Source organism: Pseudorca crassidens, chromosome 2, assembly GCF_039906515.1.
Source record: "Pseudorca crassidens isolate mPseCra1 chromosome 2, mPseCra1.hap1, whole genome shotgun sequence".
Classification (NCBI taxonomy): domain Eukaryota; kingdom Metazoa; phylum Chordata; class Mammalia; order Artiodactyla; family Delphinidae; genus Pseudorca; species Pseudorca crassidens.
In genome coordinates this window covers 114,548,335-114,692,513 of record NC_090297.1, presented here as the reverse complement: position 1 = coordinate 114,692,513, position 144,179 = coordinate 114,548,335, and the positions used below count along the sequence as shown (strand labels likewise).

The 144,179-nt window shown below is 42.9% G+C and overlaps 2 protein-coding genes, 1 long non-coding RNA gene and 1 other non-coding gene across 8 annotated transcripts; 2 read left to right on the top strand and 2 right to left on the bottom strand.

Annotated features, from left to right (window-relative positions):
• Nucleotides 1-61,760: 61,760 nt before the first annotated feature.
• On the bottom strand, nt 61,761-66,871 carry ACKR1 (atypical chemokine receptor 1 (Duffy blood group)). 4 transcript variants are annotated; one of them, XM_067728286.1, is made up of 4 exons: nt 64,806-66,871; nt 64,649-64,700; nt 63,398-63,530; nt 61,761-62,794 (listed from the first exon to the last, which is right to left on the bottom strand). In XM_067728286.1, exons 1-4 carry the CDS (start codon nt 65,458-65,460, stop codon nt 61,811-61,813), a joined length of 1,824 nt encoding a protein of 607 aa, XP_067584387.1. In that variant the 5' UTR covers nt 65,461-66,871; the 3' UTR covers nt 61,761-61,810. The 4 variants fall into 4 exon arrangements, with proteins under 4 accessions (XP_067584387.1, XP_067584385.1, XP_067584386.1 ...); XM_067728284.1 differs by having other exon boundaries at nt 64,649-66,871; XM_067728285.1 differs by having other exon boundaries at nt 61,761-62,782; nt 64,649-66,871.
• A 145-nt stretch (nt 66,872-67,016) lies between these two features.
• On the bottom strand, nt 67,017-96,731 carry CADM3 (cell adhesion molecule 3). Of its 2 annotated transcripts, XM_067728288.1 has the most exons (10): nt 96,477-96,731; nt 78,579-78,680; nt 76,388-76,528; nt 75,721-75,873; nt 74,899-75,036; nt 74,360-74,530; nt 71,771-71,861; nt 71,165-71,334; nt 68,394-68,519; nt 67,017-67,506 (listed from the first exon to the last, which is right to left on the bottom strand). In XM_067728288.1, exons 1-10 carry the CDS (start codon nt 96,556-96,558, stop codon nt 67,388-67,390), a joined length of 1,293 nt encoding a protein of 430 aa, XP_067584389.1. In that variant the 5' UTR covers nt 96,559-96,731; the 3' UTR covers nt 67,017-67,387. The 2 variants fall into 2 exon arrangements, with proteins under 2 accessions (XP_067584389.1, XP_067584390.1); XM_067728289.1 differs by lacking the exon at nt 78,579-78,680 and having other exon boundaries at nt 96,477-96,730.
• On the top strand, nt 79,664-120,574 carry LOC137219542 (uncharacterized). Its single transcript, XR_010941165.1, has 3 exons — nt 79,664-80,433; nt 119,797-120,033; nt 120,418-120,574. It is a non-coding gene; the product is annotated as an uncharacterized lncRNA (long non-coding RNA).
• Nucleotides 120,080-120,153, top strand: TRNAR-UCU (transfer RNA arginine (anticodon UCU)). The gene has a single exon. It is a non-coding gene; the product is annotated as a tRNA-Arg (tRNA).
• Nucleotides 120,575-144,179: the final 23,605 nt, after the last annotated feature.

Here is a 144,179-nt window from a genome sequence, read left to right as displayed (position 1 = left end):
CAATACTATAATATGGAGCACTTCTACGATAGAAGGCAAGACACCTATTTAAGAAGAATAATGTAGAAAAATTTTTATTGATATGGGAAAGGCTCACAATATGTTGCTAAGAGAAAAAACAGACTGGATATAAAGAAGTTTGTTTAACATACCCTCATGTTGCTAAAAAGGAGAAAGGGCTACAAAAATAAAAACCATCCCATTTTGCCATAAACATAAGTGTATGTGTGTAAACAGATACAAACATATGAATGTATAGAAAAATGATCAGAAAACCAGTCATCAAAATGTATATAGCATTGATATTTCTAAGTTGGAGATCAGAAGTGATTTGTGTCTAATTTTTCCTTTCCTGTTTTTTCTATAATGAACATGTGTTACTTTTTTTAATCAGAGGGAAAATAGAATAATTTTAGAAAGAAAATTATTAGTCAAAGTTCAATATCCTTATGGCCATTCCCTTTTACATGGTAGAGCTAAAATGGTTTCTCAAACATCTCCTAAGGGTACAGAGACCATCTTGATGGAGAGGTCTTGCTGAGCCAGAAACTCAGCTTACTGGAGTGGAAAGCTACTGCTGTTTCATACTCTCTCCAGAATAAGCTGAGAATGAACCAAAGGGAGCACAAGGGATGGGTCTGAAAGTATCTTCTGTCCTTTCCAAACACAGGAGATGGATCTCTCTAAATGGGACAATTAGGCTGAGACGTATTTCAGTGAAACATAAGGAAATAGGCTGTAGGCTGAAACTGGACAAGAGAAGCCCTGGCTCCTATAAACACTCTGTTTGCTCTGATCTTATTTGACTAACTTTCAGGAAGTTGGCTCCTCTCTAATCCTGAAAAAACAAAATTTAGGGTCTTCTCTTTGTAAACTTATCCAGTATATCTATGGTTTACTTGGCTAAAACTCAATGCAGTATTAGTTTGTGAAACCTCCAAAATCCCCCAAAGTGAGTAAGCAAATGAAAGCATCTCTTTCATCTACTACCCAAGTTCCTAACAAAGTCCTTGAGACAAGCTCTAGGGTTCTCTCATCCTTACCTTCTAAGCACCCTGGAGGGATTTTGAAACACATGGTCCCAGGAGACTTGGGGTACAGGGATTTGCTCCTCTTGGGGAAAATAAATATCCAAAGCTCCTGAAATTTGGAGTTTAACAGGCTGCATTGTTTTTCCTGGGCCAGTTCCCAAGCCAAAGGAACAAATGCCCCCAGCCTAAGGAATATAGCGAAAATTTGAGGTTCTCTCTGATACTAGAAGAGCTGAGTTTTTCTTGCTTTGTGGGTTTTAGCTTTCCTTTTAAATGCCTCTTGAATACATGGTGTTTTCACCTGCTTCCTCTGGATAGAGTCAGCCTTCAATGTCTTTTAAAGATCACGATCTGGAAAGTGGCTCCTCTTTCTTATTGCTAAGGTCAGGCACAGCGAGTGGCTGTTGGCAGAACAAAATGAAAATGGAATGCTATGGTATTTTCCAAAACATTACTGTTTTCCCTCTATGGTTTGCAGTATTTTTTGGTTGTATTGATTCTCATGTTTGTTAATATATTTTTTCATGCTCATCTTGCTGTGATAATGGATTCAAGGACATGAAATTTAGCTGAGACATTATAATGATCTCGAAATATTTTGAATATTATCAGGCTGAAAAGGATATAGAAGGTAGGATAATGTGGGGATATGGCAAGTTGCAGGGAGAGAGATATTGAGTCAATAGGAAGTAACATTTTCTAAAAACTAGGGCCACTCAAAAATAGAATTGATGATCGTATATGGATCTGTGTAATGAGATAGTATGCACTATTAAAAATGAAAAGAGTGAGATAGACTTACAGTACCATTATGGAAAGTATTCAAGCCTAGTTTTTTTTTTTTTTTTTTTTAAGTAAACTTAGTTTCTTTAAAAAAAAAAAAAGGGATACTAACTTGTAAGATAATGAATTTCCAATCATTGGAAGCACTGAAGCAGAGTTTGGGGGCTATTTTTGAAGAGGGCTGTGCTTTTAAAATTACCTCCTAACTCTAAGGTCCTATGATTCAGTTATATTTAAAGGACGTAAAGCTAACACAAACATGAATTTTTCCACCTTGCTTCCAATTGGAAGCAAAAGCTTGGATAATGAAATGAATAAGATTAACCCCTTGCCTAGGAGTGGTTTTCAGGTCTAAGCAGAAAATGATGCGTGTAGGAGGAAACACTTTTACTTTTTTTAGCATGGAGAGATATTTTTGGCTAAAGATCCAGAATCCAAGGAAACAGAAAGTGGTGTAAAGTGTTGCTTTTTTTCATTGATGTGAATTCCACAGAAGGAGGCTGCCATTTTGTTTCAGTTATCATGCTCTTACCATCCTAGTGTTATCACTCATCAGTTCTTTGTCATCTTACGGAGTCCCCGTTTTCCTGAGGGAGTGATGGGGGAGGAGATGGAATTGCAGGAATGTACAAGCTCCATTCAATCTTTTCTATTCTATAGCCTAGACTTTTTCTTTTTTTTCATTCCCCTTCATATAGGTAGGATTGATTTTTCCAGTTACATAAGCTTTGAATTTTGTCTTGTTCAGTAATACATCATGAATCTCAGTTAAACAGAAGTGGTTAAAGACTAGCCCATCACCACATCTCAGAGGAAAAGGAACACATACTTTGCTCTACATTTTCTCTATATTTTGAAAATATTTTATATTTTTCTGCTTTGCAACATCTGCCCTCATTCAACTACTTGCATCCCACTATAGTACTAGTCAGAAATGGTTCTGTCTTTATTTAAAATTTTAATATTTTGTTCATCTTGGATTGTTGCATTGATTTTTTAAAATACTGCATTAAATCTAATTCATCTTGATCACTGAGGTTTTTTTTTTTTTTTTTTGATTCTCCCTTAAATTCTGCACCCAAGGTGAGGCCTCACTAGCCACATTCATTTTTGCGGTACGCGGGCCTCTCACTGTTGTGGCCTCTCCCGTTGCGGAGCACAGGCTCCGGACGCGCAGGCTCAGCGGCCATGGCGCACGGATCTAGCCGCTCCGCTGCATGTGGGATCTTCCCAGACCGGGACACAAACCCGTGTCCCCCGCATCGACAGGCGGACTCTCAACCACTGCGCCACCAGGGAAGCCCTAGCCACATTCTATTTCCAGCCACTCTTCAGAAAGTTTTTCTTTTCACCAACTACCATCTTTCTTTAAAAACTGAAGATAATTTCCTCTGAATCTGACCCTTGGGTACTCACATTTCTATTAAATGCCTGTTCAGAGACTTTAAGTTAGTTGTACATTATATTGTCAACTTTTTCTTCTCCAAGATAAATTAACCCACTACTTTCACCTTTTCTCCTCAATCCTCTGCAACCTCGTTAGAAAGTTCCATTTTGGAAAAGAATTTAACAGTTTTGTTTTTGTGTTTAGAAGAGAATAATTAAGAAGAAAATCTTGAATATATAGAAAGCATAAAAAGAAAATTAATTTAAGATAATTCATTACCCAGAAAAAAATATTTTTAGCATTTTGGTATATTTACTTCCAGGCTTTTTCAAAGGCATGTGTGCCATTGAATGTGTTTCCTTTATTTGTTAATTCCTTTTTTCCTTTTCTTTATTTTTACCAAATTATGATCTATTTATCTATCTATTGCATTATGATAAATTATGATAAATTATGATAAATATGATATGATAATATCATATCATATGATAGATATGATAAATTATGATAAATATGATCTATTTATCTATCTATCTAATGTATTTTTCCATATCAGCCCTTTTAGACATATAATGGCTGCATAGTTGCCAACAGATGGATATGTTATAATTTATTTAATCATTCCTGTATCCATTTACATTATTTTTGGTATTCATTATTATAAATAATATCATAAAAATTTCTTATATATATACCCTGATACATATCTCTGATTATTTCCTTAATAAATACTTGGAAGTGGAAATATCAAGCCAAGGAAAATGAATATGCATTGTCACTAATATGCTAATATTTCATATACTTATTTAGACAGGTCCAAATTTTTCCAGTTTTCACAATGTTTTTCAGTTTTTCCAAATTTTTCCTAATATAATCTCATTCCCAGAATGAGGAAAATGCATTAATTATTTTTAATAAAAGCAAAGCAAAACAAACAAAGTTTATTCTTCCTCATCAGCTTTGTAGTCATGATGCTTCTCAGGGAGTTGTGGTGCAGAACAAATTACACTGGCTTTAAAATTTAAAAAATGGATCAAGAACTTAATAATTTTGGACAAATCACCTAATCCTAGGTGTCTTTAAGTTCCCCATCTGCAAAATGGAGATAATTCTTACCTAACATATGGGACAGTTATGCTGTTAAATAATATAGATAAAAACTCTTTATAAACTAAAAAGTGCCATGAGGAACTATTATTGTTGTTGTTATTATTAAACTATTTTTATTAATGAGAACATTCTGATCCTCAGTAACTCCCCAGTAGGGAATAGAGAGAGATGTGCAAACTGGTTCCCCCAAAGATACCTGTTTATAATTCTGAAGGAATCAGAGAAGAGTGTTCAGAGTCAAACTACCTGTGAAAATCCAAATCTAAGCACAAGGTAGAAAACACACAGAAATACACACCATCCATGAGACCAGTTACAGGGCAGCACTAAGCAATTGAACTACACTATAGAGAGCTTGGATTGATCAGTTGTATTTACTCCTGAGACTTTCTGGGCAAGAAGAGACTTGAGGTAAGTACTGAAAAAAAAATAGAGGAATGTGGGTTGTTAAAACATAATGTGTATGTGTGTGGGAGACAGGGGCAGTCAGATTGGAAGCTATTCAATGATTTGTGAAAAGCGTTCATGAACGGTGCAAACAAGTGGAACAGAGAGAAAGCAAAAACTTATGTCTTGTTGGAGGAGAGAGCATTGTCTTCTTTGGCAATTTAGCAGGGAAGATGTTTGAGAAGGTGATAAAACTGTGCCTTAAACAAAATTAGAAGAGTTGTGGGCATAGTTGGAAAATTTGTTTTAGGTAAAAAAACCTGAAACTGTAATCCATGAGAAAATTATTTCCAAATTTAACTATGGATTTCCTATTTCTTTAGCCTCAGTTTTCCCCTAACACCAATGTTCTAAAACACCAGGAAACTTTTTCCACGCTTGACATAGCCTTCCTTCCTTCTAAATTATCCCATCCCTATTCATTCTATTGCATAAATCCCCATACATGAAATTGTTTCCTGATTGTGTTTTTATTTTTTTTGTTTTGAATTTTATTTTTTTATACAGCAGGTTTTTATTAGTTATCCATTATATATATATATTAGTGTATATATGTCAATCCCAATCTCCCAATTCATCACACCACCACCACCCCACACAACCACTTTCCACCATTTGGTGTCCATACATTTGTTCTCTACATCTGTGTCTCAATTTCTGCTCTGCAAACCAGTTCATCTGTACCATTTTTCTAGGTTCCACATATATGCATTAATATACGATACTTATTTTTCTCTTTCTGACTTACTTCACTCTGTATGACAGTCTCTAAATCCAGCCACGCCCCTACAAATGACCCAATTTCATTCCTTTCTATGGGTGAGTAATATTCCATTGTATATATGTACCACATCTTTATCCATTCGTCTGTCAATAGGCATTTAGGTTGCTTCCATGACCTGGCTATTGTAAATAGTGCTGCAATGAACATTGGGGTGCATGTGTCTTTTTGAATTATACTTTTCTCTGGGTATATGCCCAGTAGCGGGATTGCTGGATTATATGGTAGTTCTACTTTTAGTTTTTAAAGGAACCTCCATACTATTCTCCATAATAGCTGTGTCAATTTACATTCTCACCAATAGTGCAAGAGGATTCGCTTTTCTCCACACCTTCTCCAGCATTTGTTGTTTGTAGATTTTCTGATGATGCCCATTCAAAGTGGTGTGAGTTGATACCTCATTGTAGTTTTGATTTGCATTTCTCTAATAATTAGTGATGTTGAGCAACTTTTCATGTGCTTCTTGGCCATCTGTGTGTCTTCTTTGGAGAAATGTCTATTTAGCTCTTCTGGCCATTTTTGGATTGGGTTGTTTGTTTTTTTAATATTGAGCTGCATGAGCTGTTTATATATTTTGGAGATTAATCCTTTGTCTGTTGATTCATTTGCAAATATTTTCTCCCGTTCTGTGGGCTGTCTTTTTGTCTTGTTTGTAGTTTCCTTTGCTTGGCAAAACCTTTTAAGTTTCATTAGGTCCCATTTGTTTATTTTTGTTTTTATTTCCATTACTCTAGGAGGTGGATCAAAGAAGATCTTGCTGTGATTTATATCAAAGAGTGTTCTTCCTATGTTTTCCTCTAAGAGTTTTATAGTGTCCAGTCTTACATTTAGGTCTCTAATCCATTTTGAGTTTATTTTTGTTTATGGTGTTAGGGAGTGTTCTAATTTCATTATTTTACATGTAGTTGTCCAGTTTTCCCAGCACCACTTATTGAAAAGACAGTTTTTTCTCCATTGTATATCCTTGCCTCCTTTGTCATAGATTAGTTGACCGTAGGTGTGTGGGTTTATCTCTGGGCTTTCTATCCTGTTCCATTGATGTATATTTCTGTTTTTTGTGCCAGTACCAGCTTTGTGCCAGTACTAGCTTTGTAGTATTGTCAGAAGTCAGGGAGTATGATTCCTCCAGCTCCATTTTTTTTCACTCAAGACTGCTTTGGCTATTTGGGGTCTTTTGTGTCTCCATACATATTTCAAGATGTTTTGTTCTAGTTAATGCCTTTTTTAGGCCACTTTGTGTAACAATGTTGAGCTCCCATTTTCTCTTCCTTCCTGGACACCCCAGGTCATTGTTTGGAGAAGGACAAGTAATCAGAGATTTTAAGCTGCTGTACATAGAAAAAACCTGATTTTTGGTGGCCTCTATAACCAGAGAATAGAGGAAAAGGTGTAGAGAGAGGTTCAGAAACGTGGCATACATGATGACTGTAGAGAAATATGGCACAATGAGAGACTGTAATGAGTGAAGACTGTCAAAGAATTTTAAGAAGACTTATCAGATATTAACACTGAAATAGTTTGCAGTGTGATGCTACAATGGAAACTTTCTCCATCCACTCCTGCTATTAGTTCTGCTACACAAACAAGTATCTATCTGGCTGACCGCTACTTTGTGACAAGTTAGAGAAATGGGCTGGATTCCTCTCCTGTGTTGGTATGGGATCAAGATAAGACAATAGCCACAGGAGGTAAGGGCAAGAGAGAGCAAATGGAATCAAGAAATCAGAATTTGAAGCAAGCCTAAAAATAAAAATACTGGTGAATTTGCAGAAATTATAAGAGCATTTTGGATTTCCCATCAGAATGAATGGTAGGTGTGAATCCATTTCAAGCAAGTATTTGTGTATGTCAAAGGACAGGGTGACCCTGACTGACATCTGGGATGACTATGTGAACCAGCAACATTTGACAAGCGGGATATGTTTAGTGAATATTGAGATTACCTTCCCTGGGGTGATGAGGGGAACCAATGACCATTAGGGGGAGGGGAACCTTGTGATCCTTAATCCATGTGTGCCTCCGATTGGTTTTCCCATTGAGAAAGACAGAATTAGGCCTACAGTATGCAGAAATAGCACAAGCCATGGAAAGAATACCATACAAAGAGCTGAGGTGACTTTGGGCCAAGTGCCAGCTCTTCATCTAATTCTGTAAGACTCTGAGCAAGCAGTTCACTTTTTAATTTCTTTACACACCAACTATTCAAATCACTCTCTCTCTCAAATGCTAGGCAGCCTCTTAGGACTGCCCTCTGCCATTTTTCCTTCTTATAGGACACGTTTTTTTTTCTTTTTTTTTTTTTTGGCTTTGGGAAGGTGGCCTATTATCTCAGGCATCAACAGGTAGTTTAGATCATAGCTATGGTTAACTGACTATATTTAATGCCCTAGTTTTTATTGTAATTCCCAAAGTATTGGTTTTTTTCTTCCCCCTAAACAACTCTCCTTGATTAAACTCAATATGTGTGTCTCCTCTGTCCAGACAGAATACTCATTCTTTAGGGTCTTCCTGATTCTTCATCCTAATTAGGTCCTAATCAATAATGCCTATTGCCACCAATTCCCATTGGCAGAGAAGCATGTAAAACTATAGAGATAACTGCTTCTCTCAAATATTCAGAAATTCCTACCCATTATTTTTGTTTCAAATGAGTTCTTTGGCTTTGGCAGACAGGAGTGGGTTTGGAGCTGGTAAGGATCAGGAACTATTCAAAATCAAATTGGTGTAGGCTGGCAAACATACTGTTGTTGGCTTCCCATCTGTTAGAACAAAATTTATAGGAATTGCTGATTAAACAAATATTTTTGCATTCAGGTTTGCAATTGAAAGATGAAGCGGCTCTAGTTGTGTCAGGCGGCTGGTTTTATTTTAGTGGGAGTTTCCTTCTGTTTGTTTATATTGATAACAAGACTTAGATGTTAAGTGTTGGTGGTATAAAAAATATAGCATGTTTAATGGAAGAGCTATCAGAAGGGTATAATACAAATAGCATGCTTATAAGAATGATATAATAGAGGGAGCCTGAACAAAGATGGCAGAGTAGAAGGACATCCTCTTACTCCCTCTTGTGAGAACACCAGAATCACAACTAGCTGCTAGACAGTCATCGACAGGAAGACACTGGACCTCACCAAAAAAGATACCCCACATCCAAAGACAAAGGAAACCAAATTGAGATGGTAGGAGGGGCGCAATCACAGCAAAATCAAATCCCATAACTGCTGGGTGGGTGACCCACAGACTGGAGAACACTTATACCACAAAAGTCCACCCACTGGAGTGAAGGTTCTGAGCCCCACGTCAGTCTTCCCAAACTGGGGGTCCAGCAAGGGAGGAGAAATTCCTAGAGAATCAGACTTTGAAGGTAGTGGGATTTGATTTCAGGACTTTGACGGGACTGGGAGAAACAGAGACTCCACTCTTGGAGGGCACACACAAAGTAATGTGCACATCGGGACCCAAGGGAAGAAGCAGTGAAGCTAGGGGAGACTGAACCAGACCAACCTGCTAACGTTGGAGGGTCTCCTGCAGAAGTGTGGGGGGTGGCTGTGACTCACCCTGGAGACAAGGACACTGGCAGCAGAAGTTCTGGGAAGTACTCCTTGGCCTGAGCCCTCCCAGAGTATGCCATTAGCCCCACCAAAGAGCCCAGGTAGGCTCCAGTGTTGGGTTGCCTCAGGCCAAAAAACCAACAGGGAGGGAACCCAGCCCTACCCATGAGCAGTCAAGCAGATTAAAGTTTTACTGATCTCTGCCCACTCTAGCAACACCCAGCTCTACCCACCACCAGTCCCTCCCATCAGGAAACCTGCACATGCCTCTTAGATAGGCTCATCCACCAGAGGGCAGACAGCAGAAGCAAGAAGAACTACAATCGTGCAGTCTGTGGAACGAAAACCACATTCACAGAAAGGTAGACAAGATGAAAAGGCAGAGGGCTATGTACCAGATGAAAGAACAAGACAAAACCCCAGAAAAACAACTAAATGAAGTGGAGATAGGCAATCTTCCAGAAAAAGAATTCAGAATAATGATAGTGAAGATGATCCAGAACCTCGGAAAAAGAATGGAGGCAAAGATCAGGAAGATGCAAGAAATGTTTAACAAAGACATAGAAGAATTAAAGAACAAACAAACAGAGATGAACTATACAATAACTGAAATGAAAACTACACTAGAAGGAATCAATAGCAGAATAACCAAGGCAGAAGAATGGATAAGTGACCTGGAAGACTGAATGGTGGAATTCACTGCTGCGGAAGAGAATAAAGAAAAAAGAATGAAAAGAAATGAAGACAGCCTAAGAGACCTCTGGGACAACAATAAATGCAACAACATTCACATTATAGGGGTCTCAGGAGGAGAAGACAGAGAGAAAGGACCCAAGAAAATATTTGAAGAGATTATAGTCAAAAACTTCCCTAACATGGGAAAGTAAATAGCCACCCAAGTCCAGGAAGTGCAGAGAGTCCCATACAGGGTAAACCCAAGGAGAAACACACTGAGACACATAGTAATCAAATTGGCAAAAATTTAAGACAAAGAAAAATTATTGAAAGCAGCAAGGGAAAAACAACAAATAACATACAAGGGAACTCCCATAAGGTTAACAGCTGATTTCTCAGCAGAAACTCTACAATCCAGAAGGGAGTGGCATGATATACTTAAAGTGATGAAAGGGAAGAACCTACAGCCAAGATTACTCTACCTGGCAAGGATCTCATTCAGATTCCATGGAGAAATCGAAAGCTTTACAGACAAGCAAAAGCTAAGAGAATTCAGCACCACCAAACCAGCTCTACAACAAATGCTAAAGGAAATTCTCTAAGTGGGAAACACAAGAGAAGAAAAGGACTTACAAAAACAAACCCAAAACAAATAAAAAAATGGTCATAGGAACATACATATCGATAATTACCTTAAACTTGAATGGATTAAATGCTCCAACCAAAAGACACAGGCTTGCTAAATGGATACAAAAATGAGACCAATATATATGCTGTCTACAAGAGACCCACTTCAGACCTAGGGACACGTACAGATTGAAAGTGAGGAGATGGAAAAAGATATTCCATGCACATGGAAATCAAAATAAAGCTGGAGTAGCAATACTCATATCACATAAAATAGACTTTAAAATAAAGAATGTTTACAAGAGACAAAGAACACTACCAAATAATCAAGGGATCAATCCAAGAAGATATAACAATGATAAATATATATGCACCCAACATAGGAGCACGTCAATACATAAGGCAACTGCTAACAACTATAAAAGAGGAAATCGACAGTAACACAATAATAGTGGGGGACTTTAACATCTCACTTACACTGATGGACAGATCATCCAAAATGAAAATAAATAAGGAAAGAGAAGCTTTAAATGACACAGTAGACAAGATAGATTTAATTGATATTGATAGGATATTCCATCCAAAAAGAGCAGATTACACTTCTCAAATGCGCATGGAACATTCTCCAGGATAGATCACATCTTGGGTCACAAATCAAGCCTCAATAAATTTAAGAAAATTGAAATCATATCAAACATCTTTTCTGACCACAACACTATGAGATTAGAAATGAATTACAGGGGACAAAATGTAAAAAACACAAACACATGGAGGCTAAACAATACGTTACTAAATAACCAAGAGTTCACTGAAGAAATCAAAGAGGAAATCAAAAACTATCTAGAGACAAATGACAATGAAAACACAACAATCCAAAACCTATGGGATGCAGCAAAAGCAGTTCTAAGAGGGAAGATTATAGCTATACAAGCCTACCTCAAGAAATAAGAAAAATCTCAAATAAATTATCTAAACTTACACCTAAAGGAACTAGAGAAAGAAGAACAAACAAAACAGTAGTTAACAGAGGGAAAGAAATCGTAAAGATCAGAGCAGAAATAAAGGGAATAGAAACAAAGAAAACAGTAGCAAAGATCAGTAACACTAAAAGCTGGTTCTTTGAGAAGATAAACAAAATTGATAAACCAATAGCCAGACTCATCAAGAAAAAGAGGGAGAGGAGTCAAATCAATAAAATTAGAAATGAAAAAGGAGAAGTTACAACAGACAACACAGAAATAAAAGCAACGTAAGAGACTACTACAAGCAACTCTATGCCAATAAAATGACAGACTGGAAGAAATGGACAAATTCTTAGAAAGGTATAACCTTCCAAGACTGAACCAGGAAGAAATAGAAAACATGAACAGAACAATCACAAGTAATGAAATTGAAACTGTGATTAAAAATCTTCCAACAAACAAAAGTCCAGGACCAGGTGAATTTTATCAAACATTTAGAGAAGAGCTAACACCCATCCTTCTCAAACTCTTCCAAAAAATTTCAGAGGAAGGAACACTCCCAAACTCATTCAACGAGGCCAACATCACCCTGATACCAAAAACAGGCAAAGATACTACAAAAAAAGAAAATTACACAACAATATCACTCATGAATATAGATGCAAAATCCTCAACAAAATACTAACAGACAGAATGCAACAACAGATTAAAAGGCTCATATACCATGATCAAGTGGAATTTGTCCCAGGGATGCAAGGATTCTTCAATATACTCAAATCAATCAATGTGATACACCATATTAACAAATTGAAGAATAAAAACCATATGATCATCTCAATAGATGCAGAAAAAGCTTTTGACAAAAGTCAACACACATTTATGATAAAAACTCTCCAGAAAGCGAGCGTAGAGGGAACCTACCTCAACATAATAAAGGCCATATATGACAAACCCACAGCAAACATCATTCTCAATGGTGAAAAGCTGAAAGCATTTCCTCTAAGATCAGGAACAAGACAAGGATGTCCACTCTCACCACTATTATGCAACATAGTTTTGGAAGTCCTAGCCTTGGCAATCAGAGAAGAAGAAGAAATAAAAGGAATACAAATTGGGAAAGAAGGAGTAAAACTGTCACTGTTTGCAGATGACATGATACTATATATAGAGAATCCTAAAGACGCCACTAGAAAACTACTAGAGCTAATGAATGAATTTGGTAAAGTTGCAGGATACAAAATTAATGCACAGAAATCTCTTGCTTTCCTATACACTAATGATGAAAAATCTGAAAGAGAAATTAAGGAAACACTCCCATTTACCTGTGCAACAAAAAGAATAAAATATCTAGGAATAAACCTACCTAAGGAGACAAAAGACCTGTATGCAGAAAACTATAAGACACTGATGAAAGAAATTAAAAATGATACCAACAGATGGAGAAATATACCATGTTCTTGGATTGGAAGAATCAATATTGTGAAAATGACTATACTACCCAAAGCAATCTACAGATTCAATGCAATCCCTATCAAATTACCAATGGCATTTTTTATGGAACTAGAACAAAAAATCTTAAAATTTGTATGGAGACACAAAAGACCGCGAATAGCCAAATAAGTCTTGAGGGAAAAAAATGGAGCTGGAGGAATCAGACTCCCTGACTTCAGACTATACTACAAAGCTACAGTAATCAAGACAATATGGTACTGGCACAAAAACAGAAACATAGATCAATGGAACAAGATGGAAAAATAAAGCCCAGTGATAAACCCACGCACCTATGGTCAACTAATCTATTACAAATGAGGCAAGGATATACAATGGAGAAAAGACAGTCACTTCAATAAGTGGTGCTGGGAAAACTGGAGAGTTACATATAAAAGAATGAAATTAGAACACTCCCTAACACCATAAACAAAAATAAACTCAAAATGATTTCAAGACCTAAATGTAAGACTGGACACTATAAAACTCTTAGAGGAAAACATAGGAAGAACACACTTTGACATAAATCACAGCAAGATCTTCTTTGATCCACCTCCTAGAGTAATGGAAATAAAAACAAAAATAAACAAATGGGACCTAATGAAACTTCAAAGCTTTTGCACAGCAAAGGAAACCATAAGCAAGATGAAAAGACTACCCTCAGAATGGGAGAAAATATTTGCAAACGAATCAACGGGCAAAGGATTAATCTCCAAAATATATAAACACTTCATGCAGCTCGACATTAAAAAAACAACCAACCCAATCAAAAGATGGGCAGAAGACCTAAATAGACATTTCTCCAAAGAAGACATATAGATGACCAGGAGGCTCATGAAAAGCTGCTCAACATCACTGATTTTTAGAGAAATGCAAATCAAAACTACAATGAGGTATCACCTCATACCAGTTAGAATGGGCATCATCAGAAAATCTACAAACAACAAATGCTGGAGAGGGTGTGGAGAAAAGGGAATCCTCTTGCACTGTTGGTGGGAATGTAAATTGATACAGCCTATGGAGAACAGTATGGAGGTTCCTTAAAAAACTAAAAATAAAATTACCATATAATCCAGCAATCCCACTACTGGGCATATACCCACACTGAGCATAAAACCACAATTCCAAAAGATACATGCACCCCAACGTTCATTGCAGCACTATTTACAATAGCCAGGTCATGGAAGCAACCTAAATGCCCATCAGCAGATGAATGGATAAAGAAGATGTAGTATACAATGGAATATTACTCAGCCATAAAAAGGAACGAAATTGGGTCATTTGTTTAGACGTGAATGGATCTAGAGACTGTCATACAGAGTGGAGTAAGTCAGAAAGAGGAAAACAAATATCGTATATTATCACATATATGTGGAACCTAGAAAAATGGTACAGATGAACCGGTTTGCAGGGCAGAAATAGATACACAGATGTAGAGAACAAACGTATGGACACTAAGGGGGGAAAGCAGCGGGGGGTTGAGGTGTGTGATGAATTGGGCGATTGAAATTTACATGTATAATGTATGCACTGATGTGTATAAAATTCATGACTAATAACCTGCTCTATAAAAAAACCAATGATATATTAATTAATTCTTATCAGAAGAGAATAATATAGATAGCACACTTATAAAAAGAGTTAGGCATTAAGTACTGGTAGTATAATATAGATAACATGCTCATAGGATTAGGATCTTAAATGTATTACCTTTAGAAAGGGCCCTTCTTATTTTTTCCTCCTGGAATTGCATATTTTTAAAGGTTTTCATGTTTTTGCCAAATGAACTTGCTTCTTAAGTAAGTCACATTCTCATATTTAAAAAAAAAAAATCAAAAGTTTCCCAACAATTGTTACCAAACTTAATTGAAGTAATTCTAAGCAAAATCAATGAAAGTTGACATGTGGTTTAACAATACTACCTTAGAGAAGGTAAAAATACAATTTTTTTCAGGATATTTGATATAAGAAATATTATATAGGTCTTCACCAGGCAAAATCTTTGGACACTAGGTCAGAGCAGAACTTAACAGTAATTACGTAGTGAGTTGAATGGTGCTCACCCAAAAGATATGTCCACCAAGAACCTCAGAGCCTGCCTTATTTGGAATAAGGTTTCTGCAGGTATAATTAAGGTAAGGATCTTGATGTGAGATTTATCCTTCGTTGAGGTTAGTTCTAAATCTCATTGCAAATGTCCTTGCAAGAGACAGGAAAGAAGACATAGTTACACACAGGAGAAGGCAATTTGAAGCAAAAAGTAGAGGCTAGAGTTATGCTGACACAAATCAGGGAACACTGGGAGCCACCAGAGGCAGAAGTAAAGGAAGGAGTCTCCTCCAGAGCCTTCTGTGGGAGCATGGCATCGCAGGTACTTTGATTTCAGACTTCTAGTCCCCATAACTGTAAGAGAATACAATTCTGTTTTTTTAAGACACCAAGAGTGTGATGATTTTTTACAACAGATTTTTAAAACTAATATAATTGTCTTGCTGGAATATTCTAACAAGAGTTTTATAGGGTAGGAAGTAGAAAAAAATATGACTAAAGGATCCAGAATTTCATTGATGAGTTGAGATTATCTGGGGGTGGTTCCAAACCTAAAGAGTCAGAGAGAGTTTCTTCTTGGATATGGAATGTACATGGGGTTGGGCAAGGTTGGCTGACACAATTATTTTCTGTTCATGACCCTTCCCATACATTTCACACCACAATTTAGAGAGAGCAGCCAAATTTAAGGGGTTCCATGCAGAGATTTCTGAGAAAATCAAGGCCATGGTATTAAAAATTATGAGATTTTTGGTAAGTTAGATATTTCCAGAGAAACTTGCCCAGGATGAACCTCAGATAAGTTGATCTTATCCCTGGATTCAGCTGCTTAGACTCTTGTTCTCACTTCCCAACAAGAATGCCAGACCCTGTGTCCTGGTAATGATAGAAATTTCCCAGTGATAGGCACACTGTAAAGTTAATCTTATTAAGACAAATATCATATAATATCACTTATATGTGGAATCTAAAAAAAATGATACAAATGAGCCTATTTACAAAACAGAAACAGACATAGAAAACAAACTTATGGTTAACAAAAGGGAAAGAGTTGGAGGAGGGATAAATTAGTAGTTTGGGATTAACAGATACATACTGCTATATAAAATAGATGAACAACAAGGTCCTACTTCATACCACAGGGAACTATATTCAATATCCTGTAATAACTTATAATGGAAAATAATCTGAAAAAGAATATATGTATATAAACTGAATCACTTTGCTATATTCCCAAAAATAACAAAACACTGTAAATCAACTATACTTCAATTTTTAAAAATCCATTCTCCTATGGAATTAATATTACAGTGAATTTCACTGAACTTTGGTGTCCCAATATCAAAGCCACTCTGGGTCTCTTTGTTTCCAGTAATTTAATAATTTTAGAACAGCTTTACATTTATAGAAAAATTGGAAAGATACTACAAACAGTGTCCCTATACCCTGCGCTTTTTCTTATTATTAACATCTTACACTGGTATGGTACATTTGTCACAACTAACAAACCAATATTGATACATTATTATTAACAAAGGCCACACTTCATTAAGATTTCCTTGGTTTTTACCTACTCTCCTTTTTCTTTTCCAAGATCCTATATAAGACACCTCATCATATTTACTCATCATGTCTCCTTAGGCTCCTATTGGTTATAACATTTTCTCAGACTCTTGTTTTTGATGACCTTGACAGTTGTAAGTATTGGTCTGGTATTTTGCAAACTGTCTCTCAGTTTGGATTTGTCTGATGTTTTTCTCATGTTTAGACTGGGGTTATGAGTTTAGGAGAGGAAGACTATAGAGGAAAAGTGACATTCTCATCACTTTATATGATTATGATATAGGGTACACACTATTACTGCTGATGTTGACCTGACTGCATGGTTGAGGTAGTGTTTGTTAGGTGTCTCCACTGTAAAGTTCCCTATTGTTACATACTCTAGTCTTAGGAGGTGAAACTGAGCAGGACTCTGTGGGGCTCCCAGGCATGGAAGCCTTTCTATTCTCCATTTCTTGTTTGTAAGGAATAGACTCCAGCCTCCATGACCTTCCCTGTGTTCCAAAGGGCAGATTTGAACAGTTGCTAATCAGGGAAGGGAGGGGATGCAGAGACAAGGGAGGAGCAGCCAAGAAACAGTAAGTGCAGTCTTGGGGCAGGGTCCTGGTTCTGCCTCAAGGAATATACCTAACAATATCTTCGAGCTCCATACAGAACTAAAACCCAACAAATGGAAGATGTCAGTATTCCTTATTCCAGAGAAGACCACCTGAGGCCAGATTAAAGGAACAAGAGAAACTCATCAAGAGATTACCTGAGACCAGATGAAAGGAGTGCAGGCCCCACACCCACCCCAATCTTATCAGTAACTCCATCCTAGGACCATTGCTATAAAACTCCTCACCAAATCCTCCCATGTGGGGACACACAATTTTTGAGGGCAGGAGCCCACTCTGTCCCCATTTGCCTGGCAAAGAAATAAAGCTATTATTTTCTACTTCACCCAAAACTGTGTCTCTGAGATTAGATTCAGCACCAGTGCACAGACGCTGAGTTTTCAGCATCAGAAGGAAGTCACCATACATAGGCCATACTTAACTAGTGGGGAGTTATGTTCCACCTCCTTTGGTGAAGGATACGTTCAGATATTTTTTTTTTCCATTTTATGATTGGGTTGTTCATTTTCTTATTGTTGAGTTTTAAGGATCCTTTCTGTATTTTGCATACAATTCTCTTATCAGATATGTGCTTCACAAATATTTTCTTCCAGTGTGTGACTTTCTTTTCAACATTCTCTTAATAGTGACTTTCAAATAGCAGTTTTTAATTTAAATAAAGTTTAATTTATCAGTTTTCTTTTAATAATCATGTTTTTGGTGTTGTACATGTAAATTCATCACCAGTCCCAAGGTCCTATCAATTTTCTTCCATGCTTCCTTCTAGAAGTTTTATAGGTTTGCATTTTACATTTAGGCCATGATCCACTTTGAAAGAAGTAAGGTCTTGGTCTAGGTTCATTTTGTCATAATGGACATCTAATATTTCCAGCACCATTTGTTGAAAACACTATCCTTTCTTTATTGAATTGCCTTTGCTCGTTTGTCAAAGATCAGTTTGCCACAAAATAACTTGCTAGAATTTTTGTTGAGATTGAGAGGAATCTGTAGAGCAACGTGAGAAGAATTTATATCTTACCAATATTGAAAGGCAATCTCTGTCTTTTCATTGATGTATTTAGACCATTCACAATTGAAATAACTATTGATAAATTTGGGTGTCTATCTACCATGTTTGTATTTGTTTTCTACTTGTTGCATTTGTTTTATTTCTATTTTTTCCCTAACTTTCTAGATTTCCTGGTCTTAACTGAGCATTTCCTGATTCTATCTTATCTCTTTTAGCATATCAATTATGTTTATTTAAAAAATATTTTAGTGGTTGCCAATAGAGTTTTCAATATGCATTTTTACCTCATCTAAGTCCAACAGCAATAACACTGTTCTGTTTCATGTATGGTACAGTACTTTATAACTAAGTATTATCAATTCCTCTTTTCCATCTCTTATGACTTTGAATCATTTATTTCAGTTTTCCATATACCATAATCACCCAATACATTGTTATTATTATTACTTTAAACAGTTATCTTTTAGATAATTTCAAAATAAGAAAAATAAAAGATTTTATTTTACCTGTATTTATTTCTTCTCTGACTTTCTTCCTTTCTTTATATAGATCCCAATTCCTGATCCATACCATTTTCTTTATGCCTGAAAAGTTTCTTTTAAAATTATTTGTAAGGCCAATCTCTTGGCAATGAATTCCTTCAGTTTTTATTTGTTTGAAAAAATCTTTATTTCTCTTTCCTCTTTGAAGTACATTTTTGCTGGATGTACAATTCTAGGCATGTGGCTTTTTTTTCTTTCAAAGCATTAAACGTTTCACTTCACTCTGTTCTTGCTTGCATGGTTTCTGATGAGAAGTCCACCTTAATTCTTGTCTGTGTCCCTCTATAGATGAGTTGGAGAGGGGTGTTTCTAGCTTTTTTTTTTTTTTTTTTAAGATTTTGTTTTCCTCTTTCATTTTCTGGAGTTTGACTGATATGTCTGATTGTAGATTTTTGGGTAGTTATTGTGTTTTGTGTTCATGGAGCTTAATAAATCTGTGGTTTGTTGTCTGTCATAAATTTTGGAAAATTCTCTCCATTCTTATTTCAAATATCTCTTCTGCTCTCTTTCTTCTCCTTCTGGTATTCTAATTACACATGTATTACACTTTTTGATTTTGTCCCACATCTCTTGTCTTAGATGTTCTGTTCTTTGTTTTTTCATTCTTTTTTCTCTTTGCACTTTAGTTGAGAAGTTACTGTTGACCTATCTGCAAGCTCACTGATTCTTTCCATACTCATGTCAAGTCTGATGAGACTATCAAAGGCATTTTCTAATCTCAGTTACAGTGTTTTTGATTTCTAGGATTTCCTGTTGATTGTTTCAAAGAGTTCCCAGGTCTGCTTACATGACTCATCTGTCTTGTAAGTTGTCTACTTTTTCCATTAGAACTCTTAATGTATTAATCATAACTATTTTAAATCTTCTGTCTGATAATTCCAAAAACTGTGTCATATGTGAATCTCCTCCTGATTCTCTCTTTGCCATTTCAGAATGTGCTTTTATTCTTGCCTTTTAGCATACTTTGTAATTTTTTGTTGAAAGCTGGACATGATGTATTAGCATGGAAACTGAGGGAAATAGGCATTTAAAGTGAGGTTTTATGTTTATCTGGCTAGGAGTTGGGCTGTGTTTTAATATTTACTGTATCTGTAGTACTAGAGACTTCAAATTCCTCTAGCATCCTTGTTTTGGGCTCCTCTATTGATTTTGGGATGAAACCAAGCAGAACCTTTTGGGACCCTCCTGGGTACAAAAGCATTTTCATGTTTCCCATTTCCTGTTTGTGGGAAAAAGGTTTCAGCCTCCTAGACCTTCCGAGTTCCAAAGGGCAGATTCAGTTACTAATTAGAGGAGTGAGGAAATACAGAAACAAAGGAAAGGCCATCAAGAAACAATAGTGCAGCAATTGGGCAGGGTCCTGGTTCCTCCTCAAGGGATATACATAACAATATACCTCTGAGTTCTTCTACAGGAACTAAGGCCTCCACCCAGGTGGAGGATGGTAACTTCAGGCTGAGCACAAGCAAGTGGACCCCAGACTGGCTGGAACCAGAAGGCTGATGATTGAGATTCCTGGAACATGACCCTGTTACCTCTCTACCAACCAATCAGAGGAGGGTCACACACCCTGAGCCCTCCCCCCATACTTTGCCTATAAAAACTCTTCCCCCAAAACCATTCGGGAGTTTGGGCTTTTTAAGCATGAGCCACCCCATTCTCCTTACTTGACCCTTGCAATAAACCTTTCTCTGCTCCAGACTCTAACGTTTCTGTTTGTTTGGCTTCACTGTGCATCGGGCATATGAACTTGGGTTTGACAATATCAGGTCTATGTAAGTAATTCAATTACTTCAGAGTTTCTTTCAATATCACCTCTTCCTTGGAGCATTCTTTGAAACCTCATCTCACACTGAGCTCATCTGCATCTGAGTCTAAATCCTTTTTTTGTCTTTTTCTCTTAATTTGCACTTAATTGAATACTACTTAGTAATACTTGATTTTCGATGAACTGCCTCTTCAACTAGGAGCTCTTTTATGAGAGGGACAGTCTTTTATGCAACCATTATATCCCAGGTTGTGCTATCATTAAGTGTATATGAGACATGTAGGAAATATTGAATTAAATGTTTGGGGTAGTCCAGGGGTTACTTTTCTTTGACTTTGGTATTAGTGAGGCTTCATCAGACTTTCAGAATAGAAATATGTCCAGGTCACCACAGTTAATAGAGGTTTATTGTAAGGATAGATGGATTGGTAAGAAGGAGAGGGTAAATCAGCTAAACCACCAGACCCCACATGTGGCTGGCACATCATTCATTACTTGTTCAAATGTATTCATTTCAAAGTAGGTGTAATGAACCAACAGCAATTCTGCAAGTATTCCATGTGGATGACAACTCCTGCATCTCTCCTTCTCCCCTCTCTACCTACTTTCTGCTTGACTACCCTTCCTCTTACTCTCACCATGTTTCATTGATTGAATGTTTGGTTTAATAAAGATTCGCTGAGCACTCTCTGTGTGCTAGGCACTCTGCAAGGCTTTGGAGAGGTAAAGGAGAAGAAAGATACAGAATTTACAGCCCAGAAAGAAAGGCAAGTAAATTGGCAATTATAGCATCATGTGATGAGTGCTATGATGGGGGAACTTGAGAGTATAATGGGAGCACATAGAAGGAGGATTTGATCCAGTCTAGGGGGTCAAGAAAATCTTCCTGTAGAAAGTAACATCCAAAATGAGAAGTAAATGAAGAGGAGGAATATATCAGCAGGGTGATTGTGATAAGTCTTTGTTACAGGCAAAGGGGAGAGTAAGCATGAAGACCTAAAGAGATCACATAGTGTTTGAGAAAGAGAAAGTAGTTTTAGTATGGCTAGAGTATGGAGTATAGGATGGTAAGCAGAGGAAGGAGGTGCTAGAAAGATAAAGAGATAATGCCTTAAAAATAAGCAGGGTCCAGATTATTAAGACATTTTAATCATGTCAAAAAGTATAAACTTTTTCTTGAATGAGGTGGAACTGTGTGGGGTAACTGGAAAGATCTCCAAGATGTGTTAAGAATGATAGACAAGAATACAGTGAAATAAACAAGAATACATAAGTTTATGCTCTGTATGTCTAAGTTTTCTGAATATTTGCACTAGACACTTTAATAGTGGTTTCCTGTGAGAAGGAGGAGAAGCAACTTGGACTTAAATATGTTTATGTTCTTTAGAAATTATTCTATCATGTACATTCATTACTTTTACTTAAAACTGTTTAAAAGTGTCTTGCTTTAAAAAGTGATTTGTGTTATTGTGTTTTCCTCTCTGGAACCAGAACAGGCCAAAAGGAAAAAAATGTGAGCAGGGGAAATAGACAGTGAGTACCTGAGAAGTAAATGAAGATATTTTACTGATAATAATTAAAAAAAAAAAAGTGTAAACTTTATCCTAAATGCCCCTGAAGAGAAAACACTGGAGACTTTCAAGGATGAAAATGACATGATCCAATTGATATTTTGGAACTGCCTTCCTGTTAACTGTTGGGAGAATCAGAGCAAGTCTTGACACAAGAGACTAGTTATTGAGTTTTTTCCAACAATCCAAGTAAGAGATGATGGGTGTGATGAGAAAGAAATGAACAAAATGGAGGGAGAAATATTTAGGAAGTAGAATGGCTAGGCTTAGGACTTATTGTCTATGAAGTTTGAGAGGTGACTGGCCAGCCTCTTGATGTTACATTTGCTTCGGCACACCCCTCCTCCCTGGGCTAGTCAGGGAGAGCTCGGGGCAGTAGAGTCATGCAGCTCAAAACATAGTGCCATTCTGAGCTCTTGCATGGACTACTGAATAGTCTGACTTCTGATTCCTGAGGGTGGGAAGGAAAAAGGAGATTCTAGGGAAAAAATATCTGCAGAAGCTTCTCTGCACCAAGAACTAGGGAGGACTTTATAAGGGCAAGTAAGAGACTCCTTGAGGATAGAAGGGGCAGCAGGAAGCCAAAGTATCTCACTTCCGCTTTTTCCAAAAGTGGTGTGGATGAGTGGGGAGGACATAATGTTCCCCAAGATGCTCTTGTCCACCATAGGCAGGTGTTTCTTTATGGAGAGTCACGTGGTAAATCGAGACAATTAGCTTCCCCCTCAACCAAGTATTAATGTTTAGCAGTTCCCTAGGAGGAAATGAGAGTCACACTGCTCTCTCCAGACCAGGGCATCCTAGCACTTGGGTAAGCAGTCCTTCTCCTGGTGGCTAGTCCCCATTTGGACTTGCCCATGAAAGCTGTTTTTCAGATCCACAGTAATACCTCCATTTAAAATTTATTCATTCTTCTGTGCAAGGAGGTTTCACTCAAAATAAAGCTATGCTATCAGTCTAACTATTGTGTAATTCTGAATGAAGATGACATCCACCACCAGCAGCCAAACTGTAATACTTATGTCTTGATGGGTTACAGGCCTATATTCTTTTGCTCTTATAAAACTATTTTTGGTGAAACTGAAGAAGGAGAAGGAGAGGGAGAGGGAGGGGAAGACAAGGAGGAGGGAGAAGGGGAGGAGGAGAAGAGGAAGAAAGAATATTGCTATTTAAAACAACAGCTGCCTTCTGAGGGAAAGGCGGTTGGATCTTGTTAAAAATAATCTGAGGAACCCTGCTAGACTTTCGTGCCACCAGTGTAATAGTCAGCTTCTGTGCCAAGCACTGTAATGGGTTTTGGTACAGCCAGTGTGGATGGGGAACTGAGTTTTAGAGGAAAGACTAGAGAGGGTTTGTTCTACATCATAGTATGAAAAGAAGTCAGAGTTCTTTTCAGGGCAGGGGTTGCGGGGGTGGTGTGGATATGGGAGAGAAATAGGTGAGGAAAAGATGGGAAGAAAGATGGGAGGGAAAAAGAACCAAAAAGATGGTGAGAAGTCTGTTAATTCACATAGGTGCCACGAACTTCAGCACTCTTCATAGTACTGTGGCAAATATAATTTTTAGGACAGGGGTGACCAACATTCATTTGTAGGTGTGCATTTCTGCAGTCTTCTATACTCTACTGCTCTCCCCATTATCTTGAACTTTTAGTAAAGTCATACCATATATGAGAAGTTTTAAGCAGAATAAAAGGGGGAATTCCCTGGCAGTCCAGTGGTTAGGAGTCTGTGCTTTCACTGCCGAGGGCCCAGGTTCAATCCCTGGTCAGGGAACTAAGATCCTGAAAGCCTCACTGCACGGCCCAAAGCGAAACAAAACAACAACAACAAACAAGCAAGCAAGCAAACAAAAACAGCATAAAAGGGAATTCTCTTTTCCAGGGGAATCCATGAGTGGGGTAGTATGTTTTAGACATGAAGCCATCTATAAACTGAACTATTGTAATGGGAACCAGAGGTAAATATGAGAATATAAACCTCTGAGAATTCAAAGCAATCATGGAGAAGACATTGGACTTTTCATAAATTACAAAATGGGGGTTGAGAAAACTTCCTTATTTTATTTTATTTTATTATTTTATTTTTCTGCGGTACGCAGGCCTCTCACCGTCGTGGCCTCTCCTGTCACGGAGCACAGGCTCTGGACGCGCAGGCCAAGCGGCCATGGCTCACGGGCCCAGCCGCTCCGTGGCATGTGGGATCCTCCCAGACTGGGGCACGAACCCGTGTCCCCTGCATCAGCAGGCGGGCTCTCAACCACTGCGCCACCAGGGAAGCCCTCTTATTTTAGTTTATTTATTATTTATTTTTATTATTTTTTTTCGGTACGCTGGCCTCTCACTCTTGTGGCCTCTTCTGTTGCGGAGCACAGGCTCCGGACGCGCAGGCTCAGCGGCCATGGCTCACAGGCCTTGCCACTCCGTGGCATGTGGGATCTTCCCGGACTGGGACACGAACCCGTGTCCCCTGCATTGGCAGCTGAACTCTCAATCACTGCGCCACCAGGGAAGCCCATCTTATTTTTAAAAAAATATTTATTTAATTTTACTTATTTGGCTGCATCAGGTCATAGTTGTGGCATGCGGGATCTTCACTGCTGTGCACAGGCTTCTCTCTAGATGTGGCCTGCGGGCTCTCTAGATGTGGTGCACGGGGGTTAGTTATCCCTTGCATGTGAGCTCTTAGTTCCCTGACCAGGGATCAAACCCATGTACCTCTGAATTGGAAAACAGATTCTTAACCACTGGACAACCAGGGAAATACCAGAGAAAACTCTTTTAAAACAAGGGTTACCCCAGCTAAAAACTTAGTTATAGTAGCCATAACTGCCTCTAATATGTGTGAGTTGTGGAAAAGTACAAAAGGATGCCCAAATATATTTAAATATATAAAAATCATTAATCAAGTGGAAAAATTGGTAACTAAAATGTTCTAAAATCTTTTCTAGACAAATATATCTTCATACTATCAAAACTAAAAAAAAAAGATGTATAAAGTTACGGTTTTGATGTGACTGGAAGCTGGCAAAACATCAACTATGACTGAAATTATCTATTGTTGCATATGTCTGGGTGTTCAGTTTAGGGACTAGTTATGTTTGGATAAGAAATGAGATAAATACAGAATTCATAAAGTATATGTTTATTTCAAGAAATTAATTTTTCTTTCCTTCCTTTCAGAAAAAAAACACTAATTATGTTCTTTTATCAATATTTTCATATAATATTGTCTTATTGAAAGCAGTGCCAAGTTAGATCATTTTCCTTGAGTTACTGTGCTTCTTAGGTAGTTTTTATTAATTTCAATTTGTAGAAAATTTGCTTTTCTGAGTCACTACCAACTAGAACTGACAAGAAAATGTTTAAGGCAATATTTAACTGAAAACGAACTATAAATTTTACCTATTATGTTTGAGCGTAATGAGTCAAATATAATAAATTATTTCTATCACAAAGTATGTTACAAAATATTTAAATTTCACCATATAAATTACTAACACTTTTATCACAATTTTTTGCTGGCTCTTAAAATAATATCTTGATCCATACAGTATTACTTAAATTCTTCTTTCAAAAATGTCAATGCTGGAATATTATAAAGAAAACCAAAAATGGCAGTATGTAGTCATCTCTCTTCAACTGAGACTATACCATTATCTCTAATGGACTTAAAATAGTCTGTGTAGAGATAATACCAGAATTTTTAATATATGAATATTTTCCTTCAGTTATGGAAATGTCTATTTCATTTTTATAATTTCTTTTATGTTGCTGGAATATTACTTTCATTGCATATTTCACATGTAGTTTCTTCTGACAGAAAAAACAATTTGTTTAAAATTTTGAGAAATACTTCTTTACCATTTCAGAATATTACTTGTTTGCTGTTGATGGTGTTGTTCATAAGCTTTTGCTAGCATAATTAATACAAACAACATTTCTCATAAAATAACTATGGATAACACAAGTTGAAGTTTATTTTCTGCTGAAGACCATGAATTGCTATTTTTTAAATTTAATTTTATTTTTTATACAGAAGGTTCTTATTAGTTATCTATTTTATACATATTAGTGTATACAGTCAATCCCAATCTCCTAATTCATCCCCCCACCCCACCCCCACCCATCACTTTCCCCCCTTGGTGTCCATACGTTTGTTCTCTACATCTGTGTCTCAATTTCTGCCCTGCAAACTGGTTCACCTGTACCATTTTTCTAGGTTCTACATATATGCGTTAATATACGATATTTGTTTTTCTCTTTCTGACTTACTTCACTCTGTGTGACAGCCTCTAGATCCATCCACATCTCTACAAATGACCCAATTTTGTTCCTTTTTATGGCTAATATTCCATTGTATATATATGTACCACATCTTTATCCATTCATCTGTCGATGGGCATTTAGGTTGCTTCCATGACCTGGCTATTGTAAATAGTGCTGCAATGAACATTGGGGTGCGTGTCTTTTTGAATTATGGTTTTCTCTGGGTATATGCCCAGTAGTGGGATTGCTGGGTCATATGGTAATTCTATTTTTAGTTTTTTAAGGAACCTTCATACTGTCCTCCACGTGACTCACTATTTAAGGATGTTCTTTTGTTTCATTTAACTCTTCTAATACTTTACCTTGTTTAACCTAAATTTAATTGTTTTACCAATGATTAATAATGTTCCCATCATGTGTTCAACCATGGTTGTAGGGTCAATTTGATAAGCGTTTCAAAAAAAAAAGGTATCTTTAGTAGATTCAGAAAATATCGTATATAAATTTGAATTGTTCCAACAAATGTCATTTCTATTGGCACAGTTGAGGACATATCTTCTAGTGACAAATTTAAACTATGCAATGTATTTGGCACCAAAAAATCTTCTGAATTTTTGGCTAAAAATCTGGCATAGATGCATTAATTTGGATTGAATTCTGTTTTGCTCAAAATATTTATATGATGTCAAAATGATGTGATGGCCATTTTCCAAGGTCTTCATCTAATAAAGCTCAAGAGGTTTAGTCTTCCTCAGCCATGAAATTTGCCAATTTCATGAATGTAATTTTCTTCATCTTCCAATGGCAAGGTCAAAATTACATCTGGTATTTCCAAATTGTAAGTTTGATCTGAGTAATTCTCTTTTTCATTCTCATTGTTTGTATTAGTAATTAGTTTTCTTTTAGTAAGAGATATGAAGAGAAATGAAAGCATTTTGATTCACCTGTTCAAGTTGCAGACTTGATGAGAGTAATTTTCTTGTTCATGTGTATTGTTTTCATAAATAATTAAATCCTTAATAAAAATTGTGGTATCATAATTACAAATTTTATGTGGGTCACATGTGGATGTGTTCATTTTCATTGTTTGCAGTTCTAAATATTTCATCCTCTTTTTCTTTTTCTCTTTTCAGCTCTTTTTCTTTTGTGAGCTCACTTTTTTTCCCACTACCCTTCCCCCCACTGCTTTATTGTGATATAATCAACATATAACATTGTGTGAGTTTAAGGTGTATAACACATTAATTTGATACATTTATATATTGCAAAATGATACCACTATAGCATTGGCTAACACCTCCATCTTGTCATATAATTACCATTTCTTTTTTGTGGTGAGAACATTTAAGATCTAATCTCTTAGCAACTTTCAAGTATATAATAAAGCATTATTAACTATAATCACCACATTATACATTAGATTCCCTAGAACTTATTCATCTTATAAATGCAAGTTTGTACCCTTTATCCAATACCTCCCCATTTCCCCCAACCCCCAGCCCCTAGCAACCACTAATCTGTTTTCTATTTCCATGAGTTTGTTTTTTTTAGATTCCACGTATAAGTGATATACAGTATTTGTCTCTCTGTCTGGCTTATTTCACTTAGAATAATGCCCTCAAGTTTCATCCAAGTTGTCAAAAATGGTAGAATTTCCTTATTTCTCATGGCGAAGTAATATTCCATTGTATGTGTGTGTGTATCTCACATCTTCTCTTTATCCAGTCAACTGTTGGTGGACATTTTCAAATTTCTTAATTCTTATTTATCACACTTTGACTTGTACCCGTTCTCATTGACCTAAAAATATTTTAAATGTCTTCCTTCAAACTGTAAAAGATTTGAACATATTTTCACCAAAAATGCAGATTAAAGTAAATGTAGAAGATTTTCCAAACAGAATAACTTTCATGTTTTCAAGAAAGTCATATTCTTCTACAGTATTTAAATATGTTAAAGTTAAAAGGCAAATATGAATGATAATTGATAAATATAAGATTTTTCTGCAGCAGCCTGGGTGGGAGGGGAGTTTGGGGGAGAATAAATACATGTATATGTATGGCTGAGTCACTTTGCTGTGCACCTGAAACCATCACAACATTGTTAATCAGCTATACTCCAATATAAAATAAAAAGATTTAAAAAATGAAAAAAAAAAAAAACTACCTTTCTAAAAGCTCTGTCCAGTCTTTTGGTATAAATTCTGCTCCATATCTGGCAAAAATAAGAATTCCTGCTTCTGATAAGACTTAGATGGTTAATCCTCTATAAAAATATTTCCCAAAGGAAAAGAAATATAAGATTTTTCATTAAACTTATTTTAAGCTGAAAGTTTATCTAATAGAAGAAACTTTATTTAAATCATATTAAATACCTTTATAAAAATAAAACTATTTACAATTCTAGAGTTCAGTGTCTATTTATCTGCCAATGTAAAGAATAAGTGCCTTGCTTTCTAGATATTATGCATATGTTTTTTTAACATCTTTATTGGAGTATAATTGCTTTACAATAAAGTCTTAGTTTCTGCTTTATAAAAAAGTGAATCAGTTATACATATACATATGTTCCCATATCTCTTCCCTCTTGCGTCTCCCTCCCTCCCACCCTCCCTATCCCACCCCTCTAGGTGGTCACAAACCACCTAGTTGATCTCCCTGTGCTATGCGGCTGCTTCCCACTAGCTATCTATTTTACATTTGGTAGTGTATATATGTCCATGCCACTCTGTCATTTTGTCACAGGTTACCATTCCCCCTCCCCATATCTGCAAGTCCATGCTCTAGTAGGTCTGCGTCTTTATTCCCATATTACCCCTAGGTGCTTCTGACCTTTTTTTTTTTTTCGTAGATTCCATATATATGTGTTAGCATACGGTATAAGTTTTTCTCTTTCTGACTTTCTTCACTCTGTATGACAGACTCTAGTTCCATCCATCTCACTACAAATAATTCAATTTCGTTTCTTTTAATGGCTGAGTAATATTCCATTGTATATATGTGCCACACTTCTTTATCCATTCATCTGTTGATAGACACATAGGTTGCTTCCATGTCCTGGCTAATGTAAATAGAGCTGCAATGAACATTTTGGTACATGACTCTTTTTGAATTATGGTTTTCTCAGGATATATGCCCAGTAGTGAGATTGCTGGGTCATATGGTAGTTCTATTTGTAGTTTTTTAAGGAACCTCCATACTGTTCTCCATAGTGGCTGTATCAATTTACATTCCCACCAACAGTGCAAGAGGGTTCCCTTTTCTCCACACCCACTCCAGCGTTTATTGTTTCTACTTTTTTATGATGGCCATTCTGACCAGTGTGAGATGATATCTCATTGAAGTTTTGATTTGAATTTCTCTAAAGATTAATGATGTTGAGCATCCATTCATGTGTTTGTTGGCAATCTGTATATCTTCTTTGGAGAAATGTCTATTTAGGTCTTCTGCCCATTTTTGGATTGGGTTGTTCGGTTTTTTTGTTATTGAGCTGCATGAGCTATTTGTAAATCTTGGAGATTAATCCTTTGTCAGTTGCTTCATTTGCAAATATTTTCTCTGATTCTGAGGTTTGTCTTTTCATCTTGTTTATGGTTTCCTTTGCTGTGCAAAAGCTTTTAAGATTCATTAGGTCCCATTTGTTTATTTTTGTTTTTATTTCCATTTCTCTAGGAAGTGGGTCAAAAAGGATCTTGCTCTGATTTATGTCATAGAGTGTTCTGCCTATGTTTTCCTCTAAGAGTTTTATAGTTTCTGGTCTTACATTTAGATCTTTAATCCATTTTGAGTTTATTTTTGTATATGGTGTTAGTGAGTGTTCTAAGTTCATACTTTTACATGTACCTGTCCAGTTTTCCCAGCACCACTTATTGTAAAGACTGTCTTTTCTCCACTGTATATTCTTGCCTCCTTTATCAAAGATAAGGTGACCATATGTGCGTGGGTTTATCTCTGGGCTTTCTATCCTGTTCCATTGATCTATCTTTCTGTTTTTGTGCCAGTACCATACTGTCTTGATTACTGTAGCTTTGTAGTATAGTCTGAAGTCAGGGAGCCTGATTCCTCCAGCTCCTTTTTTCGTTCTCAAGATTGCTTTGGCTATTCGGGGTCTTTTGTGTTTCCATACAAATTGTGAAATATTTTGTTCTAGTTCTGTGAAAAATGCCAGTGGCAGTTTGATAGGGATTGCATTGAATCTATAGATTGCTTTGGGTAGTAGAGTCATTTTAACAATGTTGATTCTTCCAATCCAAAAACATGGTATATCTCTCAATCTATTTGTATCATCTTTAATTACTTTCATTAGTGTCTTATAATTTTCTGCATACAGGTCTTTTGTCTCCTTAGGTAGGTTTATTCCTAGATATTTTATTCTTTTTGTTGCAATGGTAAATGGGAGTGTTTTCTTAATTTCACTTTCAGATTTTTCATCATTAGTGTATAAGAATGCCAGAGATTTCTGTGCATTAATTTTGTATCCTGCTACTTTACCAAATTCATTGATTAGCTCTAGTAGTTTTCTGGTAACATCTTTAGGATTCTCTATGTATAGTATCATGTCATCTTCAAACAGTGACAGCTTTACTTCTTCTTTTCCGATTTGGATTCCTTTTATTTCTTTTTCTTCTTTGATTGCTGTGGCTAAAATTTCCAAAACTATGTTGAATAGTAGTGGTGAGAGTGGGCAACCTTGTCTTTTTCCTGATCTTAGTGGAAATGCTTTCAGTTTTTCACCATTGAGAACGATGTCGGCTGTGGGTTTGTCATAAATGGCCTTTATTATGTTAACCAAAGTTCCCTGTATGCCTACTTTCTGCATGGTTTTTATCATAAATGGGTGTTGAATTTTGTCAAAAGCTTTCTCTGCATCTACTGAGATGATCATACGGTTTTTCTCCTTCATTTTGTTAATATTGTGTATCATGTTGATTGATTTGTGTATATTGAAGAATCCTTGCATTCCTGGAATAAACCCCACTTGATCATGGTGTATGATCCTTTCAATGAGCTGTTGGATTCTGTTTGCTAGTATTTTGGTGTTTTGTTTTTTTTTTGTTTTTTTTTTTTTGGCCAGTATTTTATTGAGGACTTTTGCATCTATGTTTATTGGTGATATTGGCCTGTTGTTTTCTTTCTTTGTGACATCTTTGTCTGATTTTGGTATCAGGGTGATGGTGGCTTCATAGAATGAGTTTGGGAGTGTTCCTCCCTCTGCTATATTTTGGAAGAGTTTGAGAAGGATAGGTGTTAGCTCTTCTCTAAATGTTTGTTAGAATTCGCCTGTGAAGCCATCTGGTCCTGGGCTTTTGTTTTTTGGAAGATTTTTAATCACAGTTTCAATTTCAGTGCTTGTGATTGGTCTGTTCATATTTTCTATTTCTTCCTGGTTTAGTCTCAGCAGGTTGTGCATTTCTAAGAATTTGTCCATTTCTTCCAGGTGTCCATTTTATTGGCATAGAGTTGCTTGTAGTACTCTCTTATGATTCTTTGTATTTCTGCAGTGTCAGTTGTGAATTCTCCTTTTTCATTTCTAATTTTATTGATTTCAGTCTTCTCCCTTCTTTTCTTGATGAGTCTGGCTAATGGTTTATCAGTTTTGTTTATCTTCTCAAAGAACCAACTTTTAGTTTTATTGATCTTTGCTATCGTTTCCTTCATTTCTTTGCCATTTATTTCTGATCTGATCTTTATGATTTCTTTCCTTCTGCTAACTTTGGGGTTTTTTTGTTCTTCTTTCTCTAATTGCTTTAGGTGCAAGGTTAGGTTGTTTATTTGAGATGTTTCCTGTTTCTTAAGGTAGGATTGTATTGCTATAAACTTCCCTCTTAGAACTGCTTTTGCTGCATCCTATAGGTTTTGGGTCGTCATGTCTCCATTGTCATTTGTTTCTAGGTATTTTTTGATTTCCTCTTTGATTTCTTCAGTGATCACTTGGTTATTAAGTAGTGTACTTTTTAGCCTCTACGTGTTTGTATTTTTTACAGATTTTTTCCTGTAATTGATATCTAGTCTCATAACGTTGTGGTCAGAAAAGTTACTCGATATGATTTCAATTTACTTAAATTTACCAAGGCTTGATTTGTGACCCAAGATATGATCTATCCTGGAGAATGTTCCGTGAGCACTTGAGTAAAATATGTATTCTGTTGTTTTTGGATGGAATGGCCTATAAATATCAATTAAGTCCATCTCGTTTGATGTATCATTTAAAGCTTGTGTTTCCTTATTTATTTTAATTTTGGATGATCTGTCCACTGGTGAAATTGGGGTGTTAAAGTCCCCTACTCTGATTGTGTTACTGTCAATTTCCCCTTTTATGGCTGTTAGTGTTTGCCTTATGTATTGAGGTGCTCCTATGTTGGGTGCATAAATATTTACAATTGTTATATCTTTTTCTTGGATCAATCCCTTGATCATTATGTAGTGTCCTCTTTGTCTCTTGTAATAGTCTTTATTTTAAAGTGTATTTTCTCTGATATGAGAATTGCTACTCCAGATTTCTTTTGATTTTCATTTGCATGGAATATCGTTTTCCATCCCCTCACTTTCAGTCTGTATGTGTCCCTAGGTCTGAAGTGGGTCTCTTGTAGACAGCATATATATGGGTCTTGTTTTTGTATCCATTCATCCAGTCTGTGTACTTCGGTGGGAGCATTTAATCCATTTACATTTATGGTAACTATCGATATGTATGTTCCTATTCCCATTTTCTTAATAGTTTTGGGTTTGTTATTGTAGGTCTTTTCCTTCCCTTGTGTTTCTTGCCTAGAGAAGTTCCTTTAGCATTTGTTGTAAAGCTGGTTTGCTGGTGCTGAACTCTCTCAGCTTTTGCTTGTCTGTAAAGGTTTTAATTTCTCCATCAAATCTGAATGAGATCCTTGCTGGATAAAGTAATCTTGATTGTAGGTTTTTCTCCTTCATCACTTTAAATATGTCCTGCCACTCACATCTGGCTTACAGAGTTTCTGCTGAAAGATCAGCTGTTAACCTTATGGGGATTCCCTTGTGTGTTATTTACTGTTTTTCCCTTGCTGCTTTTAATATGTTTTCTTTGTATTTAATTTTTGATAGTTTGATTAATATGTGTCTTGGCATGTTTCTCCTTGGATTTATCCTGTATGGGACTCTCTGTGCTTCCTGGACTTGATTAACTATTTCCTTTCCCATGTTAGGGAAGTTTTCAACTATAATCTCTTCAAATATTTTCACAGTACCTTTCTTTTTCTCTTCTTCTTCTCGGACCCCTATAATTCGAATGTTGGTGCGTTTAATGTTGTCCCAGAGGTCTCTGAGACTGTCCTCAGTTCTTTTCATTCTTTGTTCTTTATTCTGCTCTGCAGTACTTATTTCCACTATTTTATCTTCCAGGTCACGTGTCCATTCTTCTGCCTCAGTTATTCTGCTATGGATCCCTTCTAGAGTATTTTTAATTTCATTTATTGTGTTGTTCATCGTTGCTTGTTTGCTCTTTAGTTCTTCTAGGTCCTAGTTAAATGTTTTTTGCATTTTCTCTATTGTATTTCCAAGATTTTGGGTCATCTTTACTATCATTATTCTGAAATCTTTTTCAGGTAGACTGCCTATTTCCTCTTCATTTGTTAGTTCTGGTGGGTTTCTACCTTGCTCCTTCATCTGCGGTATGTTTTTCTGTCTTCTCATTTTGCTTATCTTACTGTGTTTGGGGTATCCTTTTTGCAGGCTACAGGTTCATAGTTCCTGTTGTTTTTGGTGTCTCTTCGCAGTGGCTAACGTTGGTTCAGTGGGTTGTGTAGGCTTCCTGGTGGAGGGGCCAAGTGCCTGTGTTCTGGTGGATGAGGCTGGATCTTGTCTTTCTGGTTGGCAGGTCCACGTCTGGTGGTGTGTTTTGGGGTGTCTGTGGCCTTATTATGATTTTAGGCAGCCTCTCTGCTAATGGGTGGGGTTGTGTTCCTGTCTTGCTAGTTGTTTGGCATAGGGTGTCCAGCACTGTAGCTTGCTGGTCATTGCATGAAGCTGGGTCTTGGCTTTGAGATGGAGATTTCTTGGAGATTTTCACCATTTGATATTATGTGGAGCTTGGAGGTCTCTTGTGGACCAGTGTCCTGAAGTTGGTTCTCCCACCTCAGAGGCACAGCACTGACTCCTGGCTGGAGCACCAAGAGCCTTCCATCCACATGGCTCAGAATAAAAGGGAGAAAAAGTAGAAAGAAAGGAAGAAGGAGGATAAAATAAAATAAAATAACGTAAGATAAAATAAAATAAAGTTATTAAAATAATAAATAATTATTAAGAAAAAAAATTTTTAAGTAAAAAAAAAAAAGGACAGACAGAACCCTAGGACAAATGGTGAAAGCAAAGCTTTACAGACAAAATCTGACACAGAAGCATACACATACACACTCAGAAAAAGAGGAAAAGGGGAAAAAATAATCTATCTTGCTCCCAAAGTCCACCTCCTCAATTTGGGATGATTCGTTGTCTCTTCAGGTATTCCACAGATGCAGGGTTCATCAGTTTGACTGTGGAGATTTAATCTGCTGCTCCTGAGGCTGCTAGGAGAGATTTCCCTTTCTCTTCTTTGTTTGCACAGTTCCCGCGGCTCAGCTTTGGATTTGGCCCCGCCTCTGCGTGTAGGTCACCTGAGGGCGTCTGTTCTTCTCTCAGATAGGTCGGTGTTAAAGCAGCTGCTGATTCGGGGGCTCTGGCTCACTCAGGCTGGGGGGAGGGAGGGGTACGGAGTGGGAGGTGAGCCTGCAGCGGCAGAGGCCGGCTGGATGTTGCACCAGCCTGAGGCGCCGTGTGTTCTCCTGGGGGAAGTTGTCCCTGGATCCCGGGACCCTGGCAGTGGCGGGCTGCACAGGCTCCCCGGAAGAGAGGTGTGGATAGTGACCTGTGCTCGCACACAGGCTTTTTGGTGGCGGCAGCAGCAGCCTTAGAGTCTCGTGCCCATCTCTGGGGTCCGCGCTGTTGGCCGCGGCTCGCGCCAGTCTCTGGAGCTCCTTTAAGCAGCGCTCTTAATCCCCTCTCCTCGCGCACCAGGAAACAAAGAGGGAAGAAAAAGTCTCTTGCCTCTTCAGCAGGTCCAGACTTTTTCCCGGACTCCCTCCCGGCTAGCCGTGGTGCACTAACCCCCTGCAAGCTGTGTTCACGCTGCCAACACCAGTCCTCTCCCTGCGCTCCGACCGAAGCCCAAGCCTCAGCTCCCAGCCCCGCCCGCCCCGGTGGGTGAGCAGACAAGCCTCTCGGGCTCAAGAGTGCTGGTCGGCACCGATCCTCTGTGCGGGAATCTCTTCGCTTTGCCCTCCGCACCCCTGTTGCTGTGTTCTCCTCCGCGCGCCGAAGCTCCCCCCCTCCGCCACCCGCAGTCTCCGCCCGCGAAGGGGCTCCTAGTGTGTGGAAACGTTTCCTCCTTCACAGCTCCCTCCCACTGGTGCAGGTCCCGTCCCTATTCTTTTGTCTCTGTTTTTTCTTTTTTCTTCTGCCCTACCCAGGTACGTGGGGAGTTTCTTGCCTTTTGGGAGGTCTGAGGTCTTCTGCCAGCGTTCAGTGGGTGTTCTATAGGAGCAGTTCCATATGTAGATATATTTCTGATGTATGTGTGGGGAGGAAGGTGATCTCCGCGTCCTACTCTTCCGCCATCTTCCTCAACTCCTCCAAATATTATGCATATTATGCTAGCTACAGATGTCTAAACTTAAGAGTAATGTAAATTGTTTAACATGCAAAGCATTTTTCATCTGCCATGTGCAACCTGGGCTAGTCGGTGCGTCTCTGTGTAACTACAAATTGGTATGCAAAGAGAAGCAACAAAATAGACAGTTGGGCACTACTGGGAAATCATAATTTTTTATACAAGAACTTCCTGCATTCATGTTTTCAGAGAGGACAAGTTTGACAAGTTAATTCATTTGTTTTTTTCTGTGTGAAGCACTCCTGCCGTTCAAACCTCTTCTCATGCTAGGTGGTATCCACCTCATAGTGCCACAACCCACCAACTTAATGGTATTTGGACACAACTGCTTTTTATTTTGAGGACAAAGGGCAAGAGGTGTGGATCAGCATTTCTCTGGGGGAGTAAAACATGTTAGTTATAAGGGTTCTATGTCCTTAGGCTATCACTGGACACTAGATCTTCAGGGTAGAAGCACCACTGTGTTTTTTAATAAGTCCATGTTGGGCTATGTTTATGATATGAGTCCCTCTAAAATATGAGGTGTAGGGCAGGATTCCTTTGCCAGAGTCAGAATGTTACTGACACTAGCAGTTGTCTTAAATATTGTTTAGCTTATTAGCATTGGTGATGAGCAGTCATACTCTTTTTGGTTTTACCTCAACTGTCAGCTATAACATCAATAGCCTTATTATATATCGTGAATTTCAATCTCTTTTCCAGTTATGCCATTGTTTTTTTGTTTGTTTGTTTTTTTCCTTATCTTTTTCTCCTCCATTTGGTAATAAAATTCTGCTTTTCCAGAAACTGTAACTCCCCACCCTGGGCTGGGTTCAGAGGATGGAATTTTCTGATTGACCAACCTGGATTATTCACCAAAGACAGCCTTGGAAGAGATGGGATCACACAACCGTGCTTGGCCATCAGAGTTGCCTTCCCCACTCCACACGTGATGATTAGTTCAGAGATGGGCACATGGTCCCAGCAGGGACAGTTTTGTTTTCAGAGATTAATACAATCTTTGAGATTTCTCTGCTTCAAATTTATAAGCACTAAGGGCCATGTAAGCCTAAAGATGCCACCAGCTATTTTTTTCTACAAACTAAACAATGGCTACCTGAGGAAAAAACCACACAGAAGAATAAAGAGATTAAGAGGACAACTGATGACATCATTTGAGCCCCTGGATCCATCCTCACCTACTGTGGAGTTTTGAGTTGTATAAACAATTACATTCTTTTATACTTGTCTTTTTAAAAAAAATTACCTAATTCAGGTTAAATTTCCATCATTTATCGCTGAAATGTTCCAAATAATACACAATCTTCCTCCCATCTGGCTTCTGGTTTTGTTCTTTTATGTTCTTCACTTTAGCATTTTCAACATGACTTCCCCATTCAAGTCTCTGTGACATTGAATAAAAGAGTGAATGAAGCTAACAATGACTTACTGTTTTTTTCCCACATGTGGAAACATTTATCACATCCTCCATGTTTTAATTAATGTCTTTGAGATGTGAGTTATTATTCTCATGATTACAAGTGAGGAAATATCTGCTCACAAAGTTTCAGTGTCTTGCCCAAGATAGTGGGAAAACTGAAGCAGGATTTGGAGCCTGGAAGGACTGACTCCAAAGACTAAACTGTCCATCCCCTTTATACTGAATCACCATTAAAAAAAACAACAACAAAATAAACAAATAAATAACCCCCCCAAAACAACGTTTGTTTGTTTTAGATGCCCTAGATGCAGTTGTTTCTTGCCTTTCTCTTCATAGTTCCATGATTCTCTTTGCCACAATTTCTTCCCATTTACTTATTTTCCTAGTGTCTGAAAACCACTTAGTTTAATATTTCATAGTTTTCAGGTTTGCCTGTTATACTTAGGATTTTTAGGATTTTCCTTTAACATCTCCAGAACCAAGCATAGTCCCTGGCACACGGTAGGTTCTCTAGGCTACTGGTCTATGGACATATGTTGGGGAATTACTTGGACCATTGATTACTTGCTTCCCCATAAGATAGCTCCTTCAGCCTGTAAAAATAACTACTGTGTTCTCCTTGAGTCTCCTCTCTTTCCAGAGTAAACTTTCTTAGTCCTTTCAGTTCTTTCTGAAACAGGTTCCAGTTGAGGAGGGTTTAGGCTTACTGTAGTTTTATAATTATAAAGATCCAATTCCTTAGGAAGATTAATTTTGTATTCATTTACAAGTTGACTAAAAGGGGAAAGAGGCAGGAAGCAAAAGGTCCAGTGATGTTCTATCACAGGAACAAGTTATGCATGTATCATGGCCCTTATCATCACATATAATATTCATTCATTTGTTTTTCTGCACAAACTGTAAACTTCTTGTGAATGGAAGTAGCCTTACTCTTTCATTTTTTTGAATGCCCAGCACAAAGCACATGACCTCATACCTGATATTAAGCATGTACATGGGCTTTGAAGTCAGACTACTGAGGTTCCAGTCCTGGATCAACCACATATAGGCTCCAAGCAGTGGCAAGCCACCTAATTTCCATAACTCTTGATTTCATTATCTTTAGATGGGGATAATAATCATTCCTATCTCATATAGTCATTGTGAAGATCAAACTAGGTAATCCACAGAAAGTGTTTAGCATAATGACAGGCACAGAGGAAGCGCTCAGAAATGCCTGTTGCTGCTGCTGTTGGTATTAATACAGAGGTCCTTAATAAGTATTTTAAAATGAATCAGTTATGTGGTTCCAGGCCCTCGCTTTTCCTGTCTCTAACCTCTCCATACCTCACCATTTCATAATGCGCCCCACATTTAACCAACATATCAGACAAGACGCAACCAATGAAAGGTCATGAATACTGGTCACCTCCCTTTTGCACGGTTATCTTTCTCATCTAATCAGGAGTTAACACATAGTGTGTTTGCCAGACCCCTGCGTTTTCTCAAACATGCGCCATTTATCAACTTGTCCTGTGAAATCTAGGGGTAGAAATGAGGGACTGACCAGCCTAAAATCTAGCACTTAGGGTGATAGCTTTGGCTTCGAAATGAGGTGTGGACCTGAGGACAAGATAGAAAGGACATTGGTTCCTCAGTGACCCAGGGAAGCAAGGAAAATAACTCTAGACCCTGGGCTGGGCAGGGGGAGAACAAAAGTCAGCAAATGCCAAGCGGAAGTAATAAAACTATGCTTATAAGGATTCACCCAGACGTAGTTTATACCCTGAGAGCTCTGCATATGTCCCCATAAAGCATCTCTGTAGTCTGAAAGAGCTGTGAGGGAGGGGCAGAGCAGAGGGGAAGGGGAAAGGATGTGGGTTCTGGGGCATGATCTTCGGAGGAACCACTCACTCTTGCCTTCTGTGGTGGTGGCGGTGGAAATGTACTCAGCAGCAGAAGTGGCCACAGAGCCTGCTGTTTGGGAGCTGCTCTGGGCACCCGCACTATCACATGTTCACAGATCATGTGCTTTCACCAGTCCAGATGGACGCCGCCTGTTTCTGTGCCAACACCCTGAACTTGTGGTCACTGAGCAGTGGTCAAAATGTTATGCCCCGACCTAATCGTAGCTGTGGGCCTGAGCCTTGCCACTGAACTAAGATTGTTTCTCCATGCCCTTGTTACTGCTCTCTCTGTGTGGAGAGGGGCCCACGGCCCAGGCACTAGTGGGCAAACACCAATACCTCCCTGCTCTGAGGCGAATGTGGGGCTGAGCCAGGAGAGCCTCTAGTTCACATAGGAAGCTTGATCCTCTTTTGAATAAATCTTTCTCCAGGCCTCAGATTTTAAAAATGCATAATAAATATTTATTTATGGGGTTGATTCATTGATTAATGAATAACATGTTGCTTCTCAACTTAATTTTTGGCTTCTGTAAGAAACATTTAAGCCTCTGTTTCCTCTGATCCACCCAAAGATAAAAGTCCCCTTTCTCTCCAACTCAAAACTCCTTGAGAAAATGCCTTATGGGACCCAGTCCCAAATTGGTTCTTATGGGACCAGTTTTTTCTCCTGGGTTGCATATAAAGACACTTTATAAACAGAAAATATTAAAGTCAGAAAGAAAATTGTCTGATTTCTATTTGATTCTCTCAAAGAACATTTAAAGAAATCCCATTCAGAATCCACATTTCTGGCACAGATCAAGCATTCCATAAACAGCAGTTTTGCTTATGTTTTTTATTACTAGTTTTCATTTATTGTTGTTCTGTTTTACAAACCCCTCCCCAGGGTTTCACCTCTATTGGGGCTCTGTCCTGGAAACCTAAATTCCGTTTGTGAAAGCTCTTGTTGAGACACACATCTTATATGAATCACACAGAAAGTCACTATCAGCCAGGACCATAGCTTACATTTTATCAGATTGGCGTCAACCACTTGCCAGAGACCAAAGTAGCAGAACCATGGAACCCAGTGAATAAAAAAGAAGTGTCCTTGCTCCCAAAGTGAAGAGCATTCAAAGTGGCCCTGGTAAGAGGCTCAAATTTCCTAGTCTAAACAAAAAACAAACCCTTTGAATGACTATGACAGAAAAACAATAATCCACCCATAGTAGATGGAATTGCTTCTTATACACTTGGAGAAAGTAGCCACCTCTAAATGCTGTGAATGTGAAAGAAGATGAATTTGCAGACTTTCTATGTCATAAGGCAAGTGATATAATACAAATGGAGCAGTAAGGTTCTACTTTGTTACCTTCTACAAGAAGCACTGAAATGAAGAGTGTATGTCTCTAGCATTGACTTAAAGATGCAGTTCGATTGTTCAATTATTGAGAAATATACCTTAACAAGAGAAGGTCAATTTACCAATCAACAGAAACTTTTAAAGCGTTAACTTTTTTTTTTTAAACATCTTTATTGCTTTACAGTGTCATTGCTTTACAATGTCATGTTAGTTTCTGCTGTATAACAAAGTGAATCAGCTATTTGTATACATATATCCCCATATCCCCTCCCTCTTGCATCTCCCTCCCACCCTCCCTACCCTACCCCTCTAAGTGGTCACAAACAACAACAACAACAAAACAAACAAACAAAGAAATCGTGGGTATATCCATACAATGGAATATTACCTGGCCATAAAAAAGAAGGAAGTAATAATTCATGCTACAATGGGGAGGAATCTTAAAAGCATGCTGGTGAAAGAAACCAGTCACAAATGCTACCTATTGTAAGATGCTATTTATATGTAATGCATGGAATGGACAAATATACAGGGACAAAAAGTAGATTCATGATTAAGACTAGGGGCACAGGCAGTGCTGGGAGATGACACCTAAAGGGTATGGAGCTTCTTTCTGAAGTGGTGAAAGTGTTTTAAAATTGATTGTGGTGATTGTTTCACAACTCTGTGAATATACCAAAACCCACTGAATTATAGACTTTAAATGGGTGAACTGTATGGTATGTGAATTCTATTTTAATACAGCTGTTGTTTAAAAATTTATTTTTTAAGTTAGCTTTTAAGAACATTCCACTGCTTAAATTCTGAATTCTACAACTGCTAAATAGCTTTATGTTCTCTGCTTTGCCAACTGTGTGACCTTAGTCAAGGCACTTAAATTTCTGAGCATACCTTTAAACGTTCAATGAAAAGGCTGGGCTAGATAATCACTGCATAACTTTCAAGGACTAAGAGATTGTGTAAATTATAATCATTTATAATTTTATCTGCTTAGTAGAGCAACCTACCACAAATCTAGTATAAGAGCACTAGTCCCACTTCTTTTTTTTTTAATTAATTAATTAATTTATTTATTTATTTTTGACTCCATTGGGTCTTCATTGTTGTGTGTGGGCTTTTCTCTAGTTGCAGCGAGTGGGGGTTACTCTTCGTTGTGGTGTGTGGGCTTCTCATTGCGGTGGCTTCTCTAATTGCAGAGCACAGGCTCTATGTGCATGAGCTTCAGTAGTTGTGGCTCGTGGGTTCTAGAGCACAGGCTCAGTAGTTGTGGCACACAGGCTTAGTTGCTCTACAGCATGTGGGATCTTCCCGGACCAGGGATCGAACCCATGTCCCCTGCATTGGCAGGTGGATTCTTAACCACTGTGCCACCAGAGAAGTCCTAGTTCCACTTCTTAATATTTATATGCAAACCTCGTTTTATGGCGTTTTGCTTTATTGTGCTTCTCAAATACTGCATTTTTTACAAACCAAAGCTTTGTGGCAGCCCTGTGTCAAGCAAGTCTATTGGCCCCATTTTTCCAATAGTATTTGCTTACTCTGTGTCTCTGTATCACATTTTGGTAATTCTTGCAATATTTCAAACGTTTTCATTATTCTTTTTTTTTAACATCTTTATTGGAGTATAATTGCTTTACAATGGTGTGTTAGTTTCTGCTTTATAACAAAGTGAATCAACTACACCTATACATATACCCCCATATCCCCTCCCTCTTTTGTCTCCCTCCCACCCTTCCTATCCCACCCCTCTAGGTGGTCACAAAACACCGAGCTGATCTCCTTGTGCTATGCGGCTGTTTCCCACTAGCTATCTATTTTATATTTGGTAGTGTATATATGTCCATTCCATTATTCTTTTATTTTTTATGGTGATCTGTAATCAGTGATCTCTGATGTTACTATTGCAAAAAGATTATGACTCTGAAGGCTCAGATGATGGTTAACATTTTTTAGCAATAAAGTATTTTTTAATTAAGGTATATACATTTTAAAAAGATATGTTTACTGCACATTTAATAGACTAAAATATGGTATAAAAATAACTTTTATATGCACTGGGAAACCAAAAAATTTTGACTATCTTTATTGCGGTATTTCCTCTATTGTGGTGGTCCGGAGCCTATAATATCTCTGAGATATGCATGTATGTAATGTGCATCTTTTTCTGTTTATGTTGCTACCTCTATTTATCTTTAGTCTGGACTGATTAGCCTACTTCTTGTGAACAATATTATGGTTCACATTGAATATCATATTATAGTTTACAAAGTGCTGTCAGGCTAGAAGACTGGCAATAGGGCATAATCATAAAAGAGTGGTGGCTCAGGAGCCACGCTGCCTGGTCTTGATACCTTCTCTACTACTTCCTAGTTGCATGACCTTGGAACAGTTCCTGGTGCCTCAGTGATATCAGCTATACAAAAGGAATACAAAAATACCTACTTTGTAGGGTTACTGTGAAGATTAAATAAATTAATACTTTAAAGTGCTTCAGACAGTTGCACAGCCCATAGCAAACACTCAGTGACCATTAGCTACAATGTTATTATTATTATCATGTCCCTTGTTCTTCACAAGGCTGAAGAGGCATTCCCAGGGACCATTCAGAAGAAGCAGCTGGAGGTCAAGACAAGCTTGACTGATTGCCAAAGGTCACCCAATGCAGAAGTGTCTAGAGATGAGAGCGGACCCGAAGCACTCTAGTTTCCAATCCAGTGATCTCTCTACACACTGCTTCCCTGTGAAACTAAGGGCTGGAGTTTGACCATTCACTGGTCTGATGAGCTTTACTCCAGCAGAATCTGCCTGGTAGGTCAGACAGTACCCCACAGTGCTCCACCAGCCATCTCAAAGTTCTCAGCTTGAGAACCTTCAAACAAGGCTAGTAACTATAAAGCTTTCTGTGTGGGGCACAAACCTGTACATATAGAACCTCCCAAAGACTGCTGCCTTTACTTCCTTCTCACTGGAAGTAATTAATCTCTTCTTTTAATAGCCACATCACCTTATCTGCACCTCTTCCATTTGGCATCATTCACTTCCCAGCACATGTTATGGAATCCTGCACACATGTCTTATCTGCTCTGCTACACTGCTCACTCGTTGAGTAAACTGTTGCTGCCTTATTCTTTTTATACCTGATTGCGTACTCTATCAGTATCTGTTGACTGAATGGATGGATGCATGAATGAATGAAGGTATACTTGAGCGATTGAAGTATTTGGGATCAGAATCAAACCCCTGCAGAAAGACACAATTTAATTCAGCTCTAGTCAATTTTGAGTGGTGAAAATATCCCTGGCACTTTATCAGATGTTATAGGGGATCCAAAACATATGTCATAGTCTCTTAAAATTTTTTGGATGGGCAAAGACTTATCTTCATGAAGAAATTATACCTGAGGGAGAAAAAAGGAAATGATATAAGAGAGTCCTGGCAGTGCTTAAATTAGAAGGCTTCTCCAAAATTTCATTTTTTGTTAGTTGTTGGAAATTTGGAGCACATTTACGTATGAAAACATTGTCATAAATTGTGATCTGTTTTCAATATTGGTCCACAATATTTTGCCAGAAAAGTCAAAGACGGAAAAGAGTTCAGAATTTATCTGGTGAAAACCTTTCATTTTATAGAAAATACAGTGTGACTTTCTCAGGATCACACAGTGGGTGAACTGAGACTAGAATCTGAATCTCTTGACTTCCTATTGTGTTCATTTTAGTAACACTCAGTACTAATGACAGAAAAAGCCATCATTATGACAGTGCACTGTATTTATATCAATATTTATCAAACACCCATTACGTGACAGACACTGCAAATGTTTTTTCACCCAAACTACTGCAGACCCAGGCATCATCCTTGACTACTCCGTCTCCTTCCTCTACCTTCTCTCCTACCTGGTCCTGCTGATTTTACTGCCTAGATATTCCTCAGATCTATCTCCTTCCCCGCACCCCTACCATCACTTTCTTAGTTCAGGTCATCTTAACTCTTACCCAGCCGATTATAGCAGCTTTCTATACAATCTCCAAAGTGATTTGTCTCTGATATCTTAAAAACAAACCATATCATCTCATTTCTCTGCTCAAAATCTTTTCATGAGTCCACACTGTCAATAGGATAAAATGTATGCTCCCTAACTTGTTCTACGAAGTTCCCCATAGTCTAGCCCTCCCTACCTCCCTGTCACTCCCTGCCTCCCACTGGGTGCTACAGTAACACACACCTGCTTGCCATTCTCTGCTCAGACCATGATGTCATTCCTCCCTGTGCCAGCTCAGTCCTCCTCCCTTCTGCCTGGATCCTCACCTCCCCACTCTTCTCACCTAGCTAGTCTTTATCTGCCCTTAGGTAACAGAGGTATCCATTTCACTCTCTCCAGGTTGCTTCCAACCATCAACTGAGTACAGGTTCTTGAACTCCTCACCCAATGGACTGTAACAGAGGAAAATTCAAAGCAATCCTTTCACCCCCTCCTTAAGTGATTAGAGAGTTTCTAAAGATTTGAAGTGTCCAAGAGCTTTGCTTGGGTGAGAATCCTCAGTATTGCTGGATGCACTGCGTTGACTGAAGAACTGTGGATGGCCTCTCTGAGGCAGAGGCAGATTGCATGCAGTGACTCTGAGTACCCAGAGAGCAAGAATGGTCAGGGTTCTAGATGTAGATGGCCAGCTACCCTTGCAGGAAGATTGTCCCCAGCAGCCACTGCTGGAGTGGTCCTCTATGTAGGTGCTACATCCAGGCAGCCTGCTCTCTTGTCCACCAACCCTGGCCTTTCCTGGCCCAGTATCTCGCCTCTATAAACTGCTCTCTCAGGGACTTAGGACCCTGACACTTTTCTCTCCTGTGTCTCCCCCAGGTCCTCTCACCTTTTCTCTCAGATCTTCTCCAACAAGGGGTGATTCCACCATCTTTACATAATAGGGGTGTTGGCCCATCAGGGCCCATACATTTTCTTAAAAGCCTATTTAGCAGGTTATGATCTGGGCCGTCTTGCAATTTTTCCTGTCCAGTCTTTAAACCCAAAGGTTGATCATTTTCCCAATGAGGGCAAGAAGGTGTTTATTTTGTGCCACAACATTATCTCTCTAGTTAGAAAGAAATGGTGACATTTATTTACAACAGGGCATTTTGCTAAGTTTTGAGACTTAGTTCAACATCACTTCACTGACGAGAAGTCACTCACACAAGCAGTATTTTCTCCCCTCCCCTCCCGCTGGGCTGGGTGCCTCTCCTCTGTGTCCCTTAATAGGCAGAACAATATCTCTCTCGTTGCACTTATTGCACTGTGTTGCAATAATCTGTTTATATGCCTATCTCCACAATGCCTATGAGTTTCTGAGATAAGACGAACATGTCTTATTTGTATTCTTTATCCCAACACGTGTCTGACACATAGTAGATGCTCAATAAATGATTGTTGTTGTTTCATTGACCTCCTTTGCTAATTGGAGTAAATCAGAGAGCTGGCCCCTGCCCTCAAGGAACTTACCTCCCATTTAACATTGATTATTACTGCTATGAATGATGATCTCTTCCTGATAAGAAGGGTAGCTGAGACAACAAGAATTACTATGAAGATGGGAGACACATAGAAATACATTTAGCTAACCAACAACCATCAGATCAGCTGAATGGCTAGCTGTGATGATTCAGCATCAGTCAGAGGCCTATGATAAGAAGTCCACCAGGAGCCCAGGTATCTTACGTTCTCTGCAGAGTTCTGGATGAGATATACGCTTTGTGGAGGGGGCTCCACAAAGCCCCCTCCACAAAGGGGGCTTTGTGGGGCTCTGACCCACAGAGCACAGAGTCAGATACCAAAGGGGTATTTAACAGATACTTCTTCCAAAGAAGCTCCATGTCGAGGAAAAATCCTAAAGTCTGGAGAAGAGTTGATGAAAAAAAATAAATAAATCTAGCAGAGTCTTAGGAATGCATGAAGGGTGCTTAGAATAGGAAGTCTTATGGGAACTTTCATTCTTACAGAGAAGATGAGGCAGGTCCTTGTGCGATTGGCATATAGATATCTTTCTAACCTCTTTTCTCCGAATGGCAAAAATTGGCAGAGAAGCAGGATCTAGTGGTGATGAGGGACTTCAGCTAGCAGGACATCTGCTGGAGGTCTCATGCAGAACAGCTGATGAATTCTTCCCTTGCCTTGCTGACAACTTAATCTCTCAGTAGGTAGAAAAAGCAATGAGGGGGAACTGCTACTCAGGACTTAATTATGACCAGTAAGAAAGACCTGGATCATGATGTATATGTTGTAGGAAACTGGGGAAAAGTGACTATGGCATCTCTGAAAACTAATAATAAATGATAGGGTATCCTCTTATTATAATAAAATATGGCAACCATCTCAATACCTTTGGGGAAGCATTATATGAATACATTAGTTCAAATATTCAGATCAGTGTACCCCAGACACCAGGAGGGCAGATTTTTGAAAGTTCAGAGCAAAGGATTATAATCTTATGATCCATGATGCAAAATAAGAATGGAGCTCCACTCTCTAATGGGATGGGCACTTCTAAGAAATGAAATTCAAATAATATAACCATGAGTCATCCTGATAAAAAAAGGAGAAGGCAGCTAACAAAACCCATGGGGCTTCATAAAGAGTTCTTTGATGAGCTCAGATTGAATAAAGCCCTGCACAAAAGATATAAGGAAGAATGTGTAACTCATACCAAATCCAAAAGTTCACGTGGTCCTATAAAGACAGTAATAATATTAATGCCCAATATTTACTGAGGATTTGCTGTTGTGCCAAGTATTGTTCTAAGCACTTTACATATATCAACTCATGGATTCCTTGGAAGAACATTATGAAGTAGGTGTAAAATTTATCTTGCTTTTACAGAGGAAGGTTCTAAGAAAACAAAGTGATTAAACTACTGACCCAGGGTCAGAACACCAAAAAGTTGGGATTTGAATCCAAGCAAGCTGGCTCCAGAGTCGGCACTCTTCACCCCTATGCTCTACTTTTATCTACTTCACAACTCTTCTCAGGCCATTGTAGGCAGGTTCAAGAGCAGAATGCATAGGTCTTTGGCAAAATAATAATTTGATATGGCTTTTAAAGGGGATACTCCTGTAACAGGAAGAAGAAGGAAATATAGACTTAATGGAGGAGACAAAATGGGAACAGATGTCAGAGGAAAAGCAGTCTTATTAAACTCTTCTTTTGTTGCCATTTAATTTGAAGCGAGGATTTTTTTAAGTCGGAAAAGGTAGATTAAACATGGTTGTAATATGGAAGCCAAAATAAAAAGGAAAAAGTTTCTCGTTGCTCCAAAATAATAGCTGTCCTGGATTCTGGGGATTTTAGCCAGAAAGGAAACAAGACCCATTTGTGCTGTGATGGCATATACAGGGTTCCCCTGTCAGGAGGGGTAAAGGGGTGATAGGCATGGAACCCAGGACCCTAAAGACCACCCAATTCAGCTCTTTGTCTCATTTCACTCCATATAGTTGACTAGATTTTGCTCAGACTATTCTGTGGGAAGCATTCATCAACCATTCCATCCATGTCCAGAGGAGGAAAAGCTGATGGTAAAGAGTAGATGCTGTGCTGTACGAAGATCTCCTGATGGAAATGGGGCCCCCTGTGACTATAGATGTAACGTTTGCATGGTACATCACCATTCGGAAAGTGCTTTCAGGTGCATTATCTTCCTTGATCCGCACAATATTCTTCAGCAGTAGATGCTCCTGGCCTATTTGATAAGAAGGTTAGAGGAGGAACCCAACACTCTTGTAGAATTGGAAATTAGTTTACACCAAAAGCTCTGCCCACTATCCCAGACTCCTTCGTGGTTGCTGTCTTCAATCATCTGAAGGGCAGTTGTGTAGAACAGGGGTTATATTTGTTCTCTTATCTCTATCTGGGATCCAAAGGGAAAGGAATTTCCCAGCAGGGTGGCTCCCTGATCCTTGAAGTGTTCAAATGGAACCCAGAGATTAGCTTATAAGGTTATGCTACTGATTGGAGTTTGGTCTGATACCATAGTGGTCCTCAGGTTTAAATTTCATGAACAAAACAACAACAACAGTGATAATAAATGGAGGACCGACATAGGATTAACACTCTTACCATCTGCCTTTTATCAGCTCGTTAAAAAAAGGAAACTGAACACAGAGAGAATAGTCTACTGTTACATTGCTTTTTTTGTTTTCTCATTTTGCTGTAGACTGGTAAAAAATTTGTCACAAATTGGCAACAGTCCACAGCCCATTATTTGGGAAACATTGGATTAGAGGGTTTTTAAGGTTCTTTCTAATTCCAAAAATTGTACACCTCCAAATCATACATTTTGTTACCTAATTATGCCTTTCTTATATTTTAGCTAACATCCTGAAAGCATTCTCAGTGCCAAGAAATGTGTTAAGTTCTTTACATGTCAGGCAACTTAATCCTCTAAATAACCCTATGTCGTCGGTAGTTGCTGGTCCACTTTCAATGGAGACCGACTCAGAGAAGTTCTATGACTTATCCCAGGTCACACAGCTGTGAATTGAACTTTGGTCTCTGCCTTCAATGCCTCTGCTCTCAACGACAATATTACATGTTTTATTATTAAATACAAAGTATTTCAAATATCATCCTAGACTCTGAGTTACTAGATGGCAGGGTGTGTACATTTTAGCTTCCAAATCCCATGATTGATGTTAGCACAGTACCTCTACTGCATTCAAAAAAATTAGAAGTATTTATTAAATACCTACTGTAGGTATTTAATAAATACCTTCCTGAGGTGCACAGAAGATATTTGTTGATTAGCTGATCAGCAAATTAGTATAGGAGAATGTTGAATCTATGAAATTGGTGAAACAGTTCTCTCATTTCACTTATATGCTGTCTGAGTATTCAATTTCACAGAAATCACCAGCAAGGAGAGTCTTTTCTCTGACTTACCAACTCAAAGGAGGAAAGTCCTGATGTTCTATTGCTTCTCAAACTCTCCTCCCATGCCAAGGAGAACAGCAAGGACCCTGTCCTTTATTTCCTGTGTTCTCCAAGCAGCACCAGCTGCCTGCCTTGCAGCCTGAAAGACCAAATAGACTCCCCTCTGGGTCTTTTTGAGCCTCTGCACTGTTAAAAGGCTGTTGGGAAGAACCCACTGTGAGCCAAATAGTGGGAAAAGCTGGTTCTCTGAGAAAAGGGGAGAGGACTTGGGATAATATGGTGAAGAGGAAAGATTCTAAAGGGACCAAGAGCCCGATGGTTGACTTCACAGTTTATATTCATATAATGTTCATGATGTGCCCACTGTCCTGTGTACAGAAGGGGTTTTATTGTATTGCACTGCCACCAGAACAGTGAGAAACCATGTAACTTGCCAAGAACGTCCAATCAGCATAGTTGTTATCTTAGTCTGAGCACAGCAGATGTGACTGAGCAGCCTCCCCCAGCTTGTCCTGAGGACAGGGACTCAGGAGAGGCTGCTGGAGCTGCCCTTGCTGCCCCTCTCTCTGCCACCAAACTGGAGCTGGATGTTCCTGTCCCCCTGTCAGCACTGCCCTTCCCACAACACCTGTACACAGTCACCTGGTGTCAAGGCTGGGGGATTGCGAACAGATGAGAAGGAAAGTGAGAAGAGCAAAATCTATCCATGACAACCTGAAGGTGGCAATAATCATATTTACTTGAAAACTGCCTAAGAATGAACTATGCATTCTTGGGTGGGTATGCAAATGTATGCAAATGAACCCAAATGAGAGACCTTCTTAACTAGTTTCTACATCTGGATGTGACCCTTGTGGTGAAGCCAGAAGGAAGTGGGCTCTAAGTGATATATTCTGCCCAGTTCTCCCTTTGGGCTGGGGGCCAGGGGTGGCTGGATAAACATATTCTTTGTTCTCTAGGCCACCTTTTTCCCATAGCTGGGATTTGGGATTTGAGATTTGGGCACGTAGCTCTTGATCAATCAATATATATTGCTTTGCTTCAGTGTGATCTGATCTGGAGAAGATGGGCTTTGTGTTCTCTGGCCCCTTCCTCATTCCCCAGCCCCTCCCATCCCAACCTGGCCCAGACCATTATGTGATAATATGACAACATTATCATGTTGCTCTCAGTACCAGAATAAAAAGGAAACATTCTATACCCCTGAGACTCAACCATCAGCTAGAAAACAAGAAGGCAGAAGCTGATTCACTTTAAGGTCCCTCCCAGAAGGTCAGATCTGAATGTCTGGAATCGCTGATGGAAAATATAGCTACAGGGCTGTGCTGTGATGACTCATCACCAGCTGGATGCAAGAGAGGAAGAAGCAAGGGCTTTAAAGTTGAAGTCATTCTGGAACACAGACCCGGGTTCAAATCTTAGATTTTTCTGGTTCCTAACCATTTATGCTTGAACAAGTTGCATAATTTCTGATTAGATATTCCCTTTTGGTACTTAACCTCTGTCCTCCGTACATGCGTTAATACACACAACAGACATTTAACATTTAAAATGCATACTTTGGGGCTTCCCTGGTGGCGCAGTGGTTGAGAGTCCGCCTGCCAATGCAGGGGACACGGGTTCAGGCCCTGGTCTGGGAAGATCCCACGTGGCGCGGAGCGGCTGGGCCCGTGGGCCATGGCTGCTGAGCCTGCGCGTCCGGAGCCTGTGCTCCGCAACGGGAGAGGCCACAACGTTGAGAGGTCCGCGTACCGCAAAATAAATAAATAAATAAATTAATTAATTAATTAATTAATTAATTAATTAAATAAAATAAAATGCATACTTTGTGTCTAGTACTGGGCTGAGTTATAGAAATTGAAAGATAAGGAAGCCATAGACTCTGTTCTTAAGACACCTAGTCTAGTGGGAGCAACACACAGGGACAGAGACTAAATAACACAGGGTAAAGTAACTATTGTGTCCAAGATGCTTTGGGAGCACAGAATAGGTGCACTTAATTCACCAACCCAACCTATGAGGATACAGAGGATAGTTACAGGTTAGGGGACACTTGAGTCAAATCTTGAAAGACAAGTTTAGGCATTGACCAGACAAAGGGGAGATGTAGAGAGCTTTTCAGTCCAATGGAGCATTCCCATGCAAAGGCATGGGGTCCCGAGAGAAGGTGATTTGATTTTGGGGAGCTGTGCGTCATGTCTGGAACTCAGGATGCTTGGCGAGGCTGGAGAGGTGGGTTAGGGGAAGCTTAGGGAGGACTGTAGGTGCCAAGCTAAAGCTTGGCTTTCCTCTAGGATGGTGGGCCCATCAGAAGGCTGGAAATGCTAGTTCCTCCACTTGCTCCAAGGAGCTGGATCTGTGTAATCCCAGCCCACATCCTACACCGTGGACCAGAGCTACTCCTTGGCACAATTGTGAGGCTGGGAGAGTCTATCTGGGCTCCCCCACCTCTGCTCCTCCTTGCATTTGGTTCTTTGTTCCTCCTCAGCTGCCTGATTTTCTGCTGTTGCCCTCGACCCTCCTTGCAGCAACATTTCTGATAAATTAACTTGCACTTAGTGTCTGTTTCTTAATTCATTGCCCCTCTTAAGGGAATATATATGTTAAAAGAGGAACCCGGTTGAGGACAATGTTTACCAATGAGAGAGAGCTTTCTAACAGCAGTCATTTCGGGAATCAGCAGAGTGGACATGGGTGGCAGGGATTAGACTATGAGGCCTTCCCCACACCATCCCGTCCCATCCCCTTCCCATCCCCGACACTCTCAGACCACACAGTAGATCCGAGACAGCCTGCTGGAGTTATGTCTGTGCCACCAAATGCAGACAAGCCCTGGCCAGTGAGGATGGGGCAGCACGGCCTTTGCCTAAAGGGCATGGTGCCCAGACAGCATCTGGAAGGGGAATGTGATGTGTGGCTGTGCCCACAGGCAAGTGTGAGTGTGCCTGCCTGCCTCTGTGTATGGTGTGACCCTGTGCGGTCCCCTCACTACCTAGAGGGAGTGATCCTTTTCCATTCTGTGGCTGGCAACCCCTTAACACGTGGTCACTTCTTATCCTCTCTTACCTCATATCTGACTTACTGACAGTTTCCCACTGTTGCCCTTCCTAGAGATCCCGCTCACCCAGGGTAAGAGGAGAAAATAAAGGTAGAAAGACTGTATTCCCCATTGCCCCACAACCCTCAAACCTGTGCCATTTGGGGCAAGACTTGAGGAAGATCTATCCTTCCGGGGCAGAGGGAGCCTGGGAAGGAACCTGGGTGTGGTTTTTATCTCACTTTGTCTAAAACATGGAAACAGTCTGTGCAGGACCTCACCCCCAACCCCACCCTGAATGATAATTCCTGAATTTTGGAGTGGAGTCTGGAAGGCAGGGAGACTGGAGAAGTGAAAGGTTCAGGGAACCAGGTCTCCTACCTGCTGGGGGTGGGGTGGTAGATGGGGGATGCTGGATGAAAACAGAGCCCAGGTTGAATATCCAACAAATTGTGCGGTGCTCCCCAGACTTCCATGAGCCAACAAATCACCTGGGATCTTGTTAAAGTTCAGATTCTGATTCAGCCGCGGTTCTGGGGTGGAGCCTGAGAGTCTGCATTTACTACAAGCTCCCAGGTCTTGCCAATATTGTGATCCATGACCCACATTTTGAGTGGCAAGGGTGTAGAATATGTAGCATTAATCTTTCCCAAAGAGTTGGGGGAAGCTCACCGTGGGCTGCTGAGCAGGCAAGTTCTCCCACAATAAGGAGCCTCCAAAAGATGCCATATTCCAAGGGACAGAAACTATAGGAGAGAACATGTGAGAAGAGCTGGAATGTGGCCATTTTAGGGTCCCTGGGGAAAGGTTGGGTATCATAAACGGCATTTAGGTGATATCACTTTTTGGCAGTCCAGGAACACTTTGTGCTCTGCCCTAAATAATACTGTAATGCAGCAAAAGCCAGCCCAAATGCCAGCAAGATGCCTGTAACAGTCCCTATTATTACCACCACCATCATCCCCACTGGCTCAGCCTCTCTTTTAAAGGCACACTTCCTGGGAGCTTCCTATTAAACTGTCTCAGACAGATTCTGTTAGCCCTTTGGTCACAGGGTTAAGTGGAGACAGAAGGACAGAGGTGGAGGTGAGTCTCAGCAGTCCAGCTCGTTCTATGTACTATTGCCTTTGTAAAAACGTTTCAGGGGAATTGCCCAGAAGGCAATGGACTATTTAACCAATTGCCTGCCCGGCAAACTTTAATACTAATTGCATTGTATTTCCTCCTAGCTGTAACTCATTTTACAGCTTCCACATCTGCCAGTTCATTTAATCTTTATGTCAGATCTGTAAGCTAGGCAGGCCAATGTCATTACCTGCCTTTTCTCAGGTGGGAAAACTAAACCTCAAAAAGCTGGTAAATGACACGTTTCAGAATGCCACGATCCCTGTCTCCCAACTCAACCCAATGCTCTATCCAAATACCCATTTCTCATATTTTGTATGTTCCCAGGGAATTGAAAGGACCCGTGGAGTCCCTAATGGATGGCCTGGTGTCCTGGGGAGTTGTCAACTCTGGTTTTTAGAAGTTACCTAAATTGAGATCATCTAAGACACGGCAAGGGGCAGGAGGAATTTGGTAAGCGATTTCTTAGTTTTACCATTTCTATTTATTAACGTTAATTCTAGTGAATAACTTTCTAAAATATGTGTTTAGGCTTCTCTGCTTTATTTTCGTAAGGCTCCTCATCCTCATAGAGTCTGTGTCAGAAAATAATTCTCTGGCTAAACGGGGGTCTGGAGAAGTGGAGCCGAAGTGATAATTTCTGACCACTAGAGGGACCCCAGGCACCAGCTACAATTTTTCTGCAGCAGCTGGTGCCTGGAATGGTACCCACCGCCTGGAAAAATTCAGGTCAGGGGCATATCTGGCTAAGAATCCCTTTATTGTTCTACACACCAGGTCTGGAAGAGACCAAAGCATCCCAGCTCTGAGCCAGAGGACTTTAATTCGAGGATCCAAGCAAAGAGATTAAAATGGTCACAAGTGAGACCCAGACACCAGAATCAAAGAATATGCATTTTAGTCTATAGCTCTTTCATTTAACATATCACCTTAGGGTTTTCAGAGTCTTCTAGTCCCAACTATTCGGCTTCAGAATATCCTGACTTGAGTCAAGGGCTGTTGAAAAAAATCGCTTCCCGGGAGATTCTGATGCACTGCCAATTTGGGAAAAAGCTGCTGGACTGGTCCTGGCTCTATCCCAAAGCATGGGATATCCCTCGACTATATTCTGATGATTTGTTACTGCCCAGCCTCAGCTTGAGTCCTTTCTGTTACTGTGAAATCCTGACTCAAATCAGTTCTATCCTCTTATTCTTTTCCATGGCACCAGTTCTTTTCTCTTATAACAGCATTTGTAATTTATCTGTGTGTTTAGTGTCTAATCTCTGCCTCTCTTATGGTCTCTAAAATTGACAAAAGCAAGGCCCTCATCCTCTATGCCCATCACTGTGAAACAAGAACACAGAGCAGTATAGAGCACATAGTGTGTGTGTGTGTGTGTGTGTGTGTGTGTGTGTGTATGTGCATGTGTGTGTGTATTATTTTTTTACATTATCAAAAAAAAAAAAGAATGCCACAGCCCATCCCTGTAAACTGCAATCTTGTTGAGGAAAGCCTTTCCTAACATTCAGTCAAAATCAATCTCTGTTATTTCTCCACATCCCGTGTTTCTAGTTTTAAAGCTCCAGCTACATATATGTTTAATGCTTCTCTCAAGGACAACTCTTCAGTTATACAAAGATAGCTGTGTATTTTTCTACATTTTTCCAGAGTCAATGCCCCACCCACACTCAACCCTGCTCTTCCAGCCCCTGCTTATAGAAGAGGCATGGTCTCTGGAGTGGCATCATTTTGGCAACCCCCCTTGGAAGAGCTCTGATTTGTTAGTGTCCAACATTTGGTACCCAGAGCTGAGCCGTTTATTCCCCAAATGGCCTGTCCTGGGCAGGAGAGGATGGTGTAGTGCCCTCCCTTGTCCTGTACACCACATCTCTTAATGCAGCTGGAGCCTGCATTAGCTTTTCAGTCTGCTACACACACTATTGAATCATCTTTAGCCTGTGCCTAAGCGAAACCTCTAAATTTTTTTTTTTTTTCATAAGAACTTTTGTTGAGCCACGCCTCTTCCATCCTGCTTTTATGCAACTGATTTTTTTTTTTTTTCTTGCGGTACGCGGGCCTCTCACTGCTGTGGCCTCTCCCATTGCGGAGCACAGGCTCCGGACGTGCAGGCTCAGCGGCCATGGCTCAGGGGCCCAGCCGCTCTGCGGCATGTGGGATCCTCCCAGACCGGCGCACGAACCTGCATCCCCTGCATCGGCAGGCGGACTCTCAACCACTGCGCCACCAGGGAAGCCCATATGCAACTGATTTTTTAAAACACACGTTTTGTATTAATCTCTCAAACTTTATTTAATTTCTGCAAAAGTTTTTTCTATCTCAGTGACCTTCCCTCCAACTTACTCCTTTCAAACTTCCAGAGTTTCCATAGATCTCCCTCTGTCAGTCAGTCAAGAATGTGAAGTGAATAGCCCTCTTCTGGGGCCTGAAGGAGTAGGTGTAGAGGAGGAGAAACATGATCATATTTTTGGAAGCTTCCAGGCTGATAGTCAAGAGAGTCCACTTCTTCCTCACCTCTTTCTCAGGTCACAGACAGAAAAGGGCCAACTGATTTGTAAACAGCTTTCTTTTCCAATGCTCCACACCCATCCCTCTTTTCTGAGTAATTGGCCTTCACTGCACTGGCTTCCAGAATCCACCACATCTACCTTATAAGAGTGTGAAAGGAAAAATATCCTTTATTCTTGTATCTTCTCTGTATCTGTACATAAAGAACATTCTGGATGTGACAGAGAGACAGAACTACCCATTGGCCAGGGGCTTTATGGTTTGCTAAGGGTCTGTAGCTGTGAAACAGAGGCCTGGACGGAGCAGTCTATGTGACGGAGGGCCTTGTAGATTCCCAGTGTGTCCTGGGATCTGGATATGTCCAGGGTTATTAGGGAGAGGGCTGGGAAAGCCTGCGAACCAAGGAAGGAAGGGGACAGGAGGGGACCAGATGAGTCCAGAGAGATGCTGATGTCCAGAATTGTGTCTGATTCACTTCTGTGTCTTCTGGGACCTCTCACAGTGTCTTGAACTTAGAAGGCACTCAATACATCCTTTAAATGAAATGAATTATACACCCTTAAGTGCCTTAAAGGGTTAACCCGACCAAGTACCTAGAACTGCAGAGAGATGAATGCCATATTCTGGCTACAGGGGCCAGAATGGGAAAGAAGGAACCAGAGTTCAGAGGTTGGGAAGGGCTAGGGGGCAGGGGCACTAAGCTGGAACTAAAGAAGAGGAGGAGGGAGAACAGAGAAGAAAAAAATCATCAAGGAGACGGAAATGACTTTTAGATCCAAGGAGGGTGTGGGCTCTCCCGCTGAGTGTGATGAAATGTGAGGAGGTGCCTAGGCTCCAAATTTGGTTCTGAGCCAATGGAAAACTCTCTCCCAGAACTCTGGTGAGTCTCCTGGGACTCACTTTTCCGCAAATAAAGATGAAGAATGACAGCCCTTCCCAGCTCTCCCCTGCCGTCCAAAGCTCGCAGCTTTGTCCCAAAGGAAAGCACGCATTATTCCTCCGACATGGCTGGGGAACTGAAGTGGTGAAGTCCCCCAGCTTCAGCCACCTGAAAGTTGATCCAGAAATCAGGTTCCCAGAAATCGTGTGCTGACAGCCCTCCAGTCTCTTCAGCCCCCAGATGCTTGCATGGTGCGGGAGAGATGGCCTATAGGACTTAGGGAGAGGAGCTCCGTTTTCTGGCAGTTCTTCTGTGCTAATTCTTTGCTTACTTGTTCCTCTTCCCCATGGGACCGTAAACCTCCCAGAGTGGGGACCATGCTTTATTCATATAAAATTAACTAATTCCCATATTTAGCACATGTTTACTGAGCTCTGACTATGCTCCAGTCACAAAAGGGGAAAAGTTCTCCCACTCTTGGTGCTAGTTTTCTAGTGGTGGGGGAGGAAGGGGAGATTAGAAATAAGCTGGTAAGCAGACAAATGAAGAAAGAGACGATTTCAATGTGTGATACACTGTACACTGGAAACGTCTCAGGTGAATTGGTGGGGAATCAGTGGGTGCGTGAGGTGGCCGGGGGCTATAGCCCATTGGATGTCAGGGAAGGTCATTCTTGGAGGAGGCGAGATTCGCATTGAGATCTCAAGTATGGGAAGTTGTCAGTCACAAAAAGCACAGGAAAGAACATTCTGGGCAGAAGAGATGTCAAGGGCAAAGACTCTTAGAGTGGAAAAAGGACTTGCCCATTCAAAGAACAGAAAGTCCCCTGGGTCACTGGGCCTCTGGCTTAGTGAGCAGGGAGGAGACTTATGGAAGTCCCAACAGGCAGTGCAAAAGCATGTGAGTTTAGCTCTGGGTACAGCAGGGGAGAACTAAATACCAAATTTGGGCTGTAATATTATATTTTCCTGAAAAGAGACTTCACAACGTTCATCAGATTTTCCAAGAGACCTGCGATCTCCCCTCCCCCATACGTTGATGATACCTGATGTAGAGGGAGAAGAGAAGGCCCAGGCCCTTCAGAAACATTCAGTTTGGAGCCACATGCAGTGAATTCTTCCAGGATGCAGAGAATTACCCAGGAGAAAAAGTACAAAGAATGATCCTTGAGGAGGTCAAGGGTGGAACTTGGGACATTATCTGTGACATCTTAGGGAGTAAACAACATCTAAGTGTCCCCCAAATATGGTAGGAACATACCCCAAAATATGGGGAGAAATGGCAGGGTTAGGAATTTTGGGGATCTCATGGAAGACATCAAATTTGCAAACAACTGGACAATGAATCAGAGATATTTGAGCATTACAAGGACCTCTTTCTCTTGTTTCTACAACTGTGTCTAAAAGGTTTCTAAAAGTCTAAGGGTGATGTAAAGATGCCTAAAATCCCCCCAATACTATGCCCCTAAATTTCCCTAAGTCAATTTTTTTCAAGGACCCCTTTCTCCTGGAGATTCCCTCTTCCCTCCACCAGATAGTTATAGGGAAGATGAAAGCTGACACACATTTTGGCTGAATGGACTTCTAACCTCCCCGCACAGCCCGCGTGCCCCACGCCCCTCCTGCCCAAATCATTAGAAGATGTGCAGAGATGATTTGGAAGGGCTTGGACGTGTTTATTAACCTAAACAGTCACATTCGTCTGCAAGGTGCGCTATTGTTAATTAAAACTGCGATTCTTCTTGTGCCCAGAGAGTAATTGGATAGCATACAGTGGTTTTCAAGCAAATCCCTGGCAATTAGAGTTGGCAGTGAATGGGGTTTGAAACCCCAGTGAAGTTTTCAATCAGAATTCTCTGAGGGTGGTTTCTGGAGGAAGGTGATGAAGGAGCTGGGGGTTTACACAAATAGGAGTAGATAAAAGGGTGTGAGGACCAGGTATTTGCTTCCTAAATCCTTTGGGAGGAGCTGCAGTTTGAAATCAATGAACTATGGGCGTCCATGTGATCTTCCACCTTCCCTTAGGAAATAAGTCTCTCTCCATAAAGAGGCAGTGCAGACTGACCCTACCCAGGGCGTGGAGTGCTCCCAAGAGCTTGCTCCCTGGCTGTCATCTTTCTGAGAGGGCATTTTTCTTTAGGCCCAATAACTCATACACAGCTAAAGTCTCTGCCTTCCCTGAGATTAAATTCTGAAGGGTTCAGAGGAAATAGGATTTGTATTCCTGAAGGGTTTCAGAAAACATGCCAGAGTTAGACTAGTTTGGGAGTGGTTGGTGGCATTCAGTGGGTTAAATGGACTGGTGTGACAGGACCCCAGGAAAACCTTAAAGAAATGACTGAGGCCAGGGTTAGACTTACAGAGGAACTCTCCAAATGCAGTGTAGATAACACAGGGAAAGGCCAGCCCCCTAGGGGACTGGGGCAAAGCTGTGGAGATGGAATGGGGAGGAGATAGCCATGGGGAGGCGTCTCCAACCCATCCTGACCTCTTATCAGCTGCAGGCTTCTGCCTCTGCCTTTCTTTTGTGAAAGATGTGAGAGCTGCAGAGCTATCTGAGGGTCTCCCTAACAGGACTGAGCAAAGAGGGATTTCTATCTGGAGGCATGGCTTGGGGTGTAGATAAGACAACCCCAGTGGTCTTAAATTAAGCCTCCCTTGCATCAGGTTGACACTGGAAGGTTCAGCAAGTCGAAAATGCCCTCTCCTCCCCCTTAACTAGGTCAGCCTCCGAATCCAATAGCTTGTAAAGGAGTTGGCCAATGTCTGAAGGATTGAGAGTGGTCAGGTGCTGGAGGGGGCAAACTACGAGAATAGGCGGGAAAGGGAGTAAGAAAAAAAAGAACACTGGGACACATGCATAAACTGTGGTTGGAGACCTTAGCATAATTTAGGTTTGTAAATTATGTCTTTTTTCTTCATTTTCTCTGCCTTCCTTTCTGTTTCAGAATGTCTCCCGCCTCTCAATAGGTCCCTAAATCCCGCCTTTCAATTTAGGTTACACCAATCGGCAGCTAAGCTGGTGGTTGCTAAGAGACAGGAGGTGGGGGACTGAGAGGATTTGTCACTGCACCCACCCAGGAAAATTCCCCAAGCCTAGGATGCTCTAACTCACCTCTGCTCCTCTCCTGCACTCTCCTACTTAGCTCCAAAGTCCAGAGTCAAGCAGAAACGGTTTAGGGGAGAAACCAGTTATAGCACATCTTTTTTTTTTTTTTTTTTTTTTGAGGTACGCGGGCCCCTCACTGTTGTGGCCTCTCCCGTTGCGGAGCACAGGCTCCGGACGCGCAGGCTCAGCGGCCATGGCTCACGGGCCCAGCCTCTCCGCGGCATGTGGGATCTTCCCGGACCGGGGCACGAACCCGTGTCCCCTGCATCGGCAGGCGGACTCTCAACCACTGCACCACCAGGGAAGCCCTATAGCACATCTTTGAAAAACGAAAGACCATACCTAGATTCAGACAGATATAAGGTACCTCTCAAGTCTCCCCAGCTTTTTAACTGGGTTGGAGGGAGAAACTCATTTGTGTGTGTGTGGCATCTTGGGTAGACGGTGAATTTGTTGGTGCAAGTAGAAGTTGTTCCCCTTATGAAGTGGGGCTTATTCATGGTCCTTCCCATCATCACCTGAACTTGGCTGAGAAATAGCCCTCAGGATCATGACTAAGCATCCAGAGAAAGGGGGGGCGGGGGGGGGGCGCCCAGAGTGAAAGGGTACAGCGTGGAAAGCGGAAGGGTATGTTTGTGTAGCAAACAAAAAAAGGTTTATTTTGAGAGCTGAAAGGTGTTTGAAAGGGAAATTTGGGATCCAAATTCTTGGCATCCAAGAAGATGACCCAGCCAGATCAGGCCCTTCCCCATTAAGTATCTCAGGCTTCACAACTTCTTGGTTTGTTTAGTTCCCTCTACACATCCTTCAAGGAGAAGACTAGATACAGAAACCGGAGTAAGGAAAACTCATTTGGTAAGGAGTGAATTACAAATCCTGATTCCATATCCTGAGAACAAGGAAGGAGAACAGAATGAGGTGATGGGAGAGGCCTGAGAGAGATCGGAGCATACACAAATGCAAATCAGACACTGACGGAGAGGCAAGTGTACACGTAGACATCTGTTATTACATGCATTCATCTAACGTGGATGTGGGTTCTAACAGATTGAGGACAGACAGATGCACACATGCACACACACACACAAGGATGAGGATTATGCTGAGAAATAAACCTGGGAGAGATGACTCCTGGGAAGTGGCTTTAGAATTATCTTGATTTGTTCCCTGGGCTAAGCAAGGTCCCTCAGGATGCTTCTCTCCACCTTCCCGATCTCTAAGCAAAGCCAACAGGGAGACAGACGGCAGGGAGGAAGGCTGGACAGGCTGAGCCGGGAGGAGGAGTCATGCTCTGGCCTCATCTTCAGTCTTCTCTGTTTTTCTCTCTCTGGCTTCTACTCTGATTTCATTTGCTTTCTGCAACAGCTTCTCTTCTTTCTTTACTAGCTAAGCCATCTCTTCTAGTTTAGGTTTAGCTGCTCTCCTCATAGTCTGATCCCCCTGCTCTTCCCCCTTGAGATGGCAGTAACCCCACACTTCAAGAGAACATCTGTGTGCCCCGAGGATATTTGCACATCATTCATTTTCTCCCCAGGCCAGCCAGACACTGCCAGGAGAGTCTGCTGTGAAATCTCTCTCTCTCTCTCTCTCTCTCTCTCCATTCTCCTCCCTCTCTTCTACATCCCCAGACAAAACAAGAAACCACCAGCTTCATAAAAACAGCGTACACTTTAATTCAAGTTGACAGGTGGGAAGAGAGCTAGGATTTGCATCCAAGGATGTCCAGATGAGAAGACTGTGTTGCTGAGAGGGGCAGGGAGGGCAGAGAAGTTTGAATGGCCTGGTAGCAGACCTGGGCGAGGAGCAGGGGTGTAGCCACACAGTGCAATATTGCCAGGGCTTCTGCCAGGTCCAGCAGCACGTCCAGGGTCTGCTGGGCCAGACATGTTGACACCACCATGGCCCTGGACCTCACCAGGGAGTCCAATCCCAGAACCATGCCCTGAGGCCACCAGAAAATGAACCAGACATATAGGATATCAACCCAGGGACATGGCCCCCTGCCCAATGCCTTCTTCAGCCCCTTGGCTCCCAACAAACCCAGTGGCAACAAGATGAAGATGGCAAAACAGGCTGCAGCATGTATGTACCGCAAAATTTCCCATTCCCTGCTGAAGGTCACTGTGCAGAGTCCATGGGAAGTGTCACTGCCCAGCGTGATTGGCAGTGACAATAGGGCAGCCACTCCCCAAAGTCCCACACTGATCCGCAGCCTGAGGCCTGGGACGTGACCTCTACCCAGTTTGGGGCCCAGGCAGGCATGGCACCCTATCAACAGAGCTTGGGCAAAGGCTGAGCCATACGAGACCAAGTGAGCTAGGTGGCACAGGGAGGCGATGAGGGCCCCACTCAGCCCCCGTGCCAGGACGGGCACCATAATGCTGAAGAGAGCACTGCCCACAGCCAACTGCACCAGGATAGACCAGTTCTGGTAGACCTGACGGGGGAACAGAGGTCTGAGAAACGCGTAGAGGACAGCTCCACTAATCAGGATGCCCAGGACACTGGCGAGGATGAAGAAGGGCAGCGAGGAGTCGTCGAGCAGGATACAGGAGTGGCAGGGCGCAGCTGCTTCCACATCGGTGAAGTTATAGTCTGCATCGTACGTCTCAAGAAATTCACTCCAAATCTTGTCTTCAGTGGCCAGTTTAGTAGAGTTGTCATCAGCCACCTGGAGGACATTCTCAGAAGGGGCAATCAGAACATCTAGTTACCTCACTGAAGGGTATCCTGGGAACTGAGGGCAAGAGGTGGGGAGAGAGAGACAGTGGGGAAGTGGGGGCTGGAAGAGCCGGATGGAGTGGGGATGGCGGGAGAGGACAAGGAAGGGCGACTCAAGAGGAGCAAAGAGTCGTAGAAAAGCAAGGGAAGGGCCTCCCGTGGTGGTCCAGTGCAGGGGGTGCGGGTTCGATCCCTGGTCGGGGAGCTAAAATCCCACATGCCTCGCGGCCAAAAAACCAAAACATAAAACAGAAGCAATATTGTAACAAATTCAATAAAGAGTTTAAAAAATGGTCCGCGTCAAAAAAAATCTTTAAAAAAAAAAAGAAAAGAAAAACAAGGGAAGGGGAGTGGACAGGACTGGGAGAGCGGGGAAGGGGGAGGTCTGGATGGAACAGACAAAGATGAATGAGGAGGACCCAGGACACTGAGGTAAAAAGGGGAGAAGGAAAACGAGGGAAGGGACAAGAGATGAGAGAAGGATAGAGGTATACAGACCCGAGGGGCAGACAGAAGGAGTGGGGGGGCAGAGAGGGAGGGGCTGTGGGCTCAGACCCACACTCACCGGGTGCAGACAGTTCCCCATGACACTGCTGGGCTCAGGGCAGGCAGAGAGATGGGCTGGGATAGTTCTGTCAGTGGCTGTGGTTCCCAGATAAGTGCCAGGGACTAATGAAGGCCATCGGCTCTGGGCAGGGCTATGGGGCGGGCAGTGCAGGATGGGGATGCATTCAGGAAGCCTTTACCCCACGCCCACTGCCTTCCTGAACCTCAGGACCACTTGAGGCCCTGGCCCAGGGCTTCCTGTTTTGAGGGTGGATTCCGTTGGTGGGGACCTGCGCTCAGGAAAGGAAAAAGGTGGGGACCAGAAGGTGGGTATTTTCCCGAAGATGGAAAGGGAGACTTACTGAAGGTGGAGAAGCCAGGGGGTTCCCAGCATAAAGGGATTCTTCAAGCACAAGGAAGGAAGAGGGGGCCAGAGGTGAAGTGTGAGACAGAGATAAGAGATGTGCTGGGAAGTTGGAGGGAAAGGGCAGCTGATGGCTCTCACTGCTTCTCTGTCCCCTTGAACTTGATCCAAGGAAAGATAGTTCAAAAGGGACGTGTTTGTGGGAGGGGGTGTTAGTGGTGCTTGTGGCTGGATCCACGTGATGCTGGCAGCCTGAGCCACATGTGTGCGAGCAGGGGCTCTTTGTGTATCCGTCTGGGTGTAGGAATGTACTTACTTATCTGTTCTCGTCTGTGTGTGTGGCTGTGTACCCTGTGTATCATATCTTAGTGCTAGGTTTTAGGCAGGTGTCTTGGTGTGTGTACTGCTATCTCCAGGTCTGGGTGTTTCAGTGTGCGAGGAGGGAGGGCTTGGGGGCAGCTGTCAAGGTTGCATAATGAAGCTACTTCAGGGAGCGATTGGGCACTTGCCCAGCCACCTATGGGCACAGCGAATGCATCTTCCATACCGAGCAGAACACATGACGTGACAAGTTAAAGCAGGCTCTGGGGGACAATGGGACAGCATATTTTAATATGGGACTGTTGCCTATGGGGTAATCTCTATTCATATTTCTGTTGGGGGACATAAAAGCTCTGGAAATGCTACACTGGCCTGGCATCTTAGCAAGATGTAACGTTTCTTGTGGTGGGGGAGAGCTATTTCTCTCCAGTTGGCACAGGGAGAAAAGGCGTGCACCCTGCAGGAGGATGCCCCTAAACCGACACCTCTGCTCCTTGGTACCCCCTCTCCCCACCATCCCACTGCTTTCACGTGATCTCTGCTCTTTTGTTCCCTCCACCCCTACCATGCATTTTATTTCCTCACTTGGGGACACTTAGCCTGGACATTGGGAGGGGTGACTCATGGAGTGTCCGAGCTGGAACGATGAGATAAACAGGGTTGGTTAGGCGACACTGTTTCATTTGTCCAAGAAAGCGCGGGATGTGGTAGTCAGTTCTGACCAGTGGTCTTTCCCACTCACACAGCGCCGCCTGGAGGTGGAAGCAAAGGTGCAGAGGGATGGCCATCTTGCTAAGACGGTCCCCTTTCTCCCAGGACTCTAGCTTCAGTTTCAGGTTCAACATGAGGTGGGCTAGAAAGGGAGTTTGGGGGGTCTGCTGAAGTGGTCCCGGAATGGTGTTGGGTCGGTCTTCTTCTCCAGCACAGCCTGGCACAGGACATGGGGAGCAGTCAGGTGCTGTGGAATGAAAGGACCTGGCCAAAGGGGATGAACACACTTCTCTCCCTTGGAGAGTTATATCCATTCCATACAAGATACCCTGGGGCGAGCAGCACGGCAAGGCACACGCCACCCCTGGAGGCGCCACGTGCGGGGGGACCAGCAGAACAGCCCTTACACACACGCATCCCAACAGGAGCAAGGGCGGCAAGAAGGAGGCAGCCGAAGGACACGGATAATCCAGATATATTGAGGGTGGCCCCTCTGAGATTAGCACAGGAGAGTTAGAAAGATTATAAAGATACACGATGCCCTCCCTGCTCCCTGCCCCGCCCCCCCCCCCCACCGACAGACACACACACACACACAGCACAACGGCCCCTCCCCCTCCCCCCCGTACAAATATGGCTTCTGTGTAATATGGACAGAGTGGTTCAGCTCGAAGAGGAAAAGTCATTTTCCCAAAAGCGAGTGCTGGGAGGCAGGGAGCCCACAGGCCTGGGGCCCTAGGCTGCCTTGCTGCTGTAAGAGGAGGGGACCCCGGGCTCTAACCAGCGGCTGGAAGATTCACAACGGTATTACCTGAACGGAAAGGGGTGGCAGATCTGCTGGCTGCAGCTGCCCCCACTTTGCACGCCCCTGGGTTGTCAGGGCAGGAGGACATGCTGGAGGAGGGGCAGAGCAGTGCCCAGGGGCACCCTGGGTCTGAGGCAGGGCGGCCGGCTGGCGGGGAGGGCGAGCAGTCTCGTCTCCACGGCAACCGGCTCGGCCACAAGGAAGACAGAAAATCAAAAGCAGGGGTGGAGATGGGAAGGAGACAGGCAGCATCACTCCCAGCCCTCAACGCGCCGGGTACAGACTATGGGAACAAGAAGTGACAGTGGTCATTCCAGGGTCAGCGCCAGGGAGAGGCCTGGGGGATGCATAGCAAAGGCTGTGGCACTGACTCCTTGGCTGTGAGAGGGGAAATGGAGGCGGGGGTTGAATGCCCTGTGTTTTAGGGAGAGATGAGGTGGACGACTGAGCAAAAACACACGCTGGGACTGTTTTCTCCATGACAGATGGGCGCTGGGGATGGCATGGAAAATACCAGGACGGAGCAGCGTCCCAGGTGAGGTACACAGCCTGCCTAGGGACCGTCAGCTCCCAAAACCCTCCTTTACAGGAGCCGTCCTCCCACAGCCCGCCCACATGCCCAGGAGCCCCTCTGCCTCTCACTCACACACATATGTGCACAGACACACACACAGACACGCACTCACATTATTCCCTTCGTTTGGGCAGGAAACAGCTCAGTGCAGAGAAGCTCCTTTTAGTATTTTTGTTGTTATGTCTGCCTGGCTGCTGAGGGAGGGAGGGAGGACTAGGGACAGCTTCGGGAACAGGAAGGGCCACAGGGCAGCACAAGATGGGGAGGAGTTGCTGAGCAAGGCCATAAGATGAGTGGTTGCCGTGCAACAGACCAGGGGCTCGGGTGAGAGTGAAGGGCCCCTCGGCGGGGAAGCGGATGCAGTTTAGGGCCCAGAGCAGTGCCTCTCCCACAGCTGCTGGAGCAAGGAGGGGCAGCCTTGCTCTGCTATTCCCCCCCCACAAGGGCGGTTCCTGGGAAAAGGGCCTGGCTTCGTTCATCGTGGGGAGCCATCTCCGCCATCCTTCCTCTCCAAATCTGCCCCTCCTGCAAGGACCTGTGTCCTCCCCCATGGGGAAGCCCTGCCCACCCCCCCCGCACGTGTGGCTGCATGCCACCTGCAGGTCACATCCCCTCGGGGACCGCCATTCACTCCTTTCCTGTTGGGGTGGAGAAGTGGTGTCAGGTGGTACCTGCTCCTGTGTCCAGAGCTCGAGGTGTGCGACTAACAGAGGAAAAGCCACCTCCAGCTCCTGGTCACAACCTCCCCGTCCCTGGAGAAGTCCAGGAAGAGCCCCTGCTGCAGAAGATGGAGGGCTGGTGAGAGCCCCCCACCAAACTGACCCCGCTTCTTTCCTGCCCTTACCCTTTCCTCATTCTCCTCCTAACACTCTGGGTTTTTTTTTATTTTGTTTTTGTTTTTTTTGTTGTTGTTTGCTTTCCTCACCCCAGGACCCCCTGCCCCTCCAGCCTGGAGACGGATTTGATTTGGGATTGTTACAAAAATAATAATAACCCAAACGCAGAGAAGCCACGGAAAGGGCTGAGGGCAACCCTCCCTCCCCCCGCCCTCCTCCCTCCCCATTCCAAACCGAGTACAAAACCGCACCCAAAGCAGACATTCTGTACGGGGGGGGGGGGGGGGGGGGGGGCGGGGCTGGGGAGCAAGCGGGAGGGGCGGCCCTGGGGTCGCTCTGTACAAGTCCAGGTTGGTGATGACCCCAGCAGTCCCCACGGGGTCCCTGGGGGGCTGCCCCTAGATGAAATATTCCTTCTTGTCGTCCCCGCCCGACTGCCCGCCTTCTGCGTTGATGATGGCTGTGTCTGCATCTGGGGCATCGTCAGAGCCTTTCGCCTCGTGTGTCAGGTAGGTTCCTGGGGAGAGAGAGAGACGCTCCTTCTTTTAGGAGCAGTTTCCAAACCTCTGAAGCCCCTCTGTCCACTTTCCCACCACCCACCCACACCTTGCTTCTGTAATTTTTCTCCTGCCTAGAGCTTTATTCTTCCTCCCCACCCGCCCTAATTTGCATCTTGCTGCCAACATTCGTCACCTGACCACACCCCCAAGAATTAACGAATCCTGCCTTTAACTAGAGTCTGATCTATAATACAGGCCAAAAAAAAAATGGTGTGTGTATGTGTATATGTGTGTGTATATGTGTGTATATATGTGCGTGTGCATGTAAGATGGTGATAGGGAAACTGCTAGGTCAGCTCCATGACAACGAACCTAAGATCTGGCTAGCATTTGCCCAGTCCACGTAAGTCCAGCTGCTGGCTAGAAGGAATAACAGAGGGGGAGGTCTGAGAGGAAGGCATGTGAGAAGAGGGGAGGGAGAGATGGCAGGGATACAGGAGAGGAGAGAAAAGTAAAGGGGTGGTGCGAGGACAAAGCACAGGGAGACCAAAGGACAAAAAAACATGAGGCTGAACAGAAAGGAGGAAAGTGCAGGAAGGAATGGGAAGGAGAGGCAGAGTTTCGGCAGTTCTCTGTCTTATGGCAGGAGACCCTGGAGGCAGAGCAGCATGGGAGCAGCAGCTGACTGAGTGGGAAGGTTTGATTTTACTTGGATGGCCACCAAGGGATCAGGCTCTACTGTGGGGTTGGAGGTGCTCAGTTATCACAGGGTTGGCTGTGTTCTTTCTTGCTCAAACTCTCCAAGGGGCCGACTGAGTCTCCAAAGGCCCTTCCTGCAGCCTTCCCTTCACTGATCTCCCTACCCACTCCCAATCCCTCCTGATGCTTCCCTCATGCCTCTGACCTTTGTGCCGGATCAAGTAGTGGCCAAGGAAGATAAGCAGGACGAGCAGCAGGAAGACGATGAAGGCTACGATCCCACCAATGATGGCGTGGTAGGTGCTGGAGGATGAGGGCACCGGACTGGGATCTGGAGGGAGGTGGGATGCACACAGTCAGATGTGGGAAGAACTTTTATCTCACAGCATTTCTGACCTGGCCGTGGATCATCTTACACAGCAGACAACATGGACTAACATCAGGAGAATGGAGTGGCATCTTCCAGCAAAAAGGGATATGTCTTCTTTTGTACCTAGTTTCTTACAGACTATCTGGAACATAGTAATTGTTTTAAAAGAATGTAATCATGAATAAATAGATACATCTGCTCACACTCAACCTTTTAAGTTGAGTTCGTGAACCTGAAGCTTGACCTTGGTCAAAGATCATCACTTTAATGTCTAAATCATCTCTTGTTCTGTGTGTGTGTGTGTGTGTGTGTGTGTGTGTGTGTGGGGTGTGTGTGTGTGTGTGGTGTGTCTGTGTGTGTGCTGTGTCTCTTTCTTTCAATTTCTGGGTTAGCAGAGTATTTCTTCCCCATCACCCATGCCCTCTTACCCTCCCGTCTGATTTATATTCTGAGCTGGCCTTTCTAGGGGGGCTTCTCACCATATTCACCCATTGTCCTGATATCAGATAGGGAAGGAGAAGTGAAAAACTGATGGAGCCAGGAATAGGCACTTTGAGAGCACCTTACAAAAGACGATGGGCTGTGACTCCCTGTATAAAGAACAGTGTTCCTTCTTGGCAGGGGAACTTAGAGTTCCAGCAAGACGCAATCCTCCAGCAGGTCTCATCAGCGAGGTCTGGGACTCCATCTTCACTTCCCCACCAACCAGAGGTTTGTGGGAAGGACAAAGACTGAACTGCTTCCTCCCATGATGGCAAGGTCTTGGCCACTGGATATAGAGAATCTGTCCTCCATAGCAGCATCAATAGAGGATAGATTCCCAAGCACAGGCTTGGCCAGGCATGTGAAGGAGAGCCGCAGCCTTAGTCAGGGTTCCGCAGATCTCAGGAGACAGTGCACAGGCCAGGGCACAGTTCTGATGTGTCCCAAATTACATGAGCTCTCGTTGCGGCTCTCCCACCCCTGGGAGAGCTACTGTTGTTTCATAGACTCAGCTTGAGCCTTGATGCCTCATTGACTCCTCATACATTTTGTCTCTCCTACCTTATGTCTCCTCAGGCTTGACTGGACCAGCTTTTTAGTTCCTTGCCTGTCTCCGCCTTATTTGGAAAAAAAAAAACTTATGCTCTGGTTTTTATGCTCTGCTTGGGAGGGAGGGAGAAGAGGGTCCGCGGGGCTCTATGATAGGAGGGGTGGGTGTGATGTTGTAATCTGGAGGGAGCACAGTGAGGTTATCCACTGTTCTTCCTTTTCTCTCCCCTCTCCCCCCGCCCCCGGGAAAATGTGAGACACAATCCACATTAAAAATCAGTCCTGGATAATTATCCCAGAGGCTATGGGAATGTAAATTCCCTAGAAGAGCATAGGTCTGCACGACCAAAATGAACTCTGGGGTTGTCAATTACATGTCACTGTCTCTAGGTAGAGCTCCATTTAATTTCACTCCAGGTCGTTGGGAGTCAACTCGGTTTAGGATGATTTCTGGAAGGAGATGCAGTAACTCATTCTACCACCAGGCGTCAGCACTGGCAGAAGATGCAGTCAAACAGGAGCGCGCTTTCTAGCACAGGGCGGCGGGGGATCAGCAAGAAACCAACCACAAGGGCACAGGAATTTTCTCTCACTGCCAATCATCGTCAGAGATCTGGGGGCAGACACAGGACCTCAGTGCATTGTCCTTGCTCCTGGCACCCTACAATAGCTTTGTTTGTTGTGCTGAGGCAGCTCCCACATGCTGAGGTCTGCTCCTGGAGTTGGAATCACCCCATCTAGACACTTTGGTCCCAAGATCTCCGATCTCTTATTCCTGGGAGGCCTGGCTGCTATCCCTACACTGCTTTAATGGGCATTTCACATAAGGGAGTCTCTGATGTTCCCCTGACGATGCATTTCCCCTGTTATGAGGAAAGGCTTATTAAGGCTTTCTGGCAGGACCCCACTGCTGTTGGGGTCTTCAAAAAACCTCCTGCCAACTCTGCATAAAGAGGCCTCTGTCCTAGCCTATCACTTCTCCTGAAGCTGGATTGTGTGGTCACACCTTTGGGAAGAACTTCAGAGAAGGAGCATCATCTAGTCTCTCTAGAAAATATGGCATCTGAGAAAAGATTCTGACTGTCTCTCCGCACAGTATGAACTTAGCTCTATTTTCCACCTGAATTCTGTATAATGGGTCCAAGGTCTGCAGAAAAGGAGATGACAGCAGCAGCATGCATCCTGTACTAGTCACAGGAGAAGCAACTCTGAGGACAGCCTGTTGCAAAGGGAGACGCATCTACACTCACACCTGAGCGGCTCGGGGGCCTCTACACACAGAATTCTTATTCTTGTTGCCAGGTGAGTGCAGGGGCTGGAGGATGGTGTTGCCTGGGTCACCACTGCTAAACAAAGGCAGATGAAAGTCCACCATTCCACTGGTTTTTCCTTATTCCACATTCTAGAATGGACCTGGAGCCTAAGTCCTCGGGCCCTCTGGTGGTGGGCTGTTGCCCTACTAGCCCACTCCCAACTATGGTCTGGGGATGCTATCAGGAGATGGAAAGACTGGGGTACCAGATGTCAGAGGAGAGGAGAAGGGGTTTGCTGGAGGAGAGCTGCGGAAGGCTCACCGTTCACATTGAGGGTGTAGTAAGCCTTGTAGCTGCCCATGTTGCTGGTGGCTGTGCAGCCATAGGTGCCGCTGTCACTCTTGTTGAGGAAGGGGAAGATCAGGGCGCTCTCCTGGGTCATCTTTAGCGGCGGCACACTGCCCTCCTTCTCCCATAGGTACTGCTGGGGGCTGTTGAGGCAGAGAAATCGAAGGGTTCAGAAAAGAGTAGGGCAGGGAGCTAAAGAAGGACAAAACAAAACAAAACTGGGAGCAAGGAAGTCAAGGACAGTTTGATGAAGGCTTGAGCAGTTATAGGGGCCAGAGACACTGAGCTGCTCAGAGGCAGGTGGAGAGGGACTCCTTGGGGTTCAGTCTGGGGACGAGGAAGATTGCCTAGCTTGTATCTAACTGTGACTTGGTTCCTTACAGGAACCTCAGGGGCTCAGCCAGGGGGCAGCCCCTCCCCACTTCTGCTGCTTTGCAGGAGAAGCAGTCAGAGGATGGGTGTCGTTAGACAGTGTCAGGGAAAACGAGAGGCTCAGACAGTACGAAGGAGATGGGAAGACTTCAGGCAAAGTCTCCGTCTGTAGAGGTGCATTACAATCCAGGAAGTGGATCTCCTTACGCGGGGTTGCCACGCCCCTCGCAGTGGAGCAACAGCTTCTGGCCCTCGCGGGGATGCGGAGGGTCTGGCCTAATCTTCGCTGTTGGTGTGTCTGTGGAGAAGGAAATGGGGTCAACGTGAAACTCAAGGTCACCTCGATCTCAGAATCATCCAGTTATGCATTTCAGCTGCCACCCCTAAAGGCCTAGGAGCCCAAGAGGCTGTGAACAAAGACCACCCCCCAACCTCTGTGAGCAAAGACCACTATGGCTGTTGGATGTGTGAGGGAGCCATATGGCAACCTTGCAGAGGTAGGATTATGGAAGGTCTGTCCTCGCTGGGGACCCAAGGGGTGTCTTAACAGAGAGCTGAGAAGAGAGATCACTGGATCATCTGTGCCTAGCACATAAATGGAACTTAATACATATTTCTGAGGGAACAAATAAACTTGAATTTGATCACTGATTGAGTTCACAACCTCTCCATCCTCTCTGCAAGGGAGCTTAAATGGGAAGCAATGCTTTAATGCAGAACATCATTTTTAGTAGCTGGTCCAAAAATGAAGTGAGAGCTTTGAAACAGCAAGAGATGGAGGTCATATTCTGGCTGCAAAAAGGCCCTGACACAATATAGATGGGTTCTGGGAAGGAATGATGGCATCTGCCACCGATGCCGAAGGGCTGCTTAGGAGGCTGGGTCCAGATGGCCGCATAGAACAATACAACCAGATGCCGGTTTAGAACAACAGATAAAGAGGCCGAGCTTCCCCTAAGGAAAGAGCCAACCTTAACATCCGGTTAATGAACATGTTTCAGTCCAATCAAACGGGATGAAGAGAATCAGGCCAGGTGAGAGAACGGGTGTTCCAAGGCCTCACAGCCAGAGAAGCCTCTAGTGCAGCACCTGTTGTATAGCATTTGTTGACTGACTGCTGATCACAGTTGGGCCAAAATGATCCCTGGAGAGTAACTGCCAGATGGTCCAGTACCTAACAGAGGAGTCTTTGGGGCTCAGACAGGGGAGGGCCTTCTTTAGCCCTGGCCAGGGACCAGGCCCTGGACAAGGAGACCAAGGCCAGGGGCTTTACATTCAGAACTAGTTATCAGAGAAACACCTTATAGCAATACAGAACTTTGAAGTTTACAAAGTTCTTTCATTATATAGTGTTTCATTTACCCTCATGAAAATTCACTGAAGTAAGAAGGGGCCGCTACGAGATTGAATGCTTTGGTGAGAGTGACATAGCTAGTAAGCAGTGGCTCACTGTGGCTAGAATCCAGGTTGTCTGTTTCCAGATTGAGAGTCTGCTAAACGGACAGTGACACCACCCCAAACCTACCTCATGGTCAAGTTTCAGCAATGGGTCTAGCAATTGATTTAAAGAGCATTGAAGTCAGGCCTGGATTTTCCATAAGGAAGAGATGAAAGGTTTGAGTTATTTTAGAAAAACACCCAGCCTTTAGATAAGTTAGGACAAGAAGTACATTCTTTTATAACTCATTATTTTCTCCCTTTCTACTTTATTTATTTCCCCTTGACTTTTTTTTTTTTTTTTTTTTTTTTGCGGTACGTGGGCCTCTCACTGTTGTGGCCTCTCCCGTTGCGGAGCACAGGCTCCGGACGCGCAGGCTCAGCGGCCATGGCTCATGGGCCCAGCCGTTCCGCGGCATGTGGGATCTTCCCGGACTGGGGCACGAACCCATGTCCCCTGCATCGGCAGGCGGACTCTCAAGCACTGCGCCACCAGGGAAGCCCTCCCCTTGACTTTTCTACTCAGAGAAGTTCTTTTTGAAAATTTGTCAATTTCCTCAGGTGAGTGGGTCGTTTCCCACCCATATTCAAGGCAGATTCCATAGAGGGATGAGGATCTTTGGAAAGGTTGGGAGTAGTGATTTTGACAGTGGCCATTTCAGGTCAGAATCCCAAGAAAAATCATAGACCTGGGGCAGACTAGTGGGGGGTACTGTAGGGAGAAATCTGGGAATAATGATGCCAGACAGAGAGAGCATGTTTTCCTGCCACCTCTTTTCTTGAACTCATAGTATGTTAGACCAAGAAGAAGCCTTTGTGATTCCATGTCCATCTTCTCATTTAGCAAATAAAGAATCAAGCTCAGTGGGGTAATTTCCTTAATATCACTCAGCTAGTAAGCGGTGAAGGGCAGACTAGAATCTGTCTTCTAATTCTCGATTTGCTACAGTTACTGCTACAATTTACAATCTAGGTGCATAACACTGGCCTAGCCCAGGAGATGGTAAATTTACCTATCGGGCCAAATCCTGCCAGCTACATTCTGTAAATAAAGTCTTATTGGAACACAGCTACGTTCATTTGTTTACATATGATCTATGGCTACATTCCTGCAGCAACTGCAGAGTTAAGTAGTTGAGACAGAGACCACATGGCCCTCAAAACCTAAAATGTTGACTATTGGGCCATTCATAGAAAAAGTTTGCTGACCCTTGGCCTAACCCCGGCAATTCTTGTCTTATTTTTTTTCACCTATTTACTTATCTGTGCCTGGTCCTTCATATACAGTAACCCGCACGTTTCTCTTCCCCACTCCCCATCTCACACCAGATCCTCTTCACTCACAAGCCCATGACATACATAAAACTTCAATGCGTTGAGCAGTGGATCTGTCAGCTCCCTTGAGAGATTCGTGGTTCACAGAGCATACAATGTCTGCCCCATCGTCCTCCCGGGTGACCTGGAAGGTGACTGAGCTGCTCACGGTGAAGGTTTTGCCATTGGGATCTTCCTGTATTCGGGTTGGTTCCCCTAGAGAGCAGAAACAGACACACACTCGCACACACACATAGACACAGAGTGAGCCCTAACATGCAGAGATTGTGTGGGCCCCACTGTAGACATACAGATGGTGCGTCTCAACTTAGGCAGACTTAGGAAGTTGTGAAATGGATATGTACACACAAGGAGGATGGAGTCCCCGACGGGCGCACACACACACACACACACACACACACACACGACTGTACACAGAATATCTGTCATTCCCCTTTCTTCTTCTACACCATGCCTTATGTGCACATACACAGGCATATAGACATGTGCCCCTCACTCCCTCTCTTCTCCCCGCTGTCCCAGCACCACTTCCTCCTGTCACCCCCAAAGCAGGAGGAACTTACCATGAAGCTCTTGGTCACCCTTCCTCCAGGTGAGCTGGGCTGCAGGTTTGCTCCCAGAAGACTGACAGTTTAGGGTAGTTGTATCCTTTTCCCGTAACGATGACTTGTAGCCAGTGATTATGGGCTTCTGTGGGATTCCTGCCATGGATAGGGGACGGCCAGGATAGGAAAGAGAAGCACCCGGAGGTCACACCTCATCTCTCCCTGCCGAGGTAGACTCTCTGAGGGTTAGGATATCTGAGTTCTAGTTTGGTTTATGCTGGGTAGAAGGCTAGAGAAATTATCTTTCTCTTTGATAAGAGAAAGACCACCCCAGGGGGAGGAGATATGGTGGTGGGAGATTTACCATACCTGAGATGATACATGACCCAACAACCCAAAAGCACAGCTGGGTGGCCACAGATATATGTGAGGCTCAGGGGAGCAAAGAAGGAAATTAAAATGTAGGATCAAGATGAGAGCATGCAAACCACGGGGGTACTCATCTTGGAAATTATAATCATACACTGCACATACTTCTCGTGTTTCCCTTACACAATCTTGGGAGGTAAGTGGAACAGACACCATCATCCTTTTGTTACAGGTTAGGAAAGTCAGGCTCAAGGAGAGTAAGAGATTTGTCCCAGAGCAAACAGTAAGTAAAGGAGAAAAGATTAGACCCCAGCACTCTTTGCATTTCATTCCATTGCAACGGAAACGCACGCTGAACTTTCCCCAAATGCTTGGAGACTTGCTTGGCTCTAGGCTGCTTCAGGGGCCCATGCAGGGAGATTTGTTTGCAAGGAATCACGCTGTGGAGACACTGGGGTTTGGGAGCCTCACCGAGCACGGTGACGAGGGACTTGGCAGTTCTCACGGGCATAGTGAAGATGGAGCAAGTGTATTCACCCTCGTCGGCCAGGGCCACGTTGCTGATGCTGATGCTGAGCTCATGGGGCGTCGATCTAACCAGCTGAATCCGATTATCTCGAAGGGCTGGGGGAAATTGGGAGAATTGGAAGCAAGGCTTTAACTGGTGACTTTCATCTTTATCTTCCAATCCCAGGCCAGCTTTTTTTTCAAGAGAGGGTCTAGTGTGGTTTTGGGGCAGGGGAAAAAAAAAAAAAAAAAAAACTGCTCCTGAGTTTGATTAGTCTTTAGTTTATTCAGTTACTTTCCTGGGCCACTGGGCTCAGTAGCCTCAGAGATACTCAGAAAAGTAGGTTGGATTTGTGGGCCACATTGGGGCAACACTGACATCAGCTGTCTCTTAGGGCTCCTTTGGGGTGAGTCACTCCAGGACCCTATAAAACCATGCATGGCCTAGGTCAGAGCCATAATTATGAAGTTTCCCTGGAACCAGCTGAGGACCCCATGGCCTGTTGCTTCCCCATATAGCATCCCTTCACATTTCTCAGCCTCTGGACTACAGGGACATTTCCTCTCAGCTCTGCAGCCCCCTTCCCCAGCCCACGTTTCCCATGGAGGCAGATAACTCGTGGGACACTACCTCTCTTCTCTCCAAAGTAGAGAGTCTGCTGGGCAGGGTTAGACCACTGCAGGGATGAATCCTCATGATCTTTGACTTGGCACTTGAGCACCACGGTGCCACCAGCCACCACTGTCTCATCAGATGTCCAGGGCTGACTGTCTGCAGGAGTAGAATTGGGTTAGTTTCCTAAGGCAGCACTAGCCCCTCCACCCATTTCTGGGCCACAGTCCACCTCGTCTAATTCAGACCATCCAAGGCCTGTGTCTCTGTATTCTCTTAACGCATCATGGGGGAAGGAACAGAGGTGGGGTGAGGCAGGGGAAGACAGACCTTACTTCCTCTTGCTTTGAATGCACAGAAAAAGAGTCACTTGTTGACTATTTGCTGAATGAACTGACAGGGCCACAAACATTTAGAGGGATAAAGGCACCCCAAATCTACACATACCACTCCCCATGTATCTTTTCTGATAAGAGTTCTACCATTCACCTTTGAAAACACACATACAAGTCTGTCATTCTGTTTCACCTTCCTGCCACCACCTGCATATAAGGGCAAGAACAGAAGTGGTTGTAATAATGCCCAAACTAAAAGCGAAGGAAAGGCCAACCCCCAAGAATGTGAGTTGCACATTCGTTTACACAAGAGGTAGCTGATAAAACTGCAAAATAAACAAAAAAGACTTTTAAAAAAACCTAAAACGTTTTGACACAGACTTTTCAATTCCTCCAACAATAACCTCCCTTCAATCATCAGCTCCCTTAACATATTCCTTTCAGTATCAGTACTACCCGCCTCCCAAATCAACACACAAACCCAAATCACTATCCTGACATTACTTTAAAGAATAATGGATTAAAGTTTTCCCTTCGATGTGATAGAAATATGGTTTCTAATCCCTCTCTACTTAGTCAAGTTAAACAAAAGAAGGACTAGTAAGATAGCGTGAGGATGACTCATTTGAATCCCAAATGTGCCTTCTAATCAGGCCTAGCTGTGAGCCCCTCAGTCTGTGTGACACTTGCTTCCTCCACCCAATGTTGTCCCATGTTCCCCAAAGCATGGATTCTGATTCCTAATATTGATTCCCTCATCTTCAGGTCTGACTTCCTGTGACCCGATGGCACTGACCCCTGCAGAGCTAAACTAACGCATTCTAGCTCTGATTCCTGAAACATCCACACAATTTCTTCTACGGTACTAAATTACTTAACCAGCATTGCCGCCTCTGAATCAGAAACCAAGAAACGTACTTCCGACACTCCCTGATGGAGCAATTTAAAACAATCCCCATGCTCCCTATGGAACCAACCTTACCCCTGCCCTATCTGCTTATTCCTGTCTTTCCTGGTCACCAGAGCTCCATTTCCAAGGAATATTCAATGAGCGTTGCTAGCAGAGAAGGGGCCCTGAAGAGTGAAGGTGGCACCTGCCAGAGCTGACACCAAACACCAATGCTTCTGAGTGGCTGTCTCCAAATTGGAGCCCAAAGCCTTGCTGCTAGTTTTAATGTTTAGAATCCTAAAAATTAGAACTGACAGGGACCTTAGGGATCATGGAATCCAATTCCCTCATTTTACAGATGTAGACAATGAGGCAATGGAGGCGAAGCGATTGCTTAAGATCATTCTACCCATCAGTGATCCTAGTCAGGACTAGAATCCTGACTCTCAAGGCAGTGCTCTTTTCACTGGAATGCGCCTCAGGTAATCATCTAACTGGAGAATCAAAACTACGACTTCAGTGTTAGCAAGCCAGAGACTGAGCCGGCCTAATAAAGGTGGAAGTGATATCTTCCTTAAATATCTCAACGAAAGGTTTGGGAAACCTATCATTTACTGCTAGCCATATGCCAATTTTTGACTTGTAATCCCATTGTCCCTGGTTCCTTTTGAAGAATTCTATCTTGATTGTGTCTTTCCAGAACCTCTTTATTCTGAGTAATACACTCCTCCTGGCATCATTTTATTTTTGGAAAAAGGTGTAAGGGATACAGAGGTCCCTGTACCAGAGTGAGGGAAGGAGGAGTAGGTGCCAAAGGAGTTGGTGGTGTAGAACTAAGTACTAAAATGTCAGATGGAGATGGGGAAGAGTTGTGTGGTAATGAGTGGAGTTGAGAACACAGGGTGGAAGCAACATGAGTGGGGGATGATGTGAGGATGGCGGAGGGAACTGCGGGACATTGAGATGAGGGGGCCTGGATTCTCACCTTGACTGGCCAGCATGTCAGGGCTGCTCCAGACTGTGGAGCTCATGGCCTCTTCGAGTGGAGCCAGAGTCCCCAGCTCCAAATTCTGCTCTTGCCAGTAGCCTGGGGAGAGAGTCTCCATGAAGGATGAGCCCTACATGTAAGCTGCTACCGTTTGGGATCTGTACTTTCATTGTTGAGGATGGGGGAGAGGACTGGCCCCTGTGAAAAGCAGGTTCACCAGGGTACCTAAGAGAAGGTGGCTTTCTCACAAAAGGGGGAGATTAACTCAAGTCCTGAAAAAGGAAGTGAAGTCTTCCTCCGAAGGGGTGAATTAAAGGAGGATGCTAAGCTTTGGCAGTCAATCACATAATGTTAGAGCCAACAGAGATCTTAGAGGTCATCTGGTCCAGTTCTCCCAGTTCACAGGTGAGGACACTGACGCCCACTAGGGTTAAAAGTGACTTGGCGAAGGTCATACAGAAACAGGAAAGATAACCAAAGACTTTTCATTCCTGATCCGGGATTCTTTCTGCTACACCAAATTATTTACTAAAATAATGACAGGTTTAATAATTAAAAAGTACGTTCCCATTTAATCCTTTTAATAAACCAGTTAAATAAGTACGTTGGTATTATCACTTCTACCTTGAAGAGAAGAAACAATGAAGTGACTTGCCCAAGGTCCTACAAACAGAAGAACAAAGACTGGAAATTAAATGCCTGATTCCAAATCCAAAGCTCTGTTTCAAGGTGACACCCTTAGCACTGAAGACAGAGACCACAGCTGGGGTTGAAAGTTACCCCACGCCTTCCTAGGTTGTTACCTTCTATCCTGCGCTGCGACTCTCAAGCTTTCCTCCTCCACTCTCAGTCCCACTCACCATTTTATATCACTGACTCTGCTCCCTCATCTGGCACAACACACGCCCAAGACTTGAGTCACTGGCTATCTTCCTAGTAGGTAGCCCCTAAACCCTTTTGTGAAGTACTGTATAGTTTCCATGGCCTATTTTCCCCAACTCAACCTGAGAGACGGAGGGACAAAGAAACCGGCCCTGAGAATCTTTACAGGATCTCCCATTGCAAAGCCAGTAGCCAATCACACGCGCAAAATTCAGTAACGTCATCGGCTGCTGAGCAGAGTCCGGAACTGCTCCTTGTCCCGGGCCTGGAGTCAGGCAGAACTTCGCCAATTGTCCCAGCGCGCCAGCTCCAGAGGCAGCGGGGGAGGGGAGTGGGAGAGAACAGGACGAGAAGGGGGCGATGGGACCGAGGAGGATGGGTAGGGGAGGTGGGGAGGGTACGGGGTGGCAGGGGTGTGAGACTAAAAAGATAAGTGGGATGTGGTCTTAGGGTCCACGAGAAGAAAGGGGACGAGGAAGAGAGTTGCAGAATCAAAGGGAAAGAAGGGTGAGGGAGAGGAGAGAGTGGGGGAGGGAGGGAAGGGAGTACCGGGGAAGGGAGAGGGATGGGGGAAGGGAGAGGGTGTTAGAAAGAGTCCTAGCCTCGGGACAGGGCTCTAAGATAGCTTCAGAGGTTCACTGGCCTTCAAGGAGACGCCTCCCCTCTCCACTGTTCCTCAGACATGCTCCAGGAGGTTTGAGAAATGACTCTGTTCCCGAACAGGAGAAGCGCTAATGCCCAAATGGGGAGGGGGAGTAAAGCAGTGGGAAAAAAAAAAGAGTATCTGTAACAGGTAGAAGTAGGCAAGAAAGCGAACAAGGAAAGTGTTGGTGAAGAGAGGCAAGAGGATGGGAGAAGGAAAGGCGGCCAGGAAGAGGACAAGGGCGCTCAGATCCAACAGAGAGTCCCCCTGGGTGCCCTCGCCCTGCTGCCTTCTGTGGACATCAAGAATGGAGGCAACCGGAAGATGGTGAGTGTTTCACGGTATTTTGCAGGTCGTCTGTTTGTGGGTGCTTCCACACACAGTGGGAAGCCAAACTGGTTGTGCTGAAGCTTGGAATGGTGGAGGGACAGGGAGAAGCCAGAGAGGGGTCAGTGCCCCACACCACAGTATTGGTACCTAGCGTGCAAAGTAAGCACTAAATAGACGTTTGCTCAAACGGATAAAATAGCCATCTCCTACGCTGGCATAGGGCTTTCAGTTTGCAGAGTGGATTTTCAATCATGAATTCATTTCATGTCAAAACAACCTTGAGGGAGAGGCAGCCAGATAGAATCACTTTTTAGAGATGAGGTTTAGAGAGGTTCAGTGACCTACCTAAAGGCACACAAGTAACATCCTCTCAAGGATCCTCTTTCTCCTGCTGGTGGTGCACTCAAAGCTTTTTCAACAGCTTCTGTTTCTTGTAGCATTTCAGTCCATTGTACTGCAATTTACTTGTTTAGTTATCAGCCTCCTCATCTAAACTCAGAGTTGGTGAAGAGAAGGAGCCTTCCCTTCTTCATCTTTGTATTTTCAGCACTTAGCCCAGAGTGGGCTCTCAGTGCATTTAATTGGCTCTGGTAAAATTCATTCAGTCACGACTGGCGCTCTGCTGTGTCCATTCTTATTCAGGCAGAGCATGTCTTCTGTCCAGATAGCATAGGTTTAGTCTTCATTCTCTTGCTCCTTATTTCATTTGTGCTGTTTTCTGCCTTCTTCTCAGTTGCTTTTCTCCTTGCTTATATTCCTTTCATCCCTCCCCTCCTCCTGCATTTTGCTGGCTTTTTTTTTTTTTTCTGAATAGGATGAATAAGTGAAATGATGATGTCGGTCATTCAAACTAAACTGAATTGTTTAGATGAGGGGTCTGATAACTAAACAAATAATCTCCAATAAATGGCATATTGGGGATATGCTTGAGATACAGTATTGTCTCTGTAGGTTTACAAGGAACTCACTCTGGTTTGCTGTGTTTTAAGAAACTGATTAAGAAGTAGCTGGGGTTTTTTTTCCTCCTGGGGGTGATACTTCACCTTGTAATTCTCCAAAGTACTTATGATCTCATGTCTCCTCTTGAGAACTGTCTGTTAATATGCCTGAAAGTTATCTTGCTGGTTTTATAAAATTGTATACCTGTAATGATAAATTCCGAAGAGCCACTCCCCTGGGTGCAGATGAGCGATTATAATGTTATTCACAGAAACATGGATAAATGGCAGAAATTATAACCTGGAACGGAATGTGAAAGCCTTGTTCTTTGGATTTAGAGCTTGCCAATTGTTTGTGACATCAGCATAAATTCCCTCAATGGATTCAGACTCGAAAGGGAAACTTAAGAGCGCTCTGAAAAGGTGGCATGCACTTTGAAGTGGAAATAAGGACAGTTCTGCTCAGGCAGGGTCATTGGAAGGAAATGCAGACTTTGAGTCCACAAGACCGTTAGTAAGGGGAGGCCCAGGTTAGTCACATTGAAAAACATAAAGAGAGAGAGCTCCAGTCATATGGGTCATATTGTTTCCCTGCTTAGAAACCCTCACTGACTTCCCATTGTCTGCAGATGATATCCAGATTTATTAGCCTGGCTAATAACATCCTGCACGGTCTGATGCCAATATGTCTTTCAGCTTTGTCTTTTCTTTACTTCACTCACCCCATATCCCAGACATATGACGCTATTTGGAATTCTTTCTATAAACCCTTTCCTTTCCTGCATACATTCCCTTTCCCACAGTCATTCTGTTGATAATGCTCTTCACCCATCTTCACACATCTAAGCCCTAAAAAGCCTATTTTCTGTGGCACTTCCTTCAAGAAGGCTCCCCTGATTCCCTGATTGCCTCAGATGGAAATACTTTCTGATTTTTTCTGAGTCACAGCACTTTATCTACTTTTCTTAAATTATGCATCACTCTTTACTTTTTGTACTGCAAGTTTCGCTTTCTTCCTAAATTTTAACGATTCTGCAGGTAGGGTTGATATCTGATTCGTCTCTGCATCTGGTACTGGCCCCAATACAGCACATTGCACTTAGAAGGTGCTTAATGAGTATTTATTTAATAAATGAATCAAAGATGCTTAACATCTTCAACTGTGAGAACTAGGTTCAAAATCTGCCAGTGAAGAGCAAATAGCAAACCAAAAAGGCTAGGAAGAAATGGGCCAAGGAAGAGGGTAGATCATCTAGAAGCTGAAGCTCTGTAAGTTTACAAGATGGGTGGAAATCTCTATTTATTGATTACCTTCTGTGTGTCATGATCCAAGCAAGGTGCTCTATATTCATTATTCCAGAGAAACCCTTTAATAGGTATTATTACGCACATGCTAAGGATGAGTTAACTAAGACTCAGAGACTAACTAAGACTCAGAAAAGTTAAGTAACTTGTCCATATGATGCATCCAATAAGTGTTGGGATAAACTTGGATCTCTCTGACCACAAAGCCCACACTTTCTGCATATCTTCAGTACACTGCCTCCCTTTGCAGGAACATGTGCTTCGTGTGTGTGTGTGTGTGTGTGTGTGTGTGTGTGTGTGTGTGTGGTGGGGGAGGGCAGAGGTTATAGGTGGAAAGATTCCTTCTTGCATTGCTGGCCTGGGGGTGCTCACCTAAACAAAATTCACAACGCTAGCCTGAAATATGGTAAAAATAACAGTGGAGCGAGTTGGAAATGGGTGCTTGTGGTGGTGGTGTGATTTGTATCCACTGAATTGCATTTTTAATTGGATTTCTTGGTGTGTCTTCATCTTTATCTTTGGGGGCTCACCCCAAAGGCCTTATAATTTGGGATGATTCTTCAGTTAACCAAGCAATAGACGTGTCTGGTTAAAACTAACAGAATGCCCTCACGTGTTCATAGCACTCTAGCACCTAGGCTACGAACTAAGATTGTCTTCTTATTTGCTCTCAGTTGTCTGGAGGGTTTCTTAATTCTTGGTCTATTTACTCATGGGTTCCAGTAGCTTTAAGACTCCCAGCATTTTAAAGGACAAAGTAGCCCTTTCACCCACTGATTTCCTTCTGATTAATTGTTCGTATTAAGAGTAGCAGAGGTAGGAACCAGGGACTTACTAATGTGCCTTTTAAAGCATACATTGGCACCTCTGATTTCATTTTTCATCCATAGTACAGGACCTCACACATAGTAAGTGCTCAATATTTATTGGATAAATAAATGAGTAACTCAAATGAATAAAAATGTATTGTTTCCAATTTAAGTGATGCTAGTAAGGAAGTTTATATGTCAGTATAACCCCTTATTGCTTGGTTTATGTATCTTCCCTGCCCTGTCTGTTTCGGGAATCTGCATTGTATGGGCCTTAGGGCCATGTACAGGGTCACGGGTGCACATTTGGGATGGTGGGACAAGGGGACAGAGCTCCCCTGCATAACTGCTGCTGGCCTTGCCAGTGCTTGGGTCCAGAACTCCACTTCCCAGATTATAGAAAACACCAACTCCCCGAGTAGGAGTTGATGGTGATGGTGATGATGATGACGATGATGATGGTGATGATGATGATTCAGCATTTCTCTAACTCCAGAGTTAAAAATACTCTTCATCCCAGCCTACTTGTTATTCCTCACGACTACCATGACAGGTGGGTGGAGGAGTGTTATCTCCAAGGGAAAAACACATTGGGGGCTGTGGCCGAGAGTGCTGAAGGGACCCACTTTTAGAATGGTTTACCCACCCCCATCACTGGGCTCCCTGACCAGGTGATCTCACTCTGATTCTTCCCTAACACTAGCTATGCAGTGAATTCTTTTATGTATTTCGATCACACACTGAAGAGAATGGCCATGAAATCAGAATTAGAACTCAGCGCCTTAATCTTTTCTTTACGCGCAGAGCCACATTTGTCTTTAGCAGTGAACGTCTGCTTCCGCATTTGGAGGAAAGTGGACCAGTCTCATCTGAGGCCTGATTTAATAGATAATTCCAAGGTTTGGGAGGGGAGTTAATTTGACCTGAGTAACTTTAGAGCACAACACCGTGATCACAAAGGACTCTCTTTAAACTCAATTTTCTACATTTGCTCTTAGGTTGCCAGGAATTATGCTACTTCTGCGGAAGTTACTGTGTAGTTCCCTAGTCTAAGACACTGAGGGCAGGAGTGTCAAAATATTCTCTCACTTCCTGCTCTACGTTCCTTTCTAACTTTGTCGTCCCCAAACTCCCGATTCGCTTCCATTCCCAATGTTATAGTGCGGTCAGACGAAAGAAAGCTGGGGCCATAGAGGTAAGGTATTCTGTCATGGGGGCTTGTCTGTCTTTTCAGGTGTACTTCCTTCCTTTCCTGTTGCTCTTCAGGGCAGGCCCCTGTCCCCTCACAGGCAGTAGGATCCCCTAAAGGATCTCCTTGCTCAGCTCAGATATGCTCCGGCTCACATCCACTTCAGAGCCTCACAGCTCAGTCACGCTTCAGCTGCCTGCCTCCCTGATCTAGGCCTTCTCTCCAGCTCGCTGGCGCCTCCACCCTTTCTGGCTTGAGCTGCTGAGGCCTTGCTCCTTTGTGTTCCCTCCCTCCATTATTTCTGTTGCTGTCTGTTTTTCCCTCCTGGAGTCTTGTTTATCTACTTTCTCTCTGGCTCCCAACAGCCTCTTGGGCCCGAAGTCACTACTCTCTGGGTGTAGCTTTACTCTCCCAGGAGGCGTACACGATATAAGTGAAACTGGAAGGTGAATAGGGTGGGGAAGGGAACCTTCCCTGTAAGAAGTTCCTACTATACTGATTAGCCTCATAGCTTGGTAAAGGGTGGCCAAGAGGTACAGATTTATAGAACCAGGGATCCTATTCTGTTAGATGATCCAAGAGATTTAGGTTTGGAAAGGACGGATCTGGGCTCAAACAGGTTTATTACTGCATGAAGGCAGATACCTTTTGGTTCCATCCTAAGCAGCTGTTGAAAATGAAAGGCTTTTGTTTCCTGGGTTTGGAATGGTGTGGGGCTTAGCTTTTCTAGGCTGAATGAAGAGGAGGGAATCTTTAGGGTACTTGGCTAGTTTGGCTAGCTTGCCTATGGTGGGCGTGAGGGTGGGGTTAAAACAAAAAGCACATCTTGATGTTAACCCTCTTTTCACTGAAAAAAAAAAACAAACAGTTATTCCAAATGTTTTCCTATATCCAAATGTTAAAAAAGTATACAAGTTTAAGATGCCGTGAGTAACTATGTTTGCTAAAACCCTGCAGTCCATTTGCATGTTCTAGTCATTTTCTACTGACCCCTAATGGCCAGAGGTGGTTATTCCTCAGATCTTTCTGAGTCTTCTAGACAGAGGATGGAACTGGATGTCCTTTCTGACTCCCTATTACCAAAGTTCAGTAATTCCTTGCCTTCTCTTTCTGCACCTCATTCTTCCTAAAATATTTTCCCGTCTAGGATTCTTAGAAGCATAGACTTTTAGAGTTGACAAGAATCTTAAGTAGCATCTAGCGCAAACTTCCCATTTAAAAGATGAAGAACCAAGGCTCAGAGAGGCTTAGAAACTTAAGCATGGTCACACAGGCAGCTAGTGGGAGCTGTGGTTACAACCCCAGTCTTCTGTTCTCGTTGCCATTTGATAGCAGTCCTGTGAACTAGCTAATTTGGAAGTTAAGTTGCCATTTAGTGTTACTTTACTTCCAGTGACGTCCACTCTTCCTGCTTCCCATCTCCCTGTGCGTTGTAGTGTGGAACCCCAGGACCCTAGATCTCAAGGGAAGTAACTCTACTAAATGCCGGGCAGGTTACAGAAGTTGGGGTGAGATGAGGAAGGAGTCCCTGAAGGTGCGAAGAATGGCATCGTCAAATGTCAGGGTCTTCATGGCAGATTCCGGTTCTCACCAAAGAGGAGGCCATGGGGCAGAAGCTACTTCCATGCCCTTTAGGAGTTAAAAGGGTGATGAGAAGGACAGGCCGTGTGTACGTGTGCGTGCTAGCATCTGTGTGGTGGAGAGCTGGAGGATGCTACCCTGATTGTGATGTGGGAGACAGAGACTCGAAGAGAGAAGAACGCAGAGGAGCTTTTCTTATTCTTGAGCTAGTGAGAGAAGAAATCTGGAGGCAGAAGTGGGCTTGCAGTAGGCTGGGGGGGGGGGGGCTCTCGGAGACTTAGTTAAGATTCTGAGGAGCAGAGACTGGGAAGTGGGTGGCAGAGAAGGAGGTGCGGACAGCTGTTGCTTTGATTTGCTATTGAGTCAGTGTTCTCGGTGCATTAGCACTGGGAGGGAGCCCTGGGCTGGCCCCCAACAAAAACAAGCCCCTCTGGAGCCAATACTGTGTTGTAGTAAGAACTGCAGTTGGGAGACAGAAAGGAAGGGGATCTAATCCCCAAAGAGCCCCTTCCTCGCCTTAGCACCTACCTTCTAGGACTGGGCTCTGTGCTCCAGACAAGTGTCTAGTGTTCTGTACTAAGAGGCTGGGGGGAGGTGATGAGACACAGCAGAACGGATCGGCTCAGTAAGGGCTGCTAGGAGCATGGGTTCTGTGCAGGGCTTTGACTTTCATCAGTTGTTTCTCAAGCAAGTCCCTAAGGTAGGGCATGAAATCACTCCAGTTGAAGACAGCTTGGAGCCATTTTAGAAGTGGCCTTTTACCCCTATCTCCTCATTCCCTTCCCACCATGCTCACATACTCAGAAATCACAACAGGTATGACCTGGAGTCTGTATTCTAATGCAATAGAGAGTCAGGAGTCTAGACTTTGAACTCTCAGATGTCCCTTGAACCAAGTGCAGGCACTTTTATACCCTTTCCCTAAATGTATCTAGCTGCTTTCACACGTATGTAATAGAACTGGGGAAAAAAATCACCCCATCTTAGGAAAGTACTTAGGAAAGGATACATAACAGAGTCAGCGTGGAGTAAATGAAAGCATAATTCAGTTTAACTTGTTGGAAAATATGTTTAGCGATGAGAAAATACGGACTGGGAATGGGAGGGAAAGCCCAGGGACCCTGGGGAGAAGTAAAGAGCAGATTCCCTGAGGAATCTCCAACCAGGTGCCAAAGCCTTGCTCCTAACCCTCCAGAGCCTCCATACCTGTTCGAGTGCATGGATGCATTCCCTTCTCAACAAGCTCTATCTTATTCTTTGCTCTTTAATGTGGCACTTTAGATATTTCAGGCTGATGGCTTGGTGTGGCAGGATAAAAATGCTGTGAAAAAGTTTAATTTGTTAGAAGTCAGGCAAGAAAGCGTTCATCTCGGCCGGCTCTCATTTTACGGACTTGTTTCTCTTCACTGGGTCATCAGAATCAGGGTGTGGATGACAGGTTCGGGGCAGTGATCAGGAAGACCACATGGCGAAAAAGGTGGTCTGCTCTACACACCCACACTACTCTGGGCTCCCCTCTTCTGCCAGTCCTAGCTGAGATGTAGTCTCTGCCCTTCACTTTTCTCACCTAAAAATGTATTTTTCGGCAGGTTGTTGTTCAGTTAGCCTTACTTTGGGCCTTCCTGGGAATTTAACCCTTCTGTGAGATAGACACATTCTTCCAAGTCTGCAGACCTCACAGTTCCCGATATGGCAAATAATTCCGTTCTGACCCAAAGAGCTCCTCTCCTTAAATCTTCTTGAGAGTCTCTTCTTCAGTGTGGATATACATTTGATTTTGTTCCCCAAGATGCACATATATTCCAACCTGGTGACTCTCTTTTTCTCCTTCAGGATGTGTCCCTCACTACACACATGACAACTACAATTTTCACTATTTGTATCTCTGTTTTCATTATTTTTTGGTCATAAACATAGCATTTTCTTATGACCCAGATACAGAGCCCTTTTCACAAGCCCGTTATTAATCAAAATCCCTAATGTCCAGCAAACCATATGGTTTACACTCAGAGATCCTCCCCAAAGCAGAATTCAGGCTCTCTCTCCTGCTCAAACTCCCCAGGAGAGGGCCAGAATCCTCTTCTCCCCAGGGCTGAGGCTCAGTCCATCTGTCACTGACACTGGACGCCAGGGCTTGGAAACCAGAAGAGAGTTGGCATGAAGCAGCAGTTGAGGATAAATGAGAATGTGTGAGGCCCATGGGCTTAGTGATGGTGGTTTTTATATTTGTTTGAGATTACAGGATGGAGATTAGAGGAGGGAATATATAATATATGTTTGGAAATACCTCATCCTTAAGAACTAGAGTAAGAACTAGTAGGGCTTCCCTGGTGGCGCAGTGGTTGAGAGTCCGCCTGCCGATGCAGGGAACACGGGTTCGTGCCCCGGTCCAGGAAGATGCCACATGCCGCGGAGCGGCTGGGCCTGTGAGCCATGGCCGCTGGGCCTGCGCATCCGGAGCCTGTGCTTCGCAACGGGAGAGGCCACAACGGTGAGAGGCCCGCGTAACCGCAAAAACAAAACAAACAAAAAAAAGAACTAGTAAGAACAAGTGAGTATAACTGTCTCACTGTTAAGTTTACATTTGCTGAGGGACAAATGATTAGGAGCAGATGGTAAAACGGGCCCCTCATTTTATGATAATGAGAGAACTTGACTCTAGGCTCTTCAAAGACTGACCTAGGCTAGGCTAAGTCTTAAGTTACTTGTCATCGATGTATTTATTAGAGGTTTGCTGGGTTTCCAAGGAGTATCGGGTACTTAAGTCAGAGACTCAATAAACCAGTTCACCTTCTGGAGCTTTTTACTCTGTCTGAGGCTTTGGCTGGAATTCTAGAATCCAAATTGGAAGCAAAGAGCCAGGTCCCAGAAGAAAAATGAACACAGGAAACAAGGATCTGCATCTTCCCAATGAAATCTGCTCTTGGAAGTATAGTTCTCCATTCTATTTTGCTAACACCTGGGACTATATGAAGGAAATGGAGAACTAAGTAATGGCTAGCTTAGAGATAAATGGCTGAGACGTCAGCCTTCATTTCTTTTTCTTTTTTTCCCTAGGGTGAGGTGATGCATCTGACCTTTCTGACCCTGAACTGGAAGTAAATGAGCCAAAGGTGCTTATCATTAGCAATCAATACACAATTAGTGTAGGTGTAGCTGGGTAAGGAAAAATAAATCCTTAGAGAAAACAACATTTTAGTTCTTTTTATTATTTAGCTTTCTTATTCTCCTGGAGATGTCCAGGAGAAAGATGGAGAGAGATGAGAGGGCTAAAGAATCCCAGACGTAAGAGCTCACATAGAAGAATGATACACATATTGAAAAAAATGTTGGCGTCTCTGCATTAGAATCCTTTCAGAAACATGTCTGCTCTTTATGAGAACGGGGTCTCAGGGAGATGAGGAGATGGGAGAAACTCCAGCTGTTACCATAACCCTAATTCTGTCTTCTTGAAGGCTCTCTCATGGAGATAAATCACTTCCATTACCTGTCCTTGAGGAATGAAGTTTCTCCTTGTATCAAATAAGGAAATGGAAGAGGGGTCCTGGAAATTAATTCTGGAAACCTGTTTCCCCAGCCTCACTCTGGTGTAGGTCATTCATAAGTGTTAACTATTCTATGAACTATTATGTAAAACTGACATGGGGAAATCAGCATTTAGGGGAAGAGAAGCTTGTGTAGCTTTGATGTGATGGGAGGAACATGTTGGCTGTCTAGTCTCAGACTGGCAGGGGCTGAGCATTCTCATTGGGATCATTGGCAGATACCCCAAAAGAGTTTAAAGATCCAGCTCCTGAGATCTGGCCAAGGACTTGGACTCTGGGATAGGATGGTTATATTTAAGGCCATGTAGTCTGTACTAGATGGTTATAATGATGAGGGACATGAGTCAGGGATTTGATATTTATCTTCTATGCCTCTCATATATCGAATTCCTCTATTATCTATTCTGATAACCTATCCTATATGTTGTCTTTACATTTACTGCTAAGGCTGAGGGGACAGGAACAATGGGTACCATGACAGGACAATTAGAGTTGGTTGTCAGGCTCAGAGTGGTGTTAAGAGGTACATGCTCATAAACTGAGTAGGACTCATTTTGCATTCCACATTTATAGTGTATATGTGGTTATAGTGTATGAGCAATGCTGTCTCGATCTAAACCACAACTATTTGTAGTTCTGTTTTAAATCTATGAGTCCATATATGGCAAAACATTCAGTTTTTTTGAGGCCATTTGAGGTCACTCTATGTCCTAGTCTCCTGAACACTGCAAACCACACTTCTTTTCAACCTCAGTATTATTTGCTCTTTCTGTCCCCTTCCTACAGGGGATTAGGTGGTTATGAAGACTCTCCAGAGCTGTATCTACAGGTCTTGTTTACCTCTTTCTGGTGGAGCAGGTCAGGGATCATAACCAAGATCATGTGTGTGTTTGTGGTAGGGGGAGGGAAGTTCCAGCCCTGTTCTGAGGGCTGCAGTGTAGAGAGTAAAGAGATTAGGAGCTTGGATGGGAGCAGGACCACGGAGAGCAGCAAGAAGAGCCTGGAGCATCCATGTCAGGGGCTAGCACCATGGAGAGCTCAAAGCACCTGTGGTTTGTTCCACAAAGAACAGGGCGACCAGGATCATAGGTTAAGGCAGCCAGCTCTCAAGCCAGACATCAGGGCTTCTGCTAGGATCACACCACACACATCACTTGCTCTCAAAGGCCTCCTGAAGTACTCTGTTTGAACCTGCCACACATACAACCAAGAGACTGTGCTAAAAAGTGAGGACCGCCACCAGACTGAGTTTGTCAACATAAGCCTCAGTAATTATGAAAATTACATTAGTATCAGTGGTGGTGGAAGAGGTTTTGACTTGCTACAACCAATTATGCATGAAATTAATAGTATCTTTCAGTGTGGGAAAAAGAGCACCACAAAGCCTGTGTCCCCTCAGAGACACGCTAGGCATGAGGAAACCAAAATGTGTATTACAGTCAGATAGGGTATGAGGTGTATCAGAGTCCGGGTGCTCTAAGGCACCCCAAATTGCTGTGAATCGTCCAGTCTTGATCATACACAGAAAAATGGAATGGATTATGACTCTTAAAAAGGGTATTGTCCTCAGGACTTAGAGGCCTCTGTGTTAGTTGGGAAATTTGGCCACTCTCTTTAGACTTAGGGGAATTTCAGTAAAGGGACAGGTAGTTCTCTCTTTCAGTACTTGTTGCTTCCATGAAGAATATGTAGCTTTAATGAGCTTATATTTTGTAAAAAATCTCAGCAGCTTCATGTGTTCAAGACTCTTGACAACTTGACTTCTCAGTGCTAGAATGGATGGATCTCCTTGTTATAACAGGATTGGATTGGGTTTTTACTTAGGTTATAAAACCTCTGAGCATCAGCTGGTTCTGACCCTGTAAAGAATCATCTCTGCTGCTGATCCTAGAGGAAGAAGCAGATCTTTGGCCCCAGAGACTTGTTCTCCTCTATTTTACAATTACGTGGAGTGTTTGTTCTTAATTTGACTGAGTTCTTAGAGACCCTGAATCTTTTTCTGATGGCTTGCTTTTCTGGTGGTTTGTTTCTCTCTATTTCTTATAAGCATTCCCATGAGGATGGCTATTCTCGGAATTTATGGATGGACTTCTAGGACATGACCTTATCCAGGAAACAAACTGTTCCAGTACGTTGACCTATGGCCGATGATTAAACAGGAAATATTAACTTTTAGCATGAAAAATGAAAGGAGAAGATATAATTAACAAAACTATCTAATACCCTGGCTTTTTCATTCAGTAGTCAGTAAGGAGCTGGTCCAGTCCACAGCTTGCTTTCATGGAGAACCTGGAGGCTAGATTACCACCCTTCAGTGAAATTCCATTACTGAGAAATAGATGACAAAAAAGGGATTGTTGGGCTGGTTCTGTTGGAGTAGGAAACAACAAAGAATGTGACTAGCCACAGCCCCAGGGGTTTTATTATTTCTCTGATGAGAACTGTGAGGATCTTTTCCTAGGTTATTTTTTTGTGACCTAAGGACAAGCAGCTTTTGATTCTATTGTATATATTATTTGGACTGCAAGAAAGTAGTAGTAATACCAAGGGGTACCAAAATCAGATCTAAGGATTTTCAGAGCGATGGCACAACTACTTAGTCTGCTGTTTCAAAGTGACCAGAGCACCAAAAAGATGCCATCTGTGGAATTTTATGGCTGCAGAACTATGAGTCATTCTTCAAGTGAATAGTGAATGTCTCCAACAAGGCGCTCTTGAAATTAGATTTGGCCCTCCTTTTCTCCTCAGCTGGAAGAAGAGAGAGAGAGAGAGAGAGAGAGAGAGAGAGAGAGAAGACACCTAAGGGTAGTGAGCTGTCTCATTTACTGTTAGTCTAGGGCAGAGGATTTCAAACTGTATGTGGCAGAACCTCTGTCTATGCCTTAAGGATTAGGGGGAGTGTAGGGGAAGCCAAGAAGAAGGGTGAGAGGGCTCCAGGTCTTATCTGTTTCAATAAGAGTAATTCTCCTTGGATCTGTTTTATTTATTTGATAAAGGAATTTCACATCTTTAAAGATAAAAGTGAGAAAACCACTGTACTAAAAGAAACTACTAAAACCAACAGTGCTGCCTAGCCCTAGGGAGAGCTTAGGACAGAATCTTTGGTGTAACTGCTGGATAGGCAGCTGACATGCCACAGCTTGGACCCCACATCAGACAGACTGTATGATACCAGTGTCTCTCTGACGGTTTCAGCTTCTTTGTGCCAGAAAATGCACATGTCTGAGGGGAGAGCATCTCCTCCCCAGGGGTTCCCAGCTGCAACTGGGAAGAGAACAGGAGCAGAAACAGAACAGCTACAGCTGCAACTAGGAACAGAAACTGGATGGAGTAGGTCTGCCAAGCAGATCTGTGGGCAGCTCTAGAGTGAATGCCTGCTGGATTTCTCTGGCACACTGGGCATGATCTCTGCACTGGGCACCTGGCCAGGGGGCTGCAGAATGGATGGCAGTGGACAGAAGGTCATTGGGAAGGGAAAGATATTCATGTGTGAGGCAGTGCAGTCCAAAGTTAAACTGCTATATCCTGGTATAAAGCAAAGTGAGGCTGCCCACCTGTCTGTCTCTGCACTAGATCAGCTCACAGAGTGCTGGAAATAACTTGAAAAGGAAGAATCCAAGGAAGTCTGGTTGCAATGTTGAATGTTGAGCTGCTCACCAGAAAGACAACCACAGAATACATTAAGTTCACAGGCCTTGTATCCCCCAAAGCTGGAACTGCCAACTTCTACCAATACTAGTGGAGAAACGTGAGAAGGAAGGGGCAGGTGGCAAACTCTGAATATCTAAGCCATCCCTGAGTTTCTAGCCACAGCACTCATGGCCGGGTTCAGATAACAGTTGTTTGCCCTTCTCCAACCTCTCAATCCCTGTTCAGCCTTATGAAACCTAAAAAAAAAAAAAATGTATGCTGTACTTCAGGGAGCTGTATACCCCAGCAGCATATGAAGTTTGTTTTCCTCATTCTAAATGGAAATAGCCTCTCTGCCATACACCCTTGACCACTCCAGCATCCGTGTATTAGGATATCTTGTCCTTAAACTTTCACACCACGTCTCTTCTTGTTTTGGTCAAATGTTACCAGGTAAGCCATATACTGCCTAGCTCCCTGCCCAGGGACCTCAGGCCAAGTCAGGGGTACTAGACACACCTTCTTCATGATCCTGGGCAGAATGGCCTTAGGATCACCACCCATGAGCATTAAATCTATGCACCTACCTCCCCCGTCAGAGTGGGTCTTTTTTGATCCTGAAGCTAAGAAGTAGAATTAATTTAGATAGAAGATCACATGTGGTTGTGCCTCTTGTACATCAGTACATCCTGAGACATTACAACCAGACATATGTCCACTGTCTGCACAGATGATGCTCTACAAGGAAAATGATGCTTGATTTGACTCTGTCTTGGGAACAGATCTCCCTCCCCATCGCCAAATTCTCAACCCCTCCTCCGGACATTCTCCATTCAAAATGTACTGCCTTCCACTCTTCCCTCAAGCCACTGCTCTGATATATATATATATATATATATATATATATATATATATATATATATATATGGATAAAGCATTTCTCTTCCTCTAAACCTTAAAGCCTGAGTAGGGGCTGGAGCCCGAATTGAAGACCAGGAAAGAATAGTGCAGTTGGTGAAGAAAGACTTGGCTAGGGTATGGATTTTCTCTCTTCTCCAATGTTTACATCCTAGGATTGAGCTCACAGCTTTCTGGGATGACTTCATTCTGTTTAGGTCTCAGCCTGGCCCCATCAGTTCCCATGGCCGAACAGGGGCAGTTTGGGTCATGCTTGTCTCTCTTAAACCCAGCTACCAGGATGGGAAGGCCAGGGGCTGCAGCTGAAAGTCAAGGCTTAGTAGAGACTCGTTATTTTGGTCCATACACCCAGCAGCCTCTCCTTGCCTTGCACTTAGCCTGCCCTCCCTCAGGACTCTCTTCACCTCCTCAGCGAGTAGGGTCATCAGGACAGTCCTCTGGGGAAGGGGGATTCCACACAGGGGAGAGGAGGGGCTGCTGTCTCTATGGTGACTTGGGCAGGAACTCCCCTGGGGAGGGTTAATGGGTACAGAGTAGAAGGACTCAGCCAGCCAGCTGTAGGTAGGGGATCCCCAGTGTCCTCATACCAGCAGAAACTCCTTTATCATGATGGAGACAGGGATAGGGGAGCAGGTCAGGCGAGATGGAGCAATTATTCCTCCAGCACCCGGGCTCTTCGCCTGTTTCCTTCAGATGAAATTCTCTACATCATCATCCCCAGTTTCAACCCCTCCCCTCTCCACCCCCGCCCCGCCCTGTGCCCATCCCTTCTGGCCACTGGGTCCATCACCCAGGAGCCGCCTCCCCTTTCTCCTCCCCTGCGGTTCTTTCTGTTTTCCGTTGGCATCTGGCCGGGCATAGCCACCACCCTCCCCTTCACTGTCCCCACATCCCTTGGCTCTGCAGAGGTCCCGGTCCCTCTTCCCCTCCCCCAGCCCAGCCTGCCTCACATAGGGGCGGAGGAGACCGAAGGATGCATTCCTTTAGTCCCTTCACAGCCTGCCCTCCCTCCTCCGGGAACCTGAGGCTCGAAGCTGTGGCTCCCTTCCTGGTCTTCCTACAAACTGCCCCCTGCCACCCCATTAATCGTCAGCAGCCTTTAAGAAAGCTGAGGTGCCCCGACAGAGCTGACCTACATAGCCCGGTCCAGGGCAGGAAGGGGCCCCAAGTCCCCTCACCCCTGGCCCCGCCTCCTTTCTCCCCCCGCCCCACTCTCTTCCTTCATCTTTCTACCGTGACAAACCCAAGAAGGTTTGAGTTCCTGACTGAAGCAAAGGGGGCTAGACAAGACACCCCACCCCAAATTTGGAAAATCAATCCTTAGCCTTGGAGAGCTTTGGGTTTTCTATGCATCCTCCTCCCCAAATACCTCCATCCTTCCCTTTGCCCAGCCTCTCCCCACTGCCCCCCCCATCCCCCTCCTCCGCTCTCGTCTGGGTTTCTTTTACCAGCTTCTGCCACAGCTAGGGATGTTGCCATCCCGGGGCCCTCTCCGCCCAGTGTTGTTGTTTTGCTCCAAGAAGAAGCCCCCCACTTCCTTGCCCACGCCCCCCTCAAGAGCCTCACCCAGGCTCCCTTCCCTGCCCACTCGGAGCTCCGCCGCCGGTGGTGGGGACGGGCTGGGGAGCAGAAATGTTTGCATACAGCAGTTTGGGGTATTGCACTGGCTAACCAACCCCTCCAGACATACATACACAAACACCCGACACACGCCCTGACTGAAACAGCGACAAATCTCACTCCGCCCCCAACACACACTGACACAGACATACACACAGATACTGACACAGAAACGCAGAACCAGACACCAACACAGACGCGCACACCCAGACACACACACGGACATCAACACATCCATACCCCGGGATGCTTATAACAGACCCAAACCCCGACTGCACACGCAGACACACTCGACGGTGTACAAGGAGGGGGCATACCCGGCACACCCCACGATCCACAGAGACACGGACGCTCAGAGACAGACACAGGGGTATCAGCAGCGACTGGCGACTTTAACCCCCGCTTCCAAACAAAGCCAACAGGCTCCCTCCGCCCCCGCAGCCGGTCGGAACCCCCGCCCCGGTCCCACCCCCCCTCCCCTGGCGCCGCCCCCTCCCTCACTCACCGTCCTGGGAGAGGTTGGCCCCGCCGGGCGCCCAGCAGCTGGCGAAAAGCAGGAGCAGGGGCAGGGCGGAAGGGGCCCCCATCGCGCTTCCCGACCGGCTCCCTGGCTGGGCGCTGGCGAGCCTGGGTCCCCAGGGGCTGGGGCTGGGGAGGGGGTAGACGACGACACTGACCGAAAGGGCGCCCCCGAGCCGCTTCGGAGCCCGGGGCCGAGGCGGGGACCGGGAGGGAGCCGGCGCTGCTGCAGTCGCGGGGATTAAATAGGGCGCTCGGAGCAAACCATTCGGTTGGAGGTGGAGGGGGGGTGACGGGGGCTGGGCTGGTCGCGGGGGGGACAGGTTGCCGCATTCCCCACGCCCCCCCCCCCCGCCTCACGCACCCCCTGCGCGCAGTCGTGGTGCCTTCCACCTTCTCCCTCGGGAGCTCCACCAGCCCGGCTCGGGCGTGGAGCAGAGGGAGAGAGCTGGCTCAGCAGTGGGACCTGCCGCCCACCCCTCTTAGGCTTGGGGTGGAGGGAGGGGGGGGTCGGGCAGGACCCTGGGCCAACTGGCGGGATCGGCCACTGCCCGCCTGGGCAAGGGTGTGCCCACTAGCCCGAGATCCTCCAGCCCCGCCCTCCCTCCTTTGGCAACCCGGGATCCCCAGGAGCCCTGGGGTTCCCCTATCAACAGTATGCCCAGGGACATCTCTTCCATGGGTAACCAGTTACCCTGGTCAATCTCCAAAGCACTAACATCCCTAGTTCCTCTGACGAAATGAGCCCCTAGTTATACGCCCAGTAACAACTTGTAGCCCCAGGCAATTTCCTTTGACAGGCATCTTCCAGCAAGCCCCCAGGCCATGGGAATCAACACTTCTCTCAATCCCTCCTCAAAGAAATTACTCCCCATCTAAAAACAGTGACTTCCCTTCAGACTCTGCCCAACCAAGCTGCCTACAAAGCAACTCAGTGGTTTCCCCCCTTAATCCTTCCTATTCCCCCACTTTACTCCCAGCCCTTACCCCCCAATATTTTTCTTCTTAATATTTCAAAGGAGTTTGTCCTTCCTTCTCAAATTTTAGTGAGTAAGATTCCTGGGTGAACGATCTGATCTACAGACCCTCAGGAAGCTGCCCTCTTAAGGGCCAGTGCATCTGTGGCTAATGCAGTTCTTGCCCCTGAGGCCAGATATAAGATGAATGAGAGAGGTGGGGTGTCTGTACTTGCTCTTGGCTCCTGAGTGCCAAGCCCCCTGGGGTTTGGGTTTTTTTTTTTTTTGTGATTGAAGTTCTCTGGAAGAGTCTTGGTACGTCTCAGAAAGAGATCCTTCTGAGTCAGTTTTGCTCAAACTTAGCTTTTGGGAATACATTCCTAAATTTTAGAATCTCTGAATCAAAGAATTTTATGTATATAAGGATTCTTAGAAAATATTTGGTCCAATCCCTTATTACACAGGTGCAACTGAGACCCAAAGGGTATGAATTGATCTACCCAAGGTTATACTGACAATTAATAGTAGAAAACACAAGGAATCATATGATTTTTAAAGTGCCGTCCAATCTTGGGAGGCCAATTTTGTCCCTAGATGAGGGATTTGGGTGCCTGTCTTCTAAGCCCTGGACGAGTCCCCTCTCTGAACTGCTTGTACCACACTGTGCTAATCTTCAACGTTTGGGTAATCTTTCCTCCTCTCAGATAGACTTCACAGCTGTTTGTGAGGGACTTAATGTCTCTGTCACCTAGTAACTCAAGGACAAGGATGTGGAAAGTACTTAGTAATCAGTAAAGCTCTGTATGAATGTTAGTCACTGGTGGAGAGGATGAGAGAGAATATTCTCCAGGAAGACCCTTGAGGATAGCCAGAAAGCTGCCCCTCTGTTTTTCTTCTCGCTGTTTGTGGAGTTTATCTATCGTTTCTGGGAGAAGAGCTCTGCCTACCTCTTGAACACTTACTGAATGTCTGGGTGTTTATTAAGAATTATTTGTAAGAGTTTTTGACCACCTTGGGTTGCCTGACTTGCCTACCTTGACACATCTTAGTGACTCCAAACCGTTCTACTGCCCTGGGGTTCTCTGCCTCCCTGGGGGTTCTCTGACACCTTGAAATCTGTGAGAGGCAAAGCTAGAGGGAGGAGTGTGGTTGAGGGATACAGACACCTAGATGTAAGAGAGAGGTGAGACTGGACTATGGGGTGGGGCAGGAGGGGAGATAAGGGGAAGATTGGACCTTCTGACAGAGGTGGGATTAGGTTGGCATGAGTTTAGTCCTTCAGAGAAAAGGAACGAGTGGGTGTGTTTTCAAAGAGAGAATACGGCTTCGGAGAAGAAGGATCAGGCTATCCTAGTTAAAGAGTCTTGATGGATAAAGAGTATTATCTTTGGAGCTAGAAGAAGTTTTAGAGATCATCTAAGTGGGATTAAGAGAGGACAGGTTAGTGTTGGGGGGAATGAAAGTGGGCATGGGTGGGATTGGGATGGCAGGATGTGGGATTAGGTCTCAAGCTCCTGTAACTAATCACCTTTTCCATCTGCTACTCTGCCGTGATCCCCTTCTGCCTGTCCTTTAATTCTCTAACGACTCTGCTGGTCTGTCCCCACCCTCTACTGTAACTGCACTGGGATGAGAACCAAGGGTGGGAGGAGAGGGCGAGAGCTTTTGTGGAGAGAGAGTATTAAGAGCAAGCAAATGAGACTCTGGAATGCTCTTTCCTACTGGCTCCTTCTCTTTTCTGCATCATTAGCATCAGTTTGGCAGTACTTTAGGCCCTGGGAATAGGAAGCAGTCATTGGCTTTTGGAATTATAGGATAAAAGAGTATTAGAATTGTAAGGGACCTTCAGGATTACCTAATTAATACCCCTTGTTGAACAGATGAGGAAAATGAAACTCAGAGAAGTTAGGTGACTTTCTGTGTTCACACGGGGATGTGGTAGAGGGCTTAAGGTATTGGATAAAGGAGGCGGATATACTCTTGGGGGCAGGAGGAATAAGGAGAATCATTACTCTCCAGCATTGTCCTCTTTGAGGAATTTCCACTTCTGCGTATCTCAGAGTGAAAGGGTAGTATCTCCTACAGAGGCAGATGTCTCCATTTGGAATAACTCATTACCTATAATCACTGTAATGCCCTTTGTCTCTGTGCACCCAGCATCTTACAGGCACCCTTTTCACTAGGAAAAGAATTTTACAAAGAAAGCCTGACCTGCAAGGATTATCCTCATCCTGAAAACAGGTAAAATAAGAGTATCCATGTTGCTTTGTGATCTCTATGGTTACTTTGCACTCTAAAATGCTATGACATACAATCTGTGTTTCCCAGAGACTTGCACAAAGTCTGGAGTAGGTTGTCTGTGGGATTAAAGAACTGGTCACCACAGTGAAAACTGGGGGGAACAGTGAAGGGGAGTGGAGAGAAGGCGAGTTCTGGCTCCTGGGTGCCCCTATCCACTCAGCAGCAGCCTGGGTGGCTAGGGTTGAGGAATGTGGCGCTGGCACCGGTGCTGGGCTGGATGCAGCTGTGTGGGCCCTGGGCATTCCTTTCCCCACGCGCCTCCTCTCAGGGAGCGGGGAGGGCAGGAACTCGGCCTGAGTAGGGTGAATACTACATATTCATCTAGGAGGGGGATGACAGCACCTGAAGGAAAAATCTCAGAAGCCTGCCTCGATTCTGCTTTGCCCTCTAACCCTTCGCCTCTGTATGACTTTTTCTTTATCAGTAAATTCTATACAGGTTTCCGTATTTGCTTTCCCCTTTAATTTTCCACCCAACTAAACCAGGATTCCTCATACTGCTTCTTGTTTCTATTATACAGTTTTAATTAACCCTATCCTTAACAATAACCTTTGTACGTGTTTTAATTCTAACCTTAATTGAATTCTAATTTCAACCCTAACCCTAATCTATTACAGACTCTAACTACTAATCCTAATACCAACCCCAATTTAATTGTCAATTTTAAGCCACATCTTACTTCTAACCTGTTATAAGCCACCAATTTAGGACAGCAACTTGCACATCATAAAAATGATCACAGGTACCATTTTTTGGGAATCCGTTGTATGCCAGACTTTGCACTGGGTACTTTACATGCACAGTATGTCATTCAGGTACCGGAAAGTACCCTAATGTGGTTGGAATTATCAGCTGCCTTACAGATACGAGGAAATAAAGGTTTGATGAGATTATGTAATTTGTAAATAGTGGATCCAAATCCACTGTTGATGTTCATCTCTCTTTCTGCTAACAAATACTTTCTGATCCATCTTTTCCTAAAATCCGAATTCTGACTACAATAACTTCTAAAATACTGAGTTTCTTGAAAGTGTATTATTAGTTACGTTTAAAAAAAAAATAGTGGTACAAGATAGAAACCAAACAGACCAACAAAAAGGCCCAAATTCTCCCTGCCCAGAAACCCCACTGCCACTTTAAAACATTAAAGTAATGTATTTATAGAGTTAAACTAATCAAACTGTGGAAAGAAACCAACCAAAAGGAAAAGCCTCCTTCTCCTCCCCAGGCTTGCGGTACCCCTGGGGGCATTGTTCCCATTGGAGTTTTGCAGCACAGCTGCCCTGCCTCCCACTGTGTATCAGGAAAGCACTTAGAGTCAAAATAAATACCTACCAATGAAATCACCGTATATATGCACGACTTAGGCTTGAGGCCCTCTAGACAATTTGAATTTACGATTAACAATGACTGTTAAAGGCTAAGGGTGTGCCAGGTTCTATACTAAGCTCTTTACATTTATTATCCCTTTTAATATTCACTAGCTCCTGGTGCAGAGGATGCCTCACCCCGATTTTACAGGTGAGGACAGCAAGGCCTGGAGAAGCCAAACGACTGGCACAAAATCACAAAGATGGTGAATGAGAGACACAGGTTTCAAAGACAGATTTGTCTTACTACACAGCCTCAATGTTTAACCACTAGACTTAGCCAGGGAGGCATGTTAGAGAAGAGGTCATTTGAGCTTTGTTCTAAAGGAGAGAAGGGAAGTTGCTTGACATTAGAAAGGAGGATGACCTATGAGACTGTAGATAGACTCAGATCGATATGGGAGGAGACAATACAAGGGGAAAAGGAGCAAGATAGCAAATGGAGGGAAGTGAGTAAAAGGTGAGAGCATAACAGGGAAATAGAACGAATATGAGCAGAGACCTGGGGGATTTTTTTGTGATGCATTCAGGCAAAAATAAAATCATGTAATAAATATGTGTGCCACTGTTGTTTCAGCTACAGGCTGATTGATGTATTTTGGAAAGACAGTAGACACACATAATCATCTGCAAACAAAAATACACATTTCAGTTACATGGATATCTGTAGCCTCTCCAACAAAATATCTCCGCATCCCTCCCCTTACATTCCGTGTTCCACCGACATCCAATGGCTTGTAATTTCCCAAACACAGTATGTCGTTTCATGCCTCAGTGTCTTTGCACATACTGTTGTCTATACCTGGATTGCCCATCTCATTAAGCTTGATGAAACTTGTGTTTATTCATCCAAACTTTGATTAGGTGTTGTTGCCTCTGTGAAGCCTTCTGCACAGAGTTAATCACTCCTTGCTGGGTGCTACCACGATATTGTATATATCCTTCCACTGTTACACTGTTTTCACTGTGTTACGATAGTTTGTCTACATGTTTTTCTCTTCTAACTGTGAGCTCATTGAGGGCAGGAATAATATTTTATGAATGTTGTTATTCCCGGTGCTTAGTGTAGAAACAGAAAAATAGTAGATTCTCAGTTAATTCTGCTGAATTAAACTGAAATGATATGTTTACAAACACATAGGCTTAATCAACCGATTTTTTTTTCCAGAAGCATGGGCACACTGATTTCATTGGTATACTTCCTGTACGTTTGTATGTGTTAATATAGATACAGTGTGTCCCAAATTAGGTGAATGAGTCTAATACACATGTACACATATTTTCATCCACTTATTCAAGATACATTTTGTAATTCTTGGAGTTGACTTAGAGCATTCCACTTCCTTTTGCATATCTTCAATTGTGGAAAATTTTTATCCTTGGAGGTTAGCTTTTAATTTTGAAAATAGCCAAAGTCTTTGGGATCCAAGCCTTTTAGATAAGTGGTGGTTCATGTTGGGTAATGCAAAAACAAGATTTGGCTGTAAAGTAATAGTAAATGGCTTATAGGTTGACTAATATGTTGGTTCTTAAGGCAGTTTCTGAAGAGGAGTTCTAGAAAATTTCTGAGCAGTGGCATTCTGATCAGTTTGTTAATACAAACAAAGTCAAACAGGATTTTTGTCATTTTATAGTCACACTCGAGTATAAGAACACAAAAAATCATTTGTCCAGGATAGATCCCTGATCTTTCATTCATTCATTCATTTATAGTTTATTGAGTTTTTATGTGCAGTGCACAATGCTAGTTGAAAGTGGGTGTTTTGACACAGCAGTTTTGTTGCAATCTATAAAAAAAAATCTATAAGCCCAGGTTTTATTTTTATAATGACAAAACAAAATGATCAGTGGATGCTCTTACCCCATCCCCAATTCCCACCCTGTTTGTTGAGCCTCACTTTATCTGCAAGGAATAATGCAAGGGTCAGGATAACATTCAGGGATGCAAAGTTCATGATGATGAAGACCAATCTGGCAGTAATAGCTTACTTTTTAGAATCATAAAGTAGGAGTGAATGTTAAAAAATGTTATGTCTAGTGTTGGCCTCTAGAGAATACAAAGATAAGTCATGAAATTTACCTTCAAGGAACTCATAGTCCAGTAGGAAAGATAGGCAAACATATAATTACTACACCATGTGATAAACGCTACAGTACAATTATATATAAGGCATCATAGAATCAGGGAAGGGGCAGGGGTTAAATTTATGGAAAACCTTAAGAAATGACTAGGAGTTGGTCACGTATAAAAAGGATGAAAGGTATTGCAAAAGGGAACAGCATATACAAAAGCAGGAAAGCAGGCAAAGCAGACTATAGTCTGTTGTGGCTAGATTGTGAAGGGAATTTATTCTCGAGATTGCTCTTTATTCTGCAGACGAGCAGTCATTGAAGGGTTTTAAGCAGGGAAATGTCACTGCCACATTTGCATTTTAGAGCGATAACTCTGGCAGTGGTGGATGGATGTACTGGAAGAGGCACATCATTTGATTCAGAAGCCTGACCCTTCTGGGGACCACACATCCAGTTCCATGACATTGACTAGGACCCACCACCGAGTGTGGTCTTGTCTGATCCTATGGGTAGGGTGAAGATAACCCCAGGATACTGTTGTAGGACCCAGACATCAATATATAGTGTAGATGGTGCTGTAGAGCATATACAGACCCAAACAGTGGTGCACAGCAATGTAAAGTTGTATAGAGAAAGGGGTTAGGTACCATGACCAACTGTCCCTGCTTGCCAGAGGCAATTGCCAGGACTTTCAGTGTTAAAATTGGAAAAGTTCCAGACAAACTCAGATGAGGTTGGTCTCCTTAGGCAGTTCCTGGCAGAAACAACCTGCATTCAGGGGCACCTGTTACTTAGACTATCTCCCTGGCAAGGAGCTGGGATCATCTCCAGGGCAGGCTGGAGTGGGAGGAAAGCTGAGCGTGCTCTTTTCTGTTTTAGGGGAGGGTAGCAGTGGGAAGGGGTAGAGGTGGCGATGAGTCAGAATAGCTAGGCCAGTTGAACGAGAGGGAAGAAGAAAGGCTAGGCAGGAGGCAGAGGGTGGACGCTGGTTTCTGGTCCAGGATCTCACCTCCATTCTCTCTGAGATCCTGGGCTCTCTGCTGGTGGTAAGGAGTACTGCAGACTCGAAACAGAAAGGATTGCAAAGAATGAATTAAATGTATATATTTAGCTTTTCATTCATGCATGGGGTTCATATACAGTTGACTCTTGAACAACACGAGTTTGAACTGCACTGGTCCACTTACACGTGGATTTTTTTCAATACGTGTAGTCAGCCCTCTTTGTTGGAGGATGTGGGACCTGACGATACAGAGCGCCAATAGTAAGGGACTCGAGCATCTGCAGATTTGGTATCCTGGGGGTGGGGGTGGGGGCCTGGAACCAATTCCTTGTGGTTGCTGAAGGGTGACACATATTCACACATGTATTTATTCCTTCAGCATTCATGGAGTGCTTACGATGTGCTTGGCACTTTGCTCATGCTATGTCATTCAGCCTTCACACACGGCCCCATGTCTTGTCGGTATTATTATTCCCAGTTTACAGATGAAGAAAATGAGGCTCAGGAGATGTGGTAACTTCCTACAAGGCACACATTAACTGGTGGAGTCCTTGGTCATCCAGAAACCCAGTATATCCATCTGTGCCTGATCGTAGGAATTATATGGGGGCAGTGGTTAAAAATAATACAGGTACCCAGGAGATTCTTGTTCCATAGGGTAATAATGAAGATTCCTGACCTCACTGTTAATAAGTGCTTCCAGATGATGCCTAGGTCCCGACATTCCCGAGAAGCAACACACCACAGCTTGTGTCTCCTCATAAGGGGCTGACTGACTCCTGAGAGAACTGTGTCTGTAAATAGTCTTTTGTGTTAAGTTTTAAACCCAAAAAATATCACTGAGTCTTTCAACACAGAATTTCCTTGACTCTTCCTCTCCAGCGATTGCTAACCTTGTTCATAAAACCCTATGCAGTCTGGCCCTTGCCTATGCCTCTGACCTCATGTTACTTTTTGGCCACACTACCCCTCCCACACTATTCTTCCTTTTGTATCTCTAACACACCAAGCTCGTGCCCACCCTAATCCTTTGCACTGGCTGGCCTTCCTGATCTGGAATCTTCCCTCTCTGCTCTATGCAAAGCTGGCCTTTCTTGCACATCTCAGCTTAAAATGTCGCCTCCTCAGAGAAGCCTTCTCATTCCCTTGTCATCAGTTAGCATTTTCTGCTATCTTCTTAATAATTTATCTTTGGTTTATTTGTTTTCTGTACTCCTTCTCCCAGTAGATGTAAACTTCACGAGGAAAGAAACCCTGTCAATTTTTCTGTCAAGTTGTGTTGTCAGAAACAGAAGGGATATTGCACATAAGACTGCTTGGCACATAATCGGTGCTTATTAAGTGTTGTTTGAATGAACGCATGAAAGAGAACTCTATCCATCACATTTGGAGAAGAGTGTCCACATTCTTTGATTCTACCCGTTGATTTTACAATCAAGAACCTCCCACTGTCATTTAAGGCTTTTCCCTCTGGTTCACGAAAGAAGACATCTCTTTCTCTTTCCTAGCATCTGTGTAATGTCCCTCTAGAGCCTTCAAGACTGTTCTTAAATTGCCCCTCAGCCTCCTATATATCAGGTGGAGTGTCCTAATTCTTAACCTTCTGCCATTTCCTTTCTCATTTCAGAACGTCTTCTCTGATTTCTCTTAGATAGTTGAGTTCAGAACAGGTCCCAGTAGGTAAGGCCATGGCTGATGGTTATGAGTTGGACATGAAGATACTATTCCAGGCTCTCTTGTATGTTTTTCTGCTATACTTGATTTTAAATCTGTCTTCTTGGTTAACTCATGATCACTTGTGGTCCATGTTGGTCCTAAGACCTTTTTAAGCCCTAAAATTCCAGAGCTTGCTACCTCGAGGAGTATTCCCTTGCCAGGTGACACTTGATGAGATTCGCCCCCAGAGAGTCCAGTCCCAGGGCTTCCTTGTGGACTACTGTCCCCACTACCTCTTACCACCTGTCAGGCTGACCATTGCTGCTGCTCTTCTTGTGGCGAATGAAGCCAGATGCCGAGGCAGGTACATTAGAGTGTTCTTTCTACAGTCACGTGGAGCCCTGGCTAGTGATGGTGTGGACGAAGGAGGCCAGGAAAGGCTGCGTGTCCGGCTCTAAGGAAGTTAAACAGGCTCTAGGGTCCAGCTGCAAGGAGCTATTCCTGACTCCTTGTAGAAACAGTGCAGGACAAAGGATGGCTTTTGAAGCTGGACTGTCCTGGGCTTAAATACCAACCATGCCACTTCTTTTATTTGAGATCAGTCTTTTCACTTGTTGAATATTCCACATTGTTGTTTTCCACCTTGTTGTGAAGATTAAATGAAGACATTTCTGCAAAACTCCTAGCTAAGAACTCAATCCATGTTAGTTACCTTTCTCTGTGCCCCTTCACCTTAGAGCAGATGTGTGAGGGATGTTTCTCTGTTCTGCCTGTGTGTACCATACAATTTTTCTCTGTGCTCATTGTCTGAATAGAAAGTACTTCTTGGGTCTAGATGTTCGGTTCCAATAACTTGTTCACTCTTACCCAGAGCGTTTCTGTTTAGCCTGCTCTCTGCTACCCTCGTGTGGCCACCCTGACCCCTCACCATTCCTGGTCCTCTGCTCCCTCGCTGTGGTTGCTTTGCTGTAATGCAGCCTCTTCCCAGCTTCTCAGCTGAACTGGCTCCCAACTCCTCTGAGTTTTGAACACATACATACAGCATTTTTCAGGTTAACTTCAGTCTTTTCTCTTCAGGTAGTATTATCTCAGTTCTTCTAACCTCTCCTGATTCCTTTCTAACATTCATCTCATCAGTCAGAGATTCTGTAAGAAATGTATGCTGAATGTTATGAGTTTGCATGCCAGTAAGGCTTCTTCAACTTTCAGATCCCATTATCTGTTGCCTTGTTTAACACCAAGTTCTCTGGCCTAGGAATGCTGAAAGAGCGGTATGTTGCCATAGGTTATTTAATCATAGAAATCCCCTCTTTTTTACCCTCAACGTCAGAGCTTTTTAAGTTAATAAGAGAAAATACACCCATTCTTGCCTTGCCAAAGGGTAGTGATGGACCTTGGACAGACCCACAATGCCAGTGCTTCAGACTAAAGATGTGTAGACAAAGGATGTATCTGCTTTCGTTCTCTCCTAATTGCAAAGCATGCCTAGCAAAGGTAATGAAGGATTATTTAGGATACAGTCAAGTACACTAGTTTGTTTGAAAAACTTTGTGGATAAGAATAAAGGGAAATAAATTTGGTGAGGTGGCTTTAAACCAAATTTGAGAAGGTAGGACGTGAAAACCAGACACTGAAAAGTTTTATCTTCAGCCCAATGTCAGTGGGAAAAATTTTTGTAGCAGAATGTTATGTGATTGAATAACCAAAGTGATTCGGTTATATATATACATATATCTATTCTTTTTCAAATTCTTTTCCCATTTAGGTTATTACAGAATATTGAGGAGAGTTCCTTGTGCTATACAGTAGGTTACTGCAAGATTTTTGAAAATTGATATAATTGTAGACACTGTAGGCAAAATTTAAAAGTAAGTTACAGATTGGGATAATTTTATTTACAACATATATAACAAAGTATTAAATTGATAATATGTAGAATATTTAATAAACACACGTAAAAGACAAACAATTCAATAGAAAATTGGACAAAGGGCATGAGTAGGAATTTTCAGAACAAGTATAGCTGTCCAATAAACATCTGAAAAGATGGTCTACTGCATGTGAATTTTGAGAAATGCAAGTTAAAGCAACAAAGAGACCCTAGATTGTTAAAAATTAAAATGATGGATAATATCCAACTTGCCAAGCGTTTGGAAGAACGGGCACCTTTATATATTGTTAATGAGAATGTAAATGGATGCAGTTTTTTTTGGAGATATTTTGGCAGAATGTATCAAAATTAAAAATGGAAATACCAGCAGTGCTATTTCCACCAATCTGTGCTATAAATCTATTCACATGAGTACCATGATTTATGTACTTAGGAATCACGTCATTGTTTACAGTAGTGAAAAATGGAAAACAACCTGAATATCCATCAACAGTGAATTGGTCAAATAAATTATGCTATAGCCATACTTTGTAATAACATATAACAAAGAATGAGGTGAATTTATACGTACCAACATGGAAAGATAACCAGGATGCATTGTTAAGAGCAAATACAAAGAAAATACACATACTTTTATCCCTTTTGTGTAAAATAAGAGAAAGGACTAAAACGATATTTTTGCATATGTTATATTTCATATATAACATATGTGAAAATGTGTTTAAGTAAATGAATAGCTACTTGCTGGCTGTGTGACCTCGGGCAAGATGCTTAACCTCTCAATATTTCATTCTCCTTGAATGGAAAATAGAGATAATAAGAGTACATGTGTCCTAGGGTTGTGTGATGTGAGGCTTAAATAAATTAATCTATTTGAAGTGCTTTGAATAGTGCCTGGCACATAGGACATACTTGATGAGTGATCCTATTATTCAGACACATATAAAACTTGGAAAATTATTATTTTTGGGGTGGGAGTGAGATTTTCAGATTTAAGATAATTTTAAAAGCTTATTTTAAAGAGGTTATCCAAAGATGATTATAGAAATCCAAGAGCAAAGTCACAGTCCTGAGCTAGGGTGATGGCGCTGGGAATGGAAAGGAGGCTCTGTGTTTGGTGTTGATGATGGAAAGGCCGAGAGGGAGAAGGCAGGGGCCGCTCTCAGTTTGCGGGTTTGAGTGATTGACTTGGAAAATGCTGAACCCTGGAAAGAAATAGTGGAGGCAGGAGAATCTTTCTGTGGGGTGTAGTATTTTGGGATGGAGGGAGGTTAGTTTTGTATAAACTATGTTGTTTAAGCTTCTGGAAACCCATCTAATAAATATTCAGTAGACTGGATATAAAAACTGGAGCTCTGGAGAAAGTTCCAACTACCGCTTTGAGGTAGAACAGAAGAAAAAGTCTCCAGTTCTTAGGACTCATTTTAAGGGTTTCCATCTAATATTTCCATTATAAAAAAAATTATAGTAGTATTATGGGATAATTTCTGGGTGGGACAGAGACCAGTTCTAGTCAGTTTGTTTGTCTATTCTTTTTTTTTTTTTTTTTTTACCCAGCAAACATATGTTGAGCAACTCCCATGTGCCAGACACTGCTGGACTGACGAAGTAGAAGGAACTCAGTTGCTCACCATCTGGTCGGAGAGAGACCTGCACAAAATTGATTGCAGTACAGTGTGCTTGGTGCTCCAGTAGCCATCTGCACAGGGTTGTGTGAAGATGGATGTGATCCAGTCTGCTTAGGGCTATGGGGGAGGTCAGGGAAGATATGATAGAAAATGAGGTGATGGAGTTGAATCTTCAAGCAGGAGGAGCAGTTCTCCAGGCAGAGGTGAGGGTGGGGAGAAGGGAAGGGCCTTCCAGAAAGAGGAAGCATTGCATCCCAAAGCATGTTAGCATGGGATTGGAACAGGTTTTTCATTCTGGTTTATTTTGTTTCTATTTTAGGGAACTGTAAGTACTTTGGCATGGCACAACATGAGGGTAGGGGTAGGGAATATTAGTAAATGCATTGAAAAGGGGAGGAGAGATCAGATCATAAATGGCCTTTAGGCTCTTCTCTAGGCCATGGAGAAACATTGAGGGGTTTCGCCTTCCAGAAAAATCACAATTGCTCTTGGTGGTGGTATGGCAGATGGGTAGAAGGGGCACAGGGAGGGTTGCAGGTAGACAAGAGATGGGTTATTAAAATTTTTAAATTGCCCTGGTTACAAAGGATGAACTAAAAGTAATGAGAATGGAAAGTGAGGGATAGATTTGAGAGCTAGAGAAGAAGCAGAATTGCTAGAACTCAGTAGCTGATTAAATTTGGAGGATAAAGGTGAGGGAAGGAGCCTTGACAGACTCCATGTTTCCAGCTTAAGTGAATGGATGACCAGTTCTTTCTCCTCAGTACTCTTTATGGCAAATCAGTCTTCTCCTGTCAATTTACTGTTGTGTAATCTCTTCTATTACTGGGGTCCAGATCTCCATCATAACTTACCTTGATGACTGCCAAAGCCTCCTCACTGTGACCTCTTGAAATTATCCACCATGCCGCATCCCGAATGATCTATCTTAAATGCAAATCAAATCATAGTTCTCCCTCACTTAAAACTCGTCCGTCACTGCCTCTGCATCTGCTGCAGGATGAAAATCGAAGGCCTTTAACATGACATATGAATGTCTCCAGGATGTGGTCTTTCTGGCCATGTTCTTTGTAACTCCCTGCCTGAGACTTTGGACTTAAGCAACCCCTCATTTCTTGTAGTATCTTACACAGAGCTATATCATTGCTTGTGCTGTCCCCTCTCCTTAGAATGCCTTTCTTTCTCTGTTTCCCCAACACACACATACACACACATGCACACGCACGCACACACATATGCATGCACTCTTCCCACTCTAACCTCTTTGGCTCAGATTCACAACTGTTCTTACTTTAAACCTCAGGTTAGGTCTGCAGCTCTAGAAAACTTTCTCAGGTTCTGCAGCCTGGATTAGTTTGCCCATATTCTTTGATATTGTAGGACGCTGGACCTACTTCTACAGTTGGGCAACATTTTTTTTTTTTTTTTGCGGTACGCGGGCCTCTCACTGTTGTGGCCTCTCCCGTCGTGGAGCACAGGCTCCGGACGCGCAGCCTCAGCGGCCATGGCTCACGGGTCCAGCCGCTCTGCGGCATGTGGGATATTCCCGGACCAGGGCACGAACCTGTGTCCCCTGCATCGGCAGGCGGACTCTCAACCACTGCCCCACCCGGGAAGCCCTGGGCAACTTTTTTGTTTTATGATTCTGTTTATTTTGTTTCTGACTGTGACTCTATCCAGGGCAGGTATGGTATCTCCATGATCTCTGTGTCTCAAATGCTTAGCACTTTCTTGGTATATAGTACATGTTTGTGGGTTTGCGAAATCAATAAATGGATAAATGAGTAGGTGGATGGCACTAACATTAGCTAGACTGGTGGATTATGAAGAGCAGGAGATTTATGGGGAACTGTAAGTTCAGATTTGTACATTTTACGATTGAGATGCCTGTGAGTCACATAGGGATGGCTGTTTCAAGGCCGCCAAATACACCAATCTGGCTTTCAGGTGAGATGTCTGGCTTTGAGATATGGGTATGGGAATTTTTAGCTCGTAGTTGGTAGTATGTGGTATGGTGCTATTTAAGATCATTCAGGGTGAAAATATGAGAAGAGAGCAAGGCACACTTTGGGAGAGTATTTTTGACCACAGCTCACAGAAAAAGTTAATTTTTATTGTGCCCCAGAACATACAAGCCCACACAAATCCATGTACATGTAACTAAAACAAAATTTTATGAACCGGTACATGGTCTTGTTAGAAGGTGATGCCCTCTGATATTTTCTTTTTTATTTTGTCCTGTCTCTTCCTGTCCCATCATTTCTTTTCTCTTCTATTTAATAATATGAAAACACTGCTAACATTCTGACTGGCACTCTGATAAACGCTGCTCTGTGGAACACTGATATTTAAGAAGGAAGAGGAGGGGCTAGTGAAGGAGACTGAAAAGGGGTGGGGGGCAAGAAGTAGGAGGCAAATTAGAAGAGAGTAGCATGTGTCACAGAAACCAGAGGAGCGAACATTTTCGAGAACAGAGGTGTGGTCACTAGCGTGAAATGCTGCAGAAAGGTGAAGTGAGACTATTGAATCTGGCGATTAGGGAGCCATTAGTGACTCTAGTGAGAACATTTTCGCATTAGCTACATTGAAATCAATCGTGGCATGGGTCGGGGATAAGGGAAAAACCCTGGGTATAAGCTCTTCTCTGTAAAAATGGAAACTACCTGGCACTGGTCTACTAAGGATTTTCTCATCCTTTATCTCATTTATTCCTTATAATGACCTTACATGGCATTATTGTGCGCATCTAAAAAATCAAATGAGTAATGCAAACCTCAGAGAGGTACATTTAGGTGCCCTTCGGTGCCCATCATCCCATAGTAAGTTGCAGAACTGAGATTCAAACCTTGGTCAATCCTGACTTTAAAGTCTGTAGTTTTCCAATTAGACCATTATGGTGAGTCTATTTTTGTAATTTTGGGTGAGTAATTTAATTTCTATGGTCATGAGTTTACTAATCTATGTAATTACGGATGGAGAGGGTTGACAAAAATTACAGACTACAGAAATAGAGAAAATAAAGAGCAAGCATGCGCCCACTTAGCATTATCAATTTAATCTTCAAATCAGTTTTTTTTTAAATTTATTCGTGTCATAAGAGCATGTGGTAAAAATTCAACTGATGCATAAGGTTAAAAATGGAGACAATTATTTTAAACTCTTTTTCTATTTTGAGCCTTCAGTAATTCTGGGAAGAGTTTATCCAATACTTTTGATTTTTTAATTTATCAGTTAAGACGGAATACTAAGCATGTTGGTCTTCCCTCCCCTTCCCCACACGCACTGCACAGGGATGATATTGAAGACTCAAGAGTGAATTGGTGACACTATAATAGAATAAAAAGGGCACTGAAGTTTATCACTGCTGTGCGTTATCTAAGAAAGTTGTTAAGAGAGCAAATCCTGAGAGTTCTCAGCACAAGGAAAAACATTAAAAAAAAATTGTATCTGATGAATGAGCGCTGTATTTGATCTAAGGATTGAATCTGTTAAAATGCTTTTCTCGCTTACCTGTTATTTGATGTATTTCATTAAAAGGTGTTTGATGTTTTCTGACTCCTACATTTTTGCACTAAAGTAGGAGTCAGAAAACCTAGAATTGAGTGCCAGCTTTGTGAATGACTAGTTGACTGATCTTGGGCAGGTTATTTTATTTATCTGGATATCAGGTAAATGTTTCCTGTGTTTTCACTTAAAGTAACTGAAAGGGGAGTGAGCCACTAAAGGGGAGCCCGTAGAGAGCTGCCTTACCCAATGCTGCTGTCTGTTTTCTAAGCACCATAGCCTCTTCCTCCGCCCTGTGGCTCTTTCCAGACCTGCCTGGCCCTTCTGTCCTTCCCTGGGCCACCACCCTGTGTATGCAAAGGCGGGGAAAGGTCTCAGAGTCTCACTTCCTGGGACAAATCTTACGGGCAGCCCGTGCCTATCAGCAGATCTCTTCTGTGGACAGCTGGCTGGAGCGGTGGCAGAAGTCAGAACACGGCACTGGTGGCTCTTCTGCCCCACCGCTTCTGAGCTGAGTGACTTTGGGCAAGCCACTTAATGTCTTTTTGTTTTAAAAGGTTGTGTTATTTATTTTTGGCTGCATTGGGTCTTTGTTGCTGTGTGTGGGGCTATGCTTCGTTGCAGTGCGCAGGCTTCTCACTATGGTGGCTTCTTTTGTGGAGCACGGGCTCTAGGCACACTGGCTTCAGTAGCTGTGGCACGCAGTCTCAGTAGTTGTGGTGCACGGGCTTAGTTGCTCCATGGCATGTGGGATCTTCCTGAACTAGGGCTCGAGCCCTTGCCCTCTGCGTTGGCAGGCGGATTCTTAACCACTGCACCACCAGGGAAGTCCCAAGCCACTTAATGTCTTTGATCAAAGTTTTTCTTTGTAAAAGGAGGATAACGATAATCACTTTTTCCACAATCTAGGGTCTGTTCTGATGATAAAATGAGATAAAGAATTCCAAAACCTTTTATCATCATTATGACTACTGTTAATAATGTTTCGTAGAATCGTAGACAGGTAGCATGAGGAAGGACCTTGAAAATTCAGCTACCACCTTTTAAAGGAGGAGAAGCTGATCCTGAAGGAGATTAACTGGCTTACTCAAGGTAAAATGCTTTCCCTTAACCTTGCTTTCATTGTGGGGACTAAACACTCTTTAGGACAGACTTTAGAAGGCCCAATCCTCTGTAGGCAGTGATGAACTGCTGTGTAAGGATAAACTGTGTATAGATGTTGCTATGGTTTGTCAAACAGAAGGTCCTTATGTAAGAACAAGTTTAGTTCCTGGGATTGAAACTTTCATGGTTGTACTTTTTTGTTTAATTAAACCGATGCATTGTAAAAGATGAATGCCTTTTTTGTCTGGCCATTGTGGAGCCTGCTTTATTGTGTTCACCTCAAGGTTCCTTCCAGGCTGAAAGGGAAGTGGAGCTGAGGTAGGCGAAAGAGAAAGGAAGCTCAGTTTACTCCTAGTATTAGGCAAATCCAAGGTTCTTGAATCCCTTGGCCAATGACTACAGAATAATTGGCCTTTTAAGGATCCATCTTCTAATTCTTCAGCCTCTGTCCTAGAGCATCTGCCCCTTTAAGGACCAAGGGCCCCATGGTCACTGTGAAGATTAAGGATCCTGGTTGCCAGCCCATCCCTCTGGTAACTCAATGCTGTGGGGATTAGCAGGGCCCTCTTCAGGGTCTCTCAGTTTTAAAGCCAGTGGTGCACGGAGTCCCAGGCAAAGAAGTAAAAGAGACACAGGTGTGTTGTAGAGACTGGAAGATTCCAGGATGTCTGGAGGTGAACATGGTGAAGAAGGGAAGGACCAGCAAGTCATTCTGGACAACCCTCAGAAATCTGGCACTGTATGGACTGGGGAGGAAGAGATTCAGAACAGGTACTATAGACTGAAGATTTAAGAAGGAGAAGAGATCTGGGCTGAAAAGATGGGAGGGAAATAAAGAGATCTGGGGAATGAAATCTAGAGGAAAGAAAAAGCCTGAGGATGATGGAAAGACAATACCAAGACTCTGGAGCCAAGTGACAGAGTATTATGATTGAGGGTGAGGGTCGAGGAGCTTGGGGGCCTGCGAAACTCAGAAAGTCTTCAGGGTGGTGGCTACGGGGACAGAGACAGAGAGGAGCAGTGGGCTGAATCTGGGAGAGCCCAGGCACAGTGAGTTTGGGCAATATAGTTCTTAGGATAGATGAATCCAAGTGCAGATGAGAACAGGTAGGAAAATGGCCAAGAAATTGAGCCTTGCAGGGCATAGGGACTGGGTGGGAAAGGATTAGGGAATGTCAACTGCAGAATGTGGGAAGAAGTGAAATGAACATGGCTGAGGAGTGGTGTGGGCAGAGGGGGAAGGGACATTTTAAATCAGGAAATGACTAAGGTTGATGTACCCTGAGGAAGAAGGAGAAATTGTTGGAGATGATGAGAAGAAACTGTAAGAAAACACAACGGGGGAGTTAGTACTGAACACACAAGAAGGGGATGGCTTGGGGTTAGCAACGGAGGCATAGAGACACTGGATTTTATTTTATTAAATTAAAAAAAAAACTTTTTAAACATCTTTATTGGAGTATAACTGCTTTACAGTGGTGTGTTAGTTTCTGCTGTATAGCAAGGTGAATCAGCCATACATATACATATATCCCCATATCTCCTCCCTCTTGCCTCTCCCTCCCACCCTCCCTATCCTCTAGGTGGTCACAAAACACCGAGCTGATCTCCCTGTCCCATGTGGCTGCTTCCCACTAGCTATCTATTTTACATTTGGTAGTGTGTATATGTTCATACTACTCTCCCACTTCATCCCAGCTTACCCTTCCCCCTCCCTGTGTCCTCAAGTCCATTCTCTATGTCTACGAGACCCTGGATTTTAAAAAGAAGAAAAGGCGTTGAACTAGAGAGGAAATACCAGAAATTAATTCATTTTGGGGGGAACATTTTCCAGCAAATTCCCAGAAAGATCTGGTGGGACATATCGACTCACTTCCTCTTCTTTTGTTAGACACTGCTAGCTGCCTCATCTTTTTTGACCAAACAGAGAATTCATATCCTTGGAGACATGCCATCTTGAACTTTGTAGACAGTTTCCTAGAGAAGGTTGAGAAAGATGGGAGATAGAGGCAACCAGGAAAGGGATATTCTATCTCCAGATTCTTTGGCATTATTTAGACTCCCGTAGGAGGTTGACCCTATGTGGACTCCATTGTGACCTTGACTAGTCATTGGAAGTCCAGCCCATTGTCAAGATAGGTTGGTTCTAGGTCTACCTTTGGGGAAGCTTGAGAGGGCTGGGTAACCCAATGGGACTGGGCTAGACCTGGAATGGTTTCTGAAAGTTGGATGTGATGATTAAAGCAAAATTTGCTCAGTATTTGTCCTCCTTTGGCTTGATCTCAGGCTCAATTATTATTTGGATTAACTCACTTCTTTCTGCTTAGATAACAGGAAAAAGATGAGGATGGAACAAGCAATCTTGTCAAGCTCCTTGACTGAAGAAGGAAGGAAATAGAAGGCTTTAGGAACATAAATGCTTTATTATCATGGGTTAGAAAAATGCATGAGAGGAATAGACAAATGACATGGAGCAAGGCCCCAAAAGGATGCAGTATCTGGAAAAGAACTCAAGGCCTTTTTCCAGCCTTATGGATATGTCCCTGCTGCCCTTTAAGGGATAGGGAGTTAGGAGCTGAGCATCTGTTACTTCTGCAGAATGGGCCTAGCCCCACAGGCCTGACCTTGCAAAACACGTTTCTCAACCTCTCTGGGAGGTGCTGACAGGAGGAATGAGGTGGGCTGACTTGTAGGGGTGAAAAAGTAAGAGGGAGCTTTTAGTCATTAGGGACACTAGAAAATGGTATATGGAAACCACTTCTGGAGGATGTGTCCACACAGATGTGAATGAATAAGGTTTGGAACATTGTGGGGACTGAAAGATGAAAGTATGGTGTTTAAAGGCTGTGCTATCCAAATGACTATTACACTGTCTTACTCCATCTAATATCTCTTAGTATTTAAAACATGGACTAGTTGGTATAAGTACCTTTAGGGAAGCTGTCAGCAGGACCACAGTAGGATGTGGGATTTAATTGTATTTGTTTCCGGGCCAATGGGAGAATTTATTTTGGCATTTATCATATGTATCCCAGCAACACTTTGTGAATGAAATAATGTATGAGCATCACCAGTGTGTCTGTGGGGTCAAAGGGTGGTATTCAGTTAGAAGCATGAGTAATGCTTGAGTCACAGATCTTTGGAGAATTCAATCAGTACAAAATTTCTTTTGGAAGGAGAATGTACTCATCTTCTTAAGGGTTTACATAAACACAAATGACATACCTAGTTTAAAAGAAGAAAAAAGATGTACTCTCTTTAATCATTTTGAATGGCTTAACCTTATCTTTCCTGCCCCTTTAAAAACTATCACTTTCTTTGATTGTTTCCCTTCTTATTTTTAAGTTAAAAACCTAGTTGAGAGACAGTATTCACACTTATCAAGAAGCTTTATCTGATTTATGGATGTAAAGTGAAATAACAGATGTCAGAGGGACATTCCTTATTTGATAAAAATCCTTGGACAAAGTGCAAGGGTATTTTTATTGATACAGATTGTAAGTATAAGGGGTCCTGGAAAGACTCTTGTTGAGGAGGGGTGGGTTTTTTGCTAGAATGGAGAAATTGCTGTGGGGGGTGAAGGAAAAATAAAGGAAGGGTATTTAAGAGTAAGGAGGCAATCCAGGCAAGATAGTCAAGAATTATAACTCATGGGACAGAGGAAGGAAGGGGACAACGGCGTGTACCATGAAGTCTCAGATCATCTTTCTCAACAGCATTTTTTTATTGCCCTCAGTTTATAAGGAGGAAATGGAAGATAGAGAAGATAAGTCATTTTCCCAGGGTTTTGAAGCAAGTAAGCTGCACAGCTTGCTACTGAAGCTGGATCTTTCTGTTTCCAGAGTTACGGTCTTGGTGTGAACTTGGAAAATTGACACCTTATTTGGTGGGTAATAAGACTGATTCCATCTTTTCCTGTAAGTCTTTCAGAGTAGTTCCTAGATTAGAATTTGCCTACAGGATCCTTGAGGGCGGGACCATGTCATTATTATCTCTCATCATTGTATCCCCAGCCCCAACTGAGAACATTACGAACAGCGAATGAAGGTCCTGGAGGGAGTTGGAGAGCTGGGGCTCTTCATTCAGGTTGTGGAGAACACATGATCTCTTAGGGTAGTGAAGCTTTGGGCAGAACTTGGGACTGATAGATTTCTTGGGTATAGGGCTATATCGTTATGAAGAGCAAAGGATGTGTGTCGTGTCTCAGAGAACATGGACAGAGCCTGGTGCAAAGTACCTTGAGAACCTAGGCTTTCCTATTCCTTGTGCCCAAGGGGTTCATGGCTGGCCTAAGGGTTGAGCTTCCCTTTACAGGCACACGGATCTCCTGGTGAATTCCTTGACTAGCACCTTGCTACTAGCCACTCAAAGTAATACAGTCTCTGGCCAGCATGGAGTTCTGTGTGTCAGGTTCTTGGAGTTGTCTAGGGTAAATGTATTAAGAACGGCCTATAATGAGCCTCCTTGCTTTAGGTTTGTAATATGCATAATCTGTTTCACTTTTCTGAGCTCCTATCTCTAGGTCCTAGACGGAAGGCAGGCTTGATTGGAGTGGCTGTTTTTCCCCAGGTGTTAAGAGTCTTCCCCTTGCATCCCAGCCTGACTGAATCACCTTGGTCCGTTCTCTCCCAGATCCCATCGTTGGGGCTATAGGAACAGGTAGGGAGGTGTGAGATGTTGCACTAGGATGTAGTCTGAGAGTTAGAAGAGCCCTTAAAGATTCCTCTAATTGAAGCCATTCATATTGTCATATTGTTCTTCACTTGGCCATCACCTAGATCTGGAGTTATAATCGGAGTCAGTTGGCAGTGCCCAGAGCCGTGGGCCCTAAGAAGAACACACTGAGGGAGCACGAGGGGAATCTGAGCCAGCGCTTTGCTCTTATTGCAACCTTTTGAGTGGGAGTACGGTCCTCAACACTGAATCAAAGTCTTTAGATCAATGCATTGTCCCCTGATGTATCTGGGAATCAAATAAGATAAAATGAGCTGAAGGTGAGGTAAGAAGGGCTTAGATTAGACTTTCAGAAGGACTGGCATAGTGGAAACAGTGATTATGGCATTGTCTTCTCTAGGAAGCTTTTAAAAATGGGAACTGTGTTATTGGGTCTGGGCTGGGTATGGAGGTCTTTATGTATGGTTGTGGAGAGATGGTCAGTTTGATTGTCCTGGGACACCTCTAGCAAGCCCAGACAGCTGAGAAATCCTCATTCTTTAAATGAGACAGTCCTGGGAGGAAAGAAAGGCAGACTTGGAGTCGGGGAAGGTGGGGGAAGGGAAGCAGGTATTCGTGGAGGGCTGCTTGAAGACCATCTGTATTTCATTACAGAGCTGCCACTCTCACCCTCTTCCCTGTGTGTGCCCTCCCTCCCTCCCTCTCACTTTCTCTCTCTCTCTCTCACACACACACACACACATACACACACATTCACTGCTGCTCGACTCCACTCCCATCCTTAATTCTAGTGAAGATGCTAAAGAAACGTCATATCAGACTCCCGTTACCTCTTCCCCAGACTCGACAGATACAGCTCTCAAAGCTGAGAACTGGACCAGTCCCCTGGAGCCCAGCTTCCCTGCTAGCCGCTGCTGCCGTTCACACTGTTTCTTTACGGAGGCAGCTCCTTTGTCTCAGGGATCGAGGGTTTTCCTGAATCTCCCAGCTTTGCCCAGCCCCTGTCTGAGAATAGCTGGAATGGGATGAAACCACAGCGAGGGAGAGGGGTGGAGGTAGAGAAGGCTTCAGTTTTCTCCGCTGGGCTGGGTGCGCTCTGCTTAATTAGCATGAGAATAGAAAGGCATTCTCCCTATCCTCCCTTAGGGATGGAGAGGAAAGAAGAGCAAAGGCTGTAGCTCTGTCCTACTCCATCAGAGATTCTGGGACTGGGAGAATGACCACCTTCACATTTCTCCAATCCTCTGAGGACCCCAGGACCCACGGTATTGAGAAAAGCTTTGATGGAGCCGGCTGGTAGATCTCCACTCCAGATTTTCCAGCTGTCCCTGTCCCCCCACCGCTCAGAGAGCAGGATGCTGAGATGGCTCGGTGATGCAGAAGGTATGTGCTTTTTCAGTTCTGGTGCTGATGCTGTGTGTGTGGTGAGGTCTCTGTGGCGCAATGGACGAGCGCGCTGGACTTCTAATCCAGAGGTTCCGGGTTCGAGTCCCGGCAGAGATGGTCACCTGGCAGGTGCCTCTTTTATTTTGTATGCTGTCATGCTAGGTCGATAATTATATTTATTCCTTCCTGGGGGCTCTGGGAAGAGAAAGGAAACCCCTTTCCTTGGGAATCCTGGACCTCCCCTCTTTTTCTGTCTCCTCCCTCTTTGTTCTTTCTCTGTTCCTCCCTTACTAATTTTCATTGTCTAATGAAGGCTCAGATGTCTGCTGCATCTCCCTGCTCAGCCTGACTGACACAGCCTTTGAATCCTTTGCTTCATAGAAAAATCATTGGCACAGAGGGATGGAGACGCCTGGCCATAGGTTTTGGAACCACTATGGTTCCATCCCTTTACCTCCGAGAAAACAAAAAGGCAGATCGTCCCATATGCTGATGAGGAAAGGTCCAGTTGTGCTCCAAGGTGACAATCACCTTGACCAAGGTGGGTCAGGAGATGGATGGGGTCATGCAGAGGATGATTTCTTGTGATGTCTTTGTTGGCTATACTTTTGTATTCCAAAGGGTGGGCTTTTTGTGCTAATGTTCATCACTCACTTCCTCATCTACAAGGTGAGATGTAATCATTGCTCTTTGTCTCAGTAGAATAAACTACACAACAGCATGCTAATTACCAGCAGCAGACAAACTTGTACAAGAAAGTCAAGGTCTTAAATGCTCTTTACTGTGAAAAGTTTGTAGCCTTTCCTGATTGCAGGACAAAGTTGGAAGTTTGTATCTGAATGTTATTTTCATAATTCCTGGTTTCCAACAAGCCTTTTTCTCACCACCTCTCTCACCCTGCATCCACTTCTGCTGTCTTTCCCTATCTCATCTAATGGGCCATATTCAGCAAGATTGGGAGCTCGGTCAGATTGGTTTTCTGCTTTGGGCTGGTCCGGCTCTCCCTTTCACATTGCAGCCTCTAGTCTATTAGCTAGAGGGAGCCACCCAAGCCAGGAACTGACCTCTACCTCAGGTGAACTCAGGAAACCTGAGAAGACGCACCTCTCCTCCTGACTGCTGGGGAGTCAGCATCTCTCCCACACGGGACTCTGGATGGGCGACCAGAGGACACAGCCAGCCGTGCACTCCTGCTCTAAGGAAGCTGGGGCGGGCTGAGAGAGGAGAATCCAAACCATGCCAAGAGGTGGGGAATTGATAGGGCAGACAGGAGGGCACTGGAAGGAGACTGATGTTTTTTAAGCCTTTAGGACACACGCATGTTTGTAGCAAGTTGAAACTCCTGAAATTCTTTTGAAGTAGTCTGGTACTTTAAAGGGACTTAGGATTCTTGCAGTAAGAACCAACACAGCTTTACCTTCCTGAGTTACTTTGGTAGAACACCAATTCAAATGTTAACTCTTTCCTACCAGCCCCATGGATATGCCCTTTGGAGGATACTGGTGTGGACCTGAAATCCCTGGGCAGCCCTTCTGGAGCCCATTTTTAGCTCTGTTTATCCTAGATATTTTTGCTTAAAGGTCAGGCCTGAAAGGAAATTGGTCTGTGTGTCTGGATGGGGGTGCGTGGCGGGAGGGCATGTAGGGAGGAGGTTTAGAGAAGGGGCATATCAGAGTTTTCCGCCTTAATTCAGAATACTACCTACATCTTTCTAGCCCCCCCGCCCCTGCATCATTCTATTAAAATTGTGCTGCTCAACAGTAACAGTTTTGAAAAGTAAGAGCGTTGTTCCTCTGTCACTGTTAAAGTTTGGGGTAAGAGTACAGGTTCATCATGGCCTACTCTAAGGTTTTCTCAATTCTAGAAGCTTTCTAGGAATGTAGTTTTTATGAAATTGTGGGAACTGGGAGGGAATGTGCCCAAGTAGGCAGTAAATTGAGATTTGTTCAAGTGTTTGATCAGGGTGGAATGTAGGCTGCTCCTTACGTGAAGTTCTATACCAGTGAGAATTAAACCCCACAGATAATCCCCCAAACTTATTTTAGCCAATGATTTCCATTTTCTAACTTAGAACCAGAAGACCTTGGTTTAAATTGCAGCTTTACCAAGTTTCTAAACCTCTCTGAACTTTAATTTGCTAATTTATAAAAACAAAATGGTACTATCTATCCTCCACACATAAAAATGAATGAGAAAATCCATTGTACAGCTCTGTACAAGTATATAGGCTCTGTTAGTTTGGGGGTTGCCTTTGTCTCTCTCCTCAGCATGTGGGAAAGATGCCTGGCCAGAGAGTAGGGAAATGAAAGGGACTGAATGATCATCTCCTGCCTGGAACCTCCACTGTGGCTGTATGCCATCAACTGGGGCTGATGCTGACTTGTGCCACCCTAACAAAGAGGCTGGGATGGACTTTCTAGCTAGTGGAGTCCTTCAGAGGGCAGATGGTCCCTCTGTGCCTTACATGGGTAGTTTCATCTCAGCCAGGTAGGTAGAGGCCCCTGCTGGCTACACCACTGAAGGGAAATAAAAGCTTCCACTTATTCAAACATCATCAGCCTTTAGCTCCCTCAGCCTCTGAGGGGTGATGTTTTGGGGACTTGAAAAGGACATCACCAGCACTGGCAGCAAGATTTTCCACATTGGTAAAAATTCCTTTATATGTGATAACAACTTTTTTCCTAACATATGAGAGATAACTTCTAATTTATGAATATCATAATTATTGTATTTTAAAGATACTCAGAATATAAAATAGAAATGGGTGTTTTTTTTTTTTATAAGCTCATTTCACTGTAGGACGCAAGTGCTTCACAGGTGCTGAAAATGATCATTAATTACAAAGTATGCAGGCAGGCTATGTCTTATTTATTATTCTGTTCGCACTGCCTGAAATATGGTTGGCATTTGATGGATATATTTGAAAGAATGAATGCTTACTTAGACTGGCTATAAATTATGTAGATAGGAAAGAGAAAGAGCCGTAGCTCCTAGGGATCAGGAACACAGGCGATATCTTCATGCATTAATTCATTCACTTTACAAATATTTATCAAGTGCCCACTTTATGCCATTTTCCATGTTGCAGGCACTGGGATCCGAAATAGCATTGCCCACTTCCCTCATGGAATGCATATTCCCATGGGCCAGATAAAGAATAGATAGGTAAATAATATTATGATAGATTTGTAGGTAGGGATACCTGCTGGAGGAACTAATGATTAAAGATAGAGTGATGTGAAGTGTGGTGGTCACAGAAGACTTTCCCAGGAGGTGGCATTTGAGTGAAGAGTGAATAAAGCAAGAGAGCTCAATGAGATGCAGAAGATGGGTGTTCCAAGCAGTGAAACAGCAAGAGCAGAGAATCTGAGCTGGGCATGAGCTTGATGGCTTTGAGGGAAAGCACAAAGGTCAGTGTGGTTGGAGGGGAGGGAGTGATGAAGAGTAAAGTTCAGAGATAAATATGGAGCATGTCATATAGGATAATGTACTCAACCCTATCAGTAAACTCTGGCCAACTCTGCCTTGTATAATAAGTCCAGTGTCTCCTCACTTTTCCTTTACTCTCTTGCAGTGAAATTTATAGGTTATATAACTTCCTACACACATAATTAAAACAAATCAATGAAATATCCTCTTTGTAATATAAGGAAATAAACTTGTCATAAATGCTGTGTATTTTAATACATAAATGCCACACTAGCAGTCATACCTATATGAAGAATCACCTTCAGTGCAACAGCTATAGATGTTATATATGCCAAAAAAAATGCAGGTACGTTTTAAATATCACAAGGAATGTCAGTCACAAGCAGTGTTGTGATTTTCCAAGCTGGTGCACAGTTGATAAATTTATGATCAAAACAAATTAAATCTTCTTACAAAGTATGCAGCATTTTGCATTCCTGAATATTTTAGGAAGTTTTAAACCATACAGAAACTGTAGTTATATGGAAAAATAAGATAGACCCTAGGTCCAGACACCAACAACTAGCCTTTCAGTACGTCATTCAAAAGAAGTGCACAACATAGGGCAAAGCCTTCCTTGTGTGAGGTGCATCTGCACATTGCAGGACACACAAATCCCAGGTAATCTTCCTCTCTGTGGCTAGTGGTGGTCCCCAGTCATTACAAAAACAAAAAAATACTCCACTAAATTTTCAAACCACTACCTCGGGGCAATTGCAGACCAACTGGCAAGTGCTGACATAAGGCTTGTAGGTCAAACTTTCCTTCATACTAATGAAAATCATTGGTGGGTTTGAGCATAGAAGTGGTGGAATCTGATTTAGATGTTAAAAGGATAATTTTGGCTGTTGGTAAAGAATAGACTGGACTGGGGGGAGGGGAATGTTTGCAGATCTGCTGGACCCAGCACCTTTTAGAAGCAGCAGGGCGTGGCACTGTGGTTCCCAAGTGGTGGAGCTAGTACCACCAGAAGTGGAGGGTTTTATAACAATGCCCATCTACAAAAGTGATTTATCATCTCTGGAGAGCTAGCCTGGCATGGATCATTTATATTTTGTCTAGGAACTAGTTACTTTTACTTATTGTCATTACAATGATTCCACTTACTAGCAAAAGAAAATGTTCATTTTGTTTGTATTTAAGAGCCATAGGAAATGGAACTTATTCTCCTAAACATGATTTCAGTGTTTATGTCTTTTGCAGTTTCTATAAATTATAATGGAACAGAATGTCTTTAAACTTCTCTATGTCTTCCTGGGAAGATATATCTTTTTGTTTCTGTAATGGTAATGTTTTCCTGTGGTGGTTCCATTGAGAGAATGGACAGCAGGTGAGACACAGAGTCATATGATACGAGAAGCTGGAAACAGGAGCGTAATGGAGGAAGAAACTGCATGGGGATGACATGGACCTCGGTCTGCATCAGAGGGCTTGCTCTTTACTTGCATAACTTTGGGCATGCACTAGGTTTCTTGAGCCTTGGTTTTCTCATCTAGAAAATGAGCCAAATAATATCTAGAATTAAATAAGGTAAAATGGAAAAGTGTCTAGATAGGTAGATACACAGTAGGTGTAAAAACAAACACTGGCTTCCTTTGTTTACGGACAGTGTGTCCAACCAGACTTCTTCAGACTGCATGCCTCATGCTATTTTCTTGGAGATCCTGTGTGAGGCTCTGGGGGACTTAGCCATGGACCACATGTTTCTCCACCTTGAAAATGCTTGGGCATAGTAGAGTGCTAAGGGAAGTAAGAAGTGTACAATGTATCTTCTATAGTAGTTACCCTCAAGGGGGCTCTCTCCCTGTGGTCCCTGTGGGAGCCCTGGATTTCTCTCTAGGGCTCTGAGCATTGAAACCTTGCAGCAATCCTTAGTCTAGCCCTGGGGACAAAGTTTCACAGGCCCTGTGGAGAGGGTCACCTGAAGCCTTTTCTGCTAGGAGCAATGCAGGGCTTTAAAGCTAGATATGAGGGCAAGTCTGTCTATACAGGGAAGGTGGGCTGAGACTAAAGACAAATTCCTGGGGAGCTGGGAGGAGATAGGATACCAGAGATTGGCTGCTGTGTTCCTGACCAGCGCACTTTCTGGGAGTGTTGCCTGCCATGCACCCAGCTCAGTCCTGAGTCTCGGAGAAGCATCATCTGGGAATCATTAACAACCCCTAATATTCTTCTTCCTTCTTTCCTTTCAGGGAAATGGTACCATCCAAAATAGCAGACAATTGAGAACAAATTATACTTATTTTGAAGGAATATGCAACTTTTTTCTTTTCTAATTATTCACAAACTTCCAGCAGTACTTTAAAATTTTTGTACTTAAGTGTGCCCCAAGTAGTGGAGGAGAGTGACTGCTTACCCCCAGGTGTCAGGAAGCAGAGCCTAAAGCGGCTTTAGCCAAGTACAACATTGCTTTGAAGTCTCATACTTTATGCTACATTCTAGTACAAATTGGGGGTTCTACTTCATTATATCTGCATTTTTAGGTATAAAAATAATTATCTGGCTCCAAACCTTATAATAAAAATGACTGGCATGTCCCACATATGGGTGTCTGATATATATCAGTTATAAAATCACAGAGATATATTAATATTAAAAATGACTTTGTGACCCCTGAGTATTCACTCAGAGGTGATGGGGGAGATAGTCTAGAGACTGGTTAAGTAGATAGAAACCTGGCAGGGAATGAACATTCATTCAGTTACTCATTTGACAGATATTTATTTAGTGCCTACTCCGTGCTAAGCATCGAACTAGGTGCGGGGATACAAGGATAAGCAAAAAGAGACAGAGATTATCACACAAATACACGTAGAATTGCAACTGTGAGTGAAGGAGAGGTCGATGGAGCCCAGGCCGTTTATGGCAGAGGGAGCTGACCTCCTCTGAGGGGCCAAGGAAAGCTGCTTCCAGGAAATGTCTCTTGACTTGAATCTGAAAGATCAGTAGGAAATAGGCAAAGAATAAAGGAAAGCGCTTTCCAGACAAAGGAACAGGGAGCACAAAGGTCTTGTGGTGGGAGGGAGGACAAATGACTGAAAAGCGAGTGTGGTTTGACTACAGAGAGGAAGGCAGAAAGTGGCGTGAAATGAAGTTGGAGAGAGAGGCAGGAGGCTGACCCCACAGGGCCTTGTTGTGACTGCAGGGGGTTTTGTCCTTATCTGAAAAACAGGGGGAAACCACTGAAGGGTTTTAAGTCAAAGAATAACATGATTAGCTTTGCATTTTAGCTTTGCTTTTGCATTACTACAGCTGCTGCTCAGGGGCCAGGGTGGAAGGGTGCCAGGATAGATGCTGGAGCTGAATAGCAGTTCAGTAGTTGTTGTGCAAAGTGAGGTTAGCTTGGATTGGTGGGGCGGGGGAGGGGGGGCGGGTAGTGGTGCAAACAGAGAGAAGTAGGTGGGTTTTAGAGATATTTAGGAGCTAAAATGTGCAGGATTTAGTGGTGGGTTGGAAATGGTACAAAGAGGAAGGACTTGTCATGTATGGCTCCAAGATTTCTGGCTTGCCTACCATTGAGTGAGATAGGAAACATTGAAAGAAGACCAGGTTTGGGGTAGGTGAGTTCAGCTCTGAGCTTCTAACTTTGAGGTGCTATGAAGTTGAGAGCCGGGTCAGTGTCTGAACTGATGGTTTGATTTTGGGAGTCATCTGCATGTTGGAATTTGAAGCCAAAAGTATGAATGAGATCACCTGGGAGAAAGTGTAGAGTGAAAAGGACCTAAGAATGAGCTAAGAGGAACTCTAATATTTAATGGCACAGTAGAAAAAGAGAAAAGCAATGGCAAGAGAAGTAAGAGAGAAACCGGAATATTATCATTTCTGAACTCACAGGAAGGGAGCGTTCAAGATGGGACTTGATTGAGTACCACATGCTACTGAAAAGTCAAGAATAAGCAGACCTAACCTTATCTGTTAGATTCAGTGACGTGGAAGCCAGTGGTGGGAGTTATTTCACTTTCTATGGAGTATCAGGGCAAGAAACTGGATTGCAGTGCAGAGGAAGGGGGAGAGAAGGACATGGAGGGAACACAGAGAGGCAACTCTTAAAAGTTTGGCTGAGAAGGGATGAGGGGAGGCTGGTGAGCTGGATGGCAGGAAGAGCCAAACAGGAACATCTTTCTGTTTTTTCTATTTTAAAACTTTTAATTCTGGAAAATTTCAAATGTAAATAAATTGAACAGAGTAGTATCATGAACCCTCATGTACCCATCACTTAATTTCAACAACCCATCAGTTAGTTTCAACAATGAAACATGGCCAAACTTGTATCTGTACATCCACCCATTTTATTTGTTTTTTCAGTGGGAGAGACTTGAGCTGTTTGAAAACCACTGGGGAGGAAGTCATTGAGAAGGAGAGTTTGAATAGTCAAGAGAGAGAAATAGAGGAAAAAGGCAAAAATGATAGCCAAGGTTTCTGAGGAAGTGGAGAGGAGGTGAGAATATGATGTAGAGTACTGTGAAGGGATTCACTTTGGTAGCTGGAGAGTCAGCTTCTCTCTTGGTGTAGGATGGTAGCATGTGTGCGGATGTAGATTTGCATGTTGACATACGGAAGATAAGAAAATTTCACCTGATGATGGAGGTGGCTCCTTCTCCGCTTCTTCCTTTTTTTTTTTTTTAAATTTAATTTAATTTTATTTTTTAACATCTTTATTGAGGTATAATTGCTTTACAATGGTGTGTTAGTTTCTGCTTTATAACAAAGTGAATCAGTTATACATATACATATGTTCCCATATGCCTTCCCTCTTGCGTCTCCCTCCCTATCCCACCCCTCCAGGCTGTCACAAAGCACCAAGCCAGTATCCCTGTGCCATGCGGCTGCTTCCCACTAGTTATCTACCTTACTACGTTTGTTAGTGTGTATATGCCCATGACTCTCTCTCGCCCTGTCACAGCTCACCCTTCCCCCTCCCCATAACCTCAAGTCCGTTCTCCAGTAGGTCTGCGTCTTTATTCCTGTCTTACCCCTAGGTTCTTCATGACATTTTTTTTCTTAAATTCCATATATATGTGTTAGCATACGGTATTTGTCTTTTTCTTTCTGACTTACTTCACTCTGTATGACAGACTCTAGGTCTATCCACCTCATTACAAATATCTCAATTTTGTTTCTTTTTATGGCTGAGTAATATTCCATTGTATATATGTGCCACATCTTCTTTATCCATTCATCCGATGATGGGCACTTAGGTTGTTTCCATCTCCGGGCTATTGTAAATAGAGCTGCAATGAACATTTTGGTACATGACTGTTTTTGAATTTTGGTTTTCTCAGGATATATGCCCAGTAGTGGGATTGCTGGGTCATATGGTAGTTCTATTTGTAGTTTTTTAAGGAACCTCCATACTGTTCTCCATAGTGGCTGAACCAATTCACATTCCCACCAGCAGTGCAAGAGTGTTCCCTTTTCTCCACACCCTCTCCAACATTTATTGTTTCTAGATTTTTTGATGATGGCCATTCTGACTGGTGTGAGATGATATCTCATTGTAGTTTTGATTTGCATTTCTCTAATGATTAATGATGTTGAGCATTCTTTCATGTGTTTGTTGGCAGTCTGTATATCTTCTTTGGAGAAAAGTCTATTTGGGTCTTCTGCCCATTTTTGGATTGGGTTGTTTGTTTTTTTGTTATTGAGCTGCATGAGCTGCTTGTAAATTTTGGAGATTAATCCTTTGTCGGTTGCTTCATTTGCAAATATTTTCTCCCATTCTGAGGGTTGTCTTTTGGTCTTGTTTATGGTTTCCTTTGCTGTGCAAAAGCCTTGAAGTTTCATTAGGTCCCATTTGTTTATTTTTGTTTTTATTTCCATTACTCTAGGAGGTGGGTCAGAAAGGATCTTGCAGTGATTTATGTCATAGAGTGTTCTGCCTATGTTTTCCTCTAAGAGTTTGATAGTTTCTGGCCTTACATTTAGGTCTTTAATCCATTTTGAGCTTATTTTTCTGTATGGTGTTAGGGAGTGATCTAATCTCATACTTTTACATGTACCTGTCCAGTTTTCCCAGCACCACTTATTGAAGAGGCTGTCCTTTCTCCACTGTATATTCCTGCCACCTTTATCAAAGATAAGGTGTCCATATGTGCATGGGTTTATCTCTGGGCTTTCTATCCTGTTCCATTGATCTATCTTTCTGTTTTTGTGCCAGTACCATACCGTCTTGATAACTGTAGCTTTGTAGTATAGTCTGAAGTCAGGGAGCCTGATTCCTCCAGTTCCTTCTTTCGTTCTCAAGATTGCTTTGGCTATTCGGGGTCTTTTGTGTTTCCATACAAATTGCGAAATTTTTTGTTCTAGTTCTGTGAAAAATGCCAGTGGTAGTTTGATAGGGATTGCATTGAATCTATAGATTGTTTTGGGTAGTAGAGTCATTTTCACAGTGTTGATTCTTCCAATCCAAGAACATGGTATATCTCTCCATCTATTTGTATCATCTTTAATTTCTTTCATCAGTGTCTTATAATTTTCTGCATACAGGTCTTTTGTCTCCTTAGGTAGGTTTATCCCTAGATATTTTATTTTTTTTGTTGCAATGGTAAATGGGAGTGTTTTCTTGATTTCATTTTCAGATTTTTCATCATTAGTATATAGGAATGCCAGAGATTTCTGTGCATTAATTTTGTATCCTGCTACTTTACCAAATTCATTGATTAGCTCTAGTAGTTTTCTGGTAGCATCTTTAGGATTCTCTATGTATAGTATCATGTCATCTGCAAACAGTGACAGCTTTTCTTCTTTTCCGATTTGGATTCCTTTTATTTCCTTTTCTTCTCTGATTGCTGTGACTAAAACTTCCAAAACTATGTTGAATAAGAGTGGTGAGAGTGGGCAACCTTGTCTTGTTCCTGATCTTAGTGGAAATGCTTTCAGTTTTTCACCATTGAGGATGATGTTTGCTGTGGGCTTGTCATATATGGCCTTTATTATGTTGAGGAAAGTTCCCTCTATGCCTACTTTCTGCAGGGTTTTTATCATAAATGGGTGTTGAATTTTGTCAAAAGCTTTCTCTGCATCTATTGAGATGATCATATGGTTTTTCTCCTTCAATTTGTTAATATGGTTTATCACATTGATTGATTTGCATATATTGAAGAATCCTGCATTCCTGGAATAAACCCCACTTGATCATGGTGTATGATCCTTTTAATGTGCTGTTGGATTCTGTTTGCTAGTATTTTGTTGAGGTTTTTTGCATCTATGTTCATCAGTGATATTGGCCTGTAGTTTTCTTTCTTTGTGACATCCTTGTCTGGTTTTGGTATCAAGGTGATGGTGGCCTCGTAGAAGGAATTTGGGAGTGTTCCTCCCTCTGCTATATTTTGGAAGAGTTTGAGAAGGATAGGTGTTAGCTCTTCTCTAAATGTTTGATAGAATTCGCCTGTGAAGCCACCTGGTCCTGGGCTTTTGTTTGTTGGAAGATTTTTAATCACAGTTTCAATTTCAGTGCTTGTGATTGGTCTGTTCATATTTTCTATTTCTTCCTGATTCAGTCTTGGCAGGTTGTGCATTTCTAAGAATTTGTCCATTTCTTCCAGGTTGTCCATTTTATTGGCATAGAGTTGCTTGTAGTAATCTCTCATGATCTTTTTTATTTCTGCAGTGTCAGTTGTTACCTCTCCTTTTTCATTTCTAATTCTATTGATTTGAGTCTTCTCTCTTTTTTTCTTGATGAGTCTGGCTAGTGGTTTATCTATTTTGTTTACCTTCTCAAAGAACCAGCTTTTAGTTTTATTGATCTTTGCTATTTTTTCCTTCATTTCTTTTTCATTTATTTCTGAGCTGATTTTTATGATTTCTTTCCTTCTGCTAGCTTTGGGGTTTTTTTGTTCTTCTTTCTCTAATTGCTTGAGGTGCAAGGTTAGGTTGTTTATTCGAGATGTTTCCTGCTTCTTAAGGTGGGCTTGTATTGCTATAAACTTCCCCCTTAGAACTGCTTTTGCTGCATCCCATAGGTTTTGGGTCGTTGTTTCTCCATTGTCATTTGTTTCTAGGTATTTTTTTATTTCCTCTTTGATTTCTTCAGTGATCACTTCATTATTAAGTAGTGTATTGTTTAGCCTCCATGTGTTTGTATTTTTTACGGATCTTTTCCTGTAATTGATATCTAGTCTCATGGCATTGTGGTCAGAAATGATACTTGATACAATTTCAGTTTTCTTAAATTTACCAAGGCTTGATTTGTGACCCAAGATATGATCTATCCTGGAGAATGTTCCATGAGCACTTGAGAAAAATGTGTATTCTGTTGTTTTTGGATGGAGTGTCCTATAAATATCAATTAAGTCCATCTTGTTTAATGTATCATTTAAAGCTTGTGTTTCCTTATTTATTTTCATTTTGGATGATCTGTCCATGGGTGAAAGTGGGGTGTTTAAGTCCCCTACTATGAATGTGTTACTGTCGATTTCCCCTTTTATGGCTGTTAGTATTTGCCTTATGTATTGAGGTGCTCCTATGTTGGGTGCATAAATATTTACAATTGTTATATCTTCTTCTTGGATCGATCCCTTATGTAGGGATCATTATGATCCCTACATATCATATCATATCCCTACATATCATATGTAGGGATCATTATGATCCCTACATATCAGTATCATTATGATCATTATGTAGTGTCCTTCTTTGTCTCTTTTAATAGTCCTTATTTTAAAGTCTATTTTGTCTGATATGAGAATTGCTACTCCAGCTTTCTTTTGGTTTCCATTTGCATGGAATATCTTTTTCCATCCCCTTACTTTCAGTCTGTACATGTCTCTAGGTCTGAAGTGGGTCTCTTGTAGACAGCATATATAAGGCTTCCTTTTTTTTTTTTTTTTTTTTTTTTTTGCGGTACATGGGCCTCTCACTGTTGTGGCCTCTCCCATTGCGGAGCACAGTCTCTGGACACGTAGGCTCAGTGGCCATGGCCCACGGGCCCAGCCGCTCCGCGGTATGTGGGATCTTCCCGGACCGGGGCACGAACCCGTGTCCCCTGCATCGGCAGGCAGACTCTCAACCACTGCGCCACCAGGGAAGCCCCCCTCCTTCTTTTAAAGTAAGTAATCATGTCATCTTGTGAGAATAACTGGGAAAAAGAGGATGTTGTGTGTTTGAAGAAAGCATAGAAAGTGGATTAGTTATTGTGGAGAGAGAGAGAGAATGCTAATATAGCAGAGAAATGTGGACTATTTAGTAGATGGTGTTAAAGGACCAGTTTGGAGGAGATGGATTGGCCCTGAGAAGCAGATCCAATTCACATGCATATGTATGTGTGTTTGTATGTCTGGCTTGTTAATGTTAGCCTTCATAGTATAGTAGTGGTATATAAAATGCTACTCTATTCCTCAGTGGAGGAATGTGTCTAGGCGCATGTATATGTGTCTGCACATAAGGCATGGACTCCACAATCTCCTGAGTGTGTGAGCAGAGTATATATGTCTCAAAAGGGAGGTGATTTAATTCTTAAAACATTTTAATTCTTAAAATGTCCAACAGCACATTGGCATTTGTGTTTCACATTAATTGGTTCCGGGCGCCACCTTCTGGAAATCTTGCTCAACAATGCCAGCCAGGCTTTTCCAATGCAAAATCTAAAACTTTTCTTCTCTGGACAGTCAGTGTTCCTGCTTACAACATTTCCCTCATGGTATGTGAGCCTCATTTATTAGATACTCTTTTACTTTCTTTATTTGCATGTCAAATCACAAACATTAAAATGTGTTATTTTCTGACTTGATTTTGGTCAAAGATTGCATCTATCCCATTTGAATGCACACATTGTCTGTAAACCTCATCCATGATCCATATAGGAAAGAAGAGAAATAAGATGTCAGAGTTATCTGAAATGGTGCGAATCAGAAGTAGATTATTGGTCAAAGGTGTAGAAAGTATAAAAGATAGAGTCCAAATTTGACCAGGTTAAGAGATGTCTTATTTAATAATCCTTTAAATTTGGATGTTGTCCATGGCTTCCTATCCTAAATTCCTCTAATATGTATTTCTTTATAATTTCCAAACTTGACCCCTCAGGAAACCAGTCTACTATAAAGGATCCTTTTCATGGTCTATCTTAATCTGAGTACGACACCATTAAAACCTTTTCTCCAAGGTCTCCAGGTCACACCACTAAATGGCTCCCAGTTTCTAGGTTTTCTTCAAATAATTCCTTTCCTTTGAATTAACTTACTCTATGAGAGAGTTCAGGGATAAATCACTCTAATTGCTCCTTTAATTCAGTCAATAACTTTTAATTATGGTCATTTTACATATACAAACTCAGTCATGATTCACGGGGAATTTAGAGAAATGTCGTATAAAGTACTGAGTTATTCACAAGAAAAGCAGCATTTGTTTACTTTTTTTATTGGAGTATAATTGCTTTACAATGTTGTGTTAGTCTCTGCTGTACAGTGAAGTGAATCAGCTATATGTATACAAATATCCCCTCCCTCTTAGAAAAACATTTGTCTATTTCCTCAGCCTGTCTTCATTAAATGCTTACTGTATGTCAGGAGCTTTGAGAAGCACTGGGGAGATATGGGGAACAAGACAGGCATGATTCTGACCCTTACAGAGCTTGCTATATAATGTGGAAAGCAGACATTAATTACAGCATCCCAACATGTTCTGGTGAGTTCTCTGCTAAAAGAAGTACAGAGAACGTCATGTAATATCTGGAGGACAGAGAGTCATGGAGGTCTTCCTGGAAGAAGTGGTATGAAGCCATGGAAGAAAGGGAGAACAAAAAGACACCAGGCAGGCTATGGGACGGGAGCTGAATGCTGAAAGCCAGATTGTGGAGGGGCTGATAAATCTTTTTAAGGAGTTTAGGTTTTATTATAAGAGCAAATACCAGCAATGAAAAATTTTAACTCTTTGTGTGTGTATGGGGGCAGGGGTGGCCACACTCAGATTTATATTTTGGAAAGATTATTCTAGCTGAAATTTGGAGACATTCTGGAGGAAAACCCCCGATGGGATATTAGTTTCAAGGTATTTGTGATGTGGTATTAGCTTATATTAGGGCAGTGGAGAAGGAGAGAAATGAGTGAATCTGAGAGATATTTAAGGTGTTGAATGGATAAGACTTGGTGGAAATTGGTTTTACGAAGTCAAGGGAAGAGACGAGTCCAGGATGGCTCGCAGGTTTCTGGCTTGAACCAAGGGGTGAGGGGAGGTGCCACTTAGTGAGACAGTGAGTACTAGACAAGATGTAGATTCTCGAAATGGTCAGGGAAGGTGAGTATTCCCCCTTGGACATGTTGAATTTGAAATGTCTAAGACGTATTGGTAGATATATCTCGTGAGCAATGAGATAGGTGAGCCTGGAATGAGGAAGAGGAATCTGGGCTGGAGAGACAAGTCAGGAATCATCAGCCTGTTGGGAGTAAATTGATGTTTTGGGAGTGGTCGACATCTCACTGAAGGTACAGAAAAAAAAAATGGCTAAAAGGAAGCCCTGAGGAACCCATCATTTAAGGAATCATCAGAAGAGGGGGAAGCCAACACAGGAGATCGGCCAGAGAGCCTGGGAGACAACAAGGAGGGCAGGTGCCAGAGCCAATGGAAAGAAGCTCTTAAAAAATGGTGTGTGGGGCTTCCCAGGTGGCGCAGTGGTTGAGAGTCCGCTTCCCGATGCAGGGGACGCGGGTTCGTGCCCCGGTCTGGGAAGATTCCACATGCCGCGGAGCAGCTGGGTCCGTTAGCCATGGCCGCTGAGCCTGCGCGTCCGGAACCTGTGCTCCGCGATGGGAGCGGCCACAACAGTGAGAGGCCCGCGTACCGCGAAAAAAAAAAAAAAAGGGTGTGTGGGCAGCAGTGACAAAGGCTGCTGATAACAACTGTTTTTTTTAGAAGTTAGTCATGTGTAGCCTTGGCCAGTGCAGGTGCAGTGGAGGGCCAGAGTCGATTTCAGTCGGTTCACATGCGAACTGAGGCACGAGGAAGGGATGAGAAAGTGAAGGCAGTGAGTGCAGATTTGTTGTGAAATGGAGTTTAGGGATGGGGTGGGAGCTCGCTGGGGCGAGGTATGGTTAGGGGAGCGATGTTGTTGTTTTTTGGAAATGAAAGCGTTGAGAATGTTTCAATACTCATGTAAATTATCCCATGAAAGAAAGGCTGAAAGAACAAGAAAGGAAGTACTCACTAAATAGTTTAGTCCCTAAGAAGATAACCAGAGCTAATTAAAAGATAATAATTTACTGGGCCCTTCTTTGTGCAGGAACTGTTCTAAGAGCACTATCTCATTTGAGTCTTATACAGCCTCTCTGAGAGGTACTATTTTTATTATCCCATTTCTTTGAGATGAGGAAACTGACGCACAGATAGGTACCAGGGCCACGCAGTACATGGTGTATCTGGGATTCATACCCATGCATCTGACTTGAGACTTGCACTATTAATCACAAGGCCTTGTTGTGGGATCCTCAGCCTATCTGGAGACATAAATAGGAGGTATCCACCCTTTGTTCTTGTAAATAAAGAGGAAGGATATGGGGCAGTTATGGATGCAGGTAAGTACCAACTTGATTGACATGATTAATTTCCTAGGGATGCCATAACTAATTACCCCAAACTGGGTGGTGTAAGTACACAGAAGTTTATTCTCTCACAGTTTTGGAAGTCAGAAGTCCAGAAATTAAGGTGTCATCTGGTCTCTCCCCCTCTGAAGGGGTCCCTTGTCTGAGACTGCATACCTCCTACCTCTGCCTCTATCTTCACATGGCCGGCTTCTCTGTGTCTCAGAATTCTTTCTGCCTTTCTCTTATCAAGAGACCTGCCATTGGATTTAGGGCTCACCCTAAACTTAGTTGTGTCTGCAAAAATTATTTTTCCAAATAAGGTCACATCCACAGGTTTTGAGGGTTAGGATCTGGACATTTTTTTTTTTTGGTGGGGACACTATTCAATCCACTACAGTTAGAAAGTTGAAGGAGTTTGGTCTGATGGAGCTCTATCTTCTATGAAGTAGAATAAGGTAATTTTCTGAGAGTGAACTCGGATGTAGAGGGGTCAAGTATCTGAAGAGAGTGAAGAAATCTTGAAGTAGTTATTATTGAAATGTGGAGAGTCAGCTGAGTAGGAAGCACAGTATGTTTGTGGAGCAGCGTGGAGAAGGCAGATAAAGTTTATCATTAATTTATAGCTGTGTGATTTTCTCTAGCAGCGATTCGCAGCTGGGTACAAGCGTAGAGAAAGCTGACAGGTGAAGTGACTGGAGTTACATTCTGGGGGGAGGGAAACGGATGTGGAGGAAGGACAGAGACGGAGGAAGTTTAGGATACTGGCAAGTGGGGGTTTTCTACAGCCCCTAGGAGCAAATCTGGGTGTGCATGGAAATGAAGTCAGAAGGGGACTAAGGGATGGGTCAAAAAGCAGGCGAGAGTCTGGGAGCAATTCAGTGAACTAGCTGTGATGCTGCAAGGTTATTCTCAGAGTATAGAGTATTTGATTGTATCAATTTACGTGAGGAAAAGAATCTGCTTGCAGCAGAAGCAAAGAGAAGGTTAATGGGAATGGAAAAGTCAAAGAAAAGAGAAGGCAAGAAAATAACAAAACAGAAACAGACTCACAGATATAAAGAATAAACTAGTGGTTACCAGTGGGGACAGGGAAAGGCAGAGGGGCGAGATAGGGGTAGGGGATTAAGAGGTTCAGACTACTGTGTATAAGATAAATAAGCTACAAGGATATGTTGTCTAGCATAGGGTATATAGCCAATATTTTATAATAACCTTAAGTGAAGTAGAATCTATAAAAATATTGAATCATTATGTTGTATGCTTGAAACTAATATAATATTGTAAATCAACTATCCTTCAATTATTAAAAAAAAAGAGAAGGTAGGACTCAGGACAGGCCACCCATGTGGACAGAGAGTCACACAGGAAGATGGCAGGACCTGGGTGGCAAATGCTGCTAATGGTGTGGCGTTTGACCTGGAGCCTCAGGACTTTGGTGGTTGGAGGAGGCTATTGAGGTCGGATGTGTGATTCCCTTGGGATGACATTGAACACTGTATTAGTGAAGATTCTTGAGAGAAACAAAACCAATAATGTGTGTGTGTATGTGTGTGTGTGTGTGTGTGTGTGTGTGTGTGTACAGAAAGGAAGGGAGGGTGAGAGATACTGATTGATTTATTATTAGGAACTGGCTTATGTGATTATGGAGGCTGAGAAACTCATACCCAGGAGAACAGATAATATAGTTCCAGTCCAAGTCCAAATTTGGAGGCAGGAGAAGACTGATGTTCTAGCTTGAAGACAGTCAGGCAGAGAGGAAGAATTCTTTCTTAGGCTTTTATTCTATTCAGGTTTTCAACAGATTGGACGGAGCCCTCCACATTGGGAGGGGCAATTTGCTTTACTCAGGTTACAGATACCCTCACAGACACACCCAGAAATGATGTTTGACCAAGTATGTGGGCACCCCGGGCCCAGTCAAGTTGACACATAAAATTAACCACCACAAACACCTTGATTACGTGAATGGTCTTACTCTATTGGTCTTAAGTCTCTTGGATTATAAAACGAAGGGGTGAAGAAGATTATTCCTAAAAGTCCTTCTTATTTTAACTTTTGTGTTTTAAAGTGTAATTTGAAATCCTTAAGGTGGAAAGAAACATCATATTAAAGTTCTCCTTCATTAAATATAACTCAAAATGACTCCTGTGAATCCACAGGTCTTAGAAACTAATGATTATACCCAGAGTCTGGCTAATCTTCACTACTTATCTGCTTTTTTTTAAAACTATAAAAGTCTTGAGAAAACAACTTTACACAGCACAGCCACAGAAACTTCTCCATCATTAACACACAGTTTCAAAAGTTTCCTGGACCACGATCCTAGTTCTGGGTTGTTCTCTGCCTTTGCTGAGCATGGAGTAAGTGATATTGTGACATGGCAGCATCATCTCAGGTGAGTCTCTCTTTCAGGTTAATGTAGGAAACTTGCAAGCAGACAGTGTATTCCAAGTTGTTACTTTTGCTTGAGATCTGTGCATTTTACAGGTGGGTTAAATATATCTTTTTAAGTAGGTCTGCCTGAGATTAATAAAGACAGTACTTCCTGGAAGCAGAGGGTGGGGATGAGATGACATTTTGAAGTGTGGCACATTTGTCTAGTTTGGGGTTAAGGAAAGGAGAGTGTAAGCAGAGCCCTTGGTTTACACATTTCCAGCTGGAGGAGTTAGGTGGAGGAGAGTCTTCTCAGACTGGTACACTTTATTCACTCTGCTTGGAATGCCCTTCCTCCATTTCTTCACTGGATGACTTAAAACATCCTTTGAAATGTCAGACTCCTCTGTGTAGCCTTTCTTGGCTAACCTTCCCACCCCATCTAGATCAGGTGCCTTACCTTTGACTGCCTGTCACCTCCTGTGTGTGCCTCTGTCGTGGCCTTCCCCATGCCATATTTACTTGTCTTTTATTTCTGTCTCCCCAACAGAATGGCTGACACGTAAGAGGCAATTAATTTATACTGAAGTCATTTTGTTGTGGACTTTTTATGAATTTGTCATTATCTGGCTTCTGTCGCTATGTCTGGCAACTATTTTATATCAATCACTGTGTTAGGAACTGGAAGAAGAAGAATAAACAAGACATAGGAGGTACTGACCCTCGTGAAACATGTATTCAGGTAGGAGATATTGACAAAAAGGAAAGCAGCAGAAAACAATAAATGAAGTAGCCACCATTTGTAATTAGTTTCTTATGAAGGGAATAAATGAGAGACTGAGACAGAGGCTGATGGGTGGAGGTACTTTGGATGAGATGAACAAGAAGCCTTTCCTAGTTGGGAAAGGGGGGTGAACTTCAGGCAGAGGAAAGGGCAGAATGAGGCCCTGAGTTAAATATGGATGGAATAGAATGAGCTGGGCATCCTGGACAGATACAGGAGTGAGATCACACAGAGATGTTGCCCCATAGTTAGGAGTTCAGGAGGGAGGACTTGGGAGATGAGTGACAAGATGCTGCAGGAGCATCACCATCACAGTGAAGGAGATGGTACTGTCTTGGAGTCATGCAAGGGCAGTAAAGGCAGAAGAATGTAGGTTTGAGATTATATGTTAAAAATAGAAATTGATCAGATATTTTGATGATTTAGATGTGAATGATGAAGGAAGGAAAGGAATCAAGGATGTTTCTCACTGAAGTAATGGCTTGCTATGTACTGATCTGGGAAGATTTGGAAGAAGGAGAAAGAAACAGGCTCAAGGTCCTACTGTATAGCACAGGGGACTGTATTCAATATCCTAAGATTAAACCGTAATGGAAAAGAATATAAAAAAGAGTGTATATGTATGGATAACTGAATCACTTTGCTGTACAGCAGAAATTAATGCAACATTGTAAATCAACTATATACTTCAAAAAAAAAAAAAAACAGGCTCAGGAGAAAGATAAGAGTTCTGTTTACATTTCAGATGTGTGTAAATTTTCCAAGAGAAGCCTCCAGGCAGGTAGTTGGATATGAGTTTTAAGCTCAGAAGAGCTCAGAGGCTTCACGTGTAAATTTAAAAGGCCTCCATATAAAGACCATAAGTAGTAGACCTGTGGAAATTGATGAAGTTATTTAGGGAAGAAAATGTAGAGAGAAGAGCAAAGAGGGCTCAGACAAGCTCTTTGGACTCCCACGATTTGAAATTTGGGTCAAGGAGGAGGAAGCATTCAAGAAAACTGAGGAGAAGAAACAGCCATTAAGAGAGAAAGTGGTTTTAGGAAGCAAAAAAGAAAAGTTTTAAGGAAGAGGGAGTGCCATTGCTGAGAAGTTCAGTAACATGACTGAGAAGGGCCCATTGAACTTTGCACAACATGGAAGTCAGTGGGTGTTTCAGTGAGCAGTGAAGTCAGAGGCTAGATTTCAGTAGTATAAAATTCAGAATTTAGGAACAGAGGCAGTAAGTAACCCTTTCAAGAAGTTTGGCTGTAGAAGAGAACTGAGAAATGGACCAGTAGGTATGGAGAGGTGTGGATCAATGGAGGATTATTGTTGTTATATTCTTAAAGAGAGATAGTGGATTATGTTTTCATGCCAATGAAGATAATCCAGGAGAGGGGCAGAAATTGCAGGTTCAGGAGAAGAAAGATAATGTAAGGCTTGACATCTTCTAGGATTTAAGAATAGATGGAGTCCAGAACCCAAGGGAAAGGTTGAGCTTAGAGAGGGAGGAAGGATGTGATGAGTGCAGGTGAGTAGGTGGGTTTGTAGGTCAGAAGATGTGGGGCTTCACATCCAGTGGCTTCTATTCTCTCACTAAGAATGAAGTGAAACCATGAACTAAGAATGAGTGAATGAGTGATTGGACCTATTCTGTTTCTCGTGGCATGAAACTAGTTTTGCCAATTCCTCAGATAGTCAACATCTCGCTTGTCAGTACTCTTTGGCTTTGTAACTCCTTTTTGACAGGGACAGATTCCTGTTCATCTGTGCTTTTGCTTTTCTGACATTAGTTTGTTGTGGTAGTCAATAGTTTTTTGATGAGATTCAAAATTCTGTATCAGTCAATGCCCCCCAATCATGCTGCGGGGGCTAGGGCTGGCCAAGACAGCTGGCTCTGTGAGGTGGGAAGAATTGATTGTCATAGTTTCTAGACGGGCTTCTTCAAGGCTTCGGAGGAGACAGATGTATGAGAAAGAGAAAGCATTTGTGCAGGAAAAAAGGAAGAATAGAGATGATTAAAGAAAGGGAAAGTTTAACTTTTGCCATGTGCTACACAATATATAACACTCATTTCCATCTTCTACAAAACGTTTAATAAAATTTGTGCTATTTGTCAAGGTTGACACTGGTGCTCTTCCTGGGCTCAGTGTAGAGTAAGAGCAGAGGCTACTCTGCAAGGGGCCCCATGCACATTTGGGTTACATTAATTTCTTTTATTGTGAAATAAATTATTCATAGCCAAGGATGTATATAAAATATCCAAACAGTTTAAAATGTATAATTATGATCATAAAATAAACACTCAAGTTCCAACCAGCCAGCTTAATAGGAGAACATTGCCAGTTCCTCTGAAGATGCTTGGGTGAACCTCCTCTATGGTACCCCTCTTCCAGCCTCCAGATGTAACAAATCACCCCCTTAGTTTTCTTTATAGCTAAATAATATGTTACCTAGTGTTGGTTATTTTTAAACTGTATATAAGTGGAAACCTTCTTTTGTGTTGTTTGGTTCCCTCATCGTTGTGTTTCTTGAGATTTATCCATGTCCTTAGACGTACAACAGTTTATTTATGTCCACAGATGTGTAGTGCACATCTATGCATATATATGGATATACCACAATTTATTAATACACCTAGCCTTTGACAGACACGTGATTTGTTTCCAGGTTTTTCTGTTATAACCAGTGCTGCTAGAGTATTCTTGTATCTCATGGTGCAAGAGTTTTCAGACTATATACTTGGGAATAAGATTGCTAAATCATAGGTTATATTCCTAGTCAGCCTCATCAGGGTATACTTTATTGCTTTCCAAAGTGATACTTTTCTTTTACCAGTCTTAGGTTGTCTTTTCATTACTGATAATACCAGAGACTTTGCAAACCTGGAGGCAGGGATATTACCCGGTTCTCCCTTTAGAGATAACCACAGTGCAGGAAATGGGTGGGCACTCTCAGGCCAGTGAAATTTTGGTGGCATTTCTTCCTTCCCTAACTCTCATTCTCAGACAGGAATATTTCTTATCACATGGATGTGGTTAGGAGTCTCCCAGGAGGCTGAGAATGTCAGAAAACAGGAGAGTCAAAGTTAGAGGCAGAAAAAGAAGGGGACATTGCCCTGCACATGTATTTGAGGGCCTGGAATGTCCAGAAAGCAATGAAGGAAGGGCTTGATTTGCAAACGTTCTGTCCAGAAATCTTGGCCCCAGAGCTGAAATGTTGCAGCTAGGAATTTCCATGGTCACTATAGTATGGACAGTGAGAACTGCAAATTTTCTAATCTTTCATCCCCAAAGGATATGGAAATATGGATATAACCCTGCCTGAAATTCTGCTGTCCTGACACTCAGGCCACCTTGGCCCCACGTTTCCTGGAGTAAGAGTACCTAGTACCTACAGCTTCCTCTCTCTGTCCTCTTTCCCTCTAGGGAATCATCCATGAACCAATTACATTAGAAAAACAACCTCGAATCCTCACAAGATCCCTGAAAAGTAGATACTGTTCCAACTTTAGAGATGAGAAAACTAAGGCTCAGAGAGGTAACTCACCCAAAATTAGATCGCTTCTAAGTGGTGGCGCAGTGGTTGAGAATCCGCCTGCCAATGCAGGGGACATGGGTTCAATCCTTGGTCCGGGAAAATCCCACATGCCACGGAGCAACTAAGCCTGTGCGCCACAACTACTGAGCCTGCGCTCTAGAGCCCGTGAGCCACAACTACTGAGCTCACGTGCCTAGAGCCCGTGCTCCACAATGAGAGAAGCCACTACAATGAGAAGCCCTCACACTGCAACGAAGAGTAGCCCCTGCTTGCCACAACTAGAGAAAGTCCGCGTGCACCAACAAAGACCCAACACAGCCCAAAATAAATAAATAAAAATAAATTAATTAAAAAAAAAGACGAGCGTTGAAGTCACATCTGTTTAATTTCATCTGTGCTCTTCCTCCCTGTGCTTTCCCTGTTCTTCTATTTTCTGTCTTGTTTTTTATAACCATCTGGTCCTGAATGAGTGTCTTCTCCTGTCTGAGCTCTAGGTCAAAAATTAGCAGTTCATATAGGTTTAATAAACATTTATTAAAAAATGAAAATCACCCTATGGACATCTTACTTTCCAGTAAGAGTAACATTCTGGGCCAGCAAAAGGTCTTTCTCCTTCTACCTTATTATTGGTATTGTTGTTATAGTCTTTATATGTGTCTCCTAAATCTACTCTCACAGCCTGGACCTAAACATGTGAGTTTAGCTTGTTCTACAGCTGGTGTGTGCCTACAGTTAGGTAGGTTTTTGTTATAAAGCTTTTGCTCCGGTGTGTTGCTGGTTGTCTGCTATTTTGCTTTCATCCTATTTTGCCGGCAGAGAGCGTTTCCCCTCATAACGGTTAGGGTTTTTAGTGGAGGCTTTCCTGAGATCTGCTGTTACAAACTCACACACACCTTAGCTCTGGCATTTGTCTCAGAGAAGCAGTCAGGCTTGTCAGCACAGCCAGCACACCCTCAATACCCTGGGGACACTGCTATCACAACCTCCCAGGCTCTTTACTTCTCTAGTGACACCTCAACCTGCTAACAGGGCATCAGAAGCAGAGCCAGGAGTTGTCATTCACATGCAGGAAAGTTTCAGATCAGTCTCTATCTTGGTGTGGCTGGGGGAGACCCAGTCGCCACCACCTAGGATGCACCTGGAGGCTAAATGATTGAGACCTTTCTCCTCCTGGACAACCTCCCTGCTGCCTTGCATGCTGGTCCACCTCACCTGCTTCTCTCTTACTCTCCTGGTTGGAGAGAAGGATGCTGGTTCTCCAGTGTAGCCCTGATACAGTGGGAATGTGAAGGCCGTCATCTGAGGAGTTGTTCTCTATGACCCAAAATACTCTACCCCTAAAACAATAAATTGAGATAAAAAGAAGTTCTAAACCCTTCTAATAATGGTCATGCCACATGAAGAAAAATATTAGGGGCCTTGGGTTCTGGTTCCTTTTTGCAGTTGGTTGCCTTGTTATCGTGTGTCCTCTACTTGAAAACTGGGCA

Bases quoted from the DNA above. Each gene is read 5' to 3' on its own strand.
- ACKR1 (XM_067728284.1), bottom strand. From the start codon at position 65,460: ATGACTTTTCCTCTTCGAGCTGAACCACTCTGTCCATATTACACAGAA. The intron at 63,531-64,648 runs GTGAGGAAATAA...CCCGCCCCATAG, and splicing joins TCCAGGCTAAGTGTCCCCAA to CCCTGCCCAGAGCCGATGGC. The intron at 62,795-63,397 runs GTGAGTGTGGGT...GCCCCTTCTGAG, and splicing joins TGGGGAACTGTCTGCACCCG to AATGTCCTCCAGGTGGCTGA.
- CADM3 (XM_067728288.1), bottom strand. From the start codon at position 96,558: ATGGGGGCCCCTTCCGCCCTGCCCCTGCTCCTGCTTTTCGCCAGCTGC. The intron at 71,862-74,359 runs GTATGTCATGGG...CCTTCTCCACAG, and splicing joins TCAACGCATTGAAGTTTTAT to ACACACCAACAGCGAAGATT. The intron at 71,335-71,770 runs GTAAGGAGATCC...CTGCCTCAACAG, and splicing joins GAGGGGCGTGGCAACCCCGC to CCCCCAGCAGTACCTATGGG.